This window comes from Parasteatoda tepidariorum, chromosome 2 (assembly GCF_982258835.1).
Source record: "Parasteatoda tepidariorum strain Cologne lab strain chromosome 2, Ptep-v5.0, whole genome shotgun sequence".
NCBI lineage: Eukaryota > Metazoa > Arthropoda > Arachnida > Araneae > Theridiidae > Parasteatoda > Parasteatoda tepidariorum.
This window is the reverse complement of record NC_141756.1, coordinates 24620411-24764589: the sequence shown is the minus strand read 5'-3', so window position 1 is coordinate 24764589 and position 144179 is coordinate 24620411. Positions and strand designations below refer to the sequence as shown.

General features: G+C 30.6%; 1 protein-coding gene across 1 annotated transcript; it reads left to right on the top strand.

Moving 5' to 3' along the window:
• The first annotated feature begins 77217 nt into the window (after positions 1-77217).
• On the top strand, positions 77218-135622 carry LOC107445748 (uncharacterized). Its single transcript, XM_087156516.1, has 14 exons — positions 77218-77618; positions 91408-91483; positions 99062-99384; positions 102046-102163; positions 107617-107741; positions 110236-110405; positions 111752-111915; positions 113558-113647; positions 114928-115027; positions 117410-117473; positions 117874-117916; positions 121118-121167; positions 130107-130182; positions 133330-135622. Exons 1-14 carry the CDS (start codon positions 77218-77220, stop codon positions 133447-133449), a joined length of 1920 nt encoding a protein of 639 aa, XP_087012642.1. The 3' UTR covers positions 133450-135622.
• The last annotated feature ends 8557 nt before the right edge of the window (positions 135623-144179 follow it).

Sequence of the window (144179 nt, the reverse complement as noted above, 5' to 3'; positions counted from 1 at the left end):
TTCTATATTTCAGACAAGAGAGCAGTCAAAAAGTGAGAGGGTACAGTGAGTCGGTGAAAATCCCCTTCCCTTTCAGATCTTGTGAGTCGGTGAAAATCCCCTTCCCTTTCAGATCTTGTGAGTCGGTGAAAATCCCCTTCCCTTTCAGATCTTGTGAGTCGGTGAAAATCCCCTTCCCTTTCAGATATTGTGAGTCGGTGAAAATCCCCTTCCCTTTCAGATATTGTGAGTCGGTGAAAATCCCCTTTCAGATATTGTGAGTCGGTGAAAATCCCCTTCCCTTTCAGATCTTGTGAGTCGGTGAAAATCCCCTTCCCTTTCAGATATTGTGAGTCGGTGAAAATCCCCTTCCCTTTCAGATCTTCATTTAAATTGTGTAAGTAGCTGAGCGAATAAGAGTTGCTGCCATCTATTCCATGGAATATTCAGTTAAGACGTACTTTCACTATTGCGGGCCGTTTTCTTGTCAAACAAAAGGCGCGTCTTCCTGTCTTATTTCACAGAAAGATGGCGAGCTTGGCTTCACTAAGTGTCATTAGAAACAATATAATTAAGATTCAACAAAATATGGAACTTCAAAGCGAAGAAAAGTAAATCAAACTATTTTGAAAAGGTTTGCATAATATTTTTATCAACATATGTTTTCGTAATTGCAGCTTTTATTGTTTAATTTTAGGTTCATTGTCAAAAATAAAGTAAAAACTTTTCCAGCGTTTAAGTAGGGAAAAACGAAAACATTATTAAAGTTTAACGAGAATCACTGTTGAGACTATTGAGATAAAAATATCAAAACCTGTTTATTTGCTTTATTAAACTTGAAGATAATTCCAATTATGGTTTGTTATTGTCTCCTTGTTTATTCATGAAATTAAATCGGTTTTGAGTTTTTATTTAAGGTATTTTTTTCTGAGACTATTTGATTTATCAGATTTTTCTTAATTTAACTTTGAATCTTAATACTTTATTTTAGATTCGAAATCTTTAATCTTGATTTTAGATTCGAAATCCTTAACTTGAAATCTTTACTTAGTAATTTAGTTTTGAATCTCACTTTATCATTTAAATCTTGGATTCTCATTTTTACTTTCTTGTTTCAAATCAAATAATCGTCATTTTCCTAATATAAATCGCTTTTTATTTGTTTATTTTATTGGTTTATTTATTCACTTTTTTCGCAAAATAGCCATAAAATTTTACAACATATCAATAAATTTGGATTAAAAATTTAAAAAGTTTCTTTTCTTATATTTTCAGGATTGTTTCTACAATTGTGTTTTGGTTGCATTAAAGTCAATGAATTCCTGTATTCCTCCTGATTTCCCTATACCTCACGAAGAATTAATGTGCCCAAGTAAGAGCAATCCTGAATTTAATCAAATTTTATTTTTACAAGCTGAATATAAGTCGGAGTGAAAAGTTCATTCAACCAAAATAAGGAATTATTATATTCAGTATCATTTGGCTCAAGGTCAGCTCTTTAGTAGTCAAGGAATAACCACAACCAACAATTTTCTCCGGTATTTGTCCCTTTTCTATATCATATATACATAACTTATGGAAGTCGACAAGTTTTTGTTACATGAATATTTTGTTTCAAGTAATCTGATGTCCTGAAATTCGATTAAAATGCTATTATAGTGTTTATTTCATTTAAATAGATTGGTAGTTAGCATTAGTTGCCAAAATTTAGTGCATGCAACAGAATTCTGAATTAGCTTTCATTAAAGCGATTTTTCTCATATTTTGAGAGGTGCATGTGTATCGAAAATAGTTTGACATTGACAATTTGTCAAAATCAAAACAAGACAGGTTTAATTAACATAAGTCATTAAAATAATTCATAAGAGCCAGATGTAATAAATGAACCGACTAAAAAATTTCAGTTTATTTTAAGAGTACCTAATATTTGGAAAAATTAAGAAAATTTTTAGAAAACAAATACACTTAACCTAGATATTTCACCCGTGCTCACCATATTCAAGTGTTAATAATGTTTGTTTAAAGCTTTTTAATTGTGTTTAATAGCTTTTTTAATAGTTTTTCAAATTAAAATGTTGGATACATTGTAAAAAAGAGTTTGTATTTAACAGCAAAAGTTACTGGCACCGAGCCTACCAGCAGATGCTAAAAACGATACAAAGTTTCAGTTCTGAAAATTACTGCAGTATTGGAACAAAATTTAAGACGGAGTTTTTAAACTAAGTTTCTAAAATTCTATGAGAACGCACATAAAGGGTTCCAAAATAATATAAAAGCAAGGAAAAAAATTTAACGAATCACTATTGATCAAAGCAAAACTGAAAACATAAACCTGCTTAATTATCAGAGACAGTAGTAAAAAAAGGATTGTGCAAAACATCCACAATCTTTTTCAGGCAATAAAACTGGTTTTGATTTTTGAGTGTTGACCGCCTTACTAGTGATTCTACAGATATCTAAATAGTTTTTTTTTCCTAATAATTGAATTACAGATTTACAAAGCTACACTTAGTGCTTGTTTTTTCCCAGTTTTCCAGTGCTTAGTGCGATAAAAAAATCTGTTGCTCGAGAAAGAACTGAATTTACAAAATATTTTCACTTCTTATTCACATTCATTTCCAATGAACTCGGAGTATTGTAATCGATTGCCATACTAACTCGAATCAAAGAGAATTATATAGCAGAAACAAGGGATGATACTTTCATGACTGAAGTTCGAAATTAACTTTCTTGATAAGAAGAATATGCAAAGCCATTTTTTCTAAGAAGCCAAATATCAAGCGGTCGAAAATGTTTCTTAATTTTTTCTTTTAAAGTGACAGGCGATTTTTTTTCTTAATTAAAATAATTATTGAATTCCTCATTTAAAACTATTTTTAATTTATAACAGCATGAAGGTGAGCATTTTTTACTTCAAAATTTAAAAAAAATCTTTTTGAAGCATTCTTATTTTTTTTAAAATATTTTACAATTTTTAATATTTCTATTAAAAGAACCGACTGTTTTATTCATTGTTTGAAATTTTTGAAGAAAAAGATACATTTTGATTTTTCTATATTAATATCCTTATTTTACATTTAGTTATAACATGCCTAAATAAATGTTATTTGAATTTGCTTTGATTCGATAATTCGTTATTTTAATTATTCAGGATTAAAGCATTTCCTGACAACACCATTTGCAATAACAATACAATTTAGTAAGGAAATTTCTCAGCTACTTTGAAGAGTTAATGCTTGCTATACATAAAAACGCTACTTACTGAAAGTATCATAGGTTTAAGAAGCTTAACTAAAGGAATATTATCATAAAAAAATAAATTTATACATCGGAAACAAATAATAATGATAAATATCTTTGGTTTTCATTGAGTATCGAAGATGATAGAATAATTATCTAATGCCTTATGCGTAATCTCATAAAATATCACGTAAGTAAAGAGTTAAAACTCGAAACCTTGCAATCAGAGTACTGCTAAATTCTAAAGGTATGGAAGCTAGTTTAGGTCGTATTAAAACATAAATCAATAAAATAAGCTTCCACAATAAAAATGTAATTAAATATTATTGCTCACGCTTTCGATCAATCTTGGGATTAAATATACAGTACACGTTTTTAATTTATTTGCACTATTTGTTTCCTGCTGAAAAATCTAATCATTTGAAAGCTTCAATTAATCATTGTAAGTACAAGTACTGCATTTTAAACAAATATTATTAAAAAAATTATTGATACAAAAAAATTCACTTGACAATCTGCACTATTATCTTGAACAACGATAAATCTAGTCTTAAGTACATTCATCTTGTTGCACTTTTTAAGTAACAGATGTTCTTTTTTAAGTTTCCCCGTATGATAAATCAAATTTTTTCTTAACCATGGAATTCCATCAATTTCGACAGAACTCAATTTATTTTTAAACGATACAGCTTTCCTAATATAGAATAATATAATATATATAATATAATATATATAATATGATATATATAATATAATATATATAATATGATATATATAATATAATATATATAATATAATATATATAATATAATATATATAATATAATATATATAATATAATATATATAATATAATATATATATAATAGTATATAACATATATTACATAATTAATAGTATGTAGAAATACGAGCTAACCACTTCGAATGTTTTAAAATTAACTGAAAATGGCAGCAAACGATTTCAGTCAACAGAAATAGTTCCAATTGAGTTTAAAGCGCACGTGACTAGAAACAACTAATTTCACAAAAACTGATTTCATTTATCATTATAAAACTGGGGCTCTAAAAATACATTAAATGCTGCTGTAAACATCACAGCAATTTTTTTACAATATACCATTGCAACCATTATGTTACTTTATCTTCTCAGAGAATTGTTCCGCTATCGTTCCTTTTTCTGTAGGTTTCATCATGTGTCTTCAAGATGGTTTAAAAACTAAATGAATAATAAATCATAATATTATCTAACATATTTCTCAATCCTTTCATAGAGCAATTATTGCAACAAATGGATTTGGATCCGATTAAAGAAAGCTGCATGAGCCGTTGTGGCAGAAAATCTTGTTTGTAAGTGATAAAATTTAGCATAATTATTTTTAATTATTTTCCTTTTACATTTACTTTTTACCAATCTGAACACAGAATAATATTTAAAATTTTGAATACTAAACGAATCTATCTTTCAAGCTTGTTTGGATTTCAAACAAAGCAACCTGAAGTTTATTTAAACTTACAGAAAAAAAATCACTTTGAATAAATTTGAATTTAATGATGGGAAATTTGTGAATGGGATACTTGCAAGTGACGTTGTGTGGATATTTCGATCCTGATTGGTTGTTAAAATATGGTATTTGTTTACGTTAGCAACTGTCTTTCTATTTTATTTCAAATAAGACAAGCCCGTCAAACATCTATTCTATTAAGCGATACATTCTGCAAATTTTTGAAGAAAGATTTCAATTATCTCAGTATATATCTCTTACTTATCACAATGACAGACAAGAAGCTATGTTGGATTTAAAAAAACTAATTATACTTCGAAGTTGCCAGGTACACAAAACATTAATGTATCACGGTTGCAATAAAATAATAAAACAAATAATAAAATCAATAATATATCTAAATGAAGTAAAAGGCGAAGAAGAGAAGGAATTATATTTCAATAAATTCTATGAGTGATACGAATTTGTATCTAATTAACATCACGTTAACTAACATTCTAACTAATGTGGAGTAACTTAGTTACCCGCCATTTTTCTTATAAGCGATCATTCGGTGCTGACGTCATAGCTCACAGGGTCTTCTTCTTGAAGTGTAAGTATCCATCTTAGTGCCGAACTCAATCGCTCAAAAGAGTGATTTCAAATATTCTAATTACTGTGGTTATGATAAATAAAAAATAATAAAAATGGCCATAACTCCAAAGGTTATGCAAAGAATTTAAGGAAACTAACACACAATATAGGGCACATAATAAATTAGAAAATAACAAAAAAGCATTAACCAAAAAATTATGGTGCTATAGCAATTAGCATAGCTCAAAAATTATTTTAAAAATAAATATCAAATTTTGAGTTTAGTCATTAGAAACTACACTGTAAAAAATTTGCATAATAAACTATTCAAACAATTTTCACTATTCTAATATAAATAACAAAAAATAATAAATTATTGAAGGATAGTTTTTAAAATAAATTATCTATGGATGAACGAGATTTCTTACAGAGCGCAAAAATAATTTTATTTTCTTAAATAATTCTCAAGATATTTTGAAATGCGCAAAAATGTGGAATTAACATCAAAGAGAGCTCCATTGCTCTCCCAAACTACTTTTTACGAAATTTGCAAGATTGCGGCACCTCCCTTTCCTATATTCTGAGGGACAAAAATCCAAATCTGTTGAAAAAAATTGTTTAATTATAAAGTGAAATAAGATTTTTGTCTGATTTCGAAACTCACAATATGGTCCCTACAAATTAATAGCATCTGATATACTCTGAAAAAGTCATTTTACTTATTTTTCTTCTAGCACTCTAATTATAAGCAAAAATGTATTTTGATATTTTTAGTTGTAAGAAACAGTCTAATAGTTTCGACAAAAAAAAATCTGTTAGATTATCAGAATTATATTTTTACTAAAAAATGAAATTCAAAATATGTAGTTAAATTTTTTTTTACACACGTTCAAAATTTCAGAAATTTTGCAAATTAAAGAAATTATAATGATAAAAAACCGTTTCTCTTTGATCTAAATAACTTCAATTAAGTGCGAATTTAAAAAAAATAAATTATTCTTTAGAAGTGAGCTGTGTTTGGCAGATTTTACCTTTAACACAGAAAAAGACGCCGGTGTTTTATGCTGTATTTTATAAAGTATTTCTTAAACATAAATTATTGAAATGCTAAATATAATATTGTTCACTCATTTTGAATTAAATTAATATAAAATAATAAAAAAAGACTATGAAAAATATTTTTAATAGAGATTTTGTGTCAAAAAGGTTGAACTCTAAATCGAATTCTCTGAAAATAAATAATAAGGATATAGTTATATATATATATATATATATATATATATATATATATATATATATATATATATATATATATATATATATATATATATATATATATATATATATATATATATATATATATATATATATATATATATATATATATATATATATATATATATATATGTGTGTGTGTACATTGATGTGCAACATGAATGATTAGATATTCTTTCATAATTTTTACTGTATCGAACAAATACGCTTATTGTAAAATTAACTTTTTTCTCATGTAATGGGATTGACACATTCGATTTCAAACATTCTTGTCTAAGACGAAATCGCTTTACGTAAACTGAAATCTAACTCGTGTTTATTCATTGAATCTAAAGGACGAAGAGAAAGGATATATGAAGTTTCATTCGTTTCATTTGAAATTAATAAAACTATTTAAGCTTTAATCATTAAATTTTTAACTAATCACTTAAATTTAAATCATTAAACTCTTAACTGATCACTTAAATTTAAATCATAAAATTTTATTAAATATTAAACTGCGTAATTTTTAAACATTTTCAAAAACTTTTTTTCTTCTCATAAGTCATTTTTAAAGACTTAAAGTTTTCAATGAAAAATAAAATTAAAGCATGTATACATGTCATTACCAAATTATAGTTTTTTTTGTTTATTTTGTTTAGTGAAAAAACATATGAAGTAAAAATTTTACGAGAAGGGGACGTACCGGTAAGTTATATGTTTAATAAATGTTTTTGATTTGTGTCCCGATATTGTATTCAAATTTTGAATTCAGTTGATTATTGAAAGTATTTACGAAGAGGGGAAGTTGGAAACTGTCACGGATACATTATATTAAGCTTTGATATAGTAAGAGTACTCATAATTTAGAAGTTATAAGAGAATGAGGCTTGATTGATTGAGCCAGTTTTAGATAGATTTGTATGGGGATTTAAGGGGTATTAAAAAGAGATTTGATATTGTATTTTAGAATTTTATGGAAATTTACTTTACTCTTACGGCACTTTTAATTTCAGGCACAGTTGTGTGTGTCTTTAATACTAAATACTGTTTTCTAAGACGTTATCTGTTATAAACAATGCATTTGATAAGAATTTACGCAACCCTACCTTCCACATTTTTCAAAATGCGTAAAATCCCTTTGTCGGATGAAATTTTCTTTAAAAATGTTTAATTTCTTCTTGCAGATATTTAAATGAGATTTTTTTGTGATAAAAAGTTATCATTCAGAAAATTATTAATCATGCCAAATAAAAGATAGTGAGTAAACTTAAAATAGAGAAATACAAATTTATTTCTTCTGCTCTGTCAAAATAAAAAAAATAATTAGTTTCAGCAGACAAAATATTAGTTTTTAATATTAGCGAATTTGTTGCTCAATACTATATAGGAAAAGTCTGAACTGTAAAAAATTCGAATGAAATTACGGTTACAGGTACGGTTACACAGGATGCCGGCACTTTTTATAGTAAAATCCAACTTTTCTGAAATATCTTACCATACAAAAAATCTGATATACTATAATTTTTAATGTAATAATTAGGTAAAATCAGCGAATCACTCTAATTGCGTAAATATGAATGAAATAAATACATTAAAATATTGTAAGGTAAAATGGATTTTACGGATGATGCATCCAAAGTGTTGGTACGTAAGAAACGTGCATATGGTTTTTTGATCTTGAATTTATTACAATGTTGGATAGATGGACAGAGTTCATTTTTTTTTTCAAATTGGAAAAAAAAGTTTTTAGAATACAATACAAGAAATAACTGTGCATATTTTAAATTATAATGCATGTACTTAAAATACATAGAGCAAAAAACAATGATATATAGAGAATAAAGTTTTAAAAAACTTGTTTGAAAATAAACATGGGAGCGATCGTAATGTAGAAAAGAATCGGTTATCTAGTATAGTAAAAGAAAAATGAAGTAAAAGTATGGAAAATAATACACTTCATGCAGTTAATCATTAGCTAACAATTAATGGATAAATATAAATATAAATTTTATCACGGAAAATAAAAGAAATTTATCTATTAAAAAAAATCTAGCAAACTGTTATAGTTTTTCGTTGTCAAAATACATTTTACCATATATTTGACAAAACTTTCAAACGTTTGTACAGGTTTAACTCGCACCTTACGTATCTAATCTAGACAAAATTTTAGGTTGTGGCATTTTGTGGCATTCCATCGTTTCCTACTGCCAAAACGTTTACTTTCATCAAACCCTGTAGTATTTATAAATTAATTGCTTTAGTTTTTAATTGATCATTTTGTTGTGTCTCTGGAATGACGAATTCTGTATCTGGATCGCATCGACCATCGTTTTTATGTAAAATAAACTGAGTTTTAGATGGATCAAAGGTTAAAGTCCCCTTGTAGTCAGGCTAACTATGGGAGGTATTCGTTATTTTTCTCTCCATGTAACGCAAATGTGTGTTAGTTCCATCAAAAAGAAGGCAAATTTTCTCCCAATACTTAATCCAGGAGTTCTCAAAATGGTGACGGCTGTTCAACGGCGGTTATAAAATATTTAAAAAAAATGATAATGGGAGAGAGATGGCTAGTTTAAATACCTCACATATTTCTTAATTTATTGCTGCAGATGCAGATTAGCTGGAAACAATTCTCTAAATTAATAAACAACGCTTTCTCTAAATTTCTATATTAGTAAGCAAGTTAAACTATTTCTTTTGAAACTGCATCAATCGATTAAAAAATTATCGGAGATATTAAGTTTTACATTTTTCTTTTATGGCTATCTAACCAAGACTTACCCAATAATTTAGTGGCATACATAACACCTGAATCATACGTAATCAATGCAAGCAAGATAAGAATTGCATTTATATTTCATTCATAGATTTTATTTCATCGGATATTATATCTTTATAATGCTTTCATATTTTTTTAGTGTAATTCATCTATCATAACAGATGAAGATGAAGCAATGTTTTGCAAGTGAGTTATTTGAAATGATTTAATAAATACAAAACATGCTGAAAACAAGCATAAAATGCAATTCTATCCGTTTCTTTTATTATTATTCTTAAAAAGCACTTTTGCAATCTATCACTTAATTAAACATTGAAAATATTTGTATCAATCGTAATTGTACACACTTAGTAATATTGGAGCACGAATCTCAACAGGAAAAATAATGAAAACCATGCACCAAAATTTTTTAAACTATATTTCATCTTGAAAATAGTTTTACTGTCTCATATGTGTAGCATATCTTATTGTAATGAAAAATTTTAATGTTAATGTGTAACAAAACTGCGTCTAAACCAGTGTAAAATAGCATTCATAACGTAGCGAAGCATCTTTAATCTAAAAACAGTAGTGTGATATTTCTTCGAATTTGATATTAAACCATCCTAAGATTTGGGTGAATTAATACTATTTGTTTCATCAAGTTACCTCCAAATCTAGCTTTTACATACAATTTAAAGGTTATATGAAAGCTCTAAATACCGAAATTGCACGCGTAAAATTACTAGCGTTAGCACCATAATTGGAATATCTTCCCTTCTTAAGACTCCAATGTTGGCGTGGTTTAATTTCGACCGTAATTGTTTACAGTCAATAGCATGTTAGTAAGTATTTGCGGCGTGGTCTTCGATGCTTCTGCTCATCTTCAGGTAATAAAGTTTGCCTCTAAAAATTTGTACGTACGTGGCTATAATATATATTTGTTTTGTTTGTAAATGTTTTTATAAAGTATGTACATGATTTTAATTGTGTTACATGGATATTTGTATTTTAATTTTCGAGTCTCGGTAAATTGTATAAAGTAGTTTGCTATCCAATTCTACACCGTTAAGCCTAGTTCGAATTCGTCAATATTCTCTTTTTGTGCTTGTGATTAATTTATAAACCAATCTTATTTTAAGATTAAATATATTTGTACTACCTAAATAACTGATTCTTAGTTTATATTTTCTCGTAAGTATACCTTTATAGTTTCTTATGTGCATCATATCGTATTGTAATTGTAAATTTTATTTTAAATAGATTACAAAAATTGGGATTATCGTCGGCTACTTTTCACCAAGTAGCGTAAAAAAAATTCTAGGTTTTTCTCAGCACCGGGAACTATCCCAGGTTTTGGTGAAGTGGATAACCCATTTGGTGTAAAATAGTGGTCCCCTTTTTTTGCTATTCAGAACCTCCAAAATTTTTTACAGTATAGATCCGAGAATTTTGAATGGTGTTTCACTGTACTAGTCACCACTTTTGGTAATAATACGCGCAAAAAATTTCAACAGTGCAGCAATATGATCAGTTGAAACCATATAATTATTTATCTTAAACTTAACTAATCTCTACAATGGGGAAATTTTGGCAAAAACATGGCTTAAATTAATACTTTATTATGATTAAAGTGAGTGTTCCGACTTATCGCTATTATGATTATACAGTAAATTTTTCAGAAAAGATATGACAGTTTATTCTTTTCTTATCAAAGAGCATTTTTAAATGAAAATCAAGATAATTTTTTGAATGAATTTGTAACATTTTGCAGGCTGAACAACATATCTTTGACGATAACGTTTAACCAATTCTCGCTTAAAAAATTGACATCTATGCCCAGAATACAGGTAAGTATATATACAAACTTAATGCTTTTGTTTTAATAAAATTGAGTTTTATGTAAATACATAATGATTATAAATATAATTAATGACGAATGTGCGTCATAACGAACGATATCTGTGGTTTTGAAGTTAGTTAAATTGAATTAAATCACTAGCTATCATACTTGATCTTAAAATTAAATACTTTTCGTTGAAATTAAATTTCTGCAGTTTTAAAATGTCCTTTACATTTTTGTCATTCTGGGGGATATGTATAAAATCCATTTCGTTTCCCGTTTTTCTTATTTTTTTCTTTATATTTTTTATCCCTTATTGTCATAAAATATTAAAACATTAAGTATTAAACATAAAATATTATTGCTCTTAACATAGTAAGAAACTGAGAATATCAAAACACTTAAAAGAAATTCAAAAAAATTTTAAAAATAAATAAAATTTACTTAACTTTTTTTAAAATTAGGTTTTTATTTGTGAGAATTTAAGTATTTATCATTTACTTTCTAAGTTTTTCATTTTTCTATTAAATCTAACAACTAAATGAAGAATCAAATCGATAAATAATGCTTTTTAACCTTGCACATAAATTGAACTGTGTGGGATATTGAAATATTTTTTCATTAGTTTTTTTTTTCAATAATAAAACATTTCTTAGAAACATTTTTCATACGATTAAGAACCACTGCAAAGCTCCTATGATGAATCAGTCCACTAATCTATATAAGTTGTATAGTATTATTCACTGTCTAAATATTTAATATTTGTTTTGTTATTTATTAGAACTAAACTTTTCGAAATAAATTATTAATTCTGCTGAAAAAAGTGAAGAAGAAAAGAGAACACAGAAATTATTTAAATTCCAATTCACTTATATTCGACTTTAAAGGATATTTTTATAAATGAAGAAATTTAAGTACTTACTATAAATTAAATTTCAGACTAACTACAAAATTATATGAATCCGATAAATAAAATGGTTGAATAAATTTCCACGAGTTCAGCGTCTTTATTACACTATTCGACACGTTTTTAAACATAAAAACGTATTTTTTAAAACGTTTACTATCTAACAGCTTTTAGAACTTAACCATCTATTATGTATAAGAATAAGAACTGAATCGTAATTAATGCGAATTTAGGAATAATTAGAATCTTTTGAATAATTAATACGAATGGATTGAGATTTATTGTTTTCTTACAAATAAATCAGAAGATTTCTACTACAATGTCCTGGAATCGCCTTTAATTAATGCGTGTATACTAGTAAACATTTTGAAGAAATACATTTTTCACATTAAAAAACGTGTCGAATGTTTTACTTAAAACACGAAATTCCTAAAAATATATTCATTGCAAAGAAAACTGATAAAATCATCTATCTACTTTGTACTTTCTTGCTTTAATTTATTCTATGTATTTGCACCATAATATTAATGGAAACAAGGATGAGTTTTAAGCTAGATTACAAAGGAATGAGTACTCGTTTAAGTACAATGGTATAAAAATTATTGCTTTTCTCGCTCTATTCTTTCAAGGAACAAAACAAATTTATTTTCCAGCATTTTTAATCTTCTATCATTAAATCACGCATATAGTATAAATTATATAAAGAATATTATTAAAAAAAATAACAATTTCTAACTAACATCTTACTCTTAACAGCATATTGAAATAGCAAGCAACGTAGGTGGTTACCTAGGATTATGGACTGGTTATTCTATGGTGCAGTTTGCTGACTTAATTTTCAGCATTTTCTTAGTTATTTTTTATACAGCCATTTACTTAAAAGAGGTGCGTATTGTTATCTGTGTTTTCTTATCTAACCTCACTTACAATTTCTCTTTTGTAATCTTACTCACTTCAGAGTCATTTCCAATTTATTAAGCAAAGCAGTTCTCTTTAATTATCTTGCGAAAACAGACTCCGTATATAAAACGGTAAAATATGTTTTCCATAATGTAATCAAAACATGACTCAATTAGAAGATTGCTGTGTCTTTATCCGCTGGCAAAGTATGGACTAAATTTCACTTTTGAACACTTTTGGTTAATCATTTATTTTCTAGAAGATTGTTTTGAAATATTAATGATATTTTTCTGTAATAATTGCAATTTGTTTTTGCTGTAATTTATTTACGTCGTACTAGAGCTCCTCTGAGGCCTATTGACGACGGTCTGGGAAGTTACCCTGAGGGCGACCCAAAGATATGTCATCCCAATTTTTAACATTTTCAGAGGAAATGACACCCCTGCTTCGATAGAAAGACGATCTGATTATGAAGTAGAGCACTTTACGGTAGAACAGTTTAGCGAGAATCAATACCGCACACACTCGGTTTCATCGCAGGTAGATGAATGTGATACCCGCACACTGACAGCAGCTAGTTATGCTTGACTTTGGTCTGTCAGCTTGGACCACGTCTTAAAGATAAGTCCACTGCGGGACATAAAAATTGTTATCAACATAATACATAAATTAAGAATTCATTATTAGTACTTACACCTGAGTCATATATATATATATATATATATATATATATATATATATATATATATATATATATATATATACATCGCTCTGTTTTGACAAAACAAGCAAAAATTTGAACTGTGAAAATTACGAAAAATTATCGGTAAGTAACTTCTTAATATTTTAAAAAAATGCAATAGTAGCAGTTTTGCATGTTCAACTTAAGTTTACATTTGGCTTTACTGCATTAAAATCATTAGACTTCAAAACCTAAAATAACGAAGATAAGTCTTTATTTGCGTCGCACTCACTCTGATGGGCTATCGATGATGGACTGGGAAGAATGTCTGACCATCTGAGGACCTACTTGAGGATGATCCTAGACATGCCATCACAATTTTGATTCTTCGCAGAAGGGATGATTCCTCTGCTTCGGTAGCCCGCCAACCTGTTCTCGAAATCAAACACTTTTCGGTTGAACGTGGTCTGATATTGCGTACCGTTGATCTCTAAGCCGGCAGATCGAATTGGTCACCCAACCGTTTACTGGCCGCAACCCAGCATGCTTGACTTTAGTAAAATAGCGAAGATGTGTAGAAAAGTGGCACAAGAAGTACGATTAAAAGAATTTAAATTAGATATTTTGTTCGAAAATTATAAAAATGTAGTAAAAAATAAAATGCGGGCTATTATGCAGGCGCCGAAAATACAATTTCGAGTTGAAACGTGGCGCGAATTTTATTGAAATTTTTGGAGGTTTTTGGGAATATTCTTCCACCTTACATCTTTACTTTACAATTTTTTTGTGTATTCTGCAGAAATTGTGACTTAAAATCATGAAATTATAATGGAGTTTAAAAAATTATATTGAAAGTACAACGGAATAAAATATAATTTGACTTTCCATAATTAGTTCATTTAGTTATTAACTGATAGTTAAAAATATTGTTATCTGTGTTTTCTTATCTAACCTCACTTACAATTTCTCTTTTGTAATCTTACTCACTTCAGAGTAATTTCCAATTTATTAAGCAAAGCAGTTCTCTTTAACTATCATGCGAAAACAGACTCCGTATATAAAACGGTAAAATATGTTTTCCATAATGTAATCAAAACATGACTCAATTAGAGGATTGCTGTGTTCTTATACGCTGGCAAAGTATGGACTAAATTTCACTTTTGAACACTTTTGGTTAATCATTTCTTTTCTAGAAGATTGTTTTGAAATATTAATGATATTTTTCTGTAATAATTGCAATTTGTTTTTGCTGTAATTTATTTACGTCGTACTAGAGCTCCTCTGAGGCCTATTGACGACGGTCTGGGGAGTTACCCTGAGGGCGACCCAAAGATATGTCATCCCAATTTTTAACATTTTCAGAGGAAATGACACCCCTGCTTCGATAGAAAGACGATCTGATTATGAAGTAGAGCACTTTACGGTAGAACAGTTTAGCGAGAATCAATACCGCACACACTCGGTTTCATCGCAGGTTGATGAATGTGGTTGAACACCCGCGCACTGACAGCAGCTAGTTATGCTTGACTTTGGTTTGTCAGCTTGGACCACGTCTTAAAGATAAGTCCACTGCGGAACATAAAAATTGTTATCAGCATAATACATAAATTAAGAATTCATTATTAGTACTTACACCTGAGTCATATATATATATATATATATATATATATATATATATATATATATATATATATATATATATATATATATATATATATATATATATATATATATATATATATAAAAAGATTATATCCTTTTTTTCCGGTTTTTTAATTAACATTTCATGATTTTTTTTTTAATTTTTTTTTTATTTTTTTTTTTTTATTTATTATTATTTTTAATATACTGTTGTTTGTTATTTTTTACTTATTATTTCCCCCCTTTTTCATATGTCTTTTATTTTTCTTTGTTTTATTCTTCGTTGAACTTATATATATATATATATATATACATCGCTCTGTTTTGACAAAACAAGCAAAAATTTGAAATGTGAAAATTACGAAAAATTGGAAAACTTCTTTTTCAAAATCAACGTGAACGTAAAAAATTGAATTACTGATGAAAACCTAATTAATTAGGAAAATTTAATTTATAAGTTCAAAGCATCAAACAATATAAAAACTAAGGCTTTTTTATTTCGAAACTTATCGACAACTCACTTTTATAAGAGTATTGAATCACGGTTATTGAATGCAAAACATCAAAATAATTACTAAAATAACTTAAATTTTTAGAATTTTAAAAGCCACAAGTGACATTTTACGCGCCTTAAATTGCTTAGTTTGATGGGCCATATTTTCAATTACGAAACAAATCTTCTGAGCAATTCTTTTTTAAAAAAAAATAGTTTTTTTTGAAGGAATATAATGACTTTTTGCACGTTAGGTGGGTAGGCAGTTGACAGAGTGTAAAATGTCATTCCTTTTGACGATAAATTGAACTCTTTTTAACTTATAGATATTCTGTTTCTTCTATATTTATCATCAAAATAAATAGGAAAGAAAAAGTACTATTCGAGCATTTGAAGCTAGAGTCGAACAGATAGAAGAAAATACAACTTCTGAGACTCAAGAAACGTCATTGGCTGTAAAATATTTCCAGAGATCGTTCATATCTTCGATAGCAGATGTCGCTACGTCGAAATCTACGAAGGTAAAATGGATTAAACTGATGATATTTGCATTGAATGTGAGCGCATTTCTGTATTTTGCTTTCGATTTCTCAAGACAATATCTTGCCTATGGAACTGTTTCAATCGAAAGAGTAGAAAGACCCTTAACCATAGATCGGCCAGCAATGACTTTTTGTAATACAAATCGGTAAGTAACTTCTTAATATTTTAAAAAAAATGCAATAGTAGCAGTTTTGCATGTTCAACTTAAGTTTACATTTGGCTTTGCTGCATTAAAATCATTAGACTTCAAAACTTAAAATAACGAAGATAAGTCTTTATTTGCGTCGCACTCACTCTGATGGGCTATCGATGATGGACTGGGAAGAATGTTTGACCATCTGAGGACCTACTTGAGGATGATCCTAGACATGCCATCACAATTTTGATTCTTTGCAGAAGGGATGATTCCTCTGCTTCGGTAGCCCGCCAACCTGTTCTCGAAATCAAACACTTTTCGGTTGAACGTGGTCTGATATTGCGTACCGTTGATCTCTAAGCCGGCAGATCGAATTGGTCACCCAACCGTTTACTGGCCGCAACCCAGCATGCTTGACTTTAGTAAAATAACGAAGATGTGTAGAAAAGTGGCACAAGAAGTACGATTAAAAGAATTTAAATTAGATATTTTGTTCGAAAATTATAAAAATGTAATAAAAAATAAAATGCGGGCTATTCTGCAGGCGCCGAAAATACAATTTCCGAGTTAAACCGGGCACGAATTTTATTGCAATTTTTGGAGGTTTTTGGGAATATTCTTCCACCTTTCATCTTTACTTTACAATTTCTTTGTGTATTCTGCAGAAATTGTGACTTAAAATCATGAAATTATAATGGAGTGTAAAAAATTATATTGAAAGTACAACGGAATAAAATATAATTTGACTTTCCATAATTAGTTCATTTAGTTATTAACTGATAGTTAAAAATACCTAAATTCGATACAGGGGAAATGAAAACCGTACACCACTTGAAGTGTTATTGGAATCGTTGACGAGAAAAATTATTTTATTTTTTTTTTATTTATTCTTTATCATTTATTTGTTTTTTTTAGTCTCACAATCTGTAAACCCCAAAGCTATAATTTTATTAAACACAAATGAATAGTTTTTTCAAATCCACCTAAACGTTAATTTTGTTGTGATTAATGTATTGAGAGGAAAAGAAAAAGGTTTTGATGTTAAACACCGCAATAATTTATTTGGTTAACAAAATATTAGAGGTTTTTGTTGAAAATGTTTCCCACAAAACCTCTAATATATTATCTTTTGAAAAAAGTGAACAATTCAGGGTATTTGTAAGCGTACGTGAAAATGAAAAAAAAATATAATTATTAAAGAAATAAAAACAAAAAATCCAAATAAGGACAACTAATAATAATAATAAGAAGAAAAAAAACTTCACAGAAAAGAATTTAAAATTAAATTCAATGAGCAAATATGTTTTTTTATTGTAATAAATTCATGATTGGCTAAAATGCAAAAGCAAAATAAATATATAGCAAAATAAAAAATTAGGACCACCCTGAATAAATATGGATGACTGGAAAAGAGGTATATTTAAATTTAGATTTTTGTAAATATTTATAATAGATATTATATAGATTTTGTAGATATTATATAGATAAATAATTATTTGATAAATTCCGCTTGAATTTTGCATTTTGTTATTAAAAATAAATTTTTTTAAATAAGGTAAGACACTGTAGGCCTTACAATTTCAAATGTCCCGACTCTTATTAATAAATAGAAAAATATAAACTAATAAATATTTTCTAAATACCTTTCGTATATTTATTATTTCTTTTTGATAAACAAACTTTATAATTGTCTGCACTATATTTTCCATTCACTTAGAAAGTTTTTCGAAACACGGTAAAATAAGTCAAAAATAAAATTAACATTAATGGGCTCAACCTTTAGACCGTACTCTTGACCAAACTACGGGGACCCTATTTTCACGCTTACGGTTATCCCCTATATTTCGAGGATCGAATATCCAAATCCATCGAAAAAAGATATTTTTATTAAGAGGATGTAGACTTTTGTGTCTGATTTCATAACTTAAAATATAATATGCACTAAGTAGCTAGCAACTTTAGTTCAACCTTTCGATCCATTAAGATTGAATCCTGAAAACTGAAGTTCCGATCATTAAATGAGATATTTAAGTGGTAATTTATTTATTTATTTTTTATTTATTTATATATAATTTTCTTGCGCTCTGTACATTGAATCAATATTTAGTCCAAAATATTGGAATCATAGTTTAATACACCAAACTTATTTTAATTACAGTACAAACGTGTAAGTCCCATTTACTCTTCTCTCTTTTCCCTATTTTTTCTCCCGGCAATTTCAGAAAGAAAGAGTTGATAAGTTTTTATTCAAAACTTGATAATGTATTTATAGTGAAAAAATTCTAAATCTTATTGATTTTCAATTTTAACTTTTATTTTTTACTATTTACAGACGGCGACGACAATATGTCTGCGCAAAATATCCACATAAATGTGTTTTCTACAATTCCGGGGAAGAGGTATGCAGCAGGTATCCCAGATATTGCAACTACTTAGGTGTATACAAAGGCGTAAGTCTTGCTCATTTGTGTATTTTAATTGAAGAGCTTTGGAGAAGAACCATTTAAGGGACTTTTTATAGAAAAAGGAGATTTTTCGCCGAAAATTAATATTTTTTTTCCTTATTTAAATATATAAGATTTTAATTTTTATTGCTTGATTTGCAGGAAAATAAAACAGTGATGGATACTCTTAATCTATCAATATACTTAGTAGCCTTATTATTGTTAATTTACCCTCGCCCCATCAAAAAAAAAAAAAAAAAAGAAGAAGAAGAAAGAAAGAAAACGAGACATTACTCTCATAGTAACAGAATCGTATGAGATACAGTGTAAAGGGTTCATTGATGGTCGCGTTGAATTAAGCGTTTTTACACAGTGCAAATACATGCTGTATCATATTTTATCCGTTTATTTAATCCATTTTCATTCCTTTAAATCCCGGTGTAATTTGTCTTGACGCCATCTTAAAAGTGCTTAGGAATTTCAAGCGTAAATGGGAGGTATCTTTACAAGCACCTGACTACGTATTTCCTTCTTCTGTAATTGGGGACTAGTCACATGTTTGTGTCCAATGACGTGATTGTGCATGGTGTATTAACATTGTAGTTTTAAGGCTTGAGTTTGATATAACGCTTATTTTACAATACACTATGATACAAATCTTTCGAAAGATTGCAAGGTTTTTCAAATCGCTTTCGAAAAAAATTTTCGTAATTACATTTTTTAAACACTATGATAAATAAATACACAAGTGGGCGACATTTGTGCTAAAATACAAACTAAGGTAGACAACGTTAAAGAGCACAAAAAATATTATTAAAAGCAGACAGCTGTTTCAGATGCTCAAAGGGCAACCTTCATCAGTGCAACAGGAAACAATAAGAGAACTATTTACTCTGTTCTCTTATTGTTTCCTGTTGCACTGATGAAGGTTGCCCTTTAAGCATCCGAAACAGCTGTCTGCTTTTAATAATATTTTTTGTGCTCTTTAACGTTGTCTACCTTAGTTTGCACTATGATAAATTCTACAGATATCCAAATCAAACTGGACAAGTTTTTCTTTTAATTTTATATGCAATGAGCACATTTCTATACAATTTAGTTTGAAAATTTTGTAAAAATCAACACAAAAGTATAGTTTTTTTTATGAAAAATATAAATATTAACTTCAAGCGTATGGAAAGTTCAAACGACTGTGCTCTATACACAGGAATACTGAAAGAAAACACAAATAATTAAGATCAAAAGGATAAAACTTCTTTGAAAAAAACGCGCTAAGAAGCAGCAGAAATTTCAGAAAAAAGTATCAATACAAAACAAATGAAATAAAATAAAAATATAAAAATATGACCACCGAAGCCGACGTCTTCAGGGGGTACCGGCCCCGGTAGCCATTAAAAACAAAACCATTTCTATTTGAGGGAGAAGCAAAAGCTTAAAATATCTCCCTCAGTACCCCGATGGTTTTGTATAGAGGTCCAGGAAAAACAAGATACATTCAAAAGAATAAACAAATTACGAAAAGAAAATCAATAAAAATCATCAGAAAATTGAAAACTCACAGTCACAGGTCAAGAATCAACTTCAAAAGCGGAGGAAAACACTAAAAACTGAAAAACAACGCCCCCTATAATAATGCGCAGTAAAAGTTTAAAAATGATATGAAAAGGTCAGGAGAAGGAGATACGTAGATAAATTAATAGAATGCTTAACTGGGGCTGCTCAGTGTAGTAAAATATTCAAAAATCTTGTTTTTTCGCAATTAGTTAGGATCAAGAAAATTTGTAATAATGTTGAAAGTTTTCGGGAAGCTGTGGATAATTTTTTAAATAATTTGAGTAAAAATGATTTTCCTTTTAATTTTTGTAATGTTAATTTTTTAATTAAAAAAATGATTGATGGTTTTTAAGTTTTTATATATTTTTTCTTTTAACAGGGCGCAATTCTAGTCTTAACTGAGCAGCCCCAGTTAAGCATTCTATTAATTTATCTACGTATCTCCTTCTCCTGACCTTTTCATATCATTTTTAAACCTTTACTGCGCATTATTATAGGGGGCGTTGTTTTTCAGTTTTTAGTGTTTTCCTCCGCTTTTGAAGTTGATTCTTGACCTGTGACTGTGAGTTTTTAATTTTCTGATGATTTTTATTGATTTTCTTTTCGTAATTTGTTTATTCTTTTGAATGTATCTTGTTTTTCCTGGACCTCTATACAAAACCATCGGGGTACTGAGGGAGATATTTTAAGCTTTTGCTTCTCCCTCAAATAGAAATGGTTTTGTTTTTAATGGCTACCGGGGCCGGTACCCCCTGAAGACGTCGGCTTCGGTGGTCATATTTTTATATTTTTATTTTATTTCACTTGTTTTGTACTATACACAGGAAGTAAGAACTAAATTTTGAAATAGTTGTATGATAAGATTTAAAAAAAATTACTTTGTTTAGAAAATTTTTCTTTTCTAATATTTTTTTTTAAATATCAAGATTATGAAACTATTTCATCGTAAACTACATTAACCCCTTAACTGCTTTTGGTGAATATATTCGTCCAGAAAAAAACCATTGATTTTAGTTATTTCTCCATGTGCCTTTTAAGCGTTCTCCGAAAACACTTGGTGCTGCCTAAAGACGTACATTTATGTTTGGTACACGCCTTTCTTAAACAGACATCTTTTAGGCCCTTACACATTACAGCGTGCTCTTACTCGTAAAAACTGACAAATTATTAATTTTTAGTTCTGTCATTCGTTAAAAAAAAGATTTATCGAGATACATCGTACATTTTTAGGATATGATTTAAGAACAATTCGTTGAATACAATCAGTGATTCCTGTCCTTAGCGCGAAAAAGATATGAAACGAGAAATGTGATGCATAAAGTAACATCAAAGTAACAAAACCTTGAAGCAGATATAACGGTTAAATTTTTAAAAAAAACTGCTTTTCAAAACTTTATCTTCGGAATGATAAACCGTAAGAGATGAAATAACGGTTAAATTAAAAAAAAAACTGCTTTTCAAAACTTTATCTTTGGAATAATAAGCCCTTAGGGATGATGATTTGGGATGATATAACGGATTAATTAAAAAACACTGCTTTTCAATACTTTATTTTTGGGATGATAAACCCTTAGGCATGATAATTTGGGATGATACAACGGTTAAATTAAAACAAAACTGCTTTTCAAAACATTACGTTTGGAATGATAAACCCTTAGGGATGATAATTTAGGATAATATAACAGTTAAATTAGAAAAAAGCTTTTCAAAACCTTATCTTTGGGATGATAAATCATTAGGGATGATAATTTGGGATGATATAGCGATTAAATAAAAACAAACTGCCTTTCAAAAATTTATCTTTGGTATGATAAACCATCATTGATGATAATTTGGAATGATATAACGGTTAAATTAAAGCCAAAACTGCATTACAAAACTTTATCTTTAGGATGATAAACCATAACTTGATGAAAGTAATATATGTTTCTTCCAAAAACGCGCATTTTTTCTTCAAAATTAGCATATTCTGCTGATATTACACTTAATTGTTTTACACACTTCAAGGTCTTCGATTGAGTTAATATCCTGGTACCTTAGTTCGAGTTTAAAACATGTAAGGGTTATCCATTTTTTCTGACAATAGTTTAGTTGCCTACATTAGCAGAAAACTTCTTCTTGGATTTTTAAAAATAACAATATACAATGCTCCGTAAGAAACGAGTCATCATGAGTAACTTTTGATAAGATCTTCACGTTTTAGGACTCAATCTTAATGGTTTGGCGGGGCGACCTCAAATATGTGTAATAAATTAGCATAGACGATATTTCAAGTTTCAGTACAGAGTTTACTTTCAAATATGTAATCAAAAACATACTTTATCTGATTAAACATTCCTTTTTTTTAACGGATTCAGATTTCTGGCTTCCAAAATATGGCCCCCATAATATGACCCCTATAATTTGGTCAGGAATACAATCCGAAGTTTTAACCCCTTAATGTTAATTTTACTGTTTGCTTATGGATGGTTTACAGAATTTAAACAATAGCAAATTTCCTACAATTGGAAGAAATTTAGAAAACTTCCGTTGAATCCCTCCACTTACGAAACGATGTGTAAACAGGTTTAATATTCTTGGAAGTTTATTATTATGATTTTTATTTAAATTTACCCGTAAGTTTACCGTAATAAGATTTTTCCAAAACTTTTAAATTCCAACTGGTCGGGAGCTTACAACAAATTTAAGAAAATTAATATCACAACATATATAAAGCGTAAGCTTTGCCATTTTTTGAGCGTTATCACTCATTGGCTACATAAGGGTAAAATATTGACATACAGAGTCTTGCAAATTCATTTGTTGTTCGTTTCAGTGAAATTTAAATTGAAAGAAAGCGTTATATTGTAATCGCTACATGTATAATAATATTGCATGGCACACTTTTTCAAGATTAGGCGTAAAAATCAATCGAACGTGGTGACCCGGACGAATTTTAACTCATATCACCAACTGTCCTTAGTTTAACACAATCAGCCATCCGCCATATCTCCAGAACGCTTTAAGAGAATTGAAACACTTTTGTACGCAATTATAAAATTTATTTATCTGAAAGTAATTTTGTTTTTGTTAATATTTATTATTTTTTTGTTATTTTATGAAACAATACTAACGAAGTTTTGAGTTGTAAGGTATATCATATTTTAATTTCATTTTAGAATATGTAAATTTAAATGGCAAAATACAAATTTTGTGGGAAATTGGTTGAATAGTTCCAGAAAAATCAAATTTTAAATATAAGCCTTCTTTGATTGATTTCTCAGGAACCAATTTTGCTCAAATTTTGTATTTTGCCATTTAAATTTACATATTCTAAAATGATGTGAAAAAAACATATATCTTACAGTTTAAAAATTGTTCAGTCCATTGTTTATTAAAATGGTAAAAAATAATAAATATTTACTAAAATTTCTTTTTTTGCATGGATAAACGAATTTTATAATTGTGCTCAAACATTTTTCAATTCTCTTAAAAAGTAAAATTAACATTAAGGGGTTCAAACCTTGGAACGCCCTCCTGACCAAACGTTGGGGACAATATTTAAACCATTGCGGCTATCCACTTTATTCCAGGAATCAGAAATTCTAATTCGTCTAAACAAAGCAAGGTTTAAGCAAGGTTAACAAAGCAAGGTCAATCAAAGAAAGTTTGTTTTTGTACCTTATTTCGTAACTTAAAATATCATCAGCACTATTTAATTAGATTATTTCAGGTCACCCCTTTTAAACCATTAAGATTGAATCTTAGAACGTGAAAATCTGATCATTAGATCAAAATTTATCCAGGATGGTGCTAGTTTTTTTGTTGATGTACTGCACCTTGCGGTTCCAGATTATTTCAATTAGATTGTACCACCCATCCAGAATTTAATTTTTCTCCATATTCTGCTTGCGTAAAATTGTTAATCGCAAGCAATCAAAAGAAAATAGTTCTCTCATATGGGTAATCTTTTTTTTTTCTTTGCAGGTTTATACAGGCAATCCTGTATGCCAAGATGATGATTGTTATACTTGGATGGAAACGATAGCTCTATTTAAGCCATTCGCACTTAATGTAATTGATAACAATTACAAAATTTCTGATTCATATAAGTAAGAAAAACAATTATTATGTAGCGAATTTTATACAGTTAGTGTGCTCCACCCCTATATCGCTGCGCTCTCTAACCAAAGAAACTATACGACCCTAAACTAATTGCTTCCGTAGTTCAGGATCTGATCTAGCTTATTTTAGTGTAGCTGTTGATGGTATGCGTACCTTTGCGGGAAATTCCACAAAAAATATGCCCACAAATAAGGTCAGTTTGGATACTACCCAGATAACACCGTTACCATATTGCAACAAAAATGCGACAGTCACGGAGACTCATTTTTGAGGTCACATATGACCTCTGCTACATCGTTTTTGAAGGTTACTATGTCCGCCTTTTGGGACGTCAGGTTGTAACGTCACTCAGATGTCATCAACATGAGACCAGAATGAGACATATATCTGTCGCAGTGACGTCCCCGTGTGAGAAGAATGTGACATATTCACATCTCTGCTCGGTAACACGATGACCTTTTTATACGTGAATAATTCACATCATGGTGACACAGTTGAGACGAGAATATGTCACATGGTGATCCAGCTGACACGTGATTATATCACATCTTTGTCCCTCGGTGACCCTGTTGATATGTAAATATGTCACAGTTTCTTCATACCATTACCAGTTTGATAAGTGAATCGATCACATTTTCACGCTTCACCACACCCTCCGTCAGGGGGCATCCGGAGAATACTGTAGGTTCTAAGTGCGCGTACGTGACCTCTCAGCAAAAGAAAAAGAGGATTCAAAAGGGTTCAATAGATAAATGGTAAACATTTAATCCTATTTTTAATCCTCTGATAATTTCCATACTTTGGTAATCCGTGAAGTTGAACACACCTGCACAAACCAGAACTGCTCGTAAAGTCGAACCCTTTCCGCTGCAACAGTTTAAGGTAAACCGATACGGCGCACCCTCGGTCCGTATGCATGCTGATCAAAATGGTCACAAACCCATTTACTAACCGCAGCTATTGATGCTTGACCTTGCCAATTCTACAATTCTCACAATTTCTACAAAATATACTGACGAATCCTTTTTTGAAACGCTTATTTTAATTAGCACTTATTCAGAAAGTCAAGATCAAAAGGAAGTTAAAAGTCAAGATGAAGAAGAAAAATCCGACACTGTTTCAATTCCACGAATTATTTAATTTTATACTTTATCTTATAACCATCGTTAGACCAATTTTCAGCAATACAGTTTTTACGTGCAAGCCGGGTGAACACCACTGTTAGGAGACTTCTCTACCGATGGATTGGAAAGAATTCTTACCTAAGATAATTATCATTCTCTCAGAATGACCCAAATAAGAAATGGTATATCAAACGTAGGCATGCCTTCCTCAACTTTTATTGTCCTGTTAAAAACCAACAAACACCATATGAACATCTATGGACAAGCATCTCTGGATATCCTATAATAATAGAGAGACTTAGAAGAGGGAATTACCAAACCCAGTGTTACAAGTCCTAAAGCCATGGTCATGTTCTAAGAAATTGTACCTATGGAGTTAGATATTTGAAGTTGACCTGAACGAATGTTTCCTACCTTTGCACTAAAGATTCTACCACCCTTGCAAAATAGGCGAATTCACAAATTAGATAGTTTCATATTTTTGTAGGCTGGAATGCTATACACCTCATGTAAATTTTCGTTGGTTAAAAACTCATTTTGCCTAATGCCTCCTATACTCAGATTTTCCAACTGGAATTCAATGTTTCTGCATAAATTTTTTGGAGCTTTTACTATAAACAAACCGTTTGTTTCATCAAACTGTCATGATTTTTTTCCGAGATTTTTAATTTTTAAATTACTTCTGATTCACACCTTTGTCTCTTTCTATCTTAAATTTCTAAATTTGTTATTTTTTTTTTTTACCATTCAAGGATCTATAGCAAAGTTCCTTTCACCGATAACGAAGGGGAAGCTTCCATTTGTCTCTCTTATGGATTGAAGTATCCAATTGAATATTCAAAAGTCAATAGAACAATTTTTAACAAAAAATTAAAAAAGGGTGCTTTTTGGAATAAAGCGAATACAATTGAAACTTGGAACGGTAAGTTATGTTTACGATTAGTTCAATGATGCCTGCAAGTGACGTCACGTGCGTGGGTTAGCCAATCAGCTTTGATTCAGCACACACACATTACTTCACTTGCAGTATCCAATTAAATCTGATACAAAATTTAATTCAGTGTAATGATAAATTCAAGCCTCAATGTTGTTACGCTAATAACGCTATTCGACACAAGCAAATAATTAGTTGCAAGTACTTAAAGACGGTATAAAAGTTATTCCTAACCTGCACATCTTTTTCGAAGAAAACCAGTTTCCAAATAACGGATGTGAATATGATGAACCGTTCTCAAAAAATAGAATGCCTTGATAAATTTTGAGCGAATGACCGAATTTTACATTTTGAAATGCTAGTTAAAACTTTAAATTTTGAAATGAATGGTTAAGCCTTTTTGTAATTTCGTTTAAATATGGCGATATCATTTTAATAAATATGACGCGTGGGATTAATTAGTCCAGAAAAGACGAGACATTTAAAACGGTCTTCTAACTGTAGAACTCTTTGTCTCTTATCTATTAAACCTTAAGAAAATAATATGGGCAACAAATTATAGTGACCAGTGCTATATAAATCTCTCAGTCTAGATCTCCACGCCCCCTCCCCCTGTTAGCCGCAGTCATTCTTGCATCCTGCCAACTAATATTTTTCAGAATCTATATTAGTTTTGGTTCTATTAATTTATACTCCAATTAATTTCGTCTAAACTATCAGGTTTTTTTCGTAATTCTTTAATTTTGATAAAAACGCCATTTTATCTGTTAAGTTCAGATTAAAAATTATATCTGATTAAAAATTATATCTTAAGAACAGAATAAAAATTATATCAGATTAAAAATTATATCTTAAGAACAGAATAAAAATTATATCACATTAAAAATTATATCTTAAGAACAGAATAAAAATTATATCAGATTAAAAATTATATCTTAAGAACAGAATAAAAATTATATCAAATATCTAACTTTTCTCTAGTTGCTTTCTTCACAATTCAGTCAAAGTCCAAACTGAAAAAAAAGTTTGCTTGCAGATTTATCTTTCCTTTTTCTAATTAATATCGATGAATACCTTGATCACGTTGAAACTCCCTCCCTTTACTTTGCTATGCATGATTCTACAAGACTCGTGAATCCTTTCAAGTATGGCATTAAACTAGAAATACCAAGATCTCATCTTATTCAAGTCAACGATTATGTGAGTATTGTTTACACATAACCTATAGAATAATTCGAGATTTGTAATCAAGTAGTTCATATAGTTACTAATAAAATTTCTGTACATAAAACACATAAAACACTGAACACATAAAATTATATCATTATCATCTAATTCTATCAGTCTATGAGAACCAACAGTAAATAAATCGCGTATAGACGATATTTTGCGAGATTTTTAAAATTTTTCACCGATTATCAGAGCTTTCAAATCAACAATAATGATTATTCTTAAATGAATAAATGAGTTTTTATAAAATATTTGTAAAGAAACAGAGAGCAAAAAATAAAATATTTTGTAAAAATATTTGTAAATAAACAAGTGAATAATTTTGATTTATCATATTGATTAAATTTAATAAAAATTAAATTTTTTTGCGATATTTCTAAATATTGACGAGATATTAAAATAGTTTAATAGAGCGCACAAACATTTAATCAATGAAAAGACATTCCAAAAAAGTGAACTTAAAAATTTCAAGATGCATTGTATTTGATTAAAAACCGTAATGTTTTCTTCTTGTATATGAAAGCAAATGTTTATAATATTTCCTGTAAAAAATATCAAATAAATTGAAGTTTTTGATGAGATATAAAATACATTAGGTAAGCAAAACACATAACAACTAAAACGAAATATCAAAATAGGCTAGTCCTATTGAAATCTATATAATCTTGGTTCGTAAAAAATAATTTGTTGAATTCTGAAATGCCTTCGCGCATTAAAATTGCTTATTATAAGAATAAAAGTGGTAGAAAAAAATTTTATAGTTTGCTATTTTTCGTTTGAATATTGAGCTTAAAATTAATGAAAACTATTTATGTATCTATCACACATTTAAAGTCAGATTTGTTTTTAAAAAAATTTTGTTTAACTGATCTTGACTTTAGTGTTCTTATTCGAATCTTCCTTCAACAATTTGACACACTTTTACACAGCTTGAGAGAAAGACAATGGAAACTTTGTAATTTTTCAAAAGCTCGAAGTATCAGAATTGATAATTGATTTAATATCATCTTTACTTACAGTATTTGAGGAGGATATACCTCACAAGAACTCCAAATTTAATTATTTCAAAGTAATTCGGGGAAGCTTGAAAGTGTATCTTCGGCAGTTTGAAATTTCTAACGATTTTTTTCTTCAGGAAGGTTTTCATTCTTTCAATATCCTTCTTATTTTCATCCTAACGACTCGTTTGACTACAGTTGGCTTTCTGGAAGGAACAGGATTCATTTGATTTTTGTATGCGACACCATCTAATACCATCTCGCAAGCTGTAGATGTGTTGTGCTGCTGTGCAGCGTAGGCAGGATTGGCACCCACTACCGGTACCTACCTTTGAATTTGTGTCACTCTCGACGGTATTGGGCTGCTACCGAATGAAACCAGAACGTCTTTATGGATGAATCTAGATTCAACGTGAGCGGTAATGACCATCGTGTACGAGCGTGAAGGCCTCGGAGTGAGCTCCTCAATTCTAACTACGCTGTACATAATTTCTGCAGCTGGAGTGATAGCATGAGGTGCCATCGCGTATAACATAAAATTATTCCAAATATTAATCGATGGCGCCATCACAGCCTCGTGGCACACTTGTATCTTCCTTTGTTCACATGTGCTGCCACTCATATCAAGACAATTTTTACCCTCGTATACACACAGCAAGAGTATCACAGACATGGTCTGTTCCCTCCCCAGATTTGCTTCTGGACAAGCATGTCTGGTACCACAAGGGACGGCCAATTAGTTTCCGAGTTTAACCTATTTAGCGGTGTTTTGCTACAAATGTGAAGCGAGATGTTGCAGGACATGTAAGACTGTTACGCCTCATTGCCCGACCATGTTGTATCCTGTATTCGCACTATAGGTGGCCCAAAGTGCGAACTAAAAAATCTCATGTGTGTTTTTTCCTACAATAAACGATTACTTTGTCTTGATTTTTTAATCACTCACTAATATCAACGTTGTAATGACATATGTAAAACTTTCTTTTATTCTGAGAACTTTTCGTGAGTTCGCTAATTTTTTTTGGCAATATATAGGGATGGACATTTTTTTACGCTCTGTCAGTCATTTTTCACAGACAACTGTGAGCTCTCTGTAGGTAAAGTATTAAAAAGCAAACAAACATAAATGAAATTTTCGAATCAAATAAATGCCAGCAGAAATTTTTTTTCATTTTAATTTTTATCATTACTGGCACAAATTTGACACCTTGACCATCTCATTTTTTCTCTTTGCATAAACGTTTGCTTAGAAGACATATACAATTTTAAAACAGTCATATACGTCCAATATTTTTTAAATTTCCACAGCTTTCTAAGAAAATCAGAAATAAAAATCAATATTTTTAAAAAGAAATGTCCACAAATGAAATTGGAAGTCAATTTTCATTTTTCCACATACTCAATTGCATTCTTAAACAAAATATTTTAATAAGGCAAAGAAAATTTCAAAAATTTTGTTGGCAATATGTTGATTTAAGTTTTTTTAGTTAGAAAGTTTAGTTAGAATAGAAAGTTATATTGTACCGATTGTACATAACTGTTACGTAGAATTTTCCAATCATTCGTCTTAAAATAATAACTCTAGTGTCCTTTCAGTTAAAAGTTTTTAAAACACTATGAACAGCATGATTCAATAGTGATCAGTATTAATCTACTTTTTCATAGATAGAGCAACAACTCTTACCACATCCTTATGAAACAAATTGTAAATTTCTAAACCCTGAAGGAAATACCGATGAAAACTTCGACTTCACGGTAAGGTCCTATTTTTAATGCACACTTGATTAATTTTGTACCTTATTTTATTCAGAATTAGTATTTTAATACATTCTTTGCTTTGTTCAACTGTATTCTATTCCATGATTCACTGTATCGTATCATTTTATTATATTTATATACTATTCTATCATTACAAAGTAAGGTGAAACAACGTTAAAGAGCACAAAAAATATTTAAAAATGCATACAGCTGTTTCGGATGCTCAAAGGGCAACCTTCATCAGTGCAACAGAAAGAAGTAAGAGAAAACAGGGTGCTCTAAACCCTCTTGTGACGTCATCTTTTTTTAAATATATTTACCCTCTTTTCTGTTACTTCTTTCTGTCGATTCAGACTTCAGACTCGGTCGGAGAAGGATGTCCTTTTTTGATCCGGTTGTTATAGACGACGTCGGTGCTACTGGCGTAGGCCAGTCCGAGTGTTGTGGGGGCCAGACCCCCGAGCGGTCGGGCATCCCGCCTTTCGTTACCAAACTTCCTGAGTTTATCCATTCACCCCGGCCCTTTTTAGGGCCCGTTAACGAAAGGGAAATGGAAAACGCGGCCTTGTCACAGGCACAGGATGCGGGGCTACTTGGCACCCTTGAGGCACCGGCAGGGACGGCTACGCCAGAACTGTACGGACCTCCTGGGGGCCATTTAGTACCCATCATGGTTAGGGATAGTGACATTAATATTAGATTCAAAGACAAGGCTGACCAAGTACATGCGGTCACCATTTATAAGCCCTCAAATGACCTAACTGCGATAGGACAAGAACTAGATAATATTAAATTTGCTACCTCTCAAATGGATATAGATGAAAAATTAAAACAGATGTTCTATTGTCTATTTGGCTATGTCAAAGTGCTCACGGAACAAGTTACGAAATGCGGAGATGAGATAGTTAAACTAGGAAACTACGAAACTCGATTTGAGGAATTGAATGACCAAGCCCTCGAGAACGGACCTTTCAAGCCTGCACGTAGAGTTAAGGCGAGTCGCGAAGGTCGCGGAAGTCAAAACAAATCAGATAATTTAAGTCCAAATCCAGATAACTTAATCCCCATTAAAACAAAAAATCCTAAGTTACCTATTAAATGACTCAAATTCCCCTAACTAATAAGTTTAATGTATTTGTTGAGGATAAATTTGAGGAAATAGATAGCTCGGTATATATGGAGGAAAATACTGTAGACACTCCAACCAAAAATCTAACAAAAAAGAGAAAAGCTTCTCCTACAAAAAGCTTAAATAAAAGAATTGCCACTACTGATAATATATCAGAAATTATGGAAACGCAAGAAAATGCACCAAATGAACAAGAATTTAAAACAGTCGGTAGACAAAAAAGACCTCTCCCTATAGTTATTAAAAACAGCGGTGAGTTCGATTATGAAAAATTCAGCGAATTTGCTAAAGAACAAGGAATTAAAGATTTCCTCGCAAAAGAGTCTTATGGCAACTATAATATAAAGCCATTCAACGATAACGTGCACAGACAAATTCTGCACTATCTGAAAGATAAAAACATTGGTTTCTATACATATCTACTCCCCTCAGTAAGGAATCTTCGGATTGTCCTAAGAGGAATTCCAATTGAACTTAGTGAAGACTGAGTACATGAATGCATAAAGCCTGACTTCCCAATGATTATCAGCATTAAGAGAATGACAAAAAGAAGAAATGGGGAAATTATAAAACTTCCTTTGATTCTACTTACCCTAAAAAAAGAGGGGCATTACAAAGAAATATATAATGTGCATCACCTTGACAATCTAAAAGTCAAAGTGGAAAACTATAAAAACAAAACAGGGGCAGTGGCGCAGTGTCATAGATGCCAAAACTTTTTTCACTCAGCTACCTCATGCCACCTCCCACCACGCTGTGTGAAGTGCGGCCAAGAGCATTTAACAAGCGAATGCAAAAAATTAAAAGAAGAGTCCCCCAAATGTTGTAACTGCGGAGACAACCACCCAGCTAGCTATAGAGGCTGCCCAAAATTTCCTGCGGCACCGCTCTCCAAAAAACAACAACCTCCACAAAAGTGCTAATAGAATCTAGTCATTAAGAAGTATCAAGACTCCCAATAAACCTATTGTCCACAACGGAAATAATATCTATAGCAATAACGACAAACTGTATATCTTTGCTGATACTATCGAAAAACAGCTTACTCTTAATACCGAGCTGTCGAACCCCTCTAATGATTATCATACCATTCAAAAATATAAAGATTACTTGATTCAAAATAATCATACTCCTAGCAACCTTAATAATGTTACTGTAGACGAATTGACCAATAACATTAAAAAATTAAATAATAGAAAGGCACCAGGCCAAGATAATATAAATAACAAAATGGTTAAAAATCTACCAACAAATAAAATCAACGACAATATTAATATCTATAATGCATGCCTAAAAAATTCATACTTCCCCACTGCTTGGAAAAACGCAGTAATTATCCTATTTGCTAAACCAAATAAAGATACTAGGAAACCAGAGAATTTTAGACCAATTAGCCTTCTTCCCACTCTCTTTGAAAGAATTATCCTGACTGGATTAGAGCCCCTATTAACTTTCATTCCGAAGGATCAATATGGGTTCCGCAAGCAACTATCAACTACGAAACAGTTAATCAGGTTAATTGATTTTGCCAGTGATAGTATCTTTAAAAATGAATCTACCGCACTGCTCATGCTGGACGTGGCCAAAGCATTTGACCGAGTCTGGCATGAAGCATTAATTGTTAAATTAATTAATCAAAATATACCATTTGATATTATTAAGACTCTTAACTCATATCTAACAAAATGGACTTTCCAAATTAAACTTAATGGTGAGCTCTCTAATAAAAGAGTTATACGTGCCGGTGTCCCACAAGGAAGCATCCTTGGCCCGGTATTGTACTTAATATACACAAGCGATTTTCCCATTAACTACACCAATCATAATTATTTTATCGCTTTTTATGCTGATGACACAGCAATTGCTATGAGATCCTTAAACCCAGAACATGCTGTTAAGAGCCTTAATGAACAAATGCCCCCAATTGAACAATGGTGTCGCAACAATAAAATCGCGATTAATACTGATAAATCTCAACTTATGATCATCAGAAGGAAAAAAAGGCACAAGAAAATTAATAGTGACGTCATCCTCTTTAACAACAAAATTCCGATTACGAATAAGGCTACATACTAAGGAGTTACCTTCAATGACAAACTCACGTGGAATCTCCACATACAAAATATCATTAACAAAACCTATGCAGCATGCAACTGCCTTAAACCCTTCCTCAATGCTAATTCTTCCCTCCCGATTGACCTCAAACGTCTACTTTGCTTGCAATGCCTAAGGCCAATCCTCACCTATGCATGCCCCGCCTGGGGCAATATAATTAACAAAACCCAGACCAACAAACTTGATATTGTTCAAAACAAAATTCTAAGACGCATTACCGGTGCACCTAGATACCTGCCTAACATTAATATCAAAAAGGACCTAAACATCGACCCTATTATGAATTTCAGTAACAAATTAAATGCTAGCTTCTATAGCAAATCAAAAAATAATGACCCAGGAGGATTTAACACCCTACTAAATAAAGAGCTTATTGTGGATATGAAAAGCCACAACCCTATCACTGCATTTATGCTCTCTGATTGTATTCTATCAAAGCACTACAAATAGTGGCCACCCTTTATATATATGGATGCTCGCAGAGAGGGGAAATGACCAGAAGGGTGATCCTTGACTCGCGAGCATGCCACCCCTAGTCTTTTACCTAACTTTTATATTGCCACTCTTACTACTTAGTAACCACCATATATAAGGACTCTTCACTCTTAGTTTAAACTAATTTGTGACTTCCGCTTCTGCGTTTTCGCTCGCCACTCTACCCTTCTCTCCATCGACATCATTACAGGCGCCCACGGGCATCACCACAGATGAAGAAGTCAATTGTCCGCTTCGCGGACAGGCACTTTGTTCTCTACTCCAGTTCAAGTTCAAGTTTCTTCTTTCTGTTGCACTGATGAAGGTTGCCCTTTGAGCATCCGAAACAGCTTTATGCATTTTTAAATATTTTTTGTGCTCTTAACGTTGTTTTACCTTACTTTGTATTCCAGCACAAAGGTCGCCCTTTTGTGTATTTATTCTATCATTAGATAGAGGGGGGGGCACATGGGATTTTTTTTCTTTATCTCTTTCTTTCTTGTCATTCTGCATTTTTATATTTCTTGAAATGTATGTCAGTTATTGCATCTAAGTCTCCTAAAAGAACATTGAAAAATAATTTCAAGATTACTATAGATAAGTATTTAATCTAGAAATCTTCATTTATTTCTTTTTATTCAATTCCTGCTTGATTGAGAAAATGATTACAATGATTCTGACATAATTGAGATGACTTCCTCCCTACTTTTTATAACAAACCATTTCCGGTTTAACTCTGTCCTCATTGCTTTTCACCCCTTCCACCAGTATCAAAAGTTAGCTGTCTTTCCTTCGCTTGTTTACCTCAAAAATGTGTTTCCTCGCCTCTAATATGTGTTTTAATAAACTCTTTAATTCATCCTGAAGAACTCTAGCAGAAGATCGATGATTTCTTTCACACATTATTTATTTCATCTAAGTAAAATTAATCATAAATTCAAATTTACTCTCATGTTTTAATATTAATTTGATTGGTTTACTTTATTTTTCTTATTTCCTTATATCGGTTCTTTATACATTATATTATATTATTTTACATTGTATTGTGTTGTGTTGAGTTCTGTTGTGTTGTATTGTATTGTATTGTAGACAAACTAAATGTCAAAAAATCTTGAAAACGAATGCTATGCTAATCGTTGAAGTATTTATTAATTCTTTTTGTCCGAATGTTATATCGTGTCTTGGACAAAATGGACGTATTTTTAAACTTCATCTTAAAGAACGTGATTGGTTTTAATCAAAATCAAAAAATTAAATGAAGTTCTACCTTCTTAGGTAGCTAAGAGTATTATAGGATTGATCTTTCTTCTCTTACAATCCCTCAACACTCCCTTTCAGTCTTTTAATTTTTGATTTACTTTTCGTCTATTCTTCTTCTCTATAATTTATTTGAAATTTTTGCGCATTCATCCATCTACTATTTATTTTCTCTCCTCTCTTTTTGTCATTTTCGACCACATGAATCTTTCTGAAATTATATGTGAAAAGAAGCGAAGGTACATAAAATTATCTTAATCAATAATATGTTCATGATATTTTTAGGAATGCACAGAAAGTTGCAAGTTCAATCTTCACATGAAGCAGTATGGATGCGCAGCTCGTTCAATAAGTATTAGTCACATGGTGGAACTTTGTAAAAAAGGTAGGAATCATTACTGACACACAGACCAATCTCTCTCTATGTCTAGTTTCACTAAGTAAGTTTCATTTCAATATTTGAAATAATCGTTGTTTATATGGTACATTTTTACGGGTATGAGCTGATTTTCCAAATTGGTTGAATTCCAGATTGGATAAGTATTAGATTTGCACTATGGGTTCTTTATTATAAGAAAAAGAAAAATTAAAAGTTTTAAATTCATCTCTGTAGTTATCTATCAAATAGGGATAATTAGTCCATAACTGACAGCGATGCGAAACAATGAGTTCCAAATGAGATAAGTGCGATATTTAGAGTATGTGTTTTTATATGGTAAATAGAAAAAACAAATAGAGCTTTATTTCAGTGTTTTGTAACTATTAGGGTTAAAAAGAATAATTAGCTTGATTGACCAGTTATACTAAATTTATGTTCCATTAAATTATCACCATATATTTGTTTTAACAAACACGATTCTGCCTTGTGTGCCTTTAATATTAGAAAAATGGAGGGGCCGGTAATTGTACTGTAATTCCAAAATTAACTTACTTAAAGCAGTGCAATATTATGATTTTTCCTTACAGAACTCTATTTACAAGCTTATTAAAAATTTTAGGTTTTTGCCTAATAGAAACATAGATATTGGAACTTATACCCAGAGTGAAGTCTAGAGATGGAATGCCCCATAAGGCATTTGGCATTGTTATGGATAAATTTATCGTCTCGCAGAATCGTTATAACAGGCATATTTATAGTACTAAAATATAATTTTAGATATATCTGCTTCAAATGTGTCATTTTAATCTGATATAAATGTCTGGAAAAAAGAACTTAATAGCAGAAATTACACTTTGTTCATTGCTCTAGGCATGTCGTGAAGAATGACACGGCTAGCATCATTCTTCTCTACGACGAGGCATTGTGTAGAGATATAATCTCAAATCAATGCAAGTTAAAAATTTCCTGTAAAGGAAATCATGCACGGAACTCATATTGCGGCAAATGTGTTTTAAAACATGTGTGTTCTGATTATGAAATGTAATATAATTGGCTCTGATTGTTACAATTAATTCTGATTATTAATAAATATATTTTGGTTTATCTTTTGTATTACATAATTAGTATCAATCAGTATCAATTAGAAACTTAATTATATTCACTGAGGAAGTATAATATACTAGACACGGGGGATTGAAAATAAATAAAACAGACCTTCAAATTACTATTAGCGAAAACTTCCTAAAAACATTGAAATTTATAGCGTTTAATTAAAGTTTAAATATCAGAGTAATGCAGAAAAACACAAGTTTCCTGTATTCTGCAAAATAATTGTTTAAATTTGGTTAAAAATCTACAGCTTTCTTTTGCCCACCATTTAACACAGCACCCTGACACACTCATGAAAGGTCCAGAAGACTCAGTTAAAGTTGTTTGATAGTTTCGGTAATAAGGTGGATCACTGAATCACTACCCGCAAACATTTCAGATTCCCTCAGAGCTTTTTCTTCATCACCCACATTAGCTATTCTGACAGGTATTATATTTCCAGTACTTCTTTAAAGTTGTGGTCCACAGCTGGATATTCTATCAGGCCATATTGGAAATCGTTACCTCCATTAAGGATTCCAGAAACTATTATCTCAGTTCTTGGTGGAATTACAGTTTCGTTCCCAATTTTTACTTGGCATGCTTCTTTAATCTTCTGATTTCTCGTCTTAAATGAGGCGATGTCTACTTAAGTTCCAATCCAGTTTAAAATGATTTTCCTCAAAGACGTTTTGACTTCTGTCGAATTCGTCGCTGATATCAGCCATGTATGCCGCATGATGGTTATTGACCTTTCCATATAAAATCTTAGGGGAGAATTCTTTATGAATGTTAATTTTATCTACAGCCACAGTATGCAGTACAACACGGAGTGGAGTTCATATTATTTTTTTTCCTTAGTTTCAGAGTCAAATCTAAAACTTAGCAACCATAATCACCAACGTTATCCTCATACTCTTCTGATAATGGTGACGCTGATTCCAGTATTCATCATAAACTCCATCAATAACTCCATTGACACTTCCCATACCGAAAAGTTCACTGTCATCGCTACTCAATGAAGATCTTCAAGATTTCGGCTTGCAGCTAGCTACATCCCTCCTCCTTTAGTTGTGGACAGTTTTTTACGTACATGCTTATCGTTAGCGCAGTTCGAGCATTGCATTTCTGTATTTCCGTTAGCTCTTCTTTCTCTCGAATTTCAGACCTCTCACAAAATACCTTCTATCATTTTCTCTAGATTAGAGATTGAATCAGTGAATGATACCGCTCAGTTAGATTCCTTCAATAAAACTTCCTGAGCTGCCTCAATCTATTTCGAATATATACGAGGATCTCTCTCAATGGCGTTTTTTAAGAGCCTTTTGTGTCTCTGGACCCTACGCACTGCCTATTGTCAGTCTAAATGTTGAAAAGCCAAATCTTGATGATACTCAGGAAGAGCATCCGGAAAGCTAAGTGTGAGAATAATTGAATGTTAGCAGTCAGTTCTCCAGCACTTTCACTCACTTAGTGATGGCGATACTTAAGTTGCAGGCAGCTGCATTATTAAGACTATTTTTCACCAAAGAATAGATCTAATGAAATTAAAATGACTTCAATATCATGGCGTTGCTGTTTGGTAAGCATTCCCAAGATGTTGACTGATTTACGAGGAAATGTAAGGTCTTGGCAGTTGAGTCCTACCTGTTAGCATCAGCGACGATCGAAAATCGAGTCTTGATCGGCAGAATAGCGACTTTATCCTTTTATCCAAGCTGGTACATATTTCACGTCATAGGTGTTTTTACATAAAAACATTTCTTCCAGACGCTTATTTTTCACATGAATCTTATGGAAACTCATATATATGTATATATGTAGTATACCTTCGTTGTTGAGTTAACACCCCTCTGTGGTCCCAGACATTCTTTAAAATCTCTTTTCATTCTGTTTTTTTTTCCTCTAGGGTTTTTATTGGTTCAATCACAGTGCTTCAAAATTCCTTTTAATGCAGTCATCCCACCTTTTTCTGGGCCTGCCTCTGGTTCGGACTCTAATTGGTTAAAAATTGAAGATTCTGGATTTTAAAAAAAATAAGTTCATTCGGCAGATTTGTTTAGCAATTTTGGGACGTCTTCCTTTAATCTGGTTGATAACGTTAAATTTGTAACCAGTCAGTACGAATATAAATATTTTTTTAAAATTTTGCAATCAACAATAAGTGCGTGAAAATCAAATTATTAATAGCAAAAGAGTTTTTATTCGATAACTGTTTTGAATTTGCATCAAAATCTAATTTTAAATTCTCTTTACATTGATCAGTCATACAGAGTGCTCTCCAACTAGGAGTTTTTAACATCATTTCATGTTTTTACTTCTCAAAAAAATAAAATTTTATTGTCTTTTAGATGTAAAAGTTTCAAAGGAAAATCAAGAAATTTGCTTTAAAAAGTGCAATGTTTTGCCTTGCATGTAAGTAATTTTATGCTTTATATTATTTCCAATTACGAAAGAAAATGTTCATGGCATATTTATTGAAGGTATACATATTTTTAAACTACTTTTGACTGAGTAACTCTATATGACAAATCACAAAATTTGAATAAAACTTTTCCCCCAGCCGACTGATATTGAAGATCCCAGCTTAAAAATAAGATTCTTTTGATACTATTTGGGGTAAAAAAAGAGTAAATTAACATAATATAGAACTTTTAACCACTCTTCATCAAAAACGTTTTTTGCCCTTATTGTAATTACCCCCATCCTTGTACATAAGGGGAGAAAAGATAATTTATATTTCTGCGTCAGATTTTGTAACTTTCTCAAATATATTTAATATAATTTCAAAACATATTTTTCAGGTCTCGAATGTTCAAATACAAACATATGGAGAACGCAATAAGGGTATGAATTGTTTCTCACTATATAAAATGTGTAATACATTTCTTAAATCATAATACATTTTCAAATTAATCTCTACAATAGTATATATTTATTCTAGGAAAAGATTTGTTGAATATAATTTAACCTAATAACGAATATGGTATTTAATTTGTTGAGATATTTTAATGCAAATGTACTCTAGTCAATTTAAAGCCATAATCACCAGTCCTAACAAACATTTCTTAAATCTATGACAAAACTAAAGTAAAGAAGTTTAAATATAACGGTTTAAAAATTCATGATTAATGGAAATAATTCATTTTTATTTTAAATCTGACGAAATGTTAATACTGAAAGCGATATTAGGAATATTAAATTTAGTTTGATTGTTGAATAAAACTTGAAAGTGTTTCTGAAAATAGCATTTCATATTCTATTTCTTTTAGGTATATCAATTACATGTTTTTGTATTTTTAATAAGGCCTTCCTAAACACAGTTTCGGCAAATTTTGATGGAGGTTAACTGGTTAAATACTAACTTTTGTTCCCTTAATATGCCTATTTTTTAATATATGGAATCTTAAACTAGACTTTGAGATAAATACAACTCTAACAAGAACAAGAAACCCACATATTTTCTCAAACTACTAAAATAGCAGACTGCCCAATATCAAACGCTCTAAATGCTCTAATGCTATAGCACTAAAATAGAAAACTGTGCAAAATGTTTTTTAAAGTAAATTGACAAAACTCAAACTGCGGGTTTGAGAAAGCGGAAACAGCCCTAAATGCGTGTTAAAGTAAATTGAAATTGCTCGAAATGTATGCTTAAGAAAATAGCTAAGAATTGTTTAAGAAATAATCCCGTTTTTTAAACTTCTCTTATGAATTTTTTTCCCTTATTTAATAAATAATCAAATAAATTCGTTGTTATGATATTGCGTCTTTTATTTGTCTAAATCACTTAGTAATATTTTTAAAAAATTTGTCTTATTTGAAAAGATATTAAAAAATCAACAATTTTATAAATGCCCAATAAGCTTACAATAATGTTATTAAATTGCCGATGTATAAAATTATATTTTTAAAAACACTTCATCATTTACTCTCGTGAATACTGAACAACACTGAAAAAAAACATTGGCAATATACTTACCCACCTCCACCCTAAACTTGAGAATTTCCCCCGTAATAATTAGACTTAGTGTCTTTAGAAGTATGGAAAAGTAAGTTGGAAATTCCATGTTTAGTTGTTAAATTAAGGTTGAACATAGGAAATAACTTCTCCAGTGCCCTTTTTCTTAATCATGCATTTTGGGCAGTGTACATCTTATTAAACTCAAATATTGAGCTGTGTACTGAATAAAAAGTATATATATATATATATATATATATATATATATATATATATATATATATATATATATATATATATATATATATATATATATATATATATATATATATATATATATATATATATATATATATATATATATCACGGCGAAAGACCGAAATCGGTGGTTGTTGACTTTCACCGGTGAATGTCGACAAACACCAAATACGTCGGTGAAAGATCGAATATTTCATTACATTCTTGTACATTCGGACCCTCACCGGTGTATGTCGACAATCACAGATATGCTTTGGTGAATGTCCGAAATATTTATTGCATACGATTTGATATGAATTTATTCGTGGATATAATTACATTTACTCGATATTTTAACCCTACACTGGTGTTTTTTTAATTTTTAGTTCCACTGCCCGGCATACATTTGCCCGGTATACACTACACTGATGTTTTTTTAAGGTTAAGTGTCACTGCACGGTATACCCTACACTGATGTTTTTTAAGGTTAAGTGCCACTGCCCGGTATAACCTACACTGATGTTTTTTTAAGGTTAAGTGCCATTGCCCGGTATACATTTGCCCGGTATACCCTACACTGATGTTTTTTTAAGGTTAAGTGCCACTTCCCGGTATATATTTGCCCGATACTCCAAACACTGATGTTTCTTCTAATCTATCGTCAGTAAGTATTGAAATATAGAATAAAAATAAATATATCAAATAAATATAATAATATTAACGAATAAATTAATATAAAATTAGATGTAACAAATATTTCGGACATTCTCCAAAGCGACTATGTGATTGCTGACATTCACCGTAACATATATATATATATATATATATATATATATATATATATATATATATATATATATATATATATATATATATATATATATATATATATATATATATATATATATATATATATATATATATATATATATATATATATAAACCGATTTTCTTCTTCTTTGATAAAAAATAGCACATTATATATAATTTCAGGTTCATGGAAGTGCTGAGAAATTTCGCAACCACACTTACGAATATTTCTTGTAAGTCCTAATTTTAATTTAATAAAATTAGATTCTTCAGTTGCTCTTTACCACACAGTAAGAACTTAAGTAAGAAATTAAGTACTTTATGAAAATTATTTTAGCATCATATTTTTTCACTGTAAACAGACTGCTGTCTTCTGCTAAAGAAGTAACAATTTTTTTAGATATATTTTTTAGACTAGCCACCATTCGCGACCAACTTGGTCACCCTTCAAAATTATCTTGAACAGCTTATAAATTTCAATTGCAACCAAGCCGTATACACAAGAACGCACCCTCACGCCCCTCTCAAGCCATATATATATATATATATATATATATATATATATATATATATATATATATATATATATATATATATATATATATATATATATATATATATATATATATATATATATATATATATATACAGGGTGATTCTGAAAAGATGGGCAAAATTTTAGGAACTGATAGTCCACACCCAAGCAAACAATTTTTATCAATTTTTATCAAACAATTTTTTACAATTTGGTCGAAAACAAAACGCAAAGGTGCTGGCGCATTTGGAAAGTTGTTTGATGCAAACGAGAAAGCTCCATTCCTATTGCGAGTTACTGCGCTACGTTATTTGTCGGCAAGCTTTCGGCAGCTGCAGGGAAAGTTCGCCTATCTTTTCTTCGCCGTTGTACCAGCATAGCCGATGCCGGCCACTGCTTTGAGCATTTATTGTAATCACATGCCATTAAATTTGCTTTTATAACTTAACTTCATCGTTTTTTGTGTGTTTTTGCCTCATATAAGAACATAAACTTTGACGCCCTGTAGCGGTTTTGGGTTTTGTTTTCGACCATGCATTCTTTGATAAAAGTTGTTTGCTTGAGTGTGTACTATCACTCCCTAAAATTTTGCCCATCTTTTTAGAATCACCCTGTATATATATATATATATATATATATATATATATATATATATATATATATATATATATATATATATATATATATATATATATATATATATCCAGCTAAAAATATATTGTAGTTTAGCTGAAGTCATTTTAAAATCTTAAATTTAGAAGAAACTGAAAGCTTAAATCCGTGGTTATTTTGCAGTAAATTAGGAGTAATTATGCAGTCATTGTTTCGGAAGTATACTTACTGATGAATCTGCAGAAAAACTGCAGTTACTTTAAATTGTTGTAAAATTGAAAGAATGTTTGATGTCTTCAATCTTGCTTTCCTGGTTATATCAACTCTCTATATTTTAATGTCTTTTTTTATTATATATTAATTTCTTATAATTAGGTAAAAATTCTAAACATATAAAGGAAATAACATACATTGTCTATATTCATAAAAGTTAAAATTCGTAAAAATACATTCTTGATTTAATTGCAATAATTTATAATTCAGAAGCGTCAAAAACCTTAAAGTAAGATTTTCACACGCCAGTTTAAAATGCGCCTGAAATTAGGAATTCAAATATTTATGCATTTTAGTAATTTTATTACTAATTTTATTTTTATTATTTATTTCTTTTTGACGTAAGAAAACTATGTTTACGCAAAGGTTATGGTAAAAACACTATTAAAGTAAAGCAAGTAGTTTATTAGTTAATTTTTTTATTCGAATTCATACTAAGCTAGGATTATTGCAGAACAAAAATTACACTTATTTTGTCAAATAAAAACAGAAATTTTGTTTGGATTTTAAACAAATTTATATTAAAAGAGTTCACAAAATTGAATTTGAAAAAAGATATTTAATCCCGATTGTGTAGCTTCAAACCTCTCCTTCAAACATTTATTAATTTCTCTCCGTTTCAGAAATTTGTCTTAAATAAATTTAGACAATTTATAACTATATACCTTTTTTTAATGCTTGAAAATAAGGCTTCATAAATTTAGCAAATAATTGTGCTTGAAAAAAATAACTCTAAGAATTTTCAATTGAATCTAAATGAGTATAAGATTTATTAAACCGCTTATCTCAAAAATTCGACTACATCTTCTTGCTTTTAAAAATAAAACTGAAAAAAAAAAAAATAACAAAATTGAAGGTGGAAAAAACTCAAATCTACATTGTTAATAATTTTTCATAATAAAACACTCTTAAGTAATAATTCATTTAATTGTTATTTTACATTATACAATCAAAACAATTAGATAACCATAAAATGACGCTATTCAAACTGTTAACTCTTAAAAAATGTATTAACCGTATTTTCACCTTTTAAAATTTAACAAATAAACTTTATCTTTGTCAGCAGGATCCCGCTCATGTAATTATTTAGTTCCTCGCAGCCTTCTAGACATAGGGCTATAGCCGAGAGGGCTAATCGGTCAATCTTACGCCAGACAGATTGCGAGTTCGAGTCCCGGGATACAATGCCTCCACATATTCACAACATGAAGTTTTACATTGTACTAAACTCCCTAATTAGAGAGTTAAATAGAGAATAAATTAAAGAATATTTTTTTATCAAAAACTTTTTTTGAAAAGGATTTTTTAAACAAAAACTATAGTATTTTATATCACTCACGAAAGATGTCACCACTATATAAAGACATTTTGTATATTAACAGTGAAAATTTTAAAGTTGGTGCTACTGCAAAACTATTGCAGTGTTTCGACTTCAAAAATTCTGTAGCGGAATTGGCCAAGTTACCACAGTCTTCAAACTACATTTTTGTTGCTGATTTTCCGTAGTTTATTTTTAGAAATGTATATATATATATATATATATATATATATATATATATATATATATATATATATATATATATATATATATATATATATATATATATATATATATATATATATATATATATATATATATATATATATATATATATATATATATGTAACGATGGAAGTATTTTTTTTATTTGCATCACAATTTGATTGAATATGGATCATTAAGACACAATAGGTATAGTTGGGGGGGGGAGGGGGACAGGCAATGCAAACCGCCTCAATGCTAATAAATCTGTTTACTTTAAAGCCCTAGTAAACAGCGCCACCTAGCGACGAATGAAGACGCGTCCTACCTTAGTATCAGACATTTCTGAATCCTTGTAATGTTCCCTATATCCTCCTAATAATCTTGGCACACTCCGTATATTTAATTTATTCGTTTCTTTCATATTATTATTATTATAATTTTTTAAATATCGAATCTTGCTTTCGGGATTTTTTACTTTACCACAAAATGCTTAGTTTTTTTTTATTGCGATTATTGCTTTTCAATGATTAAAAAAAGGTTAAGGAATGAAAACTATACAGAATTTAAGCATTTGGAAACAAATGTGAGTTGCGTATAAATATTTTACTCCCAATTCAGTTTTAAAGGGATTATTGAAAAATCTTTGTTCAGAAAAAGTATCATTTTCTACTTCAAAGATTAAAAAGAAATTAATTTGTAGGTTTAGAACCGAAACTTTGAATCATTACGACTGAGTCCCAATATGCGAAAATATCATCATTAAATTAAAATTTATTAAAGATGTTCTCTTTTTTCAAGCGTGTACCTTTATAAAAACAATATTTATTATTATTTACTGTTTTAGTAATCAATTATCAGTGGTCTCTGTATCATTCAGAAATATGAAGGGTAGAATTACTGAGTTTGTTCCAAAAATGGTGGTAAGTAATATTTTTATGCATAAAAAAGATAAAAACTCCCTCTGAGCTGGCGAAAGAATTCCAATTTCAAAATGTTTATTTTGAGTCTTGATCCATGAGTTCTCTTGCTTTCAGGTTTGAACTCAAATTTAAAGAATTTAGTATTTCTACGAAAAATTGTATACTTTTGTTTGCATGTCGATTATTGTTATATAGACAAGTGAGGTATTGTTGTTCATGCATTTCTTCATATTTAATCAAATAAAATCAAAAACAATAGTTTCGATGTTATAAGAGTTTTATAATTAAAAAAGTATATGTAAAGAATTTGTCATATTTATAAAATCCTCATTATAATATACTATTACTGCCCTCCACCTTTCATTTTTACTGGATACAAACACATTGGAAAAAATTCCTCACTAATGTACTAGAAGCATACTAGTATAAGTACAAATTTGTTAATACTAGTGCATTGATTTATTTCGCACTAGAGCAGCACAATGGGCTATTGGTGACTGTCTGAGAAACATCCCTGAGGATGATCCAAAGACAACTTCATATCCCGTTTTACAGGGAGCACACATTTACACACCATCTATCAGCAGATCGTAATTTTGACCTGATCCAGAGCACAATCAACTTCAGATCCCCTGAGACCCACTGATATATTTATTTGTTATGGGAAGTTAGAGGACTTTGTAACCCCTACAGATTTAGCATGCACCAGTCACATTTTGTACAATTAGAATCTTAGGCCAGTGGGGATCGAACTTTTGACCTCTCGGACATGAGGCCAACTCCCTACCAGCCAATTTAAAAATGCCGCACTTTATACCCTTGAAGCGTATATATTTCTTATGATTAGTGCCCCTCACTGGCTAGAGAGCTTATGAGTGACGCCTTATCTAACTAGGACTAGTGAATCGTGGTACTGGTATTAGATCCTAAGATTTATCCTTGTTTCAGATTCTTGAACAGCGTCTACCTACCAGTACTACGCTGTTTAAAACCCTCTTAACGTTGGGAATCACTATTTTAAGATTTTGATTGAATCGGCTTGGTTTTTATCTCATTAGATTTAGCATAATACTATTCATATACTCCAATGCATAACTAATCTCTGTAGAAAAGTCTGACTCGTAGGTTGGTAAAAGTGCAAAACAGTACTTAATCTAGATTTAATTTTGAACTTACTTTTCACACTGAAAAAAGTACACATATTAAGTTGGGTTTGATCGTATTAGATTCCGAGCTTTACTTTCGGATACTTTCAACAAGACCACGATACTTGTCATACAGATCATATTGTCGTCAAATGGTTCGAAGAACAGGGCGTTGACTTTACCTTGCTTAGTTGGTTTGCGCAATCTCCAGATCTCAATCCAATTCAAAATTTGTGGTATGAGATCGAATGCGGTATCAGACAGCTGAATCCAGTGCAAATCTGATGGATCCTGCCATATCTGAAGAGGATATGGTGTCAAATTCCTCCTACCACACATCAACATCTCATAAACTCTATATGCCAAGACGAATTCGAGAAGTATCACTGGCTAAAGGTGGTCCAACATTGTATTGAAGGGGTGCTCATAATAATTTGATTTTGAATTCATCAGTGTATATGTCAACATTGTAATTATATTTTTGTTAAAATGTATTTTAATGCTCATCTTTTCTTATTATTTTTAGCCAATTGACTTGTTTAGCAACATTGGTGGATTCTTGGGAATTTGGATTGGTTCATCTGTCATATCGATATCTGATTTATTGTATAGACTATCTGATTATCTACTCAACCGTAAGGCTTGAACTGAGCAGCCATATATGTATCGAAAGTATTAAAAAGGACCACAAATTCTTTTTGACAACAGCATTAATCACTTGATTGATTTATTATAAAAACCGTCTAATTCTATACCAAAATAAATGCTCTATCAAAAGCAGCATGAAATGTATATTGGACATTTGACGTTAATTTTACAATCAAAGTGCCAGATAGGTAGATATGGAACAAAACTCACAAGCAGCACTTTCATATATTCATTTTTCATTATGAATTCATTCTTAATTCTATCAAATTTAATATTTATCTCAGTTAAAAAGCTCAGAAAAAAAGAGGTTAAAAGACTGAACATTTATAACTGCGTAAAAATATTACAATTCGAAATTAATTAGAACAGCAGTTCCCAAATAATATTTTGCGGAATACTAAGATTCTATGGAAGATTCGTAGGGATTCGAACAGTTAGAACATTTTTTTATTAGCTATCATTTTTTAAATCCGTTAATTAAATTTAGTTCCTCTGAATAGCCTTTTATTTTCCTTTTTTTATTTACTTAAAATGCTTTCAAAGACAGAAAAGCAAAATTAAGAAATATTCTAATGACAATACATTGAATGAATAATGAAAAGGTCATACTTTTGAAAAAATGCATTAGTATTTGGCATTGAGTAAAAATGACCAAATTCAACTGTAAAGTTATAAATACTGCCGAAAAAATGTAAAAAACAAATATTTTAAGTCAATTTTATTATGGATAAATCATTTTTTTTATCAATTTCATAATCAAACTACTCAATGATTCGAATGTTGATTTGAATCACTTGTTAATTTGAATCAGTAAGTGATTCAAATTAACAAGCGATTCGAATCAGTAAGTGATTTAAATCAGTAAGTGATTCAAGACAACCATTACAGTAATTTGATTGAACAATCATTAAATTGAACCTATTACATCAATTTGAATCACTTTGAAGAGTCGTTTTTCCCAACTCTACTATGAAGAAACTCTACTACGTTTTTCCCAACTCTACTATGTCTCAATAACAACCGTTCCAACATTTAATTTGGTTCCAACAATTTATGTCTTTATTTCAATGAAAACCAAATTTTAACTGATGTATATTTAGTTTAAACACACAGAAATATCAAATTAGTAGAGTGCATGCCCATCTAGGTCTGCAAATTTACCTATCTGACATAATAGTTCTGATAAAGAGATGCGATCAAAAAATTTCATTTTTTATTACCACGTTTATATAAACTTGCCTTCGTGTATGTCTGTCCGGGTGGAATTTCGTAATCGATTTTAAACTAACTTCCCGACTAGCTACAAACTTCAAATTTGGCACATAGTTCAGAATTGGATGACAATGCATGAAAATGGAGAGAAAAAAGACATACAAAGTAAAATAAAATTAAAATTGAAATAAATATATTTTCGAGATTGTCTTTTGTTGTCGATTCCATTATTTCAAATTAGTATTACATGTCAGGTGAAAAGATTTTTATTGTCGGAGTATTTTTATTGGCTGAAAAATCACGTGGTAGGATCCAGTTTTTCCGCATTCATTTCCAGATTGCTTTGGTTGTCATTAGCATAAAACTAATGAAAGTTGTAAAGGTATTGTTTTTCTATAAAGATTTTTGTATCCCTAATTTAAAATGAAAGTTCTATTATTTTAGTAGTGGTCTTGTAGTAGTCTTGACTACTCTTGACTAAAAAAATAATCTAAATAAAAAAAATATATTTCTAAAAACCACGTTTTTTGTAGTGAAGAATAATAACTAAAAATTAATAATTTTTAAAAAATATAAAATAAAAATTAAAAATTAAAGAAATTATGATTTAAAATAAAATAATTCAAAATAAAAAATAATATTTTTAAAAACCACGTTTTTTATTCATTTATTTTGCATTTTCAAAATATTGATAAAATTTTAATTATTAAAAATTTTCCATTATTTCACAATGTATATATCAAAACTCGGGGTTTAGGGTTCCATACCGAAAACATGAATACTATTGAAGTTGAACATTTACTTTGAAAGAACATTTAAAATTTTTGTAATTATAACAGACAAATATAAAGACTGAATTTTTCTAATTCCATCTTACTTTTTTCTAATTTTAAGTTTACCGTAACATTTTCTAAGAAATAATTCCTTCTTCTGGTTCCTTAACCGTATTCAGCACTAGTGTGACGTAAATGAACTACAACAACTATTTGGAGGAAAAAAAAAGAATATTAGTTTTAGCCATATCGTTGATTTATTCAAAAGAGAGTACAGCAATTAAGATTTTCGAGCAAGGAGCTTCTATTGTAATAAAATGTAGAAAGAAATAATTTTTATATCCCTGTCTATATTAATTTTCGTTTATTTTGGCACTTAAAATTAAATGTTCTAAAATACTTTAAGAAATTATAACTTTTCTCTTGAAATATTATTTTTCTCTTAAACCATTCAAGCGGAACATAAAAAATATTTTTACACAAATATGTGTCATTTGTCTAAATTGGCATGCATTCAAAAATTAATGCTTAAGAGCAAAGTTTTATTTTGTGATACATTCATTTTTTAAAATGAAATCAGAACTTAACAATTATTATGATGGCTATTATTGTATCCAATTCTCTTGTGTCCGGTGCAAATCATGAGGGGCCAGCAAAATTTGCAAAACTCAAAACCCACTCCTATTGGACTGAAAGTATGCTTCAATGTCAAACTTAAAAAATCAGCTAAGGCAATTATTTCATCTTCAACTTCAATGTAAAATCTCTTGTCATAATTACAGTAAAACGCACCAGCACTCAGAATGCCTGTATGTTTTACTGTATAATCCATTTTTACTGTAAAATTTTAATTCGTAATTTTTACAGCGTAGTTTATTCACAGTAGTTTATTCACTTTTCGTTTCTGTTTTTTTTTCACTGTAAGCGTTTGCGTTAAGCATTGATGTGGTGCTTTCACCTATGCGTAAATAGATATTTCGTGCTACTTTAGACCATGGTTACCGATTGGGGTGTGCTGAACACTGGAAACTCCTAATCTGTAGAAGGAATAATATAAAGATTGTTTTGTCAATCTGGAATCGTTGTTGGATTGTATCGTCAATCGAACCCCAGTTCCACCGGTCATGTGATTGACAGATTTAGTATGTCGCTGCTCTATAGTATAGCTATATACTAAATCTGTCAATCACAGTGTAGTATGTATAGCTCAGCTATACTATACAATAGTATGTATAGTATAGCTGAGAACTATAATATGCATACTATAGCTCTCAACTATAGTACGTAGGAACAAAGGTGCAAGGAACAAAGTGGCTGCATTAGTTGAGCATTGCCGGCTTGCCAGTAATTCTGATTGTTTAACCGCATAAGGTGTTAGCAGTCAATAGATGTTTTTTTCACAGTTAGCAGATTGAATACTATTTTTTTATAGCTAAATAACTGTTTTAGGTAAATATGACAAAATAACAATTAAATAAATGGCTTTTTAATCAATTTATTCAAGAAAATTCTGTGTGTATGGGTGTATATTCGGAACGACTGTTATTCAAACTTCATCGTAATTGACGAATTGCATTTTATCTAATCGCTGGGCTTAAAAGCGTAATATTTATTCTAAAAACATTTTTTCTTTTTTGATTTGTATGAATCAAATGCGCACCTGGTTTTAAATTTCAATTTATTTTATATTCCTTATAATTTTATTTGATATTGTTAAATTTAATTTTCTTAAGGACACAGGAATTTTCCTTCTTGCAAATAGTATCGGAAATAAATATTTTAAAAAATTTCAGTTTTGTTCATTAATTTAAATCGAATTAACCGACTAGCAATGATTAATGGAGACTGTTTCTTGTTTTTTCTTTGTTCAAGAAAAACATAAAGAGAATGAGGCAAAAAAAAATTTAAAATAAAATATTAAGAAAAAAATGTTTTTTTGAAATAATTTCTTTTTTTTCGATCGCACTCATTGTCTTAACCTCAAACAAAGTAAATACATTTATTTTGAAAAACAAAACCTAATAAAATGTAATTAAATTTTCCAAGACGAAAAATCTAATCGATAGCAATAAAAACTCTGAGATTAATTAAATTTGTTCCATTTAAATGAAAGCGTTAAAGATTTTTTTTAGAAAAATGTATAACTTTTGTCTATTTGTTTTTTAAAATTTTATTTTACTGTCACTCTCGAGTTTTATTTATTTAATTTATTACCGTAAAACAAAACATAATCTAATGAAAAATATTTATTTCTTTGATTCGAACAACATTTTTGTTTTTCTCATTTTGAGAAGTAATTTTGCAATCTTAATTACGTTGAATTGAATTCAAGAACTGCAAAGCGGTCTAAGCAGAAAATATTGTTGAAATAAATGCATACAAGCATAGTTTTATAGTTATTTTATAAATGTACTACATGTTCTTGCATTATTTAACTGCATGTACTACATCTACCATCATCCTTAAAAATTTGCGCACAAAGTAATCGATAACTATTTCTTTTTAAATAAATTTTTAGAATCGTCCGTTAGGAAAAAGTAACGAAGTTGCATGTAAATGTTTAAGCGAGTGAAATAAGCAAAATTATTGTCTTTTGAATTATTTGCGAGGAAGGCGAGCTAAAATATATTAATTCAGGAAATAATCCTGACATGTTACAAATAATTGCTTCAAACTTCCTATCACCAAGTTTTGGCAATCTATCAGGTGTTTATGTGAGTTATTTTTTAGATTTCAGCATCGTTTTTATTTTAGGTGCTTGAATTTTGTCCCTCAGTGTCTATTTTTCCATGATTTCATCAAAAAAAGAATATAAAAAAGAATGGAGATGGTTTGTTCATTTCACAGAAAAATGACGATTGATTTGACATTTTATTTTATAACCGGCGTAGAACAGATTTCCCAATTCTGAGTTTACGACTACCAATGTAGACTTGTAATTTTTAATCCTATCCAGAAGACAAGGGAACTCCTGGATTGGGGGAAATTTGCTTTCGTGAAGGACTTTTTAATTGAACTAAGCCGCATTTGCTTTACATGGAGAGGAAAACCACGATAACATTCCACAATTAGCCTGACAGCAAGGGGACTACAACCCATGATCAGTCTACCGATGAGGATTCTTTTCGTCAGCACTACAGTCGGTGCGAGCCAGGTGCAGAATTCGTATCGACCAGACATAGCTAGGATTCGAACCCAGTTCAGCTCATTGGATATCAAACGCTCATCTCCTGAGCTGGGAGGCTATCTTAGGCATAATGAGGATTACTTAGTTTAGACAAATCAATAATGGGAAAAATTGGTTATCTCCGATAGTTATGACTGAGCGAAGATGGGCCCTGTTGGGGAAGAATGGTTCTTATCAAAGGAAGACAAAGAAAACAAAAAAGACTACAGTGAGTGAAAATACAAGTGAGAATGCATTAATTGGGCAGGAAAAAATGGTTTTTGTTTAACCCGATTTTTAAATTTTATTTTCTTTCTCATTGAAAATTGTAAATTTTGTTTCAAAGATTTTTAAGGAATGTAACTAAATGTTTATTTTAACATTCATACATACTTTTATTTTTATGATTTCATTTGAATGCTTGTTTCTCTAAATTCTCAAATAATGAAATTCTCAGAATCTGCTTTCATAGGAACAAACCATTTTTTCCTCATGATATTCGTATATATTAGGAAGATCAATAATCAATAAGCCCATTTGCCACTTTAAAGGTCTTTAAAGAACTACACTCGGGATATACTTCCATAGATAAACTCTGCATTAATAAAGCATAACTTAATTTTCTGAATTTTTTTAAAAATTTTATTCGCTTAAAGATTTTAATTCTATTACAAGACTTATGAAATTATTTAATATATACTTATATAGTTGTATCATTAAATATAATTTCAAAACTTTATTATGATTGTCTTTTACAATAATTCTATAATAACAGAATGACGAGTATGCGGATGTGGCTCTCTATTTGTATATCTCTCGTCTAACTCTAGAATTTTTAAAATGGGAACCCTCAATTCTATAAATAGTTCAAAAATTATGATTTAATTATTCGGAAGCTGTGGTGGCTAAGGGGATGATGCGTTCACCTCCCAATGAGGTGAACCAGGTTTGATTTCTAAAGATGACTGATTGATACGAATTCTGCTCCTCACTCACTCTGACCATAGTGCTGACGTTAAATAACCTCAGTGATAGACTGATCATAGATTAAAATCCATCGACCATCGAGCTACCTTGGGAGATTTTTGCTGATTCCCTCTCCCTCAAGTGCAATTGCGAATAAGTTCCAAAGAACAGTTCACCACGTAGGGTGGCTTGTCCCAATCATTGATTCAAACGTTCCCTTGTTTTCTGGGTTTGGTATAAAATATGAAGGCTACGGATTTGAACATTGATAATCGTAACTCAGAAATGAGAATTCAATACCGGTTATAAAATTAACGCATATTCATTAACCACGTATAAAATGAATATTCCTTATAGGTTTATTTTTGGCATTGTCATAATAAAACTGTAGATGACTTAACGTTGTTTGCTAGTTTATAGCTCTGTTTACTAAAAACCGGGATTCAAGTAAAGTTTCTTGCATGTTATTTCATGATTAGTTACATTTGATCGATTGTGTTAAGCCCCTACGAGTTCTCTTTGCACCAGCTGACACATTAGGCCGCAAGTCTCTTTTTCTAAGCACCTCTATCCTGAGCTAGTCACCTTGCATCTTCCCATCTATTTAGTTTTGCTTTGCACACAGCTTGGTACATGATACATGTATTTTTGCCAAGTAAGTCTCGGCTTTCCTCTTTTACGTTTTTCTTCGAGTGCTGAAGTAAGGATGGTGTTAAGAGAGCTATACTGTTTTAAACGATGATATTGCCTGTCCATCTTCTCTTCAAAATTTTCTCATGAATAGGTGACAATTTTGCCCTTTATTTAATCGATCTGTATTTGAAATGATGTTAGACTAGAAGATCTTTAAAATCATTCTTAAGTATTTATAAAATGCTTCCAATTTTTCTGTTTCAGTTTTGAAAAGGTTGTTTTTTTTCAACATACATCCAACATTTAGAACCATACAAAAGTATTTAGTGAACCACAGAATTAAAAACATTTATTTTTGTGCCGAATTTCATGTTTAAAGCTCGCCAAAACTTTTTAAGGTTTCTGAAGCAGATTTTTTTGATGCTTTGGTTTATACCATCACTGAAGTGTTAGACTGAAAACCCTCCAGTACGAAACATAATTAAAAGAGATGCAGTCCTTCTTTTGGAAAAGCTGATTCGCCTACCCAACAATACGTTTTAGAGGGATTACGACACCAATGCTAATAGAAATCTTAAAACACAAAGAGGGTTTATACAATATGCCTTTCCGGCAGCTAATGACATAAATGTCCACCTCAGTCCTAAATTTCTTTGTAGGCATGCTTTCCCTTTGAGTAATGGAGGGATCTCGGTGTGTCTGAGGCTGGACATGCAGGTTAATAAGAGTCATATGAACGATCAACAGCTTCGTGTCACTGCTCTATCTATTATTGAAAACAAATATCCTAGAGATACATGGTTACATGTCTGATGGATCAATGTTTAATGATGAAGACGGAGAGGGAGCCGGTGTGTAATGTGATCTTTCTGCTTGAAATTCACCAATTGAAGCGCATTTCACCCATTACGATGGGGAAATGGAGGGTATTTATATCACTTTAAGGCAACTGGCAATCCGCCGTTCATCATTCTTTAAAGTGGTTATTTTGTCAAACTCCACATCTGCGCTGCAATCCCTTGCAAATAGACAGTATACAGTTATACCCGTATTCTGGGGTGCAGGGAGCTGGTAATGTCGATCTCTGTTTCTTTCCAGTGGATCCCAGCCCAGTGTGGGATTCCTGGAAACGAGGCTGCCGACTTTTCAGCCAAAAATGGGGGAAGGGGTCCTCCAGAGACCTTTGAAAAACCTCTCTTTTCACTCAGTCAAGCTCCTGATAAAAAGAAGATATAACACTAGGATAAGGCAGAAAGGATTATGTGACTCTGCCGGTAAGCAATGGGCCCCACTGCTTGAGGATAAACGGTTAATTCAAGATTTTCCTAGAAGAGCAGTTATGGCCTTACTACAGGTCCGCCTTACTACAGGCCATGACTCTCTGCCCACTTATTTGTATCGATTTGGGCTTTGTGATTCTTCTTTTTGTTCTTTGTGTGGATGGACAACAACAAATTTTTGATGCTACTCATCTTGACTCGTGTTCGGCTTCTGCGTTTTTAAATTGTAATAAGATAAGACAGAAAACATTGCGTGATTCTGCCGGTAAGCCATGGGTCCCACTGCTTGAGGATCAATGGTTAACCGACCTGGCGTCTTCCCTCTAAGTTTCTTACTTCAAGCGGCAGGGCACATTTAGAAAGATGCTACCTAAAATGTCGAAGGTCAGACAAAAGGTATGAATTCCCCTTTCCGCTTCAAATTCGTTAGTGAACCTATTGTATGAGCAATAGAAAAAATATTAATATAGTTGCGATACAGTATTATTTCTTAATTAATTTTAAAATATTCAAATAAATCAGCTGAACATAATATATACTTTAAAGCAGAGGTCGCCAAAGTGGTCTATATAGACCCCCAGGGGTCTATTTAGCAAAAGCGGGGGTCGATCTGAGTCAGGGGGTCGAATGGGGGTCGATCCGAATCGGAAGGATCGATTGGGGGTCAAAGAAAAAACAGTTCTTAATACGCAAATCGCACATACCTAATTAAGTATGTAAAATTCGTGAATTTTTTTATAATTGACTTAGCATCAGACATCATTTATAACAAACAAATGAAACAATTCCTATGTGTCTTCTATGCGAAAAATCTTTTGGAAATGACTACACGAAACCGTCGAAAATGAAAGATCATCTTCATAGGGTTCACTCAGATAAAAAAAAAAATAAAGAACTTGAAATTTTCAAAAAACTTAAAAAAAAATTCACATTTCGACCAACTATAAGAAGTTTTGTGAAGCAGTCTAAACTGAAGGAGGATTAATAGCTTCTGTACAAGTTTTCGCTTAATATAGCAAAAAGGGGGAAACCACACAGAATCGCTGAAGAAATTGCAATTAAAGACGTCATTGAGGACTCAAAAGACTCCATTAATGTTTTAAAGTCATTAAGTGCAAATTCTGTATCGACGAAAGGGCTGAAGAAATAGATAATACGGTAGTTTCAGAGCTAAAAAATTGCAAGTTCTCTATTCAACTTGATGAATCTGTTTTTGGCGTTTCTGCTATTCTTATGTACGTTAGATATTTCAGTAAAATAAAAGGACAAGTCATTGATGAATTAATAGCTTCGTACAAGTTTTCGCTTAATATAGCAAAGAGGGGGAAACCACACAGAATCGCTGAAGAAATTGCAATTAAAGACGTCATTGAGGACTCAAAAGACTCCATTAATGTTTTAAAGTCATTAAGTGCAAATTCTGTATCGACGAAAGGGCTGAAGAAATAGATAATACGGTAGTTTCAGAGCTAAAAAATTGCAAGTTCTCTATTCAACTTGATGAATCTGTTTTTGGCGTTTCTGCTATTCTTATGTACGTTAGATATTTCAGTAAAATAAAAGGACAAGTCATTGATGAATTAATAGCTTCGTACAAGTTTTCGCTTAATATAGCAAAGAGGGGGAAACCACACAGAATCGCTGAAGAAATTGCAATTAAAGACGTCATTGAGGACTCAAAAGACTCCATTAATGTTTTAAAGTCATTAAGTGCAAATTCTGTATCGACGAAAGGGCTGAAGAAATAGATAATACGGTAGTTTCAGAGCTAAAAAATTGCAAGTTCTCTATTCAACTTGATGAATCTGTTTTTGGCGTTTCTGCTATTCTTATGTACGTTAGATATTTCAGTAAAATAAAAGGACAAGTCATTGATGAATTAATAGCTTCGTACAAGTTTTCGCTTAATATAGCAAAGAGGGGGAAACCACACAGAATCGCTGAAGAAATTGCAATTAAAGACGTCATTGAGGACTCAAAAGACTCCATTAATGTTTTAAAGTCATTAAGTGCAAATTCTGTATCGACGAAAGGGCTGAAGAAATAGATAATACGGTAGTTTCAGAGCTAAAAAATTGCAAGTTCTCTATTCAACTTGATGAATCTGTTTTTGGCGTTTCTGCTATTCTTATGTACGTTAGATATTTCAGTAAAATAAAAGGACAAGTCATTGATGAATTAATAGCTTCGTACAAGTTTTCGCTTAATATAGCAAAGAGGGGGAAACCACACAGAATCGCTGAAGAAATTGCAATTAAAGACGTCATTGAGGACTCAAAAGACTCCATTAATGTTTTAAAGTCATTAAGTGCAAATTCTGTATCGACGAAAGGGCTGAAGAAATAGATAATACGGTAGTTTCAGAGCTAAAAAATTGCAAGTTCTCTATTCAACTTGATGAATCTGTTTTTGGCGTTTCTGCTATTCTTATGTACGTTAGATATTTCAGTAAAATAAAAGGACAAGTCATTGATGAATTTTTACTTGCTAAATATTTTGAAACATATGGAAAAGGAGAGACAATTTTTAGATGTTTACTCGAATATTTAAATAAATATGATATTCTGCTCGAAAATATAATAGCGGTAGCCACAGATGGGGCACCTGCTATGATAAGGCGTTACCGAGGTTTTGGTACATTTCTCAAAGAAAAAGTGCCTGATATACGTACTATTCATTGTGTGTTGCATAGAAACAACTTAGTAGCAAAATATCTGAGTCCAGAGTTGCATAAAGCTTTACAGTTTTGTATGAAGTGTATCAATCAAATTAAAGCCCAACCTCTTAAATCAAGATTATTTTCCAAACTTTGTGCGGAAAACGACGATTTATTTAACCAATTACTTCTGCACACCGAAGTTAGATGGTTATCTGGAGGTGTATGCTTGCAAAGGTTCGTTGAGTTATTTGACTCCACGACCGAATTTCTCAGTGAAATAAACCCTGTTCTGAGTGATGAACTCCAAGACAATAAGAACCATATTTTTTATTTAGAGGACTTATTTGGAAAATTTAATGATGTCCAAACAAAGCTGCAAGGAAAAGATGTAACAATAATCGAAGTTCAAACAATACCGTTAGGCTTCCAAGTAAAATTAAATTTATTCAGATCCTCCTTGCTACGTAAGGATTATCAGTATTTTTCAAATCTGCGACACTTAGAAATAAAAGAAGAAGACTTGGAAATATATACAGGTCATCTTCAAAAATTGAGCGACGATTTTAAACTGCGCTTTATTGATTTGGAAAACATTGACATCCCTGATTGGATTATTGTGCCATTTTCTGCTTAAATTGAAAATGTGGACATTAACCTGCAAGATGAGCTTGCTGAATTATTATCGGATCTTGAAGCAAAGACGCTTTTTTAAAATTTAACAATTAGCAAATTTTGGACAAATATAAATATAATGCAAAATTATGTAAAACTTTACGAAATAGCTCAGCCATTAATGCTAGCATTTCCAAGTTCCTGTATGGTCAAAGCCGGTTTCAGTCACGTAAATTCAATCTTAACTAAGTACAGAAATAAATTAAATGTGGAGTTTCGAGAGGATTTAAGATTAAAATTGACCAATTTTGAACCCAATATACAGAACATCGCAAAAAAACACCAGGCACACCCATCTCATTGATTAAGAACTAATAAATATGTAGTTACTTTACTCATTATTTCTACTTATTTATAATTACTTATTATTTAATAAATATTAAGGTATTTAAACTTCAACAATAATATATTTTTCATAAAACTATTGTTACACAATGTACTATTACTTTAATAAATGTTTAAAATCATAAAATAAATGTACAGACACAGTATCTAATAGAGTTTTACTTTAATTAACAGAAAATTACTTTTATGGAGGTCGATGGAGATTTCGAAAAATTATATAGGGGTCGATGATCAAAAAGTTTGGTGACCCCTGCTTTAGAGTAAGCGTGAGGAAAACGGTAGCAGAATTCGCTAATATAATTTTTTCTTTAGTATTTCCGTATTGCTAAGAAAACAATACATGGAATGCCGTTATAAAACTTCTGCTGTATGAGTTATTGCTATCACAATAAAACAGAAAATTAAGTTAAATTATTCAACAGCCATTCAAATCAACAACCTTTCAAATCTTCTTCTTACTTATTCCAAAAATAAAGAAAACGAAGCAAGATAATATCAGAAAAAATAAATTTTGAATTTCGTATAGCATAAAAACTCATGCAAAATAAAATTACGACAAACGCTCAATAATATTATAGTTTGCATTGATTCTAATATTATATAATTGATTCAGAGCAAACAGCGACCTTTTGTATCCTTCTAATAATAGAAGTTATGAAAGATAAAGTTTGATTTTACTGATTTTCTGATGATATCTGATATTGGGTGCTACTTGGGTCAGAATCTAATACCAGTACGACAATTCACTAGTCCTAGTTAAATAAGGAGTCATTCACAAGCTCTTTCGTCAGTGAGGATCACTAATATAGAAATCATAAGAAATATATACGCTTCAAAGGTATAACGTGTAACTTTTAACTTCTTAGCTTGTAGGGCGATGGGCACATGTCCAAGAGGTCATGAGTTTGAATGCATTTCTTTCTAAAAGTTGCATTCATAAGAATGTTACCTTTAAAAAGTAACCTAAAAATATAAATATATTATTGAGTAGTAAGAAGTAAAGTATAACAATAATGTGCAAATTACACTAAATTAAAGTGAAGCATTAAATAAAGTCTAAAATATAAAGTAAAGGATAAACTAAAATAAAGTGTAAAATAAAGCAAAGTATGAAGTGAAATGAAAAAAAACCGATAAGAAGAAGCGCATTTAGCGTAAAATTTAAAGCTGAGGAAAGCATACAATAAAAAAATTCGTTTAGTATAAAGTTAAGTGATGTGTAAAGTAAAATAAAGCGTAAAGTTTTTTTTTATTTCCAATTCCCATCTGGATAATGACCTAGGTCATAAAGGCATCTGAAGGCAAGATTTGTTGGCCACTCTTTCAGGGTCACCATATTAGGTGCGCCAACGTTGCTCCCACAGTAAGGACAGATAGTACAGTGAAGGACAGAACATCCATGCCTTGCCCGGGATTCGAACCCAGAACCTTTCTGATGCAAGGGCAGTTCCCTAACCCCTACACATGCCGGTCGGCTATAAAGCGTAAAGTATAAAGTAAAGTAAAGCATAAGGAGTATAAAAAATAAGGCTTAATGTAAGCAATAAGATTAAGCGCGTAGTAAGAAATGTATAAAATAAAAATTGAATTAAAGTAAAAAGCTATGTGCTAAATAAAGTGAAGTGAAAAGTAAAGTAGAGAGTAAAATATAATGTAAAGTGTTAAGTAAATAATGTAACACAATGTATAAAGTAAATCAACCTTTTAAGTAACGCTTAAATACATTGTGGAACTTTAAGTGAAGTGTAAAATATTATACAGTGCAAAGTAAATAAATCGTAAAATATAAAGTATAAAATAAAATTTAAGACGAGTATAAAAATAAAGTTTAAAAAAACGGTTATTGTTTTGATTGAAAAAACTTGACAGTTTTAAAATAATTGTTTAAGTGCAATCGCGCCCAATCAATGCTAAACGTAAGCACGAAGCCTTATCTTGGGGTGAGTAATCGAATTTGGCGGGATTTATTTCAACTATTTAGGCTGCCCCGTATCTACAATCCTGTAACCTATTGTAAATAGTGTTAAAAAGTAAGATTACTTCTCATTTATTATCTCGTATTGTATCATTCTTTTTATATTCCTTAGTTTAAGTACTTTTTTTTTCAAGTTAAGTTGATTATTTTTAAATCCAAATAATTGTTACTATATTACTTATTGCCACTATTACTATATTACTACTATTATTATACTGTATTACCACTATATTATACGATATTACCACTGCTTACTTACTAGTAACTATTGCGATAAAAATGTAAACAAAATGTTCGCACATAAAATTGATATATTGAAACATTATAAGCAAATCTATCGTCTTTATCCTTAACACATTATCTTATAACGATGTCTAAAATTGACTGTGACCATAAATTATCCGGTAAAAAGTCTGAAAAGAATATTTTATAAAATTTAAAAATTATTAAAAGTATTTTAAAACATTTACTAACATTAGATTCTTACAGCTCAATGAAAGTTTAGATTTTAATAAAAAAAAATGCAAATTTTATTATTTAGTTTTTTTCTTTAATTTAAACCTTTTTAAAGACATATTCAAATATATATCTCCTCCATTATCTCTTTTTTAAAATTCTGTTTCAATTTTTTACCCAATTATTGTAATCCTTATCAAGTACGTTGGCGCAATGCGTATTATCCGTTTTCTAATCAAACTCATACCTTTTCAAATAGCTTAATATGATTTTTTAAAAAAAACTAAGTTTTCTTTCCCGAAAAAAACAAGTGCTTTTCATTTAGAGATAGTAACAAGAGTAAATAAAATAATGAGAAAAAGAGGCCTGTAAACATATTTAAAATAGCGAGAGCAATTAAAATTTCAAAAAAATATGTACGATTATAAAATGACTAAATAAAGAAATAATAGTTTTCGATAATTTATACAAATCATCACAAATCAGAGAAATTAAACTTGATTAGATATTTGATTTAAGTGTAAAAGCGTTTGTTTAGACTTCATCACGTGACTCGTGACAGGTTTTGAAGGAACTCAATTACTGTATACACTATTTATGCGGATTTGATACTTTCTTTTTATGTTGACCAAAAAAAAACTCGATAATACAGAAAAATATTGTTTCATTGTATTAAAGTTACATTGTAAAAGCGTCAGTGAATGCATCTATATGGTAACATCAATTTTCACACCTATTATAAAAATATAGAATACTCTTAGTTACACACTTAGAATAAGAAATATTTTATTGGTCCGTTATCTGAAACTAAATCATCAAGTCAAGGTTCCAAACAGGCGCAGAAAATTAATAAATAAACATTAAATGAAATTATATTTGAGAAAAATCAGCTGAAAATTATTTTACTATTCACATGTTTTCTATTTCAGGTATTGAGTAACTGAAGGGGAAGGATAATCATGGCAACTTTAAAGGAAAAGATAAGAAGCGTGTTTGTAAAATCTTATATTCCAAGTTTTGCTGAAATAGCCGAGACATCATCACAGAAAAGAAAATTTCTCACACTTGTCATATTTATGTCATGTTTGTTTGGTTTCCTATATCAATTGTACGAGTTCTCCATGCTTTATCTGGCTTATGCTACTGAGCAGAAAGAATTCTCTTCAAATCCAAGTTACGTGGAACTGCCCGCTATCTCGTTTTGCAACAAGAATTCGTAAGTATAAAAACTTTTTTAACCAGTTGTAATTGTATCTAACAATTAATTTATCGCTAAAATTCAAAACACATTATTTGCATAAATATTATTTCTCTAACTATTGACAATAATTTTCGAATAGTTATTTTGTTAATAAAGATTTGCTACTATAAAAAAATACATACGCTCACAGAAAATGAGCTGAACTCAATGAGCTAGACAAATATGATTGAGTGAGATAAATACTCTCCATTTAAAAGGTAATACTATATTGAAAGATTCAACCTTGAAAAAAATTATTTTTGTGCTGCCTATACGAAGTAAAAAATCTTTAAACGATAAACCAAAAGGTTTATGAATGAAGAACTTTTATGAGCTAAATACTCAAATTCTAAATTTCGAAGTGACACACAGACATTGTGCATAAATTACAGTATATATTTGACATATACAGCGTACATTGACATAGACGCATGCTTTAACTGAATGCACACATTCCACTGTATGCGTCTGGAAAGCTTCAAGCACATTTTTCTCACACACCTTAAGCACATGGACAGATTCATGACTTTAAATTTAAATTGAAAATAACATATTTTGGCAAAAGTTTGCAAGACTTTTTCCCTTCCCCAAAATTATGCATTGCTGCCTCAGCGTAGTGGGATAGTACTCCTGCTCTAAATGGGTTAAGTAAGTCGTAAGTATTTAATCCTTGTAAGGTCACATAAGACACGAAAGCCATCCCTTTATACCCAGCTAAAGCTATGCAGGCAGAAATAGAGTCAGACTTCAACCAGTTGATTCAACGCAATTCTCTTTTTGAAGTCGCACCCTATACTTATCAAAATAACTTATCAAATAAAATTAATAATCCTGCCACGTCCATCTTACAGCATGTTGGGAGAGTTAGTAGATTTCACTGTTCAAAAATTTAGCTACTGTCTACAACTATTTCTTATGTGTCAAGAGAGTGTAAATTGAGAACATTGCAAAGCAAATATACAGGTTGCTTGCCACTGCTACTAAAGTTAAGCTTGAACCAATTGCTGAGTTTAACCAATCAACATCAAGTATATATATATCATACACAATAATAAATTTAGCGAACATATACTATATTTCGCAAAGATAGGCTAACTAAATGCAGTGGCGGCAAATTTTTTCTAATTAAAATAGCAACTATAAATGTATACAAGTGATTCCTTCGCGAGACTCGGAATTTGAAATACCAGCTAGTAACGTGAATTGGAACAATACAAAATTAACGTTTATAACGTCTCCTAGCAATAGTAGACATTCCGCAAACACCGTGATCCCAAATTTTTCGGAGATCTCTATAATCTTGGGTGATTCCAATGCAATCCACCCCTTTGTGGAAGCTCAACTGCTAATCGTATATGTAATGGCCTCTCAAACATTATAGATATAAATGCTTTTTTCATACTGAACGATGGGATTTAACTCATTGCTCTTAATAGTTAAGACAGCAGTAAAGCTCTATATCTCACTTTCACTTGTTCAAATATTTTCTCAAGCTGTAAGTGAACTATTCTTTACTTGATTAGGAGTGATCACACGCCATTCTTCATTGAGCTTAAACGCTTTTACAAAACTCCTACCAACAACTATTAACTATTTTGATCATATTTCCCAGATTGAGATTATCCCCTATACTTAGGGGGTTGTAAATCACAATCCGTCAAACAAAAGTATGTTTATTCACAAGAGACGATTTTGTGCCTGATTATATAACTAAAAATATCCTCTGCACTAATTAATTAGCATATTTAAGACCAACCCATCAAACTATTATGATTGAGTTCTACACGATAAAGATCCGATCATTAAATCAAAGGTTATTTTGATTAAACCTGTTTTTTTAGCACTAAACTTTTGGCTGTTCCAAAATGACTATTTATTTTATATGCATATAATTTGGGTAGTATACCTAAATGTCCATGCAATAAAAGATCTATAGGAAATAAATTTAAATAATGAAAATTGACTGAAAAAAATATAAAATTGTTTCAAGAATGCCAAAATTTCTTTTTTTCAGGTCCCGACGCAGTACACTCTGCCGCTCTATAATTTATGATTTTGAACTCAGTCATGGATGTAAAAACTCATCTACAATACAAGAATGCATAAACAATTTAAAATCCGTAAGTCTTATTACTTGTATTCTCTAAAATAATATAATATATATAATTCTCCTACGTGGCTCCCAAATTTTGGCTGTATTTCTTTTCCACCGGTGGCAATGTTTGCTTTGCTTTGTTTACGTTACTATTTCTCTTACACGGCGACAAAAAAAGCCTCATTACAACTCCCCTAATGGCAACGCTAGAAAATCGACCAATGATTGCCCCTAAAAATGTCACATGCCAAATCCAGTTGAGGTGGCTCAACATATAGCGCTTTTAAAAACGGCAACTGAAATAACCAGACAGCATCAGCTGCGGCAATCTCATAGTATTAAGCTAGTCAGAAGTGAGTAGTCTTTGTCGTTAAATTATATTCAAAAACTGTAGTATTTGTAACTATTACTATTAGTAATTATTGTATCTATTACTATTAGTAAATATTTATAACTATTACTATTAGTATTAGTAACTGTAACTATTTTAGTATTTTGTCTAAAGCGCTTTTTTTCACGAATTTATCTGTTATGAATTTATTTGACGAATTTTGATTTATATCACGAATTATACTATAGCACATTTCTAATAGGTTTAACAATTTTCATTTCATTTATTTGAATTCAAATGTATTTTAATGACTTAGTATTTATAAAAAGAGGTAATTTTTTTAAAAAAAAAGTTTTTATGTGGATTTGAATGATTGTTTTGAATTCTTAGAATTTTGCAATGTACCTAGGTTAGTAGCAAGCGAAGCGAGCTTGGTTTGTGAAGCAAACCATATAAGATTGTGTAGCAATTTTCGGGGGTTGGCGAGCGTTAGTGAGCTGGTGCGCAGCCCACTAGTTTAAAATAATGTTTGGTCATAAACTAATGCTAAGAAAGGAAGAAAAACAAATTGTCACAACTTCTCACTCAACTCTTAACTCTCAACAAGTCTCCTCCACAGCTTCTTTCTTAAAAACAACAATTACTCTCTGAATCTTTATGGAAAAGCAATAATTAAAACATTGCCCATATCTTACAAAAATAGAGTTCCTATATAGCCTCGGTTAATTTTCTAGGTGTTGTGTTCATTTTACATAAAGTTTATCTTAAAATACGCTGCAAGAATCTTTTATAAAACTTTTTAAGGAAAACAGATGAAATATCGGAGGATTATAATGTAATAAAATTCCTCAAATATTTTCAAAAACCACCGAATTTTCGTTGTCTTCTTTAAAACTTTTATGAGAAATTTTTGTCGCACAATTTAAGATAAACTTTAAAATAAATAACACCGAAAAAATTAGAGGAGTTTGGATAAATTCGATTTTTAAAAATTACATGAAATATTTAATCTCGTACTTTTTCGCACATAAAAAACTACTAGAATTAAAGAAAAACCTACTTTTTCATAATGAAGTAGTTTTTTAATTATTTCAACTATATTATTTTTTGTTTTAGGAATCATTAAGTCGCTGAATAAAATTGCACCACATATTTTTTTTCCAGGAAACGCGTTTTACAGTCATAACCATAAACAAAATAAACAAGTGGTTTTAGATGAAAACGCTAATTTAGTAATGTCACTTCAATCCACATTCCATTCACATTCAAGACTGACCCATATCAATAATTAAGTATAAAAAAATAATTAAACACTGAAGAAAGTGGAGTAAATTCTCAAACAGAATCGTTTATAATAATGGATAATATTTATAAAGCACAAAAAAAAAAAACAGTTTTCAAGAATTTTTCGAAATCAAATAGTTAAATTACTTAATTTATTTTCTGGATTAGGTTTGAAATTGCACTTTGTGGTGATTTTCGAGCCAAAACTGAGTAAATACAAAAAAAAGGTTAAAAAAATACTAATTTTTAAAATAAAAACTTCATGACCAGAATGTTAGTTCAAGCATTCATGACACTAGTTACTCGTGTTATAAAGCGAGTTACTCGTGTTAAAAGCGGGTTACTCGTGTTATAAAGCGAGTTACTCGTGTTAAAAGCGGATTACTCGTGTTATAAAGCGAGTTACTCGTGTTAAAAGCGAGTTACTCGTGTTATAAAGCGAGTTACTCGTGAGTTGCCCTGTAGTCATCATTTTGAGTGTACATTTTTTTAAATCTTTGAAAAATTTTATTAAAAAATATTGTAATTAGGCGAACCACTGTTGAGAAAAGAGGGTTTTAAACAAAGAACTTCTTTCATTGTCTGACAAAATGTGCACGTATTTCCAATAAATCCCAAGCAAATTAATGTGTAATCAAACATATTTTATTGATTTTAAATTCATCTTTCTCAATTAGCTTCTAACTGAAATAATTATGCGTGAATCTCTTTGTGTACCATGATGGTTACAAAATAAAGAGTTAGGGTATTTTTCGTATTATTCCAGAATTTTGTCCTATCATCCTGAAATTGTATAGTAGATGCAGGGGAAAATTTCAAAAAAGATAAATAAATACATGAAACGTTGAAATATTTTTTAGATTGTTCGAAGGAGACGTTTAAGAATGAAACTTTTTCATTGTTTTTAGAGCATCATTTCTGTAAATTAAACTACAGACGATTATGTTTAATCAAATATATTATTGAAATCATCACTGACAGTTACTAGCTTATAGGTCTCATTAATGAAAAAAGAAGTTTATTGCACATTATTTTTTATTCGCTATATTATATAAAATCAGTGATCAAAAATCCCCAAAATTTTTGCTCAAAAATATACTTGAATCTATGTTTTGTTTATAGTTAAGCTTTCATGCGTTTATCGTTATGCCTCTTTGTATTTAATTAAAAAAATCGTTCTTGAAATTAAAAAGAAGTTATGTACTGAAGTGCAAACATAATTGAGAAATGGTACTTATTCACTTCAAAGAAACTTTAAAAAATCTCCATACGTTATAGAATGGTGATTTTGACACCGATGATGTTTGATAAATTTTTGTTAATGGAAAATGCATGCATAATCGAAATCGAATGTATACATATTCGAAATAAAAAAACCAAATTAATCGAAAAATGGTACTAATTCATTTAGAAGAAGCGTAAATGATTTCTATAAAATTATTGATGCAAACAGTTCTTAATTCATTATGGTAACAGGTATTAATTGAATTAAAAAATAAGTCTCGTACTATAAAGCAAAACAAATGGAGAAATGGTGCTAGTTCGTTTAGGAGAAACGCAAAAAATCGCCTTGCTATTATTGAAACCAATGATGTACTTTAATTAAAGGTAAATGATGCAGTTTTAACAGGTAACATATACATTAATTTAGGTGAAAAAAATTTATGTTAATAAACTTGAAAACTCTTATAACTTCTCTCAAACTGCTCAGTTTTAATGGATAAATAGTATTGATTCGTTTATGAGAAGCGTAAAAATTCGTCAACATTGCAACAATCTACTATTTACGCCAGTTACACTTAAAAAGTTATTATATTTTATATATACATATATATATATATTGTATATATATATATTGTATATATATATATATAGCAAAATGAATAAATACAAAAAAACAGGAAGAAAATTATTAAAAACAATAAATTTTATTTATTGCGCGTAAATAGAGCTCATAATATGAGTTCAAAATGAAGATAAAGCAAAGGAAAATTACAGACATATGAAAAAAAGGGGGAAAAGGAAAAATAATAATAAAAATAACAAAAAACTTAAGGAAAAAAATAAAAATGAAAAAAAAAATCCGAAAGAAAAAAAGGATAAATTTTTTTTAAAAATTCCGGAAAATAAAAGATATAATCTTTTCATCAGCCCACACGATTATATCCCCAAAAAAGAGTGCTTTCTAATATTGTATCATTATAGCCAAAGCAAAATATATCAATACAATAGTGCGAGCAGCACTAAAAAAATTTTACAAACATTACAACAAATAAAATAGAACACAATAAGTAAAAATAACACGTAAAAACAGAAAATAAAATATAAAGAAAAAACAGAATAAAACATAATCTATAAAGCGAATAGCGAAATCAAATGAACTTACATGAATGCGAAATTTTTCAAGAATGATTTAAAATATTTTCGTAACAAGATTGTCAGATTGCAAAATATGAAGACAAAAGTGCAAATTGAGCGTAACTAGAGGAGTTTTGTTTTAAAGTGCGTTCCTACTGCATTACTGAAGTGCGTTAGATTTGTTAGATACCAAGGATGGGCCCGAAAATGGGAGTGCGCAAGGTAATATTATACTGGATAGTATAAAGAAGTTGACTATAAATAATTTTAGAAAAGAAATATTTATTCAAGAAAAAAATATAAAATAGAAGAGAGAAAGAAGCATGAATTGCCTGTTTTGCACATAATTTTAGCCATGGACTTGCCCGAAATGGATTTCCTCCTTTTTTCATGTGTCTGTAATTTTCCTTTGTTTTATCTTCATTTTGAACTTATATATATATATATTTCTTAATCGAAATTCCAAATTTTCTTTAAACAGAACTGTACAGATCTTAGCGGAGGACTCTTCACTAAGGATATTTGGAACATAGCTAAAATTGTATCCCACACAGAAAGTATGTTTTATTCCTGTTTTGAAATCACAGGAAGCGAGAGGAAAACCTGCGAGTGAGTAATACAGTGTTACCAAATTAATGAATAAACTTTGCGAAACATAGTTTTTCATTTGATCAGTTCAGTTATTTTTCTTATTTAGTTTATAGGCTACTATTTATAATACCATCTGTGGAAAATAATTTGGTATGTATATATAGGTTTTTCTGTCTCCAAGAAATGAGCCAGAATTTAAAAACTGATTATTATAGTTACTGTAAAATTTCCACTTTTAATCAGGCAGGTTTTGCTGTTTTGTATACTCTTTTTTTTAAGTATGGTATGCTCAAAACTCGATTATTTTTTATTTGTTTTTTTCTTCATCTCTTACATATTAATTATCACCCGCCAAATATGTGTAATTTTTAGCCTCACTTTTGAAAAAGATTTTTAATGCACGTGTCAAGAACAATTTTGTTTTATTTTTGAATCACTGCCTATTTGATCCGTCCATTTTAATACATTTTATTTTATATATTTAGCTTTTTCAAGCCAGAGAAGAGATTATTTCCAGCACCTCAGCATGGAATAACAGGAAGATCTCCAATATACTGTTACACTTTCAATTCAGCAATTGGAAATCCTAAAGCTCGGAAAATAATTTTGCGTAAATCTACAAGTAAGAACGAATTTTCAAAAAAAAATTTTTTTTTCAAAGTAATTTGATTCATTATAAAATTTTAATCATCAATATTCCTGCTTTGCGCAATTCAGAACATTTGGAAAATATTATTGAATTACAAAATCAAAATATGCAGTCTGGAAACATGCCAACGATAAACAAGACAATGCATAAAATTTACATTGAAGAGTCCAAGACTGCAGATTAGATAAACAAACAAAACAAAAATTTAACAAAACACACAACGGTGAATAAACAGCATCGACTCCTGAAAAAAAAACATTTTAGCATATTTTATTATAAAGTTTTCATAAATTAGCATATTTTCTTTTACTTTTTATTTCCAATGGCAAGGCACGAAAGTACAAGTAGAAAGATGAATAACGAATACAAATGTACGTAGGATAACAAAGAAAGAAGACCGAAGTCATTGCCTCAAAAGTTCTCTTGCTTCCCAATATCTTGAGGACTCAGTGTGCCCATGAAGGGCCCCACATAGAAGCAGAATTAGCATAAATTACCTCAAAGATTTAAATATTTAGTATGTTTTACTGTATAGAGTTACCAATTTTTCAACTAACATTATCATACTGTAATATTTAAAATCCCTTTTTTCACAATGACACGAATTCTAATGGATATTTTATTTTTAAAAAAATGATTAAAAATTTGTTCTCATATTAAAAAAAAAGAATCGAGCGAGAAAAGAATCGGTGATGTCGGTTCTCGTTAAACTGTTCTACTATTAAGCGCGAGACTTCTTGCGCACATCGTCGGGTTACCAAAATGGGGGAGATATCCTTTCTACTGAAGAACAAAATTCTGAGGGCATGTAGTTAAATATCTTCAAAAATGCTTCCCAAACTACCGCCAATAATCCGACTTGCAGCTCTAATTCCAACGTAAATAAAATCCGGACGTTACCAACCAAATCAGTCATGTTCTTATAATTTCTGGAAATTTTGCCTGTCTTTTTAATGTTTTATAGGTTTTAAGTGTAATTTTAAATATTGTTTGTTTGACCGCTGCAATAAATCCCTGAGTAGAGGTCTAATTGGTCACTTGGTCTCAAGTGACAGGTGAATTTGTGGTGCTTCGCGATACTCTATCGTGATGGAGAATACAATTTAATTGTGCTACTTGGTTATGAAATTTCATTCAGTAGAATTCAAATACGAGTCGAAATTTTTCAAGCGCTCATAAAAAGGTACCCCTTTTCAAGACTAACCAGACGTGAATAAAAAGAAAATGTTTGAAATATGATGTCGTTACCAACAATGAATGAGAAATAAAGATAAGACAAAATATTTGAAATACCTCAATAGAATCAAAATAAAGATTAAAAAACAACACAAATTATATTACAGTGATTTTGTAAAAGCAAATCAGGGAAAAATGAGGTATAGAGCGGTAGTGAACTAATGCCGTTAACAATAGAATCAGCATTCATATGAATAAAACAAGATACCAGGGTATCAAGATAAATGAGTAGTTTTTTTTCTGGTTTTTTCTTTTCATCTTTATTTTCATTTCATTTCAACTCAAGTTTTTCTAGTTTTCTTTCTTCTCTTTACTTTTGATTTTTCATAAGCAACTTTACGTTTTATATTTTAAATCGCTTTTTTTTCATCTCATTGATGTTTGGCAAATCTCGAAAATTGAAGCCTATTTATAAATGCTTGAAAAATACTGGCTGTTATTTTAAATCTGAATATTCTTAAAGCAAGTGAAGCTTTTTTAAGTAATATCTTACTTCTTCAGATTCTTGTATAATTTAATTACACTTGTAGATAAGTGAAAAGGTAAGTTTTTTTTAACCTACTTATAAATGACTACTTTTTAGCTGCAAGATTAAATAATACTTTGTCCTTAAAACTATATTTCTTTTGAAATTCAGAAATAGAACTTGTCCTTTTGACCGAATATTCAGAGTATGATTTTCCGTCTTTGACACCGGGAGTCTTCATAGCAGTTCACGATAGAAGACGATTGGTGAACCCGTTCATCGAAGGAGATATTTTGTATGGTGGTAACAAATATGTATATAGTATTGAGAAAGAGGTTAGTAAAAATTAAGTTTTTGTTGCACAGCGGGTATAAAAATTATTGTACTGGGAATTAAGCACCTGCCATTTTAATGTTTACAATTATTTAATTATTTTTTATTAATTAATATTGTTTGTTAATGAATAAGGTTAAATATCTCAAAGATATTATATTAAATTTTTTTTTTATTTTTCAGTTCATAAAAAATAGCCTAATCTGCCTTTATTAGAGAATAATGTAACTTCATAAAAGAGATTTGTCCCTTCTTGTTTTTAATGGCAACTAAGTTGTATTAAAAATTAAATTTAAAATAAAACTCATAAAATGTAAGAAGTATTTGTCGCACCTCAATGACCTGAAGATAGAAGTTCAAAGATCTGTTACCGGCCTTATTACCAGCTTCGCGGAATCTGATTACGATCGAAGTGAAGCTCTCATAGATCCAGTTCTCATAAATCCGTGAATGTCAGTTAAGTCGTATTACGAGCTCTTGATTCCGCTCGGAACTAAATTCCGATGCGAAATAATTACGAATCCCATTCCGGCAGGTTTAAGAGCAAGCGAAATCTAGATTCCGATAAGAGTTTGTTTATTTCAGTGAACGAAATGGCGCTGTTTTCCGTCATACAGCCAGCTATTGCTGTGAAGAGAGTGATCGAAACACTATTAAGAGAAAGATCTATCGGCTTAAAAGATTTTGGGTATTCCAATATCCCGACAACAAAATTTAGAAGTTAATTTAGATTGTAAATTAGTTTTTTTTTAAATGGTGTTACTCATAGGCGAAATTTTAGTGGAAATGAATAATATCGGATTGTGGAAATTAATAACAAAAGCTACATAAAAAAAATATGTACAAAAAACAATAGAATCTTAGCTAAAAAAAGGAATTACCAAAGTTAGCTATTAGAATTTCCTATATTGCATGTGTGGGGATTTTACTATCGACTGTGTTATCCTTCAACTATCTTATGATACTTTAAAATGGATGCAAGTTAACATGTCTTATATAGTAGTAATTTGGTATTTAATATTTATAGTGGTAATTACGCCAGATATGCTGGTAAGGCTTCTTTTATTTTAATCTGGATTGTTTTCTAGGTATTCCACAATCATTGTTTGCAGGCGAATATTAATTTTTGTTCGTGAAGCCAATTGAAAATACTACGTTGTAATTTCACTCTACACTGCTCTCTGTAGTTCAAATAAACACAAACTTGGCTTTTAGAACACAAAATTGTTGAAAATGTATGAATTTTTAAGCTTTCAGTTCTAAGTTAATGCGATTTTAACTCGCATAGAAGTAGAGAATACAAACATATCGTTGCCAGATTACTAAATTATAATTAGAATAATTTTCTAATTGGTCAAAGTTATCCCCGCCTTGGAATCGTACGGAATCGTACGATTCCAAGGCCAATCACCGGAATCGTACGGAATGGCGATTTTGATTCCGGATTTGGATATGCTCATGTTACGGCAAAGTGGGTTCTACGAAATTGGCAATCCGATGAAAGCTAGTTTCCGATCGGAATCGTTTCCGAGCGGAATAAATTTCGATGAGTTGGTAATAGGGCCCCAGAGGTCATATGGACAAAATTCAGTTTCCGTAACCTTTCCGGCAAAAAATGAAAATATTTGGATACATATTTTAGAATGCTTGGGGAATTGTAATCCTGTTTCTTTCATTCAAACAACCTATCAAACTACTGATGATTGAAATATACAGAATTAAGGAAAAAAGTGAATAGGACAAATTTCTTATTGCGTGCGAGTTTCATTTTAAATCTTATATTGTGGGTATTGCAAAATAGAAAAATAAACAAACGAATATAATAAAATCCAAATCACTAAGCGTCTTGAAATAACTCACAAAAAACTGTAAATAATTTTATTTTTTTCAGCATTTCAAATTAAATTAATATGCCTTTGAGACATTTGACACAGTTAGGCATTTGAGAGCCAAACAACCACGTAATGTTGGGTACTTTTATCGGCTTTGCTTTAAATGATATTGGATACTAGAGATCAAAAAAAAAATTATTGCTAACTTCATCAGTGCATTTTTTGTAGTGAAAATAAGCTTATTTCTCTACAGTTATCATCAATTCCTTAATAGAGCTTCCCAATGAGGTGAACCAGGTTCGAATCACAGCCATGGCTGGTTGATATGCATCCGCATCTACCTTGCACCAACCACAATGCTGACGTTAAATATCTTAGGAGGTAGGCGGATCATGGGTTAGAGTCCCCTTGCAGTCAGGTTAATCGTGGAAGATTCTCGTGGTCTTCCTCTCCATGTAACGCAGATGCGGGTTAGTACCATCAAAGAGCCCTCGACGAATTCAAATTTCTCCCAATACTTGATCCAGGGGGTTCCCTTGTCTTCTAAATTCGGTTCAAAATTACAAAGCTGCGGAGATGAAGATTAGTAGTCGTTAACCTGAAAATTGGGTCAGCTGTTCAACGAGGGTCATAAAATAAAATAAAAAGCTCCTAACAAGATAAAAATCTGACCAACTACTCGGAAGTTATAAGGATGATCCATTTTTTTAACATCACTTTGGGATTATATAGTCAGATTGCAATGTTTCAATCTCTGGGTCGTTCGAGTTAATAATTTATTTAGGAAATCAAGGAATGCCATTATTTAGAATAATTTTCAGAAATACAGATTCCAAGCCCTTTTTTTAAAAAAAAATTAGAATGTTTGAGAATATATTTCACTTTGAACATCCCAAATAAGAATAATGAATTTTCGACGGTGTCCAAGGTGAGTTAAGCATTTTTGGAGCCAATATACCACAAATCTGTGGACATTTGGTCTTATATCATCTAAATGGTGCATCTAAACCAACATTTCAACTAAACCAATGCTAAAATAAACATGACATTTCGCATCGAATGTCATCTTTAAATATTGAATGCGAATTTCAAAGTTCTCATTTTACAATGATAGTTATTTTAACGAATGCAATCATTCAGTCTAAATTTGTAACTAGCTTCATAAATGTACAGGACAAAAAAAAAAGACTACCCTGAATAACTTTTGATCTAATAATCGGATCATTACGCTCTAGGACTCAAACTAAATGGTTCAATTTGGGGGGGGACCTTAAATACGCTAATTAATTAGTGCAGACGATATCTTAAGCTACGACATCAGACACAAAAAGAACTTCTTTTGAATATCTTTTTTTCAATGGATTCGGATTAATGATCCCCAAAATATAGGGGATAGGTGTATAGTGGGAAATATGGTCCCAATACTTTGGACAGGAGAACGGACAAAAATTCGGACTCTTTGAAGTAAATTTTATTTTTTGCGTATTTCACCTTATCCCACGAACTTTTTAAACGAATTGAAACAAAAAATTGTAAATTTTTTTTATTTAAAGATACTTGTATGCAAAAATTAAATTTCCAAAAATTTTTATTATTTAATTATTTTTTTTATTAATAATATGAAACATGTTGAATTGTAAAGAATAAATTTTTCGCAACATTTTTACCGATTTTATTTTGCATTGAAAGATACAAAATTTGAGAGCAATCGGTTGAATTGTTCTTGAGAAATAGAGTTTCAAAAAGTCGTGCTTGTAAGGTATTATCGTTGGATAAATGAATATTATAATTGTGTGTAAAACTTTTTCAATTCGCTTGAAAAGTTATCGATATACTCAGAAACGAAAATTAACTATAAGGGGTCCGAAATAAGGACCGCTATCTAACGAAACTATTGGGACCCTATTTCTCAGAGTGGGCTACCCCCTTTATTTTGGGGGTCAGCTATCCGAATGCGACGAAGAAAAGCTATGTTTATTCATTAAAAGCACATTTTTGTGCCGGATTTTAAATTTAAGACATCGTCTGTACCAATCATCAGTAACCATAATCTGTTAATTAGCATGTTTGACGCCATCCTTTGGAGCCATTAAAATTGAAACCTAGAACTTGAAGATCAGATCCTTAGATCAAAAGTTGTACAGGTTAGTCAGTTTACTTTTTTGAGTACTTCGCATCAGAACAAAATTTCATTTAAGGGAAGAGTGCAGCGACCTGACTCTTAGATATGAGAGTGCGATTGTCTTATAACTAGTTCTGTGGGACTCATGCCTTACCATTGAACTGTCCACTTCGGAAAGGTTATCCCTTCCGACTGCCTAATACAACACATTATCCTGATATATATCTACATATCAGCAAGTTTCCAGTTAAGCTCGTCGAGCTGAAACGTATGAGATATCAACACTGATGATATAAAAGATCAAAGGGAAGCAAAGAAACTATATCATGACAACAAGGAAATTATTAAATTGAGAGAGAGTTTTGATATAAAAGGAGCCTTCTGGCCCAATCGACATAAAGACAGATAATCCCCATCTGAATCCTCCTACTGAAAAGCAGAAAAGGAAAGCGAAAAAGAAGATTTGCGTCATCATGAAGATGCAAGTAGACACAGACTCTGACGGCGAATCCAACCGCCTTGAAATAGAAACAGTTTCCTCAACACCAGAGGCTACAGTACAGACGGAGTGAGAGGGTTGATTGTTGTTGTTAATTTACGTCGCACTAGAGCTGCACAATGGGCTATTCCGGAGCGAGAGGGAGAAGAGGCTCCGGAGACTGCTGACCCACCCATTTCAACTACAGTCTCAAAAGAATCTACATCGAGTAAAAAGCTGAAAACTCAGATCAGAGGACTAAGCATCGACACCAAAATTTTAGATTTGGAGAAAAAATTTCAAGCATTTGGACTAAATTCACGGAAAATAGTGCAAACTCAAGAGAAGAAGCAGGCATGAGTATAAGCTCTTCCCACTTTACCTCACCTTCCCATAAAATACCAGTTCGAGTATGGGCATTTTTAGCATCAGATCTCTGCTGGAGTGTCCAGTTCTGGTGGAGCGTTTCCGAAAAGGACGCTACCAGATATAATGTTACTGATATCAAAAATATGACCATACTGAGCAAAGTTACACATCTCCCGATCCTGCCTGCTGAATGTGCCAGAGCCCACTTCTCGTACCAGTGTACGAAGCCTAGATCTGACCCGGCGAGTTGCGTCAACTGCAACGGTGAGTACCCGGCCTGTTTCACGGGCTGCTGTGCAAGACCCAGGAAACAGCCGAAGGAGAGAAAGACCCAATCCAAGAAAGACACAGACACTGCCAGTCGCTTCTTGGGTCTTTTCAGGGAAATGTAAGAACTCTTAAAGGATCAGGAGCTTGCTAAGCTTCTTTGTTCTCTTCTTCCCAAAACCCAGAATTAGACGTGGAATTCTACTAGTTAAAAGAATTCATCACCCCTGACTTTCACAGAATTCTCCTGTGGATTTCATTTTCTACGTTTTATTTCCTTACGGGTATTCATGCCTTCTAATGCATGACTATTCCAGTGTAGACCAGTTGGTTAGTTGCGCTTCACGCTAAACGCCGAGATTTCCCTCATATCCAGCATCTAGACCTCAAGCTTCGTGCTATCCTCTGCAATTGGAAAACTAGACGTTTAAAGCCTTTGAACGAAAGGATGTGCAGATTTATTCTCCGAAAAATGCTCCTGAATTTTTTGTTTAGAAAAATACTTCTTTTTCATATAAATTTAAATTTTCTGATAGTTAAAAGCAAAATGTACATAATCAGTTTTAAATTTTATTTGAAGCTCAGCATTTTTGTTTAAGGCACACAGTCAGTAATCTCTCATTATTCTACAGAGATATGACTCAGAGTAAATCAATTTTTTCCCATTTCAGCAATCCATAAATGAGATGATTATGTTCTGTTGCTTTTACTTGCAAAGATCTAAAAAATAACTATAAGCAATTCAATAACAAACTTATGATCGGAATTCATGATCTAAAAATTAATATGATGGTTAAAGAGCTTAACCTTAAATAAGCTAATTAATTAGATCAGATAATATTTTAATGTTTCTAATCGTTTTATGGAGCTGAAAAATATCAAATATTAGTTTTATACTCTCTTGAATGAAATAATGAAAGATTCGACTGGAAACATTTTCAACCATTATAATAAAAACTATCTTAAGTTTCACGCAGGTAAGCGAATCTTATATCTTCCGCAGATAAGAAACAGTTATAATAGCAGGTTTCGGAGCACAGTTAAAATCTCAGATATCGAAATTCAAGCGAAGAAGTATTTTTACGCTGGCCATTAAAAATAAGGACACAGGATAAAAAATTATTTGATTGTGTAAACTCGACTATGATTAAATCTCATATAATCATCCTTTTTTTTCTTCCAAAGATTCAAACCACCCTGTTACCAGCGCCTTATGACACCAATTGTACGGACTTCATAACTCCATGGATTCAAAATAATGGAACGGGTCCTCTTGATCCTAAGGTACAGTTGATTTATATTATCCAGCTGTAAACGGTTTCAGAACATTAGAGGGAAAAAATTTTTATAACCGTGAACGTTATGATTCATTTGAAAGACATTCTGTCTCTCAAGCAAAAGCACTCTGCTTCTGGTTACATATATATATATATATATATATATATATATATATATATATATATATGACCATTCGATCCTTCTGACATGATGCATTATCCTGTTGGTAAACACCATCCCCCGCAGGAAAAGCTGTTGCCATGAATCAGGGGAACCTGGTCTGCAATTATGTTCAAGTAGCTTACAGACGTCAGGGATTGTTCTATAAGGATTATGGGTCCTAATGTGACCCCATGAAAACATTGTTCCTGGGCGAGAAACCATGAAAACCAGGGCGAGCCCATTGTTATAGATGGAGGGTGTTCGTAATGTAATGGCTCTTCAGTGTATATATATATATATATATATATATATATATATATATATATATATATATATATATATATATATATATATATATATATATATATATATATATATATATATATATATATATATATCTGAGCAGAGATCTGATATATATAAACCAATGGAATTCTTAGCTAATACGTACTTTTACCCTTACGGGGTGATATCTTGTCAAACAAAAGGCGAGCCTTCCTGTCTTAATTCGTAAACAGCTGGCGAATTTGGTTTGTCTAAGTGTCATTAGAAATAAATTAATTTAAATAAAACAAATTATGGAATATCTAAGCGAAACAAAAGCAAATCAAAATCTTTTAAATTAAGTTTTTATAATATTTTCATCGGCATCTGTTTTCATAATTGCTGCTTTTAATGCTAGTTTTAGATTCATTGTTGAAAATAAAGTAAAAATGTTTCAGCGTTTAAGTGACTATTGAGACTGTTGAGACTGTTGAGATTAAAAAATAGCAGAACTTGTTTGTTTGCTAAATTTAACTTGTAGATAATTCCAATTATAGTTTGTTAATGTTTCCTTGTTTATTCATGCAATTGAACGAGTATGGGGTGCTTATTTAGGGTATTTACTTTTTAAGACGCTTTGATTCATCTGATTTTACTTAACTTTGTGTCTTATTTAATGTTTTGAATCCTTGTTTAGTAATTTAGTTTTGAATTTCATTTCATATTTTAAATCTTGTATTTTAATTTTTACTTTAACATTTAGTTTTCAGTTTCAAATCAAATAAATGTGATTTTCTTAAATTAAATAGTTTTTTATTTATTTTTTTTATTCGTTTATTTATCTAATTATTTTCTTCGGTTAACAAACATATCATTTTTGAACCTATTAATGAATTTAGGATTAAAAATTTAAAAATTTCTTTTCTTTTAAAATTTTCAGGATTGTTTCTACCGTTGTGTTTTAGTTACATTAAAATCAATGAATTCTTGCATTCCTTATGATTTTCCTATACCTCACGAGGAAGCAATGTGCCCAGGTATGAACAATCTTTAATTTAATTAAATTTTGTTTTTTACAAGCCGAATATAAGCGGTGTAAAAAAAAAGGAAATTAGCCTATAAATCGATATTAATCAACCATACAAAATCCCACATAAATCTGAAAGGCAAACACCAAAATATATATATATATATATATAAATTTTGCATCATTTAGCCTCATTAATATATATATATATTATATATAATATATATATACATTAATATATATCATATATATATATATATATATATATATATATATATATATATATATATATATATATATATATATATATATATATATATATATATATATATATATATATATATATATATATATATATATATATATATATATATATATATATATATATATATATATATATATATATATATATATATATATATATATATATATATATATAAATTTTGCATCATTTAGCCTACAATAATGCATAATTATTGTAGGCTAAATGATTCTTTTAAAAAAATGCATCGCAAAGTAGACAGTTCTTGTTTCATAAATGCGGTGTAGAGTCCGATGAAATGATCGTTAATATCGTCAGTAATGAAAATGAATCTAGCGAAAATGTTGAAGACAATGACGATGAAAAACAAAATTTAAATCTTTTATACAGATGGACTAAAAGCTATCGAACTATTGAATATATAGAACAATAAGAAAAATCAACACCAGCCTTCCTGTTATCAATAAAAAAATTGGCGAAACATTGCTGCCATAAAAGCGCCAATGTAAATTAAAACAAAAAACGATTAAGGACTTTTGTAAAAATGAACTAAAAGCTATCGAACTATTGAATATATAGAACAACAAGAAAAAATGACACCAGTCTTCCTGGCATCAATAAAAAAAATGATGAAACATTGCTGCCAGAAAAGTGCCAATGTAAATTAAAACAAAAAACTATTAAGGACTTTTGTAAAGATGGACTAAAAACTATCGAACTATTGAATATAGAGAACAACAAGAAAAAACGACACTAGTCTTCCTGATATCAATAAAAAAAATGGCGAAACATTGCTGCCAGAAAAGCGCCAATGTAAATTAAAACAAAAAACGATTAAGGACTTTTGTAAAGATGGACTAAAAGCTATCGAACTATTGAATATATAGAACAACAAGAAAAAATGACACCAGCCTTCCTGTTATCAATTAAAAAATTAGCGAAACATAGCTGCCAGAATAGCGTCAATGTAAAGTAAAACAAAAAACGATTAAAACTTTTGGACAGATGGACTAAAAGCTATCGAACTATTGCATACATAGAACAACAAGAAAAAGCGACACCATCCTTCCTGTTATCAATAAAAAAAATGGCGAAGCATTGCTGCCAGAAAAGCGCCAAGGTAAAGTAAAACAAAAATCGATTAAGGACCTTTTACAGTAAAAACTCTTTAATTTTCGTAAAATATCCTCTTTAAGTGTTTTTAAATAGACTTTTTAATTGTAATTCGAATCGCATGTTGTGTACTCGTATAACTTTTGTATTTATTAAATATAATTACATTTAAACCTACTCTTTTTCCTTCGTTTTTATATTTCGAGTTTTCTTGGCTATACAAGTTAGTCGTGATTTTTTTTCGTTATTAAAATTATTATTTAATTCCCCATTTAGCACTTTTTTAATTTATAACAGCAGGAAGGGGAGCCCGTTTTGCAGCATTCTTATTTTGTTTTAATATTTTGCGGTCTTCAAATTTTCTATTAAAAGAGCAACTTGTTTTACTCAATGTTTGAATTTCTTGAAAAGAAAAAGATACATTTTGATTGCTCCTTATTAATTTCCTAATTATTGAAGATGTAAATCTTCAATAATATATCAAAGAATGTTATTTAAATTTGCTTTGATTTGATTATCCGTTATTTTCTTTATTCCAGAATTAAGCATTTCCTGACAACGCCAGTAGCAACACAATGCAATTTAATGGGGAATATTTCAGCTACTTTGAAGCGCTTATGCTTTACTACATATAAAAACACTACATACTGAAAGTAACATAGGTTTAAAAAGCTTAACTAACGGGACATTATCATAAAAAATAAACTTATACTTTGGAAACAGATAACGATGATAAATATCTTCTGTTATCATTTAATATCGAAGATGATCGAATATTTATTGAATGCCTTATGCGGTAATCTCATAAAATACAAATTGAGAATAGAGTTGAAGCTCAAAACCTTACAACCAGAGTACTGCTAAAATCTAAGGGCGTGGAAGAATTTAATCATTTTAAAGCTACAATTAATCGTTATAAAAATATAAATACTGCATTTTACACAATAAATATAAAAAAAATTATGGATAGAAATAAAAACTCCCTTTATACTATCTGCACAATTATCTTGAACAATAGTAAATTTAGTCTTAAGTATATTCATCTTTTAGCATTTTTCAAATAACAGATGTTCTTTTTAAGTTTCTCAGTTTCATAAATCAAATTTGTGCTTTACAGTGGAATTCTATCAACTTCAATTTATTTTTACCCATTACCGCTTTCCTAATATAAAATAATATAATATATTCATATAATAGTATATAACATATATAATATAATTAATAGTAAGTAAAAATATGAGCAAACTTCGTCGAATGTTTTAAAATTAGATGAAAATGCTGTAAGCGGTTCCGTCGGAAGAAATAGTTCCGATTGGTTTTCCAGCGCACGTGACTGAAAATAAAAACTGATTGCACAGCAAAAACTGATTCCATTTATCGTTACAACACCGGTGCTCTAAGAAATACAATTAAAGCTGCAGTAAAAATTACATAAATTTTTTTACAATGCATCATTGCAACCATTTTTCTTATATTATCTTCAGAGAGAGTTTTTTCGCTATCGTTCCATTTTCTGTAGGTTTTATCATGTGTCTTTAAGATAGTTTAAAATCAATAAATCATAATATTATCTAATATATTTTTTTATCCTTACATAGGGCAATTATCACAAAAAATAAATTTGGATCCGATTAGAGAAAGCTGTATAAACCGTTGTGGTAGAAAATCTTGCTTGTAAGTAATAAAATTTAGCATTATTATTTTTATTTATTTCCCTTTTGCATTTACTTTCCACCAATCTGGAAACAGAATAATATTTACAATTTTGAAGCCCAAAAGAATATATCGTTTAGGTTCGTTTCGATTTCAAAAAATATATTTTTTGTTTTATTTTAACTTACAGAAGAAAAAAAATTCTCTGAATAAATTTGAATCTAATAATTTTAAATTTATGAAAGGGATTTCAGCAAGTGACGCTGTGTGGATATCTCGATCCTAATTTGTTGTTGAAGCGTGGAATTTGTTTGCGTTAGCAACAGTTCTTTCCATTCTCTTTCCAGTAAGCCAAAAGCCCGTCAAGAATCCATACTCTTAAATGATACATTCTATATAGGTTTGATTCTTCAGCATAGATTCTTCACGAAGATTTTCAATTCTCTCACAATATATTTCTTACTTAACACAAAGACAGATATGAAGACATGCAGGATACAAACAAACTAATTTTCCACTGAAAATGCCAGCTACACAAAACAAAACTACATCATGGTTACAATAAAATACTAGAACGAATAAATACAATAAAATACTAGAACCAACGTTTCTCCCCTATACACTATTCCCCAATCTATTAACATGGAATAACCGGTTTTGCTAGGCAGAGAAGACGTTTAAAATACCACTTTTTACGTGCAGAACCGTTAGTAGGTTAAATTTGAATCATTAAATTTTTAAATAACTACTTAAATTTTATTAACTATTAAACTGTGTATCTTAATTTTTTGTTTGTTTTTGTAAGTCATTTTTAAAAACCTAAAATTTATAATGAAAAATAATATTAAAGTATGTACACATTTCATTATCAAATTAAAGTTTGCTTGTTTTATTTTTCCAGTGAAAAAACATATGAAGCAAAAATTTTTCGTGAAGGGGACGTACCGGTAAGTTATATGACTTTTGTTTCCCGTAATTGTATTTGTCATTATTTTTTAATTCAGACTCAAGTTCTGGTTGGTTATTGGAAATATTCAGATGGGGGGGGGGGGGTTGGAAACTGTTTCGGAAGCATTATATTAAGCTTTGTTAAAGTAAGAGTAACTCGCATTTTAGAAATTAAGGCTTGACTGTTTAAGGTATACTTGTATGGGGAGTTAGGTAGATTTGTATGGGGAAGGGTGTTCAAAAGTTTTTGGTACTCAAAAGAGATTTGATATTCTATTTTAGAAATTTATGGTAATTTACTTTACTCTTACCGCACTTTTAATTTCTGGTGCAGTTGTGAATACAGTTCTCTGAGGCGTTATCCTTTGATAAGTGTTTACGTAACCTCACCTTCTACAGTTTTTGAAATGGGTGAAATCAGTTTGTTGAAGACAGTTTTTTTCTTAATTTTTAATTTTTTCTAACAACTATTTTAATGAGATTTTTTTTTTGTAATAAAAACTATAATTTGGAATGTTATTAATCATAACAAATAAAAGACAGTTGGTAAACTAAAAATCGAAAAATACAAATTTACTTTTTCTGCTCGGTCAAAATGAAAAACAGTGGTTTCAGGAGATAAAATATGGTTCTTTGAATTAGTGAATTCGTTGCTTATAACTATATTGGTAAGGTCTACAATGTAAAAAATTCGAACGAAATTACGGTTACAAGCACTGTCACACCGGATGCCGATCCTTTTTATCATAAAATTAAATTTTTTTCGGAACATGTTACGGTTCAAAATATGTGATAAACGTTGATTTTTACTGTAATAATTAACGTAAAATCATAGAATCTCTCTAATTAACTAAATATTACTGTAAAAATTACGGTGTAATATTTTACGGTAAAATAGATTTTACGGATGATTCGCCGAAGGTGCCGGTAACTTATAAAGTCTTATGATCCGGAATTTTTTACAGTGTGGAATAGATTTCCATAGTCTTTTTTTTAAAAAAATCGAAAACAGTATTAAAAGTAAAATACAAGAAATAATAGTGTATGTTTTAAATTCTTATGCATGTTGAGCAAAAAATAATTATACATTCGTAACAAAATTTTAAAAAAAAACTTGCTTGATAAGGAACCTGCAAGTAGCAATAATGTGGAGGAGAATCGGTTATCCAGTATGGTAAAGGAAAAAGAAATGTAGAAAATAACACATGTCATGCAGTTAACAATTTGTAGATAACAATTAATGGAAAAGGATACATTTTATCATGAGAAATAAACTATATATATCGAATAAACAAATCTAATAATTTGATTTGATCTTTCGCTCTCGAAAAACATTTTACCATATTTTTGGCAAAACTTTTGAACGCTTGTACGTAGGCCATGGAAGCACCTTACGCATCTTATATACTCGCAATTTTTGGTTGTGGTGTTCTACTATTCCTTAAATCCAACACACTGATCTTCAATCAAATTTTAAGTCTGTAGAATATGATAAGTTTATAAATTTAAATTAATTTTCTTCTCCTTTGCTAGGAATGCCTTGTTTTTTTCTTCTAATTGTTTAATTGCTTATTTTTATTTAATCACTTTGTTCCTTCTACATTTTTTCAATATTTTTTGGTATTATTAAAATCTGTTTGGTACATTTTAAATTTCCACTTTTTTAAATTTCGCATGACTGTACCTGCCCTCTAATGATGGAAGAGACATTTTCAGTTTTTAACTTTTTTCAAAATTTTGCAAGAAATACTTGGGGGTATATTTATAATTTTATAGGTTGCTCAAGCGATTTTTTATACTTAGCAATAAAGTTTAAAACTTTAATAGATTTCTACAACCGACAATAAATTACAAAAGAAATTGAATATTTTTGTAAATCCTGAGACTGGAAATTAAGTAATGAACTTGTAACTTGTATTACTTTAGTTGTCTCGAGCAAGAACTGCATAAAATTTCAGAAGCCTAACTTAAATATTTATGAATATATGGACAATTTTATAAAAAATTAAAATTTTTTGCTATAATTTTAAAAATATTTAATAAAATGAAGCGAAATTTATAGACCAATTAAAAATTAGTTACAAAAACATTGCTTAGTTACAAAACAAAGTCGTAAAAATTTACGAAAAATATTGCTACTTAAAGTAGTTCTTTTATATTTCGCATGGGTGGAAAAATTAAAAATAAAAGTTCATAAATTTGTAGTTAATCGTATTTCGCAACTAATGAAAAAAGTATGATTATCCATCGAAAAATTTTAACTATTTTCTACGTAGTTTTTGTATTTATTTTAAAATAAGAGATTTTAAACAAATTTGATTTTGAATCAAAAGACATTTAAAAGCAAATGATAATACTTTACAATAATCACCCAAACTGTGATGGTTTAAGGAAGGAAAACATACTTTTGTGGGGGATTATCCACAAAAGTGCTGATTTCATTTTCAATAAATTTTGTTTAATAGTACAAAATGAAATTGTCTTGAGCTTTCTTTATCTTTTATTTGCTCAAAAGAATTTGCTTGATTTTAGTGTATACTTTTAAAGTTATTACACAAAAACATAAGATAAAAACTCATATTTTCTTATAAAAATGTCTTTATTTTCGTAAATATTTAAACTAGATTTATGAAATTTCATACAATTATTGCAAATAGGACTCAAAGTTACAAGCTTATTACTTGATTTTCTGGCATAGGGTGTTCTAAAATACTTGTTTATTACGCAATTTATTTACTGTCGGTCTCTAAAGCATCTTGTTGCTAAATATGATTGCAATTTGTTGATAGGATGAAATTTGTTGTTAAATATGAAAAATTGCAGCAACGAATTACCTCTAAAGTTACAAAGTAATCTTAATTCTTTCTTGGGAAATTTTAAAAAAAAAACAATCAAAAGTGGAAAGTGCTTCTTTATTATTGTAGGGTAGTGTATATGTTACGGCGAATAACCGAAATCTGGAGAATGTCGACATTCACCGGTGAATGTCAACATTTACGTAGTCACTTAGTGTATGTCCGAAATAATTGCTAAATACCCTTATTTCTGACTTTCACCGGAGAATGGCAACAATCATTCTACAATCCATGCAACAATCATTCATCAATCAACAATCTTTGGTGAATGTCCGAAATATTTGTTATATCCAATTTTATATTAATTTATTTGTTAATATTATTATATTTATTTGATATATTTATATTTATTCTATATTTTAATACTTACTGACGGTAGATTAGAAGAAACTTCAGTGTTTGGAGTATCGGGCAAATATATACCGGGCAATGGCCCTTGATTTAAAAAAAACCATCAGTGTAGGGTATACCGGGCAAATGTATACCGGGCAGTGGCACTTAACCTTTAAAAAAACATCAGTGTAGGGTATACCGGGCAAATGTATACCGGGCAGTGGTACTTAACCTTAACGAAACATCAGTGTAGGGTATACCGGGCAAATGTATACCGGACAGTGGCACTTAACCTTAAAAAAACATCAGTGTAGGGTTAAAACATCGAATAAATGTAATTATATCCACGAATAAATTCATATCAAATCGAATGTAATAAATATTTTGGACATTCACCAAAGCATATCTGTGATTGTCGACATACACCGGTGAGGGTCCGAATGTACAAGAATGTAATGAAATATTCGATCTTTCACCGACGTATTTGGTGTTTGTCGATATTCACCGGTGAAAGTCAACAACCACCGGTTTCGGTCTTTCACCGTGACATATACGTGAATGAGAGTATCGTATTCTTATAGCCCACGATTACAAATTGGGGTATTGAAACTCATCGGGTGTTAAAGGGAATGGAGGAAACTCCGGGGGGGGGCCCTCCGGGGCTCGAACCCCCCATTCCATCGGCCATGAGATTGACAGATCTGCCCGCTCAGCTGTAATAGGTACGCAACTGCTAATAACTGAAGGGCTTGATTAGGTGGTCCTAGTTAGTGCGATAAAATTCCGGTTGTTTAAAAGTGTTAGTTTAAAACAGTAAATAAGCAGTTCTTCTCTCAGAAAACACTTTGAATATCATCTTATTTATGATTATTTATCTGTTTTGTTTTAACCTGGTAAAATAGCAATTAAATAAATTGTTATTTATCCATTTTCTCCAATGAATTCTTAACAGCGTGTATTAAAAAAGAACGAAATATTTAATTAACGAAAAGTATTTGAACCCCGAATAAAATAAGCTTTAAAATTTCACCTATTTTTTATTTTCATTAAAAACTACTCTTTCTCTCAATTAATTAACAAGTTAAACTATTTCCTGTGTAACTACATCTGATGCAAATTAAAGATAATTGGATATATTAAGTTCGACAATTTTTCGTTTATGCCCATCTAACCAAGACTTTCCCGGTGATTTAGTGACATACATAGCATCTGAATCACACGTAATCAATGCAAGCAAAAAAAGCATTGCATTTATATTTCATTCATAAATTTTATCTAATTAGGTATGTATTATATCTTTATAATGCTTACATATTTTTTTCAGTGTAATTTATCTAACATAACAGATGAAGACGAAGCATTTTTCTGCAAGTGAGTTTTTTGAAGTGACTTAATAAATACAAAACTTACTAAAAACAACAATAAAATGCAATTCTATTCCTGTTTATATTTTATTAAAAAGTATTTTTACAATCTAAGACTTCAATAAGCATTTAAAATACTTTTAACAAACGTAATTGTACTCATACACACTTAGCAATGTCGGAGAGCGTTGGTCAATGAATTCGCTGAAATTTACTGCAACACACTGTAAAGATTGACGCAATTCCTATCCGAATTCGGTGGTAAAAAACTTCAAAAATCGTGCTCTATTTTAAGTTAATAACGAATTAAAAATTCATACACACGTAAAAGGGTGTTGTTTAATCTAAACTCGAATTTATTAGAAACCTTACACCGATACCTAATGCATTCACTCCATTCATAACTATTTTCGTCATTTTTGGCTTAAGTTTAGAATCCATCAAACGACTACGGTTCGTTTAAAATCGATCAAGTAAAGGTAAAAGTTTTCTTTCGCCTCAAAGGGTAAACATTCTATAGAAACGGTAATAAAATATTAAAACATGCATGTTCATTTTTAGCTTTATAATATAGATAATTATATTCTCACAAAGAGCTTTACATAAATCTTTTAATATTTTTATATTTGATTAAAAAATTAATTTTTTTTAAAAAATCATAGTATATAAGCATTATATATTAATTTTTCTTGTTTTATACACAGTAAAATATTTTGGCGTATAGTTGCCATCACTTTTGATGTTAGCGTTTTGGTGTTAACCATAATTTTTTGTAGTGTATGTGGTCACTTTTTTAATTTACTGTTTCTCTGACACAGTAGGTGTCTTGGGATATTCATCCACTTTTAGACGTACCTGGATAATTTTTTTAAAAATTTTTTGCCGCACATACGCTGTATTAAGCAACTACTTCAATTACTCTTATCTGGTGCAGTTTTCATTATTATTTTTTAAATTTTAAAGCAATAATTTCGTTATCAGTTTAAAATTTATTCAAACGCTTTGTTTAATTTTTTTTAAATATTTAAGCTGTGCAAAAATGGCAGTGGACCTAGTATATATTTCGGACATTAAACAAAGGTCTAGTCGCACTAGGTCTGGTTAAGTGCCATTGCCCGGTATACATTTGCCCGGTGTACCCTACACTGATGTTTTTTTAAGGTTCGGTGCCACTGCCCGGTATACGTTTGCCCGGTATACCCTACACTGATGTTTTTTTAAGGTCAAGTGTCACTGCCCGGTATACATTTGCCCGGTACACCCTACACTGATGTTTTTTTAAAGTCAAGTGCCATTGCCCGGTATATATTTGCCCGATACTCCAAACACTGATGTTTGTTCTAATCTATCGTCAGTAAGTATTAAAATATCGAATAAATGTAATTATATCCACGAATAAATTAATATCAAATCGGATGTAATAAATATTTCGGACATTCACCAAAGCGACTAATTTGATGGTCAACATTCACCGGTGAAAGTCAACAACCACCGATTTCGGTCATTCACAGTAACATGCACATCATTTATATAATAACCTCATCAGGACGATTATTTCATACTTTGCCTAAATAGCATCCGGCATTTCAAAAAATAAAAATAATTAGTTTTGTTGGCGATGATCTCGTAAGACGATAAAGAATCATGCATAGTACAGGTAATTAAGATATTAACCTCGAAGGAAAAGGGGATGAATACCCCAAGGAACCGTCACAGTTTTATTTATTTATTCATTTATTTTTTTGTTTATTTATGGACAGCACATATTTTCATGAGCCTTAATGATCATGAAACTTTATTGCAAAAATATTTCGTTTAAAAAACAAGCATATTTTTAGTAATTTATTCGTACTAATTCTTTCAAACAATTGATTTTTTGTCAATTTTATATACTTTTTCTGCATTATAATTACAGTTTTGTATTTATAAATGTACTTAGTTTATTTTAACAGAAAAAATAGTGACCACTATGCAGCAAAATTTTTAAAGAATATTTTATCGTAAAAATAACTTTACTCACTTTTACGTATAGCATATCTTATTGTAATTAAAAAATTTTAATGTTAATGCATAACAAAACTGTGTGTAAAGCATTGCAAAATAACATTTTTAATGTTGTGAAACATCTACAATCTAAAAACAATTGAATAATATCTCTCTGAATTTGATATTAAAACATCCTAAAAGTTGTATGAATTAACACATTTTTTTAAGTTAACACCAAATCTAGCTTTTATATACAATTTAAAGGTTTCATGAAAACTCTAAATACCAAAATTGCACGCTAAAATCACTAGTGTTTACACCAAAAGGGGAATATCTTCGACACTGAGAACTCCCATGTTGGCGTGTTTTTATTTAGACCGTAATTTTTTACAGCCGATTCCAAGTTAGTGAGTATTTGTGGCTGTCTACAATGTTGCTTATCATCTGCAGGTACTAAGGTTTGCAGCTAAAAATATGTATAAAAAACATGGCTTAAATTAACACTTTGTTACAATTCAAGCAAATAATTACACCTACCGCTATTACGGTTCAACAATGAACAGATTTATCAGAAAAGATATGACAGTCTATTATTTTCTTAATAATAAAGAACATTTTAAAATGAAATCAAGGTACTTTTAACATGAATTTGTTACATTTTGCAGGCTTAACAACATATCTTTGACTATAACCTTTAACCAATTCTCGCTTAAGAAATTGACTTCAGTGCCCAGAATACAGGTAAGTTAATATACAAATTTAAAGCTTTTTTTAAAAATAAAATTGAGTTTTATGTAAATACATAATGTTCTAAATATACTTCAAGACGAATGTGTGCCATACCACACGATATTGATGGATTTGAAAACTTGAATTAAATTACCAACTATTGTATTTGGTTTTAATATTAAATATTTTCTTTGGAATTAACTTTCTGTAGTTTTAAGAAAGTCCTATACACATTTTTTAGTAATCTGGATATGTATAAATTCCACTTCGTTCCCTGTTTTTTTTTTTCGTATTTTTTACATCGTATCGCTTTTTGTCAATTTCACACGGAAAATATTAAAAAAATATAGATATCAAATCATTTTAAAAAATGTTTCATAAAAACTAAAAAATAAATGAAATTTTATTGACTTTTTTAAAATATACATATAGTAAAGTATTTATTATTTCCTCTTAAAGTTTTACGTTTTTTTTATTAAAACCAATAACTAAATAAAGGATAAAATTGATTTAATACACTCTTTAACTTTGCATAGAAATCAAACTGTGTGAGTTATTAAAATACTTTTTATTGATTTTTTTAAAACAAAATACTAAAAAAAATTATTTGAATCATTTATCATATTTTATGGAACTTCTGTAAAGTTTCTGTGATGATATCATAAAAGCTATCGAATTTTCACTCCACGAACATAATAAAAATGCATAAGTTGCAACTTATAATTCATTGTCTAAATAGTTAGTATTTACTTTATAACTTATGAGAACTAAACTTAAGTCTTTTTGCAAGTAAATTATGAATTCTGCTGAAAAAAGGAAGAAAGAAAAGAGAACACAGAAATTATTTAAAGTCCCCTAGATTTCAACTTTAAGGGATATTTTTTTTGAATGATGAAATTTAATTACTTTCTTTGAATAAAATTTCAGACAAAATACAAAATTGTATGAATCCGATAAATAAAATGGATGAATAAATTTCCATGGATTTTGCTTTTTTAATATATTATTCGATACGTTTTCTAACGTAAAAAACTTATTTTTTAAAATGTTTACAAGATTACAGCATTTTCAACTTAATAATTTTCTGTTGTATATAAGAATAAAAATTTTGTAGTTATTAATACGAAGTAAGGGAGCATAGGGCTTTCAAAGCAAATAAGGGCAATTTTTAGTCAATCGTTTTCGAATTCTAACAGAATATTGGTAGTTTTAATAGAAATCCGTGAATAAAGTTTTAAAAAAATAATGATTAGTTTTACAATATGCTAAGTATACTAAAAGTACTATTTTTAATTATTGGCAATTAAAAAGTTCCTTGCGAAGGAATTTTAACTTTTTAAATTAAATTTTTACCCAGAAACTTTGCTTATAGGCATTTAAATAAATTTAAGTGGTTATGGTAATCGTATAAAAAAATAAAGAAATAAAACTTTTATTTCGTCACCAGAAATTTCCTCAAAAAAACGCTTTAATGCATTTGTTCAATTATTGAAAAAATAAATTAAGAATCAAAGTTCTTCAAATTCATTTAAAACTAAACAAGACACAGCGAAGAGTATCTGAAAATGTTTATTAATAATGAAACAAAATCTGGTGCGCGAGGAACTTTTTAAAGTTTTGAGAACATTTAACAATTCCATTACGAGAAAATACAACTTTGTCAATGTGAACTACATATTGATGTATTGACTTTTACAAATTCATTATCTAATCGGTAAGAAGAATTAAAATTATTCATTATCTTAATTCGGTAAGAAAAACTCTAATTCAAACAAGATTTGCTGCCTCTTAGTAAAGTGCGAACTTAATATTTCAAAAACAAAATACTATATTTTTGAAGGATATTTCTCATTTTGAACGTTCAGTTTGAGCGTCCATACGAATGAATTGAATTCTATTGCTTACTTACAAATGAGTCAGATTCTAACTACAACTTTTTTCAGTCAACTTTAATCAATGCGCGTAATACAGTAAGCATTTTAAAGAAAGAAATTTTTTATGTTGAATTACGTTTCGAATAATATACTAAAGAAATGGAACTCCTGGAAATTTATTCATTGCAAAAAGAAAACTGATAGACCTTGTAGTTTCATTCGTTCTATTTCCTGCACCATAGTATTAACGGCAACAAGGGCAAGTTTTAAGCTGGACTACAAAGTTTTGATTACTCGTTTAAGAACAATGGTGTAAAAATGATTGATTTTCTTGCTCTATTCTCTCAAGGAGCAAAAGAAATTTATTTTCCAGCATTTTGAATCTTATTGCATTAAATACCCCATATAGTCTAAATTATTCTGAAGAAAAAAAATAGTTAAAACAATTTCTAACTAACATCTTTCTCTAAACAGCATATTGAAATAGCAAGCAACGTCGGTGGCTACCTAGGATTATGGACTGGTTTCTCTATCATCCAGTTTGCTGATTTAGTTTGCAGCTTCTTCTTAGTTATATTTTATACAGCTATTTACTTAAAAGAGGCAAGTATTGATATCCGTGTTTTTTTTTTCTTTTTTTTTCTTTTATATATATCTATATAACCTTACCTGCAATTTTTCTTATGTAATCTTACTGACTCCAGAGTTTCAATTTATTAAGTAAAGCATTTATTTTCAATTATTATGCAAAAACAGACTCCCTAGATAAAATGGTAAAATGTGTCTACCATAATGTAACCAAAACATGACTCATCTTAAAGGATTGGTATGTTTTTATCCTCTGGCAAAGTTAAGACTAAATTTTACTCGTGAACACTGTTGGTTAACGATTTCCATTCCAGAAGATTAGTTTGAAATATGATTATATTCTTCTGCAATAATTACAATTTGTTGTTACTGCAATTTATTTACGTCGCACTAAAGTTGCTCAATGGGCTATTGGAGACGGTCTGGGAAGCATCCCTGAGGACGACCCAAAGACATGCCATCACAATTTTGATCCTTTGCAAAGGCGATGGCAGCCCTGCTTCGTTAGACCGATGACCTGAGTGAGAAGTCGGGCACTTTACGGTAGAACTGTTTAACGAGGATCAATACCGTAAGTCCTCCATTCCACCACAGGCAGATCAAGTTGGTTCAACCCGCATCAAATGCTGATCAACCCACTCGCATACTGACAGCTGCCAGTGATGCTGGTGACTTTGGTTATGTACTGGGAACAATGTCTTAAAAATCTGGAGGTTATGCTAACCTTATGTACTTAATGTTATGCTTATACAATTCAATACAAATTGTTATAAGCATAGCACATAAATTAATAATTTACTATCAGTAGTTTATACACTTCAATCATCAGTTTTAGAAAAATTTCAGCAGTTTCTCATTTCATTTTCTCGAACAACTTACATTCCCTTAGTGTATATATATATATATATATATATATATATATATATATATATATATATATATATATATATATATATATATATATATATATATATATATATATATATATATATATATATATATATATATATATATATATATATACATATATATATATATATATATATATATATATATATATATATATATATATATATATATATATATATATATATATATATATATATATATATATATATATATATATATATATATATATATATATATATATATATATATATATATATGGGTCATTCTCACGAAAACTGTCATTTTTCAGTTCATAAAATCCCAAAAAAGTAAAGTGAATAAAAAGCTCTGAAACTTTTTATATTAATAGAAATATGTAATGGCATTATAAAGAAAGTATATATCCTATAAATTATACTTAATATTTAAATTAATTAATTTTTTAAATAATTAATTTATAATAATTAATTAATTAATTTAATAAATAAATAAATTAATTTAATAAATAAATAAATTAATTTAATAAATTAATTTATTAATTTTTTAATTTGTTTTTCAAATTAATTAGTAAGTAAATTCATTATTTTCACTATTTAAAAAATGAGGGAATGACACTAATAATGAGGGAATGATATTTTATTTTAACACATGTTTTTATCTAAGTTACATCTACCTAAAGTTTGAAAATGATAACATACTAAGTATATCTAATATTTATTATAATTTAGTCTTATATATTTAATAGTTTTTACAGGTTTGGGAAATAAAATTGGCTGGCACGATTGAACAAAAAAAAAATTTAATAATATACTCATCTTGAATCATTCCCTCACTTCAGCGTCATTCCCTCACTTTATACACTAGTGAGGGAATGACGAATTCAATAAAATTTAAAAAGAACAGTTAGGCCTAATTAATTTCTGAAGTCAATCACGTACAATTATATTCATACAAGAAAACAATATATAATTATCCACTTTCTCGATTTCAGGTGTTAATGTGGTGCTTGTGGTAATTCTGAGTCATGATCAGTTTTTAACATGAAGGAAATAAAATCATTGTAGGAATGTTACACTTGTGACTTCTTAAGAAATAAGGGAGCAATTCTAAGAATGGAAAGTCTTGGGGTGGTCAACAGTGAATCTTTTCTGGTCAGAAAAAAAGGGAAAAAGTTGATAAATGAGATTTTTTACATTTGAAAACCATTAATAAATGGAGAAAATACGGTACAAAATTTGGAAAATAATTCTTTTTACAGAGGTTAGAGAATATCGTAATATTGAGAGAAGAATAACATTAATTCATATGAAAGTTCGTCGGGACCAAGAAACATTATCGTAATAGAGGGAGTTATTGTTGTATCGGATACCGTAGTAGCGAGAGTTCACTGTATATATATATATATATATATATATATATATATATATATATATATATATATATATATATATATATATATATATTGAGGAATGTTTGAGGAACTGGCCCGCATTAGTGTGAAATGTCGAAGAAGGCCTCCCACGGTTAGTCTGATGGCAAGGTAGTTCCAACCTCTAATCCTTCGGCACTTCGAGCCGGTTGTAGAATTCGTATCGAGCAACCATCACTGAGATTCAAACCCGGAACACCTCATCGGGAGACGAGTGCTCTATCCTCTGAGCCACCACAGTTTGGAGTAAATTTTTGAAATAAACAAACGTTATATTTTTTATGCTTGTTTGAATAATCTAAATACAATCGAATCCAACAAAAGCTTATAAATTCAACATTCCCACTGGGATTTAAAATCTAATAGAAGTTATCATTTTTCTAATAATTTTTTGCTGTTCATCTCTTTGTACTTTTTGTTCAGAACAACCCAATACTCACCATGTAGAAATGGTTGCACGTCAAGTTAAACCAAAACCGAATTTTTTGGAACATGTATTCATACTACATCGTAAAAATCGTTGTCTAATATCGCTTCGAATTTAATTTCAGCGAAGCCAAAAATTTGTGTGAAGCAACACTTTGTTCAAGTTCACCCCAAATCAAACATTCCTCTACAAATTACAGAGTGTATGAAAGTTCTAAACATCAAAACTGAAAGAAGATTACACCAATGTCACGTGCCTGCACACCATATGTTAAATATTTTCAATTCCGAAAACTCTGATGTTCGTACGCTTTCGATGCGTCTGTGACTGTTTACAATCGATTACTAGTTGGCACGAAGTTTGTCTACAATTCTACTGGAATAAATTTTGCCTTTGAAATATGCACGTATGCTTCCGGTTGTGTAATATTGAAATTTATATTTTAATATTTAATTATCTGTATACTGTATTAAATAATTTTATAATCTATCAATTTCTCACTCTTTTTTTTCTTCGGTTTGTCTTGATTTTAAGACCCACCTTATGTGCACCTCCTGAACAATGCCCCTAAAGTGATTGCATTTGAAATGTTCAATATAGGTTTTCTTGAACATGATGTTCCTATGAGCCTATGTTGAACAAGTGTTCAAAATAGGTTTTTTTAACTAAGTATCAAATATCGTAAATAGAAGATAAAATATCAATCCTCGGATTACTTTGAAATCAATAATTGGATTTCTTGTCTGGTACATCCCTTCTCGATGCTGCGAGAGGAGATGGATATCATCAATTCTTACACTATGCGTGTTAGAGAAATACAAAAGTTTCCCTGTCACACCCAGGCTGTGGAAAAGTTTGCTAAATTTGTGACAGACATTAAATAAAGAAGGTGGACACGAAGCTGGGGATTAATATATGCGGATAATACTAAGCACTAGATTTGTTTTTCCTCATTTTTCTTTAATCTTAATGTGTTGTAGACTTATTAAAAGATGACCTATCAATATCAAAAGTCAAAGAACCATATTCTATTGTAAATGTTTTCAAAACTATGTATATAAAATGTTATTAACTCACTGAAAAATTAAATCTCTCGACTTGCAACCTCTTCTAAAGGAGGAGTTCTACATCGTTCTCTTCTAGCAAAACAAGCAAGGAATTTGAATTCTGAAAATTACGAAAAATTGGAAAACTTTTGGGATTTTTTTCAAAACCGATGTGACTGTAAAAAATTGGACTATTGATGACAATTTAAATAATTTAGGCAGTTTAAAGGATCCAACAACGTAAAAAAAACTAAAGCTTGTTCATTTGGAAACATATTAACAACTCACTTTCAGAACAGAGTATGGAAACACGGTTATTGAATGCAAAATATCAATTTAAATAATTACTCAAACAACAGCTGAAGTTTTTAGAATTATAAAAGCCACGAGTGACATTTTGCACGCCTAAAATTGCCTAGTTTAAAGTGCCATATTTTCAATTGCGAAACAAATCTGTTGAATATTTTTTTAAAATAATTTTCCAAATAACGCAATAAATTTACTCACTTTAGGTGTGTACGTAGGTGACAGAGTGAAAATTTAATTTTTTTTTACAAATAAATTGAACTCACTTTAAGGAAGCCACAGTAGCCTTGCAACATTTTTTTAAAATAAAGGTATGATAATTCATTCTGTGTATGCTTTACATGCTCATTTAACTTATAACCAATAATATATCTTTAAAAAGTAGTTAAACTATAAATTTTTTTTAAACTTTAAAAAAAACTCACAAATTGAAAATTTTTAAATCTTTAAGGCTTTTTTATATAAGCATCTTTTCAAAAAAAAGTTTTTCTTAGTGCTTATAATATTCATCTTAATGATCTCGTGCTTTCATTTGTTAATATATCAATTACAACATTTTTATAGACTATTTTGTAAAAAAAAATGGAGAAAAAAATTCAAATTCCTGTTAGGTATATATAACATGTTGTAAAAATTTTTATATCTCATAAAATTATTATTCCATGCACAGTTTAACTAAGTGTATTATACTTAAGATAAAAAAGTTTACTTCAAAGCTTTATCTTAAATAGAAAGAATTTGGATTTATTAGGTATTTAATTAAGATTAAAACACAAAATTATCACCTGTGAGAAAAAGCACTTTAAAGTCAGTCTGCTGATCAAGTTTGTGTTTTAGGACAATCTAAAATCATTCATAACGTTTTTGGAAATGTAGACAGAGATGATTTTTCTCAGTGCATTTGAAATAGTTTGAAGTTTTATTACAAGCAATAGAAAAAATATTGATATTTTGGTCAGTTTTGGGGTACTGTGACCCCTTCATTTACAAATATTCTGTTACTTTAATATGTATATTTTTTTTTAAAAATAGGAAAGCAAGAATACCATTCGAGCGTTTGAAGTTAGAGTCGAACGGAAAAGAGAAAAAACAACTTCTGAGACTCAAGAAACGTCATTGGCGGTAAAATGTTTCCGGAGATCGTTCATATCTTCTATAGCAGATGTTGCCACGTCGAAATCTACAAAAGAAAAAGGGATTAAACTGATGATATTTGCATTGAATGTGAGCGCATTTCTATTTTTCACTTTCAATTTTTCAAGACAATATCTTGCCTACGAAGCTGTTTCAATCGAAAGAATAGAAAGACCCATAACCATAGATCGACCAGCAATAACTTTTTGTAATGCGAATCGGTAAGTAATTTCTCTATATTTAAAAATACAATCTTCGCAGTTTTGCATGTTCAACTTAAGTTTATATTTGGCTTTACTGCATTGAAAATTATTTGACTTCAAAGCTTAAAATAACAAGGGTAGATATGCAGGTACTTGCTTCGCTCTAGCACTGCACTATGGGCTATCAACGATGGTCTGTGAGGGATGTCTGCCCAAAACAGGATGAAGATAATCCAAGACATGCCATCACAATTTTGATTCGCTGCTCGAAATTGAGCACTTTTCTGTAGAAAATTTTCTGCTGAAGGGATGATTCCTCTGCTTCGGTAGCCCGGCTACTTGTGAGCGAAGTTGAGCACTTTTCGGTTGAACGAGGTCTGATATTACGTTCCCTTGATCTCATAGCAGGCTGATGAAATTGGTCACCTATACGCTTACTGACTGCAGCTCAACATGCTTGACTTCGAAAAAATAACGAAGATGCTTACAAAATTGTACAAGAAGTTCAATGAAAAAATTTTAAATTAGATAATTTGTTCAAATATTATAAAATTGTAGTTAAAAAATACAATGCAGGTCTATCTGCAGACCCCGAAAATGCAACTTCGGGATCAAAAGTTACTTAATAATTCTCAAAAGTTATTTAATAATTATTCAGTAATACATCATAAAAAATGCAAAATTGTAGATAATGTATTAATTTTTTTTCTATTTTTGTGAAGAGTAAAGAATTGTCGTGACTAACAAATAACCAGGTTTTCTGATCACGAATTTTCATGGAAAAACTATGACAAAATTAACTAACTTTCGCTTTCAAACGTACGACTGCCGCTCAGTTTCACATGTCAGACATTAACAATAGAAAAATTGTATTGCTGAGTATTATCATCAAATTAAAAGTGTGCGACATTTTAACAATGGTGGAAGATACTCTTGAACAGATTTTTACATAACTATAATTTCAAATGACAAAATATGAAGTTTGCACCAACACTGATTAAGACGAACATTTAAGAACACGACGGAGAAATTAAATGACTCAGAAACTGTTTGACAGATTCAACCATTACCATTTGAACCATTGATAGAGGTACTTAGCAGAAATTAGATTATTTGAACAAAGGCCATTTAGGAAAATACCTCTTAATTGCACCACATTTTATTTTAACACTTTTTACCTAATTTGATCAAATTTATAATACTATATATTTCTATAAAAACTTACTTTACAAAAAGTGTAGCATTTCAAAAATGAATTTTTAGTTATCAAATCTTTGCTTAGAATACACAAAGCATGAAGCGCGAAATCAATGTTACAAAATATTCAAATTTAAGTTTGCATTACAGTGTAATCAGTGTCTTGTCTCAAATTAAAACTAACGCTGCATAAAATGCATTACACAAAGTATTCAAATTAAAATATACTCCGTAATCAAGCATGTATATAGTCTCTCTGCGTGTCTAAAACGGAGCAACATGTCAAAATAATGACAAATTTTTTTACTGCAAGTCAGACCATTCTAACTAAAACATTGTTACGAGTGTCCGTTCTAAAAAGTACTTCAAAGAAAAGTTGGTTTATTTTGAAAACCTGATTTGTAGATTTACATAGTTGGAAGCTCCCTCCTTTGCAGCTTATAACTTAACCTTGTAACTTATTTTAAGATTTAATGAGGATAAAATGTATATCAAATAAAATTACATATTACCATTACGCAGCAAAATAAAAAAAGGGCATCCCGAATAAATTTAGATGGTTGAAAAAGAGATATATTTAAATTTCGATTTCTCAGAAATTATTAGATAGATTCCGCTTAAATTTTGTATTTTATCATTAAAAATAAAAGGTAAGAAATTTTGTACCTTGCAATTTGAAATGTTCCGACTATTATTAATAAAAAAGATAATGCAATCTAATAAATATTTACTGAATGCTTACTATTTCGCATATTTTTTTATTCCTTTTTTTTCTCCCCTCCCTTTTTTTTCTTGATAAACAAATTTTGTAATTGTGTTGACGATTTTTTCAATTCACTTAAAAAATTCTCGAAATATGATAAAATACGCAAAACATAAAATTAACATTCAGGGATCCAAACTTTGGACCGTCTTCTTGACCAAACTATGGGGACCATATTTCCGCGCTTACGGCTATACCCTCGGATATTTCACGTATTAAAAATCGAAATTCATCGAAAAATAGGGATGTTTATTAAGAGGAAGTATATTTATGTGTCTGATTTCCTAACTTAAAATATACAATGCACTAATTAATAATCATAATAAATCCAATCTTTCAAGCCATTAAGATTGAATCCTAGAAACTGAAGTTCCGATCATTAAGTAAGTTTTTTAAGGAGATCGTTTATTTACTTATTTTTATTTATTTATTTATTTTTGCGGTCTGTATATCGAACCAGTTTTTAGTCCAAAATATTGGAATCATAGTTTAATATACCAAAAGTATGTTAATTACAGTATTTTAATCTTACCAAAAGTATGTTAATCCCATTTGCTCTTCACAGAGTATGTTTTCCTCTTTAGCTCCTAGAAATTTCAGAAAGAAAGAGATAAGAATGTTAATTTTTTATTCAAAACTTGATAATGTATTTATAGGGAAAAAATTCTAAAACTTATTGACTTTCAATTTTAACTTTTATTATGTTCCACTATTTGCAGGCGACATCGAAAGTATGTCTGCAAGAAATATCCGCATAAATGTGTTTTTTTCAATTCCGGGGATGATGTATGCAGCAGATATCCCAGATATTGCAACTTCTTAAAAGTATACAGAGGCGTAAGTCTTTCTCATTTTTTTATTATTATTGAATAGCTTTGGGGAAGAATCAAGTAAATGTCATTTTATGAAAGAAGGAAATTTCTCGTAGAAATGTTTTATCCTTATTTAAATAGATAAGTTTTTCATTTTTATTGCTTAAATTTGGGGTTACAACATTGATGAATGCTCTTAATCTATCAATATACTCAGTGACTTCAATATTGTTAAGTTACCCCTCTCCCCAGCAAAAATAAAAAAGGGAGAAAGAAAACAGAGCATTACTCTCATAAGACCAGAATGTGAAACTCGTATCAGAGATCCTTTCACAGTGTAAAGAGTCCATAGCTTCGTTGGCTCACGTCAAATTCAACGTTTTTTACTAGTGTGGAAAAACAAGAGATTTTTTTACAGCCATTATGTATTTCTTTCCTCTATCATAAAGTACTTGCAACTAATCACGTGGTTGTGCCTAGTTACGTGATTGTGCATGGCGTGTTGACTTTGTTTTTTTAAGGCTTGGTTCTAATATTACGATCAATCAATATTCATATCATATTAGCACAGAAGAATTTTCGGACCACATATACAAGTGACATCCCTCATGTGTGTCGAGCTTAATAGGCTGACCCAAGCGTTAAATCGCTGGAAGGTATCCAATTCTCTGCTCATTATTTGTGTCGAAAAAAATTAATAAAAACCTAGATTAAAGGTTTTTTATCAATGAAACATAATCTATCCTCAGTGGTAGACGGATCATGGGTTAGAGTCCACTTGCCATCGGGCTAACCATGGAAGGTTCTCGTATTTTTCCTCTCAAATATAGCCCAAATGCGGGTTAGTTTCATCAAAATGTCCTCCGCGAAGACAAATTTCTCCCAATACTTGATCCAGGAGTTCCCTTCTCTTTCGGATTCGGTTCAAAATTACAAGGCTATAGAGATGAACATTAGTAGTAGTAAACCCAAAAATTAGGTCGCTGTTCAACGACGGTTATAATAAACGGTAATAAATAAAATGAAATGAAACATAGTCTGCCTTACAATTCGTCATGGACGATGCCGATCACGGTCTTGGATAAGACACAATTATGTCTTCTAGATTCTGTGGTTCTTCTAGATTTCTTCTAGATGGCTGTGGATTCTGTTTTCAATTTTTGAAAACTTGATATCGCTGATTTTCAGAACCCAATGAGTTCTACTATGTTCACAATCAAGGCTACTGCTAAACTGGCTTTACTGTAAACCATTTTTTTTTCAAATGATAAGAGATCTGTGGCGTTTCTCAGTCTCTAGCGTTCGTCGTGAAATACACCTGCACATTCTACTTTAAAGCTTTTTTATTCCCATCCTAAACAAATTTTGCATACATTGAGGCCAGCGAGTGTGCATTGGTTAGTGTGTGTATACTGGCTTCAAAATTAATGAGTTTTGAAATTACAGAAATTATCTCCCGAATTACTGGAATGATTTTAAATTGAATTTAGTTTGAAAATAAGTCGATACGAGTAAAGTCAATAAGTAAATAAAGTTATCGACAATAGATATTAGATATAAATATGGAAAGTTATAGGTATAGATTATTGATGGAACGATAAGTTGATGGGTAAAGAAAATACACTCTATAACAAAAAAGTCGACGCACCAAGAAGCAATCGTCCGATTACAGTGCCGAGCCAGATTACAGTGCTGCATGGCTCGATCAGGCTGGAATGATGCCGACTGGGGATGTATAGTCTTTAGCCATGAATCCCGCTTCCAGCTGTGTCCTGACGATCATCGAAGACGTGTTTGGAGACGCACAGGGCAGAGGGGGGATCCTGCCTTCACTATTGCACGCCACACCGGCCCTCAACAAGGCATTATGGTCTGGGGTGTCATTTCCTTTGACAGCCGGACCCCTTTGATCGTCATTAGAGGTACACTTACTGCACAGCGGTACGTCGACGACATCCTAAGACCTGTTTTGCTACCGTTCCTTTTGCAGTGCCCTGGGTTGTTTTTTCAGCAGGGCAATGCCATACCACATACGGCACGTGTTGCTATGAACTGTCTGCAAGCTTGTCAAACTCTTCCTTGGCCTGCCAGATCACCAGATCTCTCCCCCATCGAACATGTCTGGGATATGATGGGAAGGCAATTGTATCTGGTACGGAATGTTGATGACCTCGTTCGACAATTGGATCGAATTTGGCAGGAAATACCGCAAGAGACTATCCGGGAGCTTTATCGGTCTCTGCCACGCCGTGTGGCAGCTTGTATCCAGGCTAGAGGCGGATCAACACCTTATTAAACTTGTTACTGTAACTCTGCAATAAATTATTCAATTGTTCTGAAATTTTAATCATTTACTATTCTGTACATTGTCTTCCTATCCACCAATTTTCGTTTCAATCGGAGAACTCCTTCTTGGTTCGTCGATTTTTTTTGTTATAGAGTGTATTATCGAACCGTTCAAACAAACCTGTTTAAAACTCTGCGATATCGGGAAATATAAAACTGGGATTACATATTGGAGCAAACAATTTATATGTGTGATCCCTCTTCAGCGTATTTCTATTGATTTACGGAAATCACGTTATGGTTTTACATTGTGTCTTCACGTAAGCAGCAAAACTGTAACTCGAAACCTTCCAATTGGCATCCAAGGCCTGAAAACACCGTTGCAGAATGAGTGGAACTAATTGATAGCTCCTGATATTTTTTTAATGCAACAAAACTAACCGTCAGGTCGATCTTAGTCAAAGCGTAAATATTATTTTTCAATTCGTTCCAAATCTAAACGAAAACAAATCTATAATAAATTCCGCTCACATGCACGAACAAGAACATGTTGAACCTCTCTCTTGGCCTTGAACATTAGCAAAAAGGAAGGTAAATACACTCTATAACAAAAAAATCGACGCACCAAGAAGGAGTTGTCCGATTGAAACGAAAATTTGTGGATAGGAAGACAATGTACAGAATAGTAAATGATTAAAATTTCAGAACAATTGAATAATTTATTTCAGAGTTACAGTAACACGTTCAATAAGGTGTTGACCCGCCTCTAGCCTGGATACAAGCTGCCACACGACGTGGAATAGACCGATAAAGCTCCCGGATGGTCTCCTGCGGTATCTCCTGCCAAATTCGATCCAATTGTCGAACGAGGTCATCAACATTCCGTGCCAGATGCAATCGCCTTCCCATCATATCCCAGACATGCTCGATGGGAGAGAGATCTGGTGATCTGTCAGGCCAAGGAAGAGTTTGACAAGCTTGCTGACAGTTCATAGCAACACGTGTTGTATGTGGTCTGGCATTTCCCTGATGAAAAACCAGCATAGGGCGCTGCAAAAGGAACGGTAGCAAAACAGGTCTTAGGATGTCGTCGACGTACCACTGTGCAGTAAATGTACCTCTAATGACGACCAAAGGGGTCCGGCTGTCAAAAGAAATGGCACCCCAGACCATAATGCCTTGTTGAGGGCCGGTGTGGCATGCAATAGTGAAGGCAGGATCCCTAAAGATTATACGTCCCCAGTCGCTAAAGACTATACGTCCCCAGTCGACATCATTCCAGCCTCATCGAGCCATGCACCACTGTAATCTGGCATTGCTTCTTGGTGCGTCGATTCTTTTGTTATAGAGTGTATTTATGCAGAAAATAAAACAGTTAAGATTATCCACCCATCACGAGCTACACATTGCCACACTGATTAATTTTCTGCATGCAATCACGGTGTGAGGTCATCATTTAAAATAGCCTAGGAGGTGATCAAGCCTCACATTAGAATATTTTGTACACTATTGTTTGTGAAAATTACAACACCTTGAAAAAATTTTCATAAATTAATGAAATTTGCTCTGTATATTACTGAGAGTGGTGCAAATTAACGTGCACAATAGTGGTGCATGTACAATTGCTTTAAAATTCTAATCATTTGCGTGTCTCACTTCAGTTTACATTGCATGTATTTTAGGTTCAATTATCACAATTCCTTCAATGGTGTTACAATTTTCAAAAGCTTGAGTGTATTGTTTATTACTGTATCATACCTTATTCCAGTCCCGGTGTCAGTTGCGTTTGATCATGTATATAAGTTACAACGTTTATTCGTTGCATTGTTTGTATTGTATATCAACCTATAATTCTACTAAAATTGATTAACCTGTAATTCAGGAGGTAAGCAACAAAATCTGAAAATCACCTTAATTAATTCCAGTTTAACTAAAGTTGTAATGTTAACACCTTACTTAAATACATCTTTAATTGGGGAAAAAATCATCATAAGTTACAAACGAGAGAATAAATTTAAGTCATATGTGCTTTGCTTTACACGATCAACCATCCGCATATCTCTAGAACGTTTTAAGATAAATGAAGTGTTTTTACTCACAATTATGAAATTCATTTATTCAAGAATAATCCCATACAAAAAGAATGAATTTTAGACAATATTTATTTATTTTTTATTATTTTATTGAAAAATAATAAAGAAATGTTGAGTTGTAAGATATACAATTATGGAGGAAGGAAAAATATTCAGGGTGCCATCTTATATTGAGATGGTATATCAGGGGTGTTGTTGGAGGGTGTATGGTATAGTGGGCCAAGTTGAAGATATTGACAAATTGAAGATTAATGCTGAAATCAGGAGATGATGAAAATTAACAGTTGAACCGGATCATAATTAATAAAAAGCTTTTAATTAATATATTTGCAGAGCTCGAGGTACGAAATATAAATATTATCTATACATAATAATAAACGCGGCTGTGTGTGTGTGTCTGTAATCACAATATATCGCCCCAGAAGCCTCGCTCACATTTAAAAATAAAATATTTTCACATTTAAAAATAAAAAGAAGTTTTTTTTAAAAAAAATCTTATCTAATTAATGAAGAAACTCTTCTTTATATATTCTTTTCAGTAATAGATTGCCTTCAGAACAAGGTAACATCGGCGATCACGAAGTTAGTCCCACTGAAAATAATCTACAAGAAAAGTCGCGAGAAAGAAAAAAAAAGCTGAGAGGTGCGAAAAGGAACATGCGATATAACGATATGTGTTCTCAAAACTCTGATTCTGTTTCTACAGCTCACCAATCAAGGCCATTTCAACATAATGAAACGAACATCGTCTTCCACAGCGCGAGTCGACATCGGAACGTAAGAGAAGAGTCTTATATTGCTATATCGTTATCTTATATCCTTGCGTGTCTTATATCGCTATATCGTTTTGCGCTCGTTGTCTTTACTCGACGGCTTAAATCAGATATCTGATGCATCGCCTTGAATGAAAGTCGCTGTATCGTCTTTCCGATATATGCGTTAAATCGATATGTCTCGATACATCGATTTATAGCCCAGTCCCACTGCCCGTGTAATTTATGATTTTTTTTATCATATAATGTTTGCGTAAAGTTATTAATTGCACGTAATCAAAAGAAATTTTTTCTCCCATATGGTTGATATTTTTTTTTCTTTACAGGTTTATACAGACAATCCTGTATGCCAAGATGATGATTGCTATACCTGGAAGGAAACGATAGCTCTATTTAAACCTTTTATACCTAATGTAATCGACAACAATTACAAACATTCTAATTCAGATAAGTACGAAAAAAATTTATATGTAGCAAATTTCATACAGTTCGTGTGCTCCATACTTTTATCACAGCGCTCTTTTACCGGAAAAACTTTACGACCCTAAGCGATCCGAAACGAATTTCCTCCGCAGTTTGTGATTTGAGGTCACTTTCTTCGCTGATTGGATTATATTAGTACAGCTTTGCTTACTTATATTAGTACTGCTTTGCAGGGTTGGTAATATGTTGAATCATTGGTGATATATTTATCTTTGCAAACAATATACACACATACAAGTTCAGGTTGGATACTATCATATTTTAGTATAGATTTGTAAAGTAGGTGATATATTGAATTATTGGCGGTATACGTACCTTTGTCTGAAATTTTACGAAATATATGCACACAAATAAGGTCAGGCTGGATACTACCAACAGAGCACAGTTACCATATTGCAACAAAAATGCGACAATCATGATGACTAACTTGCTACCTCTGCGACGTCGATGAGATGGTTTTTGAATGTTACTATGTCCGTTATTGGTGACGTCAGAATTTGACATCATACATAGACCACAAGGAGACATATAATTTGTTTAAGTTAAGAACTTCTCCCGCCACAAAGTCTGAGGCAGTCTGGTGCTATGGAGAATAGAATGGCGCATTTTAGGGAGGGTAGCTACACTCTTGAACTCAAGGAAAGAGATGTCCTTTCTCTCTCCGACCAGAGTCGAAACCAGTCTGAAACAGTGACCCGTATCCCTACTTGAAATAGTCATACCTCATTACGATAGTCACCGCTTTAGGTCCAGACGGATGTCGGGAGGATTTCTTATATTAGACAAACTAGTCGCAGTGACGTGCCCGTGTGAGAAGAATGTGACATATTCACATCTCTGCGTTGTCACATGGTGACCCTACTGAGAAGTGAATAAGTCACATCTTTTGCTCACTGTGACAAAGTTGATACTTGAATATGTCGCATTTTCGTCACATGGTGACACTGTTGAGGCATTAATGCGTCACATCTTTGTCCCTCATTGACCCTGTAGAGATGTAAATATGTCACTGCTTCGTCACAACAGGACTATGTTGAGACGTGAATACGTTGCACGTTGTTTTTCCAAAGCTGAAGGTGCTAACACTAACGTAAGATGCTGCATAGCTTTCAACAAGAAAGAACAGTAATAAACAAATGGAAAGAGGTCAAATCAGGATAGCCAAAAAAGCGAGTTATTCAAAATCTAGCTGCCATGTCACCTTTTTTAACAATATATCTATAAATAACTAAAACATGTTTTCACTTCAAACTCTACTGAATTACTTAATTACCTAAATATCTCACGAAGCATGGCAAAGTTGAGCTCAGAAATTATCTAATTTATTTCTTGCATTGAAAACAAAATTATCCGTTTGAAAATATCGCCTCGCAGAATAAGCTGTAGTAAACAGTTGCAAACTTTCTTTCCGGAACTAGAGCAGGTATAGAGCTCGAGATTGTTATTCTTTACATTTATACTGAGAACACCATCCATATAAATATCTATGGACTTAAAAACATCTCCGGACATCCTATAACAACAGAGAAACTTAGAAAAGGAAAATTCCGACCCCCCTGTGTTATAAGTGCTAAAGCCAGGGTCATGTTCTAAGAAAGTGTACCCATGAACTTAAGAATAAAAAGAAGCTTCAAGAATAAAAAGAATCCCATAAATTAGAAATCAAAATCAGTAAAAAACCCCTGAAATTAGTTTTACTAAACAATGAAATGAAGACTCTGTTTGAATATGGAGAAGTATTTTATTTTATAACCGTCGTTAAGCAGTCAACCCAATATTTGGTTTACGAATACTAACGTACAATTCCATAGCTTTGTAATTTTGAACACCATCCAGAAGACAAGGGAACTCCTGGATCAAGTTTTTGGGAGAAATTTGCAGTCGTGGAGTAATTTTTGAAAGAACTAAGCTATGTGGGCTTTACTTGGAGTGGAAATCCATAAAAAACTTTTACGGTTATTTTGACGGCAAGGGTATTCTAACCCATGATCCGTCTATAACTGAGGATATTTTATTTCAGCGATATAGATTGTACTAGCTGGGTGCAGAATTCGTTTCGACCAGTCATTGCTGGGAATCGAACCTAGAATCCTCTCATTGGGGGAGTGATCGCTCTATACCCTCTGAACTCTGTGAAGCTCTGGGCCACCAAGGCTCAGAGTTTCACAAACTAGAATGTTTAAACTTATTTGTAGGCTGAAATGCGATACATCTCATGTACGTTCTCGCTGGTTAACAACTCATAGCACACAACGCCATCTGTACCCAGTTTTGTAACTAAAATTCAATGTTTCTGTAAAAAAATTCTTAGAGCTATAATTATAAACAAACCGTTTTTTTCCTATCGAGTTATCATAATTTGTTTCCGAGATTTCTAATTTTCAAATCAGGCAACCCTCCACTAGACACATTGTATCTTTCAATCTCAAATTTCTAAATTTATTTCTCTTTTACTTTTCAAGGATCTTTACAAAAGTTCCTTTCACCGATAACGAAGGGGAAGCTGTCATTTGTCTTTCCTATGGATTGAAGTATCCAGTTCAGTATTCAAAAATCAACAGAACAACTTTTAACAAAAAATTAAAAAAGGGTGATGTTTGGAATAAAGAGAGTACAATTGAAACTTGGAACGGTAAGTTATGTTTACGATTAGTTCAGTGATGCCTGCAAGCGACGTCGTCACGTGCGCGGGTCGTCCAATCATATTTGATTCAACACACACGCATTACGTCACTTGCAGTATCCAATTAAATCTGATCTAAAATTTGATTCAGCTTGATAAAAACTTAAACCTTAAAGCTGTAACACTAACACCGTTATTGGACACAAGCATGTGATTAGGCACAAACATGAGATTAGTTGCGATTATTTAATGACGGTATAAAAGTTATTCCTAATATACACATGTTTTTGTAGAAAGTCAGTTCCTGTGAGTATGATGAAACTTTCGAAAAAAAATAGAATGCCTTAATAATCTAATGACCGAATTTTACGTTATAAAATGCATATTAAATCTTTAATTTTTGCAATGTTTGGTTATGTTTCTATAAATTGTCTTTTAATATGATATGATATGATTTTAATAAGTATGATACTTGGGATTAATTAGTCCAGTAAAAAAGAGACATTTAAAACTGTGTTCTTAGTATAGAACTCTTTGTCTCATACTTGTTAAACCTTAGGAAAATACTCTGTTCAGCAAATTATCATGTCCAACGTTATGTAAAGTTCTCGAACTCCACACTCCCCTGTTAACCGCAGACATTCTTGCATCCTACCAACTGATCTATTCAGTCTGTCTCTTCAGTCCTCTCTCTCCATAATCTCTCTCCATGGCGTTCTCTCCATCTTTTTGCCTCAGGTGCCCAGATGTGAGTGATCCTAGAAATTCTATCTCTATCCATTCTTAATATAAATGGCCTGTAAAGCACCATCTTCTCGGTTAAATTTCTTCATCTATTGGTTTTAATATTTGTTTACCATGTAATAACATTTCATCAGTAATGGGTGTTAGTCTAAAAATATTCATAATAATTCTCAAATACTGTGTCGCTGTCTATTTCTATGTTTCACAACCATACTAGAGAACCGATCTTATTAGCGATTTATACGAATTGAATTTCATTTCTAAAGTCACACATATTTCTCTACAGTTTGTTTAAGTTTCTGAAGCAATAGTGAGTTTTGACAATTTTATTTTGAATGACAATAGTTTGACTTCCGGCATTTATCGTTGCAACGGTTCATTTTTAAGATATTATCAATCGAAAGATTTTATTTTGGGTCCTATTAATAAGTAATATAATTAATTTCAGCTAAAATAACAGCTTTTTTCTGTAAATCTTTAATTTTCATAAAAACACCATATCGTCTGTAAAGTCCAGATTCTCTAGAACAGAATTAAAATGCCATGAAATTTCTAACTTTTCTGTAGTTGCTTTCTCCTTCATTCAGTTTGAAAAAGAAATTTTATTACAGATATATCTTTCCTTTTTCTAATTGAACTGGATGAATACCTTGATCCTGTTGAAAATCCCTCTGTTTACTTTGCAATACATGACTCTGCAAGACTCGTGAATCCTCTTAAATATGGCTTTAAGTTAGAAGTACCAAGAGCGCACCTCATTCAAGTCAACGATTATGTGAGTATTGTTTACAGATAACCTATCGAATAATTTCAATTGAGATGATTGACTTTAAAAAAAACCTAGTGTAGTTAGGGAAGCATTTAAAATTAAATCAAGCAGTTCATAAAGTTACTCATAAAGTTTCTGTGGTAAACACGTAAAATCATATCATGATCATCTAATTCTATCTGTCTATGAGATCCAACTGTAAATAAATCACGTACAAACGATATTTTTCGAGAATTTATTAAATTTTTAATGGGAAACCAGCTCATTCAAACAACCAATAATGATTATTGTTAAATGAATAAGCGAATTTTTAAAAAATATTTATAAAGAAATAGAGAGTAAAAAAATAAAATATTTTTTTTGAAAATAAGTGTAAACAAACAAGTAAATAACTTAGATTTTATTATTTCATGATTTAGATTATATATCTATTACACATTTAAAATCAGAATTTTTTTTTAAAAAATTAGGTTTAACTGATCTTGACTTTGTTGTTATTTGAATCCTCTATCAAAAGTTTGATACACTTTTACACAGCTTGAGGGAGATAAGGAAACTTCGTGATTTTTCGAAAGCTCGTAGTATCAGATTTGATAAGTGATTTGTTTTCATTTTCACTAGCAGCATTTGGACAAGATATGCCTCAGAAGAACTCCAATCAATAATTTCTAAGTTATTCGATAAAACTTGAAAGTGTATCTTCGGTAATACAGATTTCTAACGGTTTCTCTTCTTTGGGGAAGTTTTCTTTCTTTTAATATTCTTCTTGTTTTTATCCTAAGGATTCATTTGGCCACATTTGGCTTTCAGGAACAGGGCAAACGAACAGAATTCATTTATTCATTTATGTGTCGTATGCGACACCACCTTATACCATTTTGTGTTGTGCTGCTGCGCAGCGTAGGCAGGATTGGCACCCACCACCGGTACCTACCGTTGAATTTGTGTCACTCTCGACGGTATCGGACTGCTACCGAATGAAACCAGAACGTCTTCAGGGATTAATCTAGATTCAGTGTGGGCAGGGATGACCATCGTGCACGAGTGTGCAGGTCCCGGGTTCAGCTTCTCAATTCTAACTACGCTGTACAACTGTACACAGCTGGTGTGATAGCATGAGGTGCCATCGCATACAACATACAATTACTCCAAATATTGATCCATCACAGCCCCGCGGCACATTCGTATCTCTCTTTGATCACATGTGTTGCCACTAATAGCAGGGCTTCTAAGAACCATTTTTACATTTTTTTATACGCCGCAAGTATATCACAGGAATGACACTCTTCTCTGGTTTACTCAATCCCCAGATTTGTCTCTGAACAAGCATGCCTGGTACTACTTGGGACGGCAAGTGAGACAGCGTCCGGTATTTTTGCTACAACTGCGGAACGAGATGTTGCAGGACATAAAGGACTTTTATGTCCCAATGCCTGACCATATTGTATTATGCATTCACGCTAAAGGATGCCCAAAAGTAAACTAAAAACTCTCATTTGTGTTTTTTTCCCTACAATAATTATTATGCAAAATTTCTCTATCATTCTTCATAAAATAATAACTCAAGCGGCTCTTTTAGCTAAAAGTTTTCTAAACACAACGAATAGCATAATTCAATAGTAATCAGTATTGATCTTCTTTTTCATAGATAGAGCAACATCTTTTACCATATCCTTATGATACAAACTGTCAATTACTGAACCCTGAAGGAAATACCGATGAAAACTTTGACTTCACGGTAAGGTCCTATTTTTAATGCTTACTTGATTAATTTCCTACCTTATTTTATTTCGAATAAGTATTTTATTACATGCTTTGTTTTGTTCTACTGTAGTTATTTTATTCTGTCTATTTTATACTGTAGTTTATTATATTATATTATATTATATTATATTATATTATATTATATTATATTATATTATATTATATTATATTATATTATATTATATTATATTATATTATATTATATTATATTATATTATATTATATTATATTATATTATATTATATTATATTATATTATATTATATTATATTATATTATATTATATTATATTATATTATATTATATTATATTTTATTTTATTTTATGTTATTTTATCGTATCCTATCCGATCCTATCCTATCCTATCACATCACATCATACACAAGCCAAATGTCAAAAAAACTTGAAAATGCTATTTTTAGTTTAATAGCTGGAGAATTTACCAATTCTTTTTCTCAGAGGGTTACAACGTGTCTTGGACAAACTAAACGTATCCTTAATTACATCCATCTTGAAAAATATGAAAGGTTTTTCTCAAAATCAAACAAATTATAAACGATGCTATACCATCTTAGGTAGCTAAAAGTATCATATGATTGAGTTTTCTTCTCCTTAAGTAATTCAACTTTACACTTTAGTCTTTTAATTTTAACTCTTCGCCATATACACCTGGATTTTTTTCCTTAATATCCCATACACTTCTTCCCATCTCCCTTTCTTTAATTATCATGCTTAAGCTTGCTACTCTAACCCCATTAGTTCATGCACTTAATTGCTTGTTGCAATAACTTGGCTTTGTATTTTATTCGGGTATTTTGAGTTCTGACTCTGTGGAGGGTAGGTTTATTTTCATAAAACTGAAACTATTACATATCTGCTTTTGTATCAGCAACAGTGGTTTAATCACATTGTTAGGATTTATTCAATGAGAATATTGTAAATATTAAAACTGGTTCTGCATTTTTAATTACTGCTTGTAAAAACTACTAAGCGATTTAATCATTTTTTCACCCTCTGTTTTCTTTAATATTCACTTCATTCTGAAAATGTTTTCATGTTTTTGTTTTTGATTAACTTTTTGCCCTTTCTTCTTCTCTATTTTATTTGAAATTTTTGCTCAATCACCCTTCTACTATTCATTTTCTCTCTTTTTTGTCATTTTGGACTACATCAATCTTTCTGAAACTATATGTGAAAAGAAGACGAAATGTACGTAAAATAATCTTAATCGATAATATGTTCATGATATTTTTAGGAATGCATAGAAAGTTGCAAGTTTAATCTTCACGTGAAGCAGTATGGATGCGCAGCTCGTTCAATTAGTATTAGCCACATGGTGAAACTTTGTAAAAAAGGTAGGAATTGTTACTGACACATAGACCAATCTCTCCCTCTATGTCTCTCTTTTATATAATATATTGGTTGCATTAAAATCAATGAATTCTTGCATTCCTTTTGATTTTCCTACACCTCACCAAGAACTTCTGTGCCCAGGTATGAGCAATCTTTAATTTAATAAAATTTTATTTTTTACAAGCCGAATATAAGCGGAGTGAAAAAAAAAGAAATTAGCGTATAAATAAATATTAATCAACACTTCTAAATGAAGAATTAAACAAAGAAAAATGTTAGACATATGAAAAAAAGGCAAGAAAAATAAGTAAAAAAATAACAAACAGCAGTTTAAAAAGGAAAAAAAAGGATGAAATTTTATTTGAAAAACAGGAAAAAAAGATATAATCTTTTCTTCAGCCCACACGATTATATCCGCAAAACAGAGTACTTTCTGATATTGTATCAATAAAGCCAAAGCAAAATATATTAATACAATGGTGTGAGGAGCACTCAAAATTTTTTTTTATAAAAATAACAACAAATAAAATAGATCACAAGAAGTAAATATAAGTAAAAATAACATGTAAAAACAGAAAATAAAAAAAGAAAAAGAAAAAACATTAAAAAGGGATTATAAAGTAAGTATCAAAATCAGATCAACTTACATGGACAGAAAATCTTTCAAGAATGATTTAAAAATTTTTTCACAGAAAGATTGCCAGATTACAATATGAAATGCAAAATTATAGGACAAATCATGCAATTCATGTAATAAAAATACCCCAAAAATAATAAAAATTAGAAAAAATTAACAAATACCTTAAAAAATGCTTTATAATACAAAATACACCCCAAAATTTAAAAAAATGCCCTAAAGGACAAAAAATGTCCAAAAATGCAAAAAATGCAAATGTCATCAAAATCCGGGCCTTAATTATCACCAATGCTTTCATCATCATCGTGTTCTGATGATGGGGACGTTGACGATGGTGATCGTTATGGTGACAATATTCATTATAAAACAACTTCATTGATACTCCCCATAACGAAAAGTTCACTGTCATCGCTACTTAATGAAGAAATCTTCAACACTTTGGCTTGCAGCTAGTTACTTCCCTCATCCTTTAGTTGTGGACAGTTTTTAGTCACATGCCCAAAGCTGGAGCATGTTAAACATGGCATTTTCTTATTTCCGTTCGCCCTGCCTTGAATTGCATGCATCTCTAGAATTGCATACATCTCACAGAATACCTTCGATCATTTTCTCCAGGTTAGAGATTGAATCAGTGAATGATACTGCTCAGTTAGATTCTTTCAATGAGACTTCCTGAGTTGCCTCAATTTAGTGCACATATATGAGCGTATCCCTCTCATCGACGTTTTTCAGAGCCGTTAGTGTCCCTGGACAAACTGCTTGTCTAAATATGTAAAGGCCAAATTCTGTGAAACTCAGGAAGGGGATCCGGAAAACAAGATTTGAGAATCGTTGAATGTTAGCGGCCAGATCTCCGACTCTTTCCTCCACTTGCTGATAGCGAGACTTCAGTTGCAAACAGCTGCATTCTTCAAACTATTCTTCACCAAAGAATAGAGCTAATGAACTTACAATGAATACAATATCATGGTGTTGCTGATTGGTAAGTATTACCAAGATGTCAACTGATTTACGAGGAAATGTAAGATCTTGGTGGTTGAGTCCCATCTGTTAGCATCAGCGGCGATCGAAAATTGAGTTTCGATCAACTGAACAGTAACTTTATCCTCTTATATAAGCTGGTACACATTTCACGTCATACATAGAGCTGTTACTACCCAAAATCATTTCATCTAGACTCTTAGTTATCTTATAAATCTTATCGAAACTCATACAGTAGTTTTTCTTCGTTGGAGAGTTAACAGAACTCTGTGGTTTCAGACATTCCTTAAAAGCTTTTTCACTTCTGTTTTTTTTCCATTTGTTTATTCACAGTGCTTCAAAATTCCTTTTAATGTAGTCATACCACCTTTTTCAGAGCCTGCCTATGGTTCGGGTTCTAATTGGTTAAAAATTAAATATTCTGGATTTTAAGAAAAAAAAGTTCTTTCGGCAGATTTGTTTAGCAAATTTAACACGATTTCCTTTAATCTGGATGATAACATTAAACTTTTTAACCAGTCAGTATGAATATTATTTTTTTTTAATTTTGAAATCAGTGTCAGTGCAATAATAACAATAAGTGCGTGACAATCAAGTTAGTAGAACAAAACATTTTTTATTTGACAACTCTTTCGAATTTTCATCAAAATCTTATTCTAAATTCCCTTTACACTGATTGGTTATTCAGAGTGTTCTCGGATTCGGAATTTTTAACATCATTTAATATTGCTACTTTGCAAAAAAAATATATTTCATTGTGTTTTAGATGTAAAAGTTTCAAAAGAAAATCAAGAAATTTGCTATAAAAAGTGCAGCGTTTTGCCTTGCATGTAAGTAATTTTATGTTATATATTATTCCTGATTATGAAGGAAAATGTTCATGGCATATTTATTAAAGGTATTCATATTTTTAAACTACTTTTGACAATGTAGTTCAGTATGACAAGTCCTAAATTTTGATCAAAACTGACTAAATAACTCTTGAAAAACTAACATTTAAAAGTAAGACTCTTTTGATACCATTTATGTTAAAAAAATTAATTAATATAAAAGGGGACTTAAATTTTTACTGCTCTTCATTAAAAGCTTCTGAGGCCATTATTTCCAGATAGCAGTTATCCCCATACTTTAGGGGAGAAAAGAGTTATATTCCTTCAGAAAATTCATATTTCTGAGTCTGATTTTGTAGCTTTTTCAATTGTATTTAATATCTCAAAAATTATTCTGCAGGTCTCGAATGTTCAAATACAAACATATGGAGAACATAAAAAAGGTACGATATCTTTGCCATTATAAAAAGTGTGGAATTCATTTCTAAAATAATAATACATTTTCAAAATAATCTCTGCAATAGTATATCTTTATTCTAGGAAAAAATGTGTTGAATGTAAATTAACTTTATAATGAATATGATATTTAATTTGTTGGGATACTTAAATGCAAATGTATTCTGCACAATTTACAAACATAATCACCATACCTAATAAATATTTCTTAAATATATATGCCAAAACTAAAGTAAAGAAGTATAAATTTAGCCGGGTAAAAATTCTAGATTAATAAAAACTATCATCATTTCTATTTGAAATCTGGCGAAATGTTATTGCAGAAAGCGACATTAGATATATTAAATTTATTTTGATTGTTGAATAAAACTTGAAAGTGTTTCAAAATTCGCATTTCATGTTCTGTGTCCTTCGGAATTATCAGTTACATTTTTTCGTATTTTTAATACCGCCTTCCTCAATACAGTTTCGAAAAATTTTGAAGGGGGTTAACTGCTTAAATACTAACTTTCGTCCCCTTAATATACCTATTTTTTTAACACGTTGAATGCCACGCTAATTTTACGTGGCTTGCTCATCTGGCCACACGGTAAATAACTACAAACTAAATTTGCAAATATTGACAGATTTTGCTAGTTCATAAAAGGTTTAGCAGGACATTAATATTTTGAATAATTAAAAAGAAACTTATTTTTTTCTAAAAATTTATAGCTATTGTAAGACTTTTTGAAATATATTAAAAATATATTTTTGTTTTGTTCCCTCTTTTTCAATTCTGTTGTCTTAAACTATTACAACAGCAGAAAACACCTATTAGCCTTTCGTTGCTTATTATACAATGTATACTGTCTGTCAAACGTTCTGACGCTAGAACTAATAATTTTATTTAAATATTCTTATGATCGCTCTTCAATCTCTTAAACTGGCAGAAAAACAATTACTATGTTTTTGACGAAAATTGCACGTACTTTTTCGATATATATACAAACTTTTTTCTTAGTTAAATAGTTTCTTATAGAATTTAAAATTCAATAAAATTAATATTTTTGTGTTCCTTTAATTTCTTTTCCAACAATCTTAGAAAAAAATCTTATTATGAGTTTTACGGCTTTTACGAAAAATTACTCACATTTACTTTTCTGGTGAGATAATGCTGTCAGTGGCCTTTTTTATTTTTTTCATGTTAAAAATTGCATGTTTAAGAAAATAGAAACGTCTCGAAATGCGTACTTAAATAAATTGACACTACTCAAAATGCATGTTTAAGAAAATAGAAACGTCTCGAAATGCGTGCTTAAATAAATTGACACTACTCAAAATGCATGTTTAAGAAAATAGAAACGTCTCGAAATGCGTGCTTAAATAAATTGACGCTACTCAAAATGCATGTTTAAGAAAATAGAAACGTCTCGAAATGCGTGCTTAAATAAATTGACACTACTCAAAATGCATGTTTAAGAAAATAGAAACGTCTCGAAATGCGTACTTAAATAAATTGACGCTACTCAAAATGCATGTTTAAGAAAATAGAAACGTCTCGAAATGCGTACTTAAATAAATTGACACTACTCAAAATGCATGTTTAAGAAAATAGAAACGTCTCGAAATGCGTGCTTAAATAAATTGACACTACTCAAAATGCATGTTTAAGAAAATAGAAACGTCTCGAAATGCGTGCTTAAATAAATTGACGCTACTCAAAATGCATGTTTAAGAAAATAGAAACGTCTCGAAATGCGTGCTTAAATAAATTGACACTACTCAAAATGCATGTTTAAGAAAATAGAAACGTCTCGAAATGCGTACTTAAATAAATTGACGCTACTCAAAATGCATGTTTAAGAAAATAGAAACGTCTCGAAATGCGTACTTAAATAAATTGACACTACTCAAAATGCATGTTTAAGAAAATAGAAACGTCTCGAAATGCGTGCTTAAATAAATTGACACTACTCAAAATGCATGTTTAAGAAAATAGAAACGTCTCGAAATGCGTACTTAAATAAATTGTGCATGTTTAAGAAAATAGAAACGTCTCGAAATGCGTACTTAAATAAATTGTGCATGTTTAAGAAAATAGAAACGTCTCGAAATGCGTACTTAAATAAATTGTGCATGTTTAAGAAAATAGAAACGTCTCGAAATGCGTACTTAAATAAATTGACACTACTCAAAATGCATGTTTAAGAAAATAGAAACGTCTCGAAATGCGTACTTAAATAAATTGTGCATGTTTAAGAAAATAGAAACGTCTCGAAATGCGTACTTAAATAAATTGACACTACTCAAAATGCATGTTTAAGAAAATAGAAACGTCTCGAAATGCGTACTTAAATAAATTGCGCATGTTTAAGAAAATAGAAACGTCTCGAAATGCGTACTTAAATAAATTGACACTACTCAAAATGCATGTTTAAGAAAATAAAAACCGCCCTAAATGCTTGTGTTAAAGTAAATTGACACAGCTTAAAATGCGTGTTTAAGAAAATGAAAACAGCTCGCAATGCGTGTTGGCATAGCTGGAATTGTCCGTTTAGGAAAATGGTACAAGTTTGAAATGCGTGTTAAGAAAATGTACGCAGCTCAAAGTGGGTGTTTAAGAAAATGGCTAAGAAATATTTAAGAAATAATTTCGTTTTTTTAAACTTCTGTTATGATTTTTTTTTCTTTTTTTCGAAGAATAATCAAACAGATTCCAATAAATTCATTATGTTACGTAATTATTTGCTTAATTTAAATTAGTCCTCATTGAAAAGATATTAAAATGTCAACAATTATTTTTATAAGGTACCAAAAAATTTACAATAGTGCTATTAAATTGACGCTGCATCAAATTATATGTCTTAAAAACACTCCGTTATTTACTATTGTGAATACGAAGAGACAACTGAAAAATAAAACCTGCATTTTCCTTAGCCTCCTCCACCCCGTAATCCAGGAATTACCCCCCCCCCCAATAATTATGTTTAGTGATTTTAAAACTAAGGAGAGGTAACTAGGAAATTCCTTGTTTAATTGTTAAATCTGGGTTGAACATAGAAAACAACAACTTCTCCTGTACTTATTTTCTTAACCATGCATTTTGAGCCATGTACATCTTGCAAAACTCGAATTTTGAGCTGCATCCTAAATAAAAAGTAAACTGACCATCTTCTTTGATAAAAAATAACACATTATTTCAATTTTAGGTTTATGACAGAGGTGAGAAAGGTGACAACCGCTCTTATGAATATTTCTAGTAAGTTTTCTTTTTTAGTTAAATAAAGTGTAGATTATTCAGTTGCTTTTTACAATACATTAAAACTCTTATAAAAATTTTATGAAAATTATTTGAGTATTGTATTTTTATACTTAACACTGCAAAGAGACCAGTGAAGTAACAATTTTTTTAAGATGTATTCTTTAGATTAGCCACCATTCGCGACCAACTTAGTCACCCTTCAAAATTAATTTGAACAACTTACAAATTTAAATTTTATTTGTAACCAAGCCGAATGCACAAAAAAACTGTATTTAAACATTCTAATTCTTCATCCACTCCTAGAATCCTAACATCTTAATTAGTTTTAAATGATAGATAAACCCAGTCTTTTCAACCGTGTAGCTATCGCCAACATGTTTCCCCGAATGGAAGTACATTTTGAATTCAATTTTAAATATTTTCAAGAGGAGATGTCAGCAATATTGTCAAAGATCTGCATGTATTGAAAATTTTGGTAATAATTCAAAACTTGTCCGGCAGCGTTTTCGTGAGTTTGGGACATACAACATAGTCGTCATATATATATATATATATATATATATATATATATATATATATATATATATATATATATATATATATATATATATATATATATATATATATATATATATATATATATATATATAAATAAATACAAGAAAACACTAAGAAAGTTAAGAAAAACAATAAGTATATTATCTACTATATTAACTTTCTTTCATTCTCCTTCTGTTTTCGTTTTTATTTCCAGTCTTTAGGACGTTACGTGTGTTTAGGATGTTGCTCTTTGAGCCTATTTTTATGGAATTAAACAATTATCACAATTTAGCGCCTGGTAAAAAATGTGTTCAATATTTAAATTATTCTTCATGTTGTACCCGGTACGGAGAGCCTAAATCAGAGGGGAACTTCGGATCGACATCCTGCTACTCTGAAAGCAAAAGCGAAAGCAAACGATTTTTTGAATTGCATTCTGTTCCCGAAACTTTACCTTCCTATAAAGCGTGTGATGATAAAAGATGCAAAACTTGCCCTAATATTGACAAAAAACATACTGTTCCTTATAACGTTAGCTCCAAATCTTTTTGTAAAATTAAAAATGTTATTTATATGTTAACCTGTGGTTTCTGTAATATGAAATATGTTGGACAAACTAGTAACTCACTTAACATTCGAATTAATCAACACCGTTCTGATATTAACAGTAATAAGGCTATCAATAACCTGGAATTGAATCATTTTAGAGTACATAAATTTAACAGAGTCAAAATTAATATCTTAGATATTATAGAGGATTTAGATTTAAGACTACAGAAAGAAAATTACTACATGCTTCTATATAAAACAATTCTGCCGTATGGGCTAAACGATACCTTCCAACATACACAGATTAACTACAATAACTCATCAACTTATTCACTTTTTCATATTAAAGATAAGCGTACAAATCGAGGTAAACGGGGTTCAAGAAGTAATAGAAACTCTCTTAATAGTGACAAATTAAATATAAAATTTCTTTCTAATATGGAAAAAGACTTTAATAAACAATATAGTATTAAACCAATTAAAGATTTTGTCTTCTCCCTTAAAAATTATGAAATATATAAGTTCTACGATCTTATTATTAACTTTTCTTTCATTAATTTACATTTCAAAATTCTTTGTTTCGATCTTATAAAAGCCAAAATGAGCAAAATTTTGCCTAATAATAAGAAAAGTTTAGATAATTTATATTTCGTTATTAACTTTCAAAATCCTATTTTCGATAAGATCAAATTTCACAACATTTTTGAAAATTTTAAAGCTTTATTTCCATTAAAAGATTTTAACATTATTAAAAGTTTTAAATATAACAAATCACTTGGTAGAACCATTTTTAACTATAATGGTATAAGCAAAAATTTAGGGAGTGTTAATATATCCGATTATGAATGTCACTGTGAGGAGGATAAATATTTTGATTTTGTTGATAAACATCATAAACATATTATCACTGGTAATTGAAATATTATAAAAAACTTGGAACTTAGGAATTTAATGATAAAAGGCACAAAATTTAGACCCATTTACCATATATCAATCAATAAAATTCTAAAATACTTTCTTAATGATCTCAATAATTTTTGTTTAAAGATATCAAATAGATTCTCTTTACCTTTAGGTATGCTAACAGAATGGAAATGGGAAGCTTATTATTACTTTAAAAACTTTATTTTCAATAATAAGGATAATTTAAATAAGAATAACAATTCAACAAATTTTTCTAATATTGTTCAATCAATTAAGCAACTTCAAAAAAATTTTGTAATTACTCCCATAGACAAAGCTAACAATAATTATGCTATATTCTGTAAAAAATTCTATGCTGAACTTTTAAATACGGAATTAAAAAATAGTAAAAATTTTGAACTTAGTAATTTCAATAATAATATTGCCATTAAAAAAAAAAATTTTTAGCTTTTTACAAGAGATTAAAAATTAAAATTAGCAATATACAATTTCCTTACTTAATTATCAGTCCTAAATTTCATAAAATTCCAGTAAAATTTAGAACTATCACATGTGGGTCTAATACTTATTTAACTAAACCTGGCACCATTTTCTCTAACTACTTAAATAAGATTATTAACTATATTACTAAAGAAGGTTTCTCTTGGATAATCACTAATAATCAACCGATTTTAGATTTCATTAAGCATAATAAAATTAATTCTATTGCGACTTTTGATTTCCAGGATCTTTTCAATAGCATTCCCCTTTCTAAACTAAAAGATGTCCTTTTGAATTATTACCATGATTTTAAAAATATCCTTTGTTGCGATTTTGATTATTGGGAAATTCTGATTAATTTTTGTCTTTTTAGTAATTATCTTTACAATGGAAGGGATATCTTTCTTCAAATTAATGGAATACCACAGGGATCTAATTATTCATCTCTCTTAGCTAACTTATTTTTGCAGTATTATGAAAAAAATTTTACTCTGAATATTAAATTTGTTTTTAGATATATTGATGACTTAATTATCTTTAATTTCCAAGATTTTACTGTTTTATTGAGTGATATATACCTTGAGGAATTGATCTTACTTCGTAATCATGATGATAATATTAATTTCAATTTTTTGGATTTGGGTATTATGAAAGTTGAAAATATCTGCTTTGTTGATTTATACGATAAAAGAAATGATTTTAATTTTAATATTAATAAACTAGTTACTTGGAATTCTAATGTTTCTAGGAGCATCTATTTAAATACCACTTTTAATGAAATGAACAGAATTAAAAGAATATGTAGTAATATTTATTTATCCAAAATACAAATCGATAAACTCTTTCAAAATCTGATAAAAAACAATGGATACCCAACTAATGTAATAAAATTTTATATAAAATCATTGAATTAATCGTATATTTTGGTGGATATATTTCCTAAACATTTTTTTTTTGTTAATTTTTATGATTTTCCCATGTGCAAATCCATTTCAGGCCAAAATTCATTGCCAAAATTATTTACTTAATAATTTCTTTGTTAATTTATGTAATTTTTCCATGTGCAAATCCATTTCGGGCAAATCCGTGGCTAAAATTATGTACTAAAATTTTTTCTTTACTAATCTTTCCATGTGCAAATCCATTTCGGGCAAATCCGTGGTTAGAATTATATACTAAAAATTCCTTTGCTAAATAATTTCCCTTGTTAATCTATACAGTTTTTCCATGTGCAAATCCATTTCGGGCAAATCCGTGGATAAATTGTTTGCTAAAAATTTCTTTATTAATTTATACAATTTTCCATGTGCAAATCCATTTCGGGCAAATCCGTGGTTAAAATTATCTGCTGAAAAAAATTTTTTCTTTGTTAATTTTTCCATGTGCAAATCCATTTCGGGCAAATCCGTGTTAAAAATTATCTATTAAAATTTTTTCTTTGATAATTTAAATAATTTTTCTATGTGCTAATCCATATCGTGCAAATCCACGGCTAAAATTATTTGCAAAGCAGGCAATTTATGTTTCTCTTTTCTATTTTATATTTTTTCTTAAATAAACATCTATCTTCTAAAACTATTTATGATCAATTTTTAAAATTATCCAGTATAATATTACCTTGCGCACATCCATTTCGGGCCCATCCTTGGTAACTAACAAATCAAAACTCAAAATAACAAATCACTTCAGCAGTGCAGTAAGAACGACACTTTAAAACCCTCTTGTTACACTCTATTTGCGCTTTTGTTTTCATCTTTTGTTTTCATATTTTGTAATCTGGCAATCTTTCTGCGAAAACATTTTTAAATCATTCTTGAAAAATATCCGTCCAAGTAAGTTGTTATGATTTTGCTACTCGCTTTATAGTCCCCCCTTTTTAATGTTTTAACTTTTTATTTTATTTTATGATCTGTTTCTACATGTTATTTTTACTTTTTATGATCTATTTTTATGTAGTTATTTTATAAAAAATTTTTTGAGTGCTCCTCACACTATTGTATTAATATATTTTGCTTTGGCTTTATTGATACAATATCAGAAAGCACTCTGTTTTGCGGATATAATCGTGTGGGCTGAAGAAAAGATTATATCTTTTTTTTTTTCCCGGTTTTTTTCGGTTTTTTAATTAACATTTCACTTTTTTTTTTTTTTTTTTAATAAAATGTTGTTTGTTATTTTTTTACTTATTATTTCCCACCCCCTTTTTTTCATATGTCTATAATTTTTCTTTGTTTTATTCTTCATTTTGAACTTATATATATATATATACTAGCTGTACCCTGCGTGCGTTGCAACGCTTTCAATTTGAATTTGAATTTTGTATTTAAGTGTGTAAATGACATTTGCGATTATGATTTGAAATGCAAATTTTATTTAATGGTGAAAAAAAGCAGTTAATTCTCTAGGATATCATTAGTGTATTTTCAAACAGACATGTATGGTGATGCACACGGAGCATGAAACATATTTTGGACAATGATCTGAAATAAGACTGGATCTATGGTGACATCAAGAATTTCTGCTGATATCTGATCAGTTTTAGAAGGTGGTTTTTTTTCAATAAGCCAAATTAGAATGTGTGCCTGAGGCAATCCTCGTTTTTGCCATTCAATAGAGTACACCCAACACCGTGTCTCTCTAAAAACATGACGCTTCACAATGAAATCAAGTAAAGATTATCATTTTTGTTTGAACACACGTGCTGTAATATCATGACGATCCGATGATGATTGTCCTGGTAACAAAATATCTCTAATTTCAACCCAAGCAGAATTGCACGTAAATGTAATAAATAAATCTAGGAGCCCATATGCGAGAACATATGTCATTGCATCCTGTGAGTATTCATACATAAGCCTTGGAGTCCAAGGCACATGTATGAATACTCAGACATGTATGAATACTACATTTGCAGGGAGTCCAAGTTTTTCTCCCTGCAAATGTAGTCGGCAATATAATCATTTTCCCCACATCATTAGGATTAACGTTACCATCATTAATTATTGCATCCCGTAAATGAATGCATTCTTCTGAACGTAATTTGGTTTGATTTAATTTAATATACAGTAGGCGTTCAGTTTCAATTTTCGCATACATATCGACAATGTATTGATGAACTAATTGTCGACATTTTAAAGTATGATTATCAGCGTTTTGGCAATCATTAATCTATATGCATAAAAACTTATTGCACTTGCTTTCTTATTGGTTTTCTCGCCTGTTTGCGGACTTCTTAATTTTATGTTAAAATAATATCCCTCCTCTCCTCACCAAAATAAAATAGGATATTGCAATGCATCATATGATCGATACGTTTCTGAGAACTCTTTGAACGTCACGATTTCTGCGATGAAGAACTGTATCGCGGGAGGTAAATTCTTCGCCAACTATAACAATAGCCACTTCATCCAATGTTGGCGCATTGTATTTTTCTTTGTGGTGGCCTACAGGTGTTTTTTCAGCTCTAATAACAACTTTGTAAATATCGGATGACATTTAGTCTAGGGCAATTGTGAACAGCCTAATTAACTGATTATGTTGATCGAAAAATTTTTGTAATACGGTAACAATTTTTCGTTTAGTGCCATTGTTTACCTGACAACGTTGATTGACTTGATCATTTGTGTTATCCATGAAATAAATTTGTAGAAATTTATGATCTGCGTTAGGCATTGAAAGAAGTGATCCTTGCACGATGATAAATTTGGCCTTGCACTTTGATTGTTGGGATGTAATTCTCGTTCAGGATACGTGTAGCACCGAATAAAGTCATTTAGAAACACGAATTGTACCGGCGTATATGCGCCAAAAAATGTTTCGATTGGTTTGTTTGACCTGATACGAAGGTTGATAATGTCTCGGCAGGCGACGTAAAATCTTGTAGTTTCTGTATGCTTCTAGAACAGCAAATTTCAGCTGTTTCATTTTTAAATTTGAGAGCATTACAAAACATACATAATTGATATATTTCTCCGATGATGACACTTGGGGGAAGACTGTAGTTTGTTGTCGGATCATAGTGAAATGCACTGAAATTGAAATCAGAGTATTGGCAGCGTCTGAATAGCGAAATGCGTTCTCGGTTGGTTTTCATTCTTGCTTCCCGTTGCTCTGATGTTTCCGACGAACGGGCTTGTGTAGTTCGTAGTTGATTTGTTGACAGTCTTCTTTCCTGTTGCTCAGACGTTTCTAAGGAACGGGCAAAAGCATTCTGTTCTCGATTAGTTTCAAGTCTTTTTCCCGTTGCTCCGATGTTTCTGAAACACGGGTAGTTCTCTTTTTGCGCGCTTGAGATGTCGACCGACTAAGAGCGATTTGCTTAGGCGGCATATTTTTGCAAATATTCTTTCTGACAACGAAAAAGAAATGTAAAAGTTGGCAGTGGTCGCAAATTTGCTAAATCGAAATATCACATACATATTTTAAATAATAAAAAGAGCAATAAAAATGAGATGAATAAGAAATATGAAAATTATAAGATTTAAAACAAAAATCAATTTTATAAATGAAAGAAATAAAATGGATGAATTCGAAAACTTTGCATAAATAAACAAACAAACTAATAGTTTTCAAATGACAACTGTCACAGCACTGAAATCTTCGAAAAGTATATTTAATTTTGCTAACCTAAAATTACGTACTAAATATAAATATTTCTGAAAACGTGCAATTTGAATGAAATTTGCTTTTGTCTTTATATTTATTAAACAGTTTTCACAGTACTGAATCCGTGATACGACCAACAATTAAGAAATCTATTCTCGTTGATTTTACTTGCTTGTGCTCACCTGACATAAAGAAAAGCGCGAATTAAAAATTAAAGTATATGCAATTTACTTTAATTTACTTTTATAAATGAATAGAGTTATAAGATAGAAAATATCACTGTTGTTATCTTCAAGATATTTGAAAATTGAATCGTTTATAGCAAAATTTAAAACAAAGGCTAGCTTTTAACCAATCAGAAAATTCCATTTCGACTTTCACTGATATCGCTGGAACGGTTTATCGCACGGGATAAAAAGTATCCTATGTCCTTCTCCTGGCTCTAAACTACCTCCCTGCCAATTTTCAGCTAAATCGGTTCAGCCGTTCTTGAGTTATAAGTGAAGTAACTAACACGACTTTCTTTTATATATATATAGATATATATATATATATATATATATATATATATATATATATATATATATATATATATAACACAAAAATAATAAATACTTTTGCATTAATAAAAGAATTCATAAAATGTCTTTGTTAAAGAGAGTAAGAGTAGAAATATTCTATTTTGGGAATTCAAGGCTGAAAACATACCATTGAATAATAATTAGATTTATATTTGAAACGAGGAGTTATTTTTAGAATCTTGTTCCTCTTTCACTTCCATATTAGAAAGCATTAAATTATTTTCCATATTGCGTAGAGTTACAAAAGCATGTGCGACTGGGACCTAAGTACACCAATATCTGTAGTATTCAATGTGAGAGCGAACGTTTTCGCATGTATCTTGCTGAATAACATGTTCCAATAACCATCTGGAGATTTGTCCTCACCCCCTCCTGTGTGGAGAGGAGATGTGAACTGTTGTAACCACCAGCTATCTTTAAATAAAGCTTTTTATAACGTATCACTGCTTTCAACTGCATTTCTTAATATGGATACACCAATGATAACAGAGATGTAGCCCTGTTATTATATATATATATATCCCACAGAGAGGGTGCGGTCCGCCAGCTGAATATTTATTTATTTGCTTCACAATTTGCGTGCTCAGCATAGTGAGCGCAGGCCACGAGCGATCCAACATGGATCAGAATTTTTGGATACCGTGATAATGCAGATCTGTTTTCGTTAAAGCTCTTGTAAACAACACACCTAGCGGCAAACGAAGACGCTTCTGCCCTAGTTTTTGATAATTCAGAATCCTTGTGATGTTCCTACCTCTTCTTGCAGTTTCTCCCAATAATCCTGCGACACTCCCTATATTTTATTTACTTGTTTCTCTCATATTATTATTGCTATTATTTTTTAAATGTCGTATCTTGCTTTCGAGATTTTTTACATTACCGTAATGTGCTTAGTTTTCGGTATGCGATTATTACTTTTCAATGATTAAAAACAGATTAAGGAATGAAAATTAAGCAGAAATTTAAACATTTCGAAACACGTGTGAATTGCGTATAAATATTTTACTCCCAATTCGGTTCTTTAAAAGTTTGAAAGGGACAATTAAAGAAAAATTTTGGTCAGAAAAAGGTATCAACTTCTACATTAAAGATTAAAAATTAATTAATTTGTGGGTTTAGAGCCAAAACTTTGAATCATTACGACTGAGTTCCAGTGTGTGACAATATGATCATTCGATTAAAAGTTATTAAAGATGTTCCATATTTTTCCTCGTGTACCTTCATGAAAATAACATTCACTATTATTTACTGTTTTAGTGATCAATTATCAATGGTCTCTGTATCATTCAGAAATATGAAGAGTAGAATTACTAAGTTTGTTCCAAAAATGGTGGTACGTAATATTTTTATGTATAAAAAAGGTAAAACTTGCACACGGTGAACTGACAAAAGAATTCCAATTTCAAAATGTTTGTTTTGATGCTTGATCCATGAGTACTCATGTTTTCAGGGTTGAGCTCAAGTTTACAAGGCTATGAAATTTGGTATTTTTCTGTAAAAATTTTATACTTTAGTATGCATGTCGGATATTGTTGCATAGACAAGTGAGGTATTATTGTTTGCGCATTTCTTCATACTTAATCTAAAAAAATGAAAAATATTAGTTTCGATGTTATAAGAGTTTTATGATTAAAAAGGTATAAATAACAATTTGTCATATTTATAAAATCCTCATTGTAATAAACTATTACTCCCCTCCACCTTTCGCTTTTACAGGATGCAAATACACAAGAAACAATTTCTCACTAATGAGTAAGACGCTTACCAAGTATAAGTACAAAGATCTTAATACTAGCGCATTTATCAACATTGCACTAGAGCTGCACAATGGGCTATTGGCGACGGTCTGAGAAGCATCCCGAGGATCATTCAATGACAACATTGATACTTCGCATCCCGTTTTACGTGGAGGACTTATTCACACATCAGCGGATCGTAATATTGACCTGATCCAGAGCGCGATCAATTTCCAATCCAGTACCACCAGAGGTATTGATTTGTTAGGGAACTTGGAGGACTTTGTGGCCCCGACAGAATGAGAGTGCACCAGTCACCATTTTGTAAAAGGGGAATCCTCGGCTGATACGGATTGAACTCATTATCTTTCAGACATGGGCCCAACGTCCTACCAGCCAGGGAGAAAAAAATTTGAGTTTTATACTCAAAGTATATATTTCTGATGATTTCCATATTAGTGCCTCTCTCAGACTAAAGAGCTTTTGAGTAGCACCTTATCCAGCTAGGACTAGTGAATCGTAGTACTGGTATTAGATTCTAACCCAAGTGGCACCCAATATTAGATAGCATCCGAAAATCAGTAACTCTTACTCCAAAGTTTATCTTATGTTCAGCTGATTTATTTGAATATTTCAAATTTAATTAAGGATTAATACTATATCGCAACTTTTATTGATATATTTTTCTTTTCTTCATACAATGGGTTTGCTAACGAATTTTATAGCATTAATCCTTGTGAAGTCTTGAATTTCAAAATTTATTCTGAATTTTTTTTAGAATTTCTGAATTTAAATTCAATTGAGATTTTATAAAAATCTCAAGTGAATTCGTCATTTTTAATACATGTTTAAAAAATGATAAGTAAGCCATTTGTAATTTCACAATTATTATTCATTATTTATATTTTGAAACTATATAATAAAAACCACATTACATAATTAGAAAGTTGAATTTACGTTTGAATTGAATTGAAATTTTCCTTTAAAATTTTTTTCCCTTAAAATATAACTATATGTCATTCACTTTAAAAAAAAGACTGGAATTTTCGAATCTCGAATTTTAAATTGTTTTTTTTTTGTAATAATTGAGATAATAAAGAAAATTTAAAAATATTCAAAAAACTTACTTTCATAAATTTTTTTTCGCTTCTTTTTTCACTGATATTAAATGGAAAATCATTGATTAATCCTAATTTTCACTGATATTAAATAGAAATCATCAGAAATTTTGAGCTATTCAATGATTAGTTGAATATGCTAGGTACTGACGAACAATTTTAGCCAAAAAATTTAGGTAACAATTAAACTTCAACATCTTTTTTTTACTATAAGTTGCCTTAAGTAGTAAGATCCATATTTGGCTACCATCAGTTACATCATGCACGCAAGTTTTATTTGTATTTATGTGATAGAAAGTTCTGTTACATTTAAAATATTTATTGATTGCTTCGAAATTTCCAAATATTACATATATGACATGCAATTTCTAATTGATTCATGAAAATAAAAATTTAGATGTGTAAAATAGGAGAAAAGAACGAGTGAATATTTTTTAATGGAAAATACTTTTAACATTAAAAAAAATAATTTGCAAGAAGAAAAAACTCTATTATTAACAATAACATTTTCAATACAATATACACTGAGTTTCCAAATTATTATGACAACCTGACATTTTTATGCAAAATGAGCTATTGCGTCGCAGTGTTGCCGCTAGAGGGCGAAATGGTTATGAAAAGGGTTTGCAAGGCAAGTGAGCCATCAATTGCACTGTGTTAAACTGGAAAATATATGCAAAAAACGTGACTGAGTTTTAATGTAGGATGATTGTAGTCAATAGGTGAAATTTCGGAACCAGTATCAACAAAAGGGCTGCTCTAGTGAAGTGTTCGAGAGCAGCAGTTATTAATGCGTACATAGAGTGAACTACCAATCACAAAACCGAGTCTAAATGTCAGGCTACTTATTGATCGAGCTGAGAGAAGTTTTGACAGAGTTGCCCAATCCTACAGAAGAGCGTCAAATAGCGAGGACTCTTAAAGAAGGTACAACTACGAACGTATCTGAACGAACTGTGCTCTTCACAATCCACCGTATAGGCTAAGGGTGCCGACGACGTGTTCGAACGCCTCTGCTGTCAAGAGCAAGAACAAGAGCAGACGTTTCCACTTTGAAAAGGAACTTAAAGATTGGACAGTAGCTAAGTGAAAAGGGCTCACGTGGTCTGATGAATCTCGTTTTCAATTACACCAAGCAGATGGCAAGTTCGAATATTGCAAAAACAGTAAGAAAACATGGACCCGCAAGACATTTTCACAACACTTTAAGCTGGTGGAGGCAATGTTATGGTTTGGGGGATGTTTTCTTGGCATTGCATCGGTGTTTTAATTCCTGTTGAGCAACGTCTGAATGCCCAAGGGTATTTAAGCGTTATCGCAGATCAAGTAAATCCTGTAATGTTAAAGGTCATCCTGGCCGGAGATTTGGTCCTTATTGTCTCACTTCTGATTTATGGATGAAAAGTGCAGTTCATCGGATATGGAGTGAAATTCCTCCGACCACATATCAACATCTCATAGGATCTATGCCAAAAATAATTCGAGCAGTATCACGGGCTAAAGGTGGTCCAACAGTGTATTGAGGAGGTTTTCATAATAATTTAACCACTCAGTGTATATGTCAACATTGTAATTATACTTTTCATGAAATGTATTTTAATACTCTTCTTTTCCTAATATTTTTAGCCGATTGACTTGTTCAGCAACATTGGTGGATTCTTAGGAATTTGGATTGGTTCATCTGTCATATCGATATCTGATTTAATGTATAGACTATCTGATTATCTACTCAACCGCACCCCATAAGGCATAAACTGAGCAGCAATATTTGTATCGAAAATGTAAAAAATGAGCACAAAGTTTTTTGACAACAGCACTTTTCACTTGATTGATTTATTACAAAAACTATCTAATTCTTTACCAAATTATATGCTCTATCGAAGGCAGAATGAAACGTAAAGTGGAAATTTGACATTAATTTTACAATCAAAGTGCCAGATAGGAAGATATGGAACAAAACTCACATGTAGCTCTTTCATTTATGGATGACATTCATGCAGCACTTTTATGTATTCATTTTCAGTATAGATTCATTTATTATTCTATTAAATTTAATATTTATCTGAAATAAACAGCTCAGAAAGGAAATGAGGGGGGGGGAACTAGACATTTATAACTACGTAAAAAAATATTACAATTCGGAATTAAGTAGAACAGCAGTTCCCAAATAATATTTCGCGGAAACATGAGGCTCCATGGAGGATTTGAAGGGGTTCGAACTGTTAGGGCATTTCTTCTATAAGCTATGATTTTTGAATCCTGTAATTAAATTTAGTTTCTATTAATAGCCTCTTATTTATTTCATATTTTCATTTTTTAAACTATTTAATTAGCATGCTTGCAAAGACAGAAAAGTAAAAATTGAAAAAAAAATCGCTTATAGTAAAAATAATAATTTTGCTTAGAGTAAAAATGTAACCAAAATCAACTATAATGTTATAAATACTGCCGAAAAAAATTAAAAACAAATACTCAAAAAGTCAATTTTATTATCGATAAAACATTTTTATCAATTTCATTATCGAACTACTCACTGATTCGAATGTTAATTCAAATCGTTTACTTGTTACTTCGAATTAGTGATTCGAATCAGTATTTGATTCAAGTCAGTGATACAAATTAAGAAGTGATTTAAATCATCAAAGTGAACTGATTTGATTGATTCGAATCACTTTGATGATTTGTTTTACCCAACTCTACGATGATAAAATATTTCTCAAGAATAAACGGTCGCAACATTTAATTTTGGTCCTTTTTTGTCTTTATTTCAATGAAAACTAAATTTTAACCGATGTATATTCAATTTATACACACACTAAAACCAAATTTGTATAATATATGCCCCCTAAGCCTGTAAATTTACCTATCTGACAAAATAATTTTGATAAAGCGATACGATCAAAAATAATTTATTTTTTATTTATTCATTTTATATTTTCAAAATAATAATTAAAATTTTAATCATTAAACATTTTCTTTTATTTAACAATGTACATATCAATTCTCGGGGTTTAGGGTTCCATATCGAAAAAATGGCTACCATAGTAGTAAAGCATTTACTTTGAAAGAACGTTTGTTGTTGTTGTTAATTTACGTCGCACTAGAGCTGCACAATGGGCTATTGGCGACGGTCTGGGAAACATCCCGGAGGATGATCCGAAGACATGCCATCACAATTTTGATCCTCTGCGGAGGGGATGGCACCCCCGCTTCGGTAGCCCGACGACCTGCGCGCGAAGTCGAGCACTTTACGGTAGCACAGTTTAACGAGGACCAATACCGCACACCCTCGGTCCCTACGCAGACTGATCCAAGTGGTCACCCACCCGCACACTGACCGCAGCTAGTGATGCTTGACTTCGGTGATCTGCTGGGAACCGTGTCTTAACGATCAGTCCACTGCGGGACGAAAGAACGTTTAAGAATTAGGTAATTATAACAGAAAATGTAAAGACTGGCATTTTCTAATTCTACCTGACCTATTCTTCTATACTTAATTTTAGGTTTACTAACAATTTCAAAGAAATAATTCTTTTCCTCTTTCCTCTGGTTGTTTAACCATATTCAGCACTAGTGTGACGTAAATCAGCTACAACAACTATTTGGAAAAAAAATGAATTTTAGTCTTTGCCATACCGTTGATTTATTGGAAAAGAGAATACAGCAATAAAGAATTTCGAACAACGAACTTCTATTGTAATAAAACTGAAAAAGAAATTATTTTTATTTCCCTGTCTATATTAATTTTCTTTCATTTTGTCATTTAAAATTAAATGTTCTGAAATACTTTTGAGAATTATTACTTTTCTGGTGAAATACAATTTTTCTCTTGAATTATTATTTTTCTCCTAAACCATTAGAACCGAACATAAAAAATGTTTTTACTCAAATATGCGTCGCTTGTCTAAATTGGCATGCCTTCAAAAATCGATGCTTAAGAGCAAAGCTTTATTTTGTGATACTTTCTTTTACAAAATAAAATCAGAACATAACAATTATCTTGATGCTAACTATTATTATATCCAATGATCTTGTGTCCGGTGTAAATCATTAGAGACCTACTAAAATTGCAAAACTCAGAAATAGAGTAGTGTTATCTTAAAACTAAAATTGTCAACAGTTATTAAAAACCAAGAAAATATGTACTACGTTGGTATAATAACAGGATGGTAGAAAAATATATCAAATACGTCAGCTCTAATTGTTATAATCTTGGACCAAGGTTATTTACATACAATTGTTATAAGAAAGAAGTACATAACCAAAAACCTTTAAACGTTTTCACTCCTATTTGATTAAAAATAATATGCTTCAAAGCCAAACGAAAAAATTCAACAAAGGCAATTATTTCACATTCAACTTCGATGTAAAAACTCTTTTCATAATTACAATAAAACGCACCAGCTGTCAGAATGCCAGTACGTTTTACTGTGCAATCTATTTTTACTGTAAAATTTTGAATCGTAATTTTTACGGTGAAGTTTACTTAATTTGAGCGATTCAGTAAATGTTACTGCAAAAATTTCGGTATATCAGATTTTATTTTGTTTCATACAATTTGTTAGTAAAAAGTATTGCTACCTTGTGTATTGTATTATTTACCTCAATTTTAGAAAGAAATTTGTTCAGTGAGCTCGTATTCCAGTCAATCGGATGCTTCTTCTTTTTCACTGTAAATTTTACTCTACTTTCATATGTGTTTTAGGTTGCATTTAGTTGAGACCACCATCACTTTTGAATACAATTCCACTCTAAGAAATTCCGAATAAAATGTCACTAAAAAGTACTGGCACCTTAAATGCCGGTACTTTTTAGTGTCATTTTATTATTATTTACCGCCAAATCCATTTTTATCGCAACTTGCTACGGAATTCAAAAATATACTAAGCCGTAATTTTTACAGTAATAATTACCAAAAAAGTATCATCAATCAAAATCATCCCCCTAACTAAATAAACATTGGTGTAAAAATCACGGTTTAATATTTGATGGAAAAATGGATTTTACCGAAACTGGATCTTACGGATGATGCACCCAAAGTGCTGGTACTTTATACCGTAATTTGATCTGGCAATGTTTACAGAGTTAGCTTTCACAGAACTATCTCTTATTAGTCGCCTTTCCTTTATAATTATTGATTATTTTTTTATTTTAATAATGTAGGGTGAATCTGGAAAAGTTTGAGTCTGGAAATGTAAAAAAATTGTGTGGAATGTTGTATGAAGTTATCGGAATTTTATGGGTTTCAATTTCATATCTATTTTCGGAATCAGTATGTTATTTGTGGCACAGGTACAATGTTAGAATTTTCATTCTACAATTATTGCTAAATAACAGACAGCAGTCTGTTCATCCAATTAACAGTAAAGATTACGACAAAGTACATTAACTTAGATTTGCATTTTGGAAAACATTTATAAATAGTATGGTTAAAAAACCATTAATAACTTTCGAGAAATTAGACTTCAGACAATTAGACCTATTTTTCAGGATTTATTTGACTAGACAAGTTCAAATTTTTGATTACGTAATTCCTAATTGCAAATTTTAAGAGGTTGTAAACTCTTGTATACTTAACAGTGGTATAATATTAGGATAATTATTAATTTCAATAATAAAAATATCAATTACGATTCCCTTAAATAGCACTAATTTTGATCGCGTTATGTTTTGTAAACCGGGTGTTTTAAAAATTCACCAAATCTTGAATGCCAGAAAAATGACATATTACCTTAGAAGTTAAAAAAAAAACAGTCATTTTAAATTAATAGTAAGTAACTAAACTTAAGCCTTTATGTCAGATGGACCATAATTTGTTTAAATTAATGCTTTTCATCCACTGTAGAAAGAAACAAAAAAAAATTTTGTTGCTGATATGTGCAGAATAAAATTATGTATAATAATCAATCATTAAATAAATAAATAACTTTGATTACATCCATGCATATTACAATCATACATAAACTTGGTATTAGGTTAATATTTGCTTTTCCTCCTTACAGTATTAGCAGTTAAAAAGAATTTCTGGTAACACTTCAATGTCCAGGCATTCATAGGCCAGGAAAATGACAGCCAGGATAATGACAAATTCGCAATTTTATAGCATATAACTTTACTTTAATTTAATAGTTTGGCCGAAGACGTTTATATTCTGCAGAAAACAACAGAGTTTCTTAAAATAACTCAGATAAATCAATGTAGTTTTTGTTATTAATGATTTCAAGAAGCCAGGAAAATGACGTCATAAAAACCTACTCCCCTTGAAAATTTTTTTGAAATAGATTTTGAGCCAGAAAATTAGTTCTTTATTCATGCAACAAGACATGCTCCGATAGGAGGGTATCTAATCAATCTATTAATATAAGATATTGATTACTAGCGCTATCCATTTTGGTTATAAATCACTAAATAAAAGTAGCTAGGAAAATGACAGTTTTTCATGGGACAAACAAATTATTGGCAGAAAAATTTATTTTAAACGAAGTTTTAGTAAAGAATACTCTCTGCGTATAATCTAGAAATGCTTACATAGGATAAGATAAAAAAAAATTAGATTTTGAAAAATGTATGGAGAGTTTTGAAGCTAGTTCTTATTGGAAATGGGACATGCCAGGAAACTGACATTTTGATATTCAATTAAATTTTTTAAGTATACGAAACAGTAAATGCTAGTGCAAAGTCATTTCAAAATGCTAACAGCAATGTTATTTATTAATTTTCTTTAAAAAAAAGTTCTTTTAGTATTATAGTATTAGATCTTGGAGCAAGGGACAGTGAATGTCATGTTTCGTGAGAATCACCCATATATATATATATATATATATATATAATCAGAAGCAAATCTGTCTCTCAAATTAAGCATAAAGTTCAGTTCACGTTGTGAAAATGTTTGTCCTCTACTGTTCTGAAACCGCTTACAGTTCAAAAACTGTAAAAAAAATATATATATTGTTTTGTAATAATTTCCAAATAGCTTCGTCTCAAAATCGTGAAAATCAAGTTTATATGGAAATTGGAGATATAAGTAAAATTTTTCGATAGGTAATTGACATTAGAGTTAGATTGTGTTGATTTCTCTTTAGGTAATGACTATTGGAGGTTGAGTGGGATTGATTTGTATTTTGTTAAGTGAACTGTGGAATATAATTTAATTTGCTTGAGCGGCGGTGCCATCTATCGTTAGAAAAAGAAAATATTAGACGTTTTGTGTAAGGCAGCGATATGGTGCTTTCACCTATGCGAGAATGAATATTTCGCGTTCCTTTAAACCATAGCTACCAATTGGGGTGTGTTGGACGCTGGAAACTCCTTATGTGCAGAAGGAATAATAGAAAGATTGTGTTGCCAATCTGACATTCGAACCCCCGTTTCACCGGCCATGTGATTGACAGATTTGCTCTCTCAGCTATAGTATATAGTCAGCTGTAAGAAACTAAGTGGCTCCACTAGGTGAGCATTGTGGGCTTGGATAAAATTCTGGTTGTTTAACCGCATTAGGTGTTAGCTGTCAATTGAAGATTTTTTCACTGTTAGCAGATTGAATTCTATCTTTTTACAGTTATATAACTGTTTTAGGTAAATATGATAAAATAACAATTAAATAAGCAACTTTTTAATCAGTTTATTTGAGGAAATTCTAAGTGTATGTGTGGTCATTCAGAACGACTATTATAGAAATTTCACTGTGATTGACGAATTGTATTTTGTCTAATCATTGGGTTTAAAAGCGTGATTTGTATTCTGAAAAAAAATTTTTTTTTGATACACTGATCTTTTTTGATCTTTTTTTCGCATAAATAAAAAGCTCATCTGGTTTCAAATTTTAATTTAATTCATATTCTTCATAATTTTAATTAATACAGTTTAAAGGGCAGAAAATTTCAGTCATGTAAATAGTATCCGAAATTAATAAATAAATATTTCTGAAATTTTCAGTTTTGTTCATTAATTTGAATCGAATTAATGGAGATTGATTAATGGAGAATCTTTTTTGCTTTTTTAATATAAGTATAACATATAGAGAGTTAGACGTAAAAAAATACTGAAAAGAAAATATTAGGAGGAATATTTTTTTAAATAGTTTCTTTTTTTCAATCGTTCTCATTGTCTTAACCTCAAACAAAGTAAAAACATTTATTTTAAAAAATAAAACCTAATAAACTTTAATTAAATTTTCCAAGACGAAAAATCTGATCGATAGCAATAAAAACTCTGAGATTAATTAAATTTGTTCCATTTAAATGAAAGCGTGAAAGATTTTTTTTAGAAAAATATATAACTTTTGTCTATTTGTTTTTTTATATTTTATTTTACCGTTACTCTCGAACTTTATTTATTTAATCTATTACCGTAAAACAAAACGTAATCTAATGAAAAATATTTATTTCTTTGATTCGAAGAAACATTTTTGTTCTCATTTTAAGAAGTAATTTTACAATCCTAATTACGTTAAATTTAATCCAAGAACTGTAAAGCGGTCTAAGCAAAGCATATTGTTGAAATAAATGCATGCAAGAATAGTTTTATATTTATTTTATGCATGTACAACATGTTCTTGCATTATTTAATTGCATGTGCTACATTTACGCTGATTGTTAAAAAAAAAAAAATTGTGAACGAAGTAACCGGTAACTATGATTTTTTTAAAAAAAGTTTTAGAATCTTTCTCAAAATCTAAACAGGAAAAAGTTAAGAAATGTCACGCAAGTGTTTAAGAGAGTAAAATAAACAAAATTATTGTTATTTGAATCATTAGCGAGGAAGGTGAGCTAAAATCATATTGATTCACGGAATGAACCTGATATGGTACAAATAATTGCTTCAAACTTCCTATCACCAAGTTTTGGCAATCAATCAGGTTTTTATGTGGGTTATTTTTTAGATTTCATTGGCGTTTTTTTATTTTCTGAGCTTGAATAATTAGTTGTGACACTTAGTGTCTATTTTTCCTTGATTTCATTTTTGAAAAAATGATTATAAAAAAACATGAAGATGGTGAGTTCATTTTACAGAAAAAGAACGGTTGAACGGTTAGCCTGACGACAAAGGGACTACCACCCATGCTCAGTCTGCCACAGAGGACATTTTTCATCAGCACTGCAGTCATAGTGAGCCAGGAGCAGAAATAGTATCGATCGGCCGTCGCTGGGATTCAAACACGGTTCAGCTCATTGGACTGTAAACGCTCATCTCCTGAGCAACCACGGTTCTGGGAGACTATCTTGGGCATTTTATAGATTACTATGTTTAGATAAATCTAAAATGGAAAAAATCTGTTATCTCTGATAGTTATGATACAGTAAAGATGGGCCCTGCTTTGAAAGAATGGTTCTTGACAAAGCGTAGACAAAGAGAACAAAAATGTATACAGTGAATAAGAATACGAGTGAGGATGTATTAATTGGGAAGGAAAAATGGTTCTTGTTTAGTTCGGATTTTAAATTTTGCTTTCTTTATCATTAAGAATTGTACATTTTATTTCAAATTTTTTAAGGACTGTAACTAAATGCTTATTTTAACATTCATACATACTTTTTTTTATGATTTCAATTGAATGCTTGCTTCTCTAAATTCTCAAATATTGAAATTCGTTTTTCTCAGAATCAGCTTTCATAGATATAAACCTTTTTTTCCTCCTGATCTTCATATATTTAAGGAAAATCTCTGATTAATTAACCCATTTGCTAATTTGAAGGTGTTTAATGAGCTACAATCGGGATTTACTTCGATAGGTAAACTCTTCATTAATCAAGCATAGCTTATTTTTCTCTAACTTCTTTTTTTTTACATTTTATTCGCTTAAAGATTTTAAATTTATAACAAGAGTTATAAAATTAATCAATGTATACTAATATGAAAGCATTATTAAATGTAATTTCAAAAATTGATTATGATTGTTTTAGTATAACTCTATAATAACAATATGGCGATGTGTTGCTCTCTATATGTATATCTCCCGCCTAACTCTATGATTGTTGAAATGGGGACCCCCAATTCAATAAATAGTTCAAAAGCTATAATTTAATTATTCGGAAGCTGTGGTGGCCCAGGGGATAATGCGTTCGACTCCCAATGAGGTGAACTAGTTTCGATGTCTAAAGGTGGCTGATTGATATGAATTCTGCTTTCAACTCACTCTGACCACAGTTCTGACGTTAAATAACCTCAGTGGTACACTGATCATAGATTAAAATCCCCTTAGCATCAGGTTAATTTGGGGAGATTTTCGTGGTTTTCCTTTCCATACAAATGTGAGTAAGTTCCAAAAAAAAAGTTCACCACGTAGGTTAACTTGTCCCGATGATTGATTCAAAAGTTCCCTTGTTTTCTGGGTTTTGTTCAAAATAAGAAAGCTACATATTTGAACATTGATAATCGTAACTTCAGCATTGGGAATTCAGAGCGGGTTATAAAATGAAATAAAATTAACCCAATTCTTTAACCACGTAAGAAATGAATACTCCTAGCAGGTTTATTTTTGGCATTGTAATAAAAAAATTTTTTTGATAACTTAATGATGTTTGCTAGCTTATAGCTCTGTTTACTAAAAACCAGGTTTCAAGTTAAGTTTATTGCAGGTTCTTTAATGATTATTTACATTTGATCGATTGTGTTAAGCACCTACGTGTTTGTTCTCTTTGCGCCGGATGATAGATTAGGCCACAAGTCTCCTTTTCCAAACACCTCTACCCTGAGCTAGTCATCTTGCTTCTTCCCATTTATTTAGATTTGCTTTGCACGCAGCTTGGTACATGTTACATGTATTTTCGCTAAGTTAGTCTCGGCTTTCCTCTTTTACGTTTTTCTTCGGATGCTGAAGTAAGGATGATGTTAAGAGAGCTGTACCGTTTTAAACGAGGGTATTTACTGTCCATCTCCATCTTCTCTTCAAAATTTCCTCATGAATAGGTGATAATTTTGCCCTTTTTTAATCCATCTGTATTTGAAATGATGCTAGACCAGAAAATCGTTAAAATCATTCTTGAGCATTTAGGAAATGCTTCCAATTTTTTAGCTTCAGTTTTGAAGAGATTCTAACATTTAGAACCATACAAATATATTCAGTGAACCAGAGATTTAAAAACATTTATTTTTGTGCCGAATTTTAAGTTTAAAGCTCGCCAAATTTTTTGAAGGTTTCTGAAACAGGTTTTTATCATTCTTTGGTTTATGTCAGCACTGCTGCCTACTTTCTTACTTATAATTGCTCAAAGTTATGTGAACGAATAATTTTATTTTATTTTTTGAGAATTTATTTTTTATCTTAAACTTAGATTTCACTTTTGTCCTCATGGTTTTTGTTGAAATCATATTAATTTTAAACCAATTTGATTTCCATCTTTTTTTAACGGTTTTCTTTTCATAAATCTGAATGAAATAAGGACTACGAGTATGTCGTCTTCATAATCACGATCGTGTAAAGAGGTGTTGAAGTTCTATCTGAATCCTTTTTTTTTTTTTTCATTTTTCATAATGCAGTAAAGGGCAATTTTGAATAAAAATCTGGATAATACGTATCCCTGTCTTAATCATGTTTAAGCATCAAACAAACTTTTAAATACTCCATCTACCTCGATGCATACCTTACTTCCATCATAATATCTCGGAATTGTTCAGGTGACCGAGCGGGTAGCATGCCTGACTGCGAAGCCATTGCCTGAGGAGAATCCAGCTCAGGACATGGATGTTTCTCTCTGTGTTGTCCTCTGCTATGTGAGAAGTGTGAATGTAGCCCACCCTATAAACGGATATCTGTATCAGTGTTGCCTGGGTAATGTTGCTCGCCTAAGTGACTCTGGTCATTAGGAAATGCAAAATGAGCAACACTTCCGGCACCTTTTAAGGCGAAGAACGATAAGTTCAGTGCCTGCCATTTAAAAAAATGGCTTTCAATGATATTTACTAACTTTAGTTAGACAGGTACTGATAAGGCCTCTTAGTATTTACAAATTTTGAGTTAGCTTCATGAAACCTTATGTTTATTTTGTATAAAGTTACGACTTCAAAAAGTGTTTCAATAAAAAAGTTTCAAAAACTCGCCTCATCCTGTTTTATATATTTTTAGTTTGTAAAATTATAAAAAGTATGTAAAAAAAGTCGCAAATCCGACAAACAATAAACATTGAAGGTGAGATTAAAAATATCAAAAAACCAATTAATCCTATATGAAGTCTAAAGGTGTTTTTAATTACTATTTTTCTCTTCATTAGTTTGAAACTCGACAATCAAATATTTTTCGATGTAAATTTCACCTTCCTCAGAAAGAATTCCATTAATGACTATTTTCATAATATATTGAAGTTATAATTCTTATGCGACTTCCAACAAGGTTGCGTTAAGCGTTTAACGCTACATTTTTATTGGCCGGGAAATCACGTGGTAGGATCCAGTTTTCCCTCATTCATTTCCATATTGTTTTGGTTCTCACTAGCATAAAAATAATAAAAGTCATAAAAGTATTGTTTTTCTATAAATAT

Excerpts from the sequence above, each read along its gene's own strand:
- LOC107445748 (XM_087156516.1), top strand. The coding sequence starts at position 77,218 with ATGAGTATAAGCTCTTCCCACTTTACCTCACCTTCCCATAAAATACCA. Across the intron at positions 77,619-91,407 it reads TTGGGTCTTTTCAGGGAAAT|GCTTAACAACATATCTTTGA; the intron begins GTAAGAACTCTT and ends TACATTTTGCAG. Across the intron at positions 110,406-111,751 it reads TACAATTGAAACTTGGAACG|ATATATCTTTCCTTTTTCTA; the intron begins GTAAGTTATGTT and ends ATTTTATTACAG.